This window comes from Sturnira hondurensis, unplaced genomic scaffold (genome assembly GCF_014824575.4).
Source record: "Sturnira hondurensis isolate 20B ecotype Veracruz unplaced genomic scaffold, ASM1482457v3 Scaffold0004136, whole genome shotgun sequence".
NCBI lineage: Eukaryota > Metazoa > Chordata > Mammalia > Chiroptera > Phyllostomidae > Sturnira > Sturnira hondurensis.
The window spans coordinates 43,679,553-43,823,731 of record NW_028076767.1 but is presented as its reverse complement, the minus strand read 5'-3'; the positions used below and the strand labels follow the sequence as shown (position 1 = coordinate 43,823,731).

General features: G+C 38.8%; 2 protein-coding genes across 10 annotated transcripts; one reads left to right on the top strand and one right to left on the bottom strand.

Moving 5' to 3' along the window:
• Positions 1–25,496: 25,496 nt before the first annotated feature.
• Positions 25,497–101,933, bottom strand: METTL8 (methyltransferase 8, tRNA N3-cytidine). 2 transcript variants are annotated; one of them, XM_037044477.1, is made up of 10 exons: positions 101,752–101,933; positions 66,750–66,904; positions 51,249–51,340; positions 41,564–41,931; positions 40,151–40,200; positions 36,477–36,540; positions 35,139–35,278; positions 30,280–30,386; positions 30,077–30,142; positions 25,497–29,302 (listed from the first exon to the last, which is right to left on the bottom strand). In XM_037044477.1, exons 2-10 carry the CDS (start codon positions 66,890–66,892, stop codon positions 29,031–29,033), a joined length of 1,302 nt encoding a protein of 433 aa, XP_036900372.1. In that variant the 5' UTR covers positions 66,893–66,904; positions 101,752–101,933; the 3' UTR covers positions 25,497–29,030. The 2 variants fall into 2 exon arrangements, with proteins under 2 accessions (XP_036900372.1, XP_036900373.1); XM_037044478.1 differs by lacking the exons at positions 66,750–66,904; positions 101,752–101,933 and adding an exon at positions 54,557–54,665.
• Positions 101,934–102,087: 154 nt separating this feature from the next.
• Positions 102,088–132,395, top strand: DCAF17 (DDB1 and CUL4 associated factor 17). Of its 8 annotated transcripts, none has more exons than XM_037044475.1 (16): positions 102,093–102,372; positions 103,023–103,111; positions 103,198–103,312; positions 106,669–106,759; positions 109,132–109,268; positions 109,997–110,057; positions 111,216–111,305; positions 113,729–113,833; positions 114,124–114,229; positions 119,148–119,290; positions 122,570–122,679; positions 125,526–125,613; positions 126,322–126,405; positions 127,909–128,064; positions 128,151–128,222; positions 128,852–132,395. In XM_037044475.1, the coding sequence occupies exons 4-16, from the start codon at positions 106,700–106,702 to the stop codon at positions 128,987–128,989; spliced, it is 1,350 nt and encodes a 449-aa protein (XP_036900370.1). In that variant the 5' UTR covers positions 102,093–102,372; positions 103,023–103,111; positions 103,198–103,312; positions 106,669–106,699; the 3' UTR covers positions 128,990–132,395. The 8 variants fall into 8 exon arrangements, with proteins under 8 accessions (XP_036900366.1, XP_036900364.1, XP_036900370.1 ...); XM_037044474.1 differs by having other exon boundaries at positions 103,023–103,126; XM_037044469.1 differs by lacking the exon at positions 103,198–103,312 and having other exon boundaries at positions 102,090–102,586; positions 103,023–103,126.
• The last annotated feature ends 11,784 nt before the right edge of the window (positions 132,396–144,179 follow it).

The following is a 144,179-nucleotide window of genomic DNA, read 5'->3' as shown; positions in this document are numbered from 1 at the left end:
AGCACTGACCTGTGAACCAAAGGGTCACCAGTTCAGTTCCCAGTTGGGGCACATGCCTGGGTTATGGGCCAAGTTCGCCGGTGTGGGGTGTGTGGTGTGCGAGAGTCAAACAAACACTGATGTGTATCTCCCTCTCTTTCTGCCTCCCTTCCCTCCTGTCTAAAAATAAATAAATAAAAATATAAATTAGTAGCTATGGCATCTTCTATATCTGGTTAAGTACCCAACTGGGTATGTCCCTATGCTAGGTATAAAATGAGTAAGTAAATACATACCTAAATAAATGAGTAAAAGTTCACATATTCTGTACAGCATTAAAGAGCATGTAGAGTAGAGAAACATATACCAAACCCACAGACAATCAAATAAACCCATTGTCTGATGTAATGGTTTATGCAGTATTTATAACTATGTAAGCCAAGGGACTAGCTCATTTCAGTATCATTTCTTCCTTGCGTTCAGGCTCTCTATTCTTTCACTTTTTTCTTTCTTTCTTTCCTTCCTTCCTCTCCTCCTCCTTCTCCCCTCTCTCCTCCTTCTTCCTTTCCTTTTCTTCTTTAAAAAATCCTGGAGTATTTCCCCTGTCAGTCTTTTCAAAGCATCAATATGTGAGTAGAGACAAACCAAAGCCTATTCTGGTTACATCCATCTCAGGAATCCCCACATATAAGTTTCTGGCAACAGCTTGCAGAAAAGCCATACAACCCACGTCTGGTGGGGAAAGAAGTCGTCAACCTCGGCAGCAGCTCATGTGCTGACAGAGCCCCAACAAAGGAGATTATATGTGGTCACAATAGCCAGTCAGATATGTCTGCCTTTTGCAGCTGACACACTGGTTCCTGAAGTCTCACATCATGTCTGGCGTGTGCCCTGACAAAATTCACTCTAAGAACGCCATGGAGTACTGGAGCTACTTCTTCCCTGGCAATTGTTTCTCTCCTCACCCCCACACTTAATGACTCCATGGTGCACAGAGGAATACTTGGCAAGGTAAGAAAGAAATCGAGTCTAGATGCCAGGGGTGGCTCCTGTGGAGGGGCAGGGTCTGGGATTGTCTCTTACCCTTCTCTCTTCTCCTCAGTGCACTTTTGCTCTTCACTAATTTTTCTGTCTTATACATCTTTTATTGTTTTCTAAATATAGACATGCTACAACCTCAGTGGAAAGACCATCTATTGAAACAAGACTGATAGCAAGAGTAATGTGCTCAGTAGGCAAATTGTAAAACAAACAGAGGGTGCACTCAGCATTTTTGCTTTTGCTGCACAAAAGAACCCAAATAAGGCTCCTGGAAACATGGGTTGAGTAATCAAGTCCTTTTCCTGGATGTACAACAGCACAGCTTTGGGAGATAACAAATTCAGCTCGTGTAATTGTACACCCGTCTGGGAGAGCAAAAAGAAGCACAAAAAGGGAGAAAAAGAGAGTGGGCCAAACTTTTAACTGCTTGCCCTCCTTCTGCACCTGCCATGACTTGCAAGCATAATATTGTGTCCCAGCTGGCCACTTGTCCTGAATTCTGAGACCCCAAGACACCCATTGTCCTTGGAATTAAAGAATTACAAATGGAATTTTTGCACCTGCAAAATAAAAAAAAAATAGTGAGAGGACTTAGAAAAGACCCTTTGAAACATTTCCATCACTCTTGTCAGGCTGTGTTTCCTGCCCCCAGTGAACGCTAACCAGACATATGAGTAAGGACTCTTGAGGACCATTTGGCCATTTCACTGAAATTAATTTTGGTTCTTACAGATTAACCATAAGAATATGTACTGGCTGCAGGTGTGCCAAACCCAGTATTAGGAGCAAAACCAGCAAATTTTGTGGAGACGGTTAATGACTCCTGCGAAATTAATTTAAATTGAAATAGGATAAGAACATATGTAAAGAATCAATCATTCCCTATTTTGAGTTCATATTATTTCAGCATGCATAGATTTCTGATAGAATTTTCTTCATTTCCCTTAAGGGGGATGTATTCACACATTAAGTTGTTTTGCAAAATGGTAGATTCCCTCCCACCCCCAGGAAAGAGGAGATAGGTGTTTCATAAATCTGTCTCCTTGTCTACCGCTAACACGTGCACTCAGGCCTCCAGAGACAATGGTGAAAGCCCTTCCCGAAAGCACGCCTCTGCTCTGGGGGTATTCACGCTTTCCCAGTGTCTGGCCACTGGCTCTGGCTTCCATTTAGAACATGATCTGGGCCCACTTGTTATTCATGTCTGCATGAGCTGGACGGCTTATAGAATTTAAATGTGAAATGAGAAGAAAGCACAGAGGCAATCACACTAGAATGGAAAATATAAGAGAAAAATATTTTTCCAGTATTTGGGAGGAAATGACTACATTAACAAAAATCCCACAGCCACATGTTCACACTCTTGCACTCCCATCGCATGTGCAAAGCCATCTCCAAAGTGCAGCTCAAGTTTGTGTTGAGGGGAGGAAAGCAGAGGTAGGCACACCCATTCCAAAAGAAAGGTTCCCAGGGCAGGACTTCCACCAATATGGTCTCTTCTTCTCTGTAGACATTCTTCAAATACCATTTATAGTTTACTTACCTAAATTACTCATACCACAGATACTTACTGATATTTATTTAATTATATTTGTTCATTCTTTATTTAATAAATTTGGATTAAGATCTTGCTCTGTAACAGGTACTATGTTAGGCACAGGGTAGAGGAAGGTAAGAAGAAGAAAGACTAGTGCCTATTCTGGAGCACCGCATACATGGGGGTGAGACTGGCACAGGACCCCTGAATTTAAATATAGCAATATTGTTCATGCAAAAGTGATCTACTGTTATTTTTTCTTCTTCTACTTTGGATTTATTTTCACATATCTTTATTGGACATCTTTTATGTGCCAGACAGGATGCTAGAAATTGGGGATATAAATTTGGATATAAAAAAACCCAAAGAAGAATTTCAAAACAACATTCCAGAATTCTAAGGACAGCAGGAAAGAAGTCAGAAGACATCTATTTGTAGTATCTGTGCCAATGGAGGTGGAGCGGAGAATTCAGAAAATACGGGGAAAAAATCGTTCCTATGCGGCTTTGGAAGAGATCCTAAATGCTGTGGAAAGCAGGGAATAGGGAGTAGTGAGGAACTAATGACTATCTAATTCAACTTTCCTTAGGCTAATGTTACAGCTAATCCCTGTTCCCTAAGCATTCATCAGCTGGAGGTGGGGGCCTGATGGAGAAGATTAAATATACAGATTTCAGTAGCCAGAACTCAAACATTAATTGTATAAAGTCTACAAAAGAGATCATCTGGAATTGGCTGTATAAATAGTAAAAAGTAGTAAAAGAAAGGGGACAGGAGATAGACAAAAAAGAAGTCCTCAAGAGAAAAAGAAAGCCGAACAAGAGTAAAATAAAAGACAAAGATCAGACAGTAACAGACCAAAACAGTAACATTCTTCTTCCAACCTCGCCAACCAGAACCCTGGTGTTTGAGCACATAGCCAATTGGTGTAGCCCGTGTAAGTGTTCCCTTCCCTGCTAATCCCTCGGGGCTATGATTGTATTCTGGTTCCCTAAGTCTCCAAATCTCAGCACAGGGCCAGGCCCAGAGGTAGCCTTCATTCAACAAGCATTGGCTAAAGAGCTAAAAAAAAGTGAATCAAGTGAAGGAGAGGATAGAAATAAACACACACATAGGAGTCACATAGGAGTCATCTGCTGCATCCCATAAGTTTTAGGATGTTCTGTCTTCATTTTCAACCAGCACAAAGTAGTTTCTGGTTTCTTCTTTGACCCATTGGTTATCTCAGCTGTGTGGTGTTTAATATCCACATATGTGGGAGTTTTCCATAGAGAAATAATAATTTTGAAGGGCCTCAGCTTGGGGGGGCCCAACGAGAACAGCATTTAGAGAGGGTACAGGTTAAAATGAGCACAAGGTTTCCTGGTAACCTCTGGTCGGGATGAACTCATCTATACAAGCCTGCCCTCCAGTTCTCTACCTAGAGAACACAGATGTGCTCAGCAAAGTATGTGTTCTTCCACATTATAGGGGAGAAACATATGCTCAATCCACACATGGAAAGGTGCGGCCCGGAGCAGAATCGTGGTTCTGGGCATACCGTAGAGCATCAAGGTTAGGAGCTTAGGTTCAAATTCCTATTCTGCCTATTTTCTTTTCCCTTCCTTCCTTCCTTCCTTCCTTCCTTCCTTCCTTCCTTCCTTCCCTCCCTCCCTCCCTCCTTCCTTCCTTCCTTCCTTCCTTCCCTCCTTTCCTTTCCTTTCCTTTCCTTTCTTTTTCTTTCTCTTTCTTTTTGGCTGTATGATCATCTTGGAAAGGTACTTAATTTCTCTAGGTTTAAATTTCATCATTTGTAAAATGGGGATATACCTAGTACATCCCCCCAAAGGTTATTATAATAATAATAAGCACAGAACCATAGAAAGTTTTAAATAAATGTTAGCTAGTATTATTGTTAGCATTCTGGGGCCTGGAGTCTGAAGCCTTTAATAGCAACTATGCCGCTGAATTCCTGGGCCCCCTCTGAGTCCAAGATCTGGAGCCAGACCTCCTGGATCTGAGTCCTGGCTTCCCCACATAATAGCAATGTGACCTGTACCAGATTACCTAGCTCCTCTGTGTCTCAGTGTCCTCATCCCTGAAAGGGGTTTAGAAAGTTATTGTGAGTAGATAAATGAATACAGGTACAGCTCTGACAACAGTGCCCTCTGTACCCATGCTGAGTAAGGACTCAGTCCCTGCAATGATATCAATGATTTAAATTTTTGTCAAGGAAACAGACAAAAACCAATAAAGAGGCAATTTAACACAACAGTCACAAATTATGGTGAGTGATGTGAAGGCAATAAAATAAAGGGATGGGAAGGGAAACTAATTAAGATATTAGGTGGTCCAGGAAGCCTTTCCTAGGGAGTCAACGTCTGAACTGAGAACAAAAGAGAAAGGATGGAAGGGACAGTCACCGTTGCCAGGAACCAAAGAGGAAACTTCCAGGCACAGGGAACAGAAGATGCAATGGACAGAAATGCATTTCCAAGCGAACTCCTAATGACATCTGCAATGGTCACATTTCCTGAATGTGCATACGGAAACAGGGGTTCAAATGACCTAACATCATGAGATATGGGAACAGGTGCTACATATACACACCTGAACCTTGCCTGGCATATCATTGGGCTATGCACATGTGCTATTGTGGTATACAACCATGTATAATCTTATATAAGGGGATATATGTTGACCTCAATCTTTATCAAAGACTAATGCAGACCTGAAGCTTCCTAATCGATGATACATTTAAGACGTTCAAATAAAAGTGCAGAAGAGGCAGAAGGACTCCTATTTTTAGGCTTGACCCAAACCAAATTTACCTGGCAGCACAGGGTATTTCCAGTGTGTTCAGAATTTTGATATGTAACACATCTGGTGTGCCTGTTGTTTTAACGGAGTACTTTAAGTGGTTGGACATATAAAACACATTAAGAAGTGCCTGTGGAACCCCTAAAGTCACTGCACTAAACCCCTAGTGAGGCAGAGCAGTGTGAAAAGCACTGCTGCAAAAAGACCCCAGGTGGGGAAATTAATTTATCACTGTCCTCCATCCTCTCCTCATTGGCTAGTTTTCATTCATTCATTCAACACAAATACTAGGCCCTGTGCTGATTATCCTTCATCCTCTGCTCCCTTCCTGCTCTGATCTATTCCCCACTCTGCACTGCTTAGTGCCATGGAGACTGGGAGGCGACTCCTAAGGCCTGCATCATTCAGCGTCCCTTGCTCGAAGGTTTTTCTTTCCCTGCAGCCAGTGGAAGCACAGCAGATCAAAGATAGGTTCTGCTTGGTTCTGAAGTTCTGGCAGTGGCTGGGCTCTTTTATAACTAAAAGTCCTGCTACGTGATCCTCTGAATGCACAGCCACGCTCATCAGCTCTAGTAAGAGCATTTCTTCCACTTCTTTTTTAGCTTGAGTGTTAACTGCTTGCCTCTGTTGCTAGTCACTTGGTGCTTCACCCTCTTTGTGATTTCTTAACCTGCTCATACTTTGGTAAATTGTCCCTTTGTTAACGTCTCTTCAAACCGAGTGTTATCATTTTTTTCCTACAAAGACCCTGACTTGAACAAACCTCTTCTATGTTCTAGACCAATTCTGTCTAGAAAATATAGTGGGAGGCACATATGTAATTTTATTTTTAAAAGATTTTATTAATTTATTTTTAGGTAGAAGGGAAGGGAGGGAGAGAAACATCCATGTGAGAGAGAAACATTGACTAGTTTCCTCTTGTATACAGCCTGACCAGGGACTGAACTCACAACCCGGGCATGTGCCCTGACCAGGAATCAAACCAGTGACATTTCGCTTTGCAGTATGTTGCCCAACCAACTAAGCCACACAAGTCAGGACCACATATATAATTTTAAACTTTCTAATAGTAAAAAGAAACATAATGTTAACTTTAATACTCTATTTTAACTCATCTAAAATATTATCACTTAAATATATAATTAATTCTTTTATTCATACATCAAAACATCATATGTATTTTATACTTGCAGCATGTCTCAGTTTGAGCTGGTTACGTTGCAAGTGTCTAATGTAGTTGGTGGCTACTGTGCTGGACAAGGCAGCTCTGGATGCTGTGTTAGGCTGGAGAGACAGAGAAGAATGCTGTTCCTACCATCATGGAGTCAATGGTCCAGTCATGAAGCTGGACAAACAAACCATTACAAAACAATGTGCGTACCAAATGCATAGTCAGTGCTATGCCCCAGATGCTATGGAAGTAGAGCTCTTTCCACCAGTGAGATTTACAGAGAGGAGGCAATAGGTAACATCTGAGTGGACCCTGAATGTTCATTAGGATTCTGCCAAGAAAACACAAGTGGAGAGGACAATGCAGGCACATAGAGAATCCACACCTTTCCATCTGTCCTGGTTACGCCAGCTTTTCTCCGACTCCACACCCAAGGGGCACATCTTGACCACTCGGGTGGACTTGGATCTCCCTGGTTATTCTGGTCCAAATTTGGGTAGATCTCTGCAGTCTTAGCACAGACTCTGGGATGAGAAGTTTTCAAAGGAAACTCAACTTGGGAATAAAGAGTGGGTGCTGGTGAGATATGTATATGAGGAGAATGCCTATAATCAGACACATTGAGAGAACCCGGATTCGTCTCCCCAAGTTAACGTAAATCTGGTCACTGATTGGCTTAGTTGGCACAGGCTCCAATTGGGCATGAAGCCCAGTTTTACTTTCCTCATCTCATCTATTTCTTTTGCTATTCAGTAAGTGTTGTCACTGGACAGATATTAAAACTCATTGTTCCTACATTTTGGAGATGCTTCTTTTGTTGTTATTTTTCATCGCTTGTCTTGATAAGCCTCATTTCTCTAGTGGTTCTGAGGACTTAAGACCCAGCATCAACATCCCTAAGTCTGTGTCTCACATGTAAATCCCACTGCCTTTAGCCAAGTATGTCTGTCTTTTCCCACTTGAAAATGCACACTCTCTATATAAAACAGCTCCAGTTCTTGCTTCCTGTTTGAGAGGCACTGCTGGTGCTTTGCCCTGTGAAGGGAAGAGATGACTTAAATGACACTCAGGAGTGGTCTCATCTGTCCTACCTCGACCTACCTTCTCAGCATACTTCACTAGGTATTTTTGGAAGACTCGCTGGACTCTCCTGAATCCCCCAACTTCTGTGTCTAGAATAAAAGTACTCGACACATAACAACAGTAACAAAATAGAGATGTCACCTTACAAGCTGAGGGCCACATGCGAGGTTCCTCTGATCCTCCTTGGGAAGTGATCAAGTGCCCTACAGATCTCTTCTGGTGACTGCATGTTGCTCTCTAGCTCGCAGGAATTTTTAAGGATACCCAAACAGTAATAGGGAAGGAAAGGAGAATGACTATTCTTAGATTCTAAAAAAGAAGTGTGCACTTAACTCAGGCAAACATTCTGGCGCCCTTCTGGGTGAGCAGAGCTCCGATTTCCAGGAGGTTGGAGAGCGATGGCTGTTTACATCCTTGTCTACAGCAGTCAGATGGTACGCGCTGTAGCCTTATTCTCCTTGTCTCCTTCTTAAAGCAACCATAAATCATTTTCAATGCCGAGCTTTCCACAAAAATTCCCTGTGGTTTCCTTCAGTCTCTCACTCCAACTATCACATTGTGATTCCCATTGGCAATTATGTCAGCATCTGTTCTCCATACCAGCACTATTTGCAAATACTTTGAAACCAAGTCCTTGATTACTACTCAAAAGTTCAACTTCTGTTTTCTCAGAACCAAAACACATACTGTGTTACCCAGTTTAAATAGCTTCCAGTCCTCATCGGGGCAGTGGGCTTCTTCAGTCCCTCCCATTACTCATAATATTTAATTTGTTGCTCTTAAACCTTTCAATCTACTCACTGTATGATGATTAACACCAGTTTTTTAAAAAAAATGTATTTTATTGATTATGCTATTACAGTTGTCCCAAATTTTGCCCCCTCCCTCTGGTAACCCCCATTCCCTTCAGCATTCTCCCCCTTAGTTCGCGTCCATGGGTCGTGCATATAAGTCCATGGCTTCTCCATTTCCTATACTGTTCTTAACATACCCCCTTCTATTCTGTACCTAATAATTTGTACTTTTTAATCCCTTCACCTTTCCCCCCACTTCCTCTTTCCTCCCTCCCAACTGATAACCCTCCAAATGATCTCCATATCTATGATTCTGTTTCTGTTCTGCTTTTGTGCTTAGTTTGTTTTTAGATTCAATTGTTAAAAGTTGTGAATTTATTGGTGTTTTAATGTTCATAGTTTTTTTTTTAAGATTTTATTTATTCATTTATCTTTAGAGGGGAAAGAGAGAGGTAGAGAAACATCAATGTATGGTTGCCTTTTGTGCGTCCCCTGCTGGTAGTTAGCCTGCAAGGAACCAGCCTGCAACCCAGGCATGTGCCCTGACTGGGAATCGAACCGCGATCGTCTGGTTCGCAGGCCCGCAATGTTCATAGTTTTGATTGTCTTCTTTTCCTTAAATAAGTCCCTTTAACATTTCATATAATAATTAAATTTTGGCAGCCTCCCTGTGTTTGTTTCTATGTATTAGGTACAGCTGCTTTGACTCCCTGTCTCAGTAGCATGGCCTATTTTAGAAAACAGCACCTGTAAGTTGGATGGGGCAGAGTACTAGGTAACTGCCATGGTAGGGCAGCCTGTGTGAACCAGGTTGCGAGGGTCTCCATAGGGTGTGATTGCTCTGTGGCTCTGTGTGAGGGAAAGCTCAGAAAGAGAACAATGTGGCTGCCTGGTCTCTGGACTTTTGTCCAGGAGGAAACTGTTCACCAGCCCTTGCTGTGAGGCCATACACTTAATTTTTTCCTTGTATGCCACTGGTACCCTTCCAGCTGCCGCCCAGGCACTGGAGCCCAGAAGGAGTGAGTCTTTGTAAGTCCTAAGTCCGTTGTGAGACTTTTAAGAGGAGACACCTGAAAATTCCAGTTTCTTCTGCCATTCCTGTCCCAACCTCCACTGATTTTTACAGCCAAAAGTCATGGAGACTTATTTTCTTGGCACTGGCACCCTGGGCTGGGTGGCCTGGTGTGGGGCTGGGATCCCTCACTCTGGAGGTACACCTCCTGATTTTTATCTGCCACATGTGGGTGTAGGACCACCCATTCCACACCTCCACGTCTGTGTGTCTCCGTGTATCCTACTCGTCTGGATGGACGTGACTTCTTTAATTCTGTGGCTGTCAGACTTCAATACAGCTCAATTTTCTGACAATTCTGGGTGATACTTGTTTTGTAATCTAGTTGCAATTGTTGCTGTGGTTGTGAGAGGAGACAAACCGTGTTTGCCTACACCTCCATCTTGACGGGAAGTCCCTCTCACCTTACTTCAGTCTTGAGCACTGCTGACTCGACCCTTGTGAGCTGTGCATGATGTTGTGAACTCTGGGAGTTCTTTTACTCTCAAAGGCAACTGGTTGATGCCACCTTTTGTTTTCCTACTGAGTAGTCAGAGTTAGACTTCTCTGTGCCAGGAATCAGGCAATGATTTTGCACAAAGAATCAGCTACTCTTAAAGAAAAATTTCCATGGTGTGCATCCAACTTACTTTCATCTCTCTGGCTTAAAACATCTGTAGTTTCATTTACTTGTAATTGATGTGTGTGTACATACATGGTCTGTTTTTGGTTTTGGCTTTGTGAGTGTATGCATGTAGTTTGACTTTGGTTTTGTTTAATTGTTGTTTTTCTAAATGACTTGGTTGAACAGTTTTTCAACAGAGCTGGGTGTGTTGTTCCGAGCACTGCCTGACATCAACATTTTTATGAGCTTCCCCTTTCACATAGACTCTGTGTTTCTGGACTTGTGAGAAAGTATGTAGTCACACGCTTAGGTGTACATGGGTATCCTCATACATGTGCAAAGCTAATACCAAAATTTAAAGAACAATCTGGAGAAAACGTTATACCAAACCAGTGACCAAAGAAGTCACATCTATAGCATATGAAGAGCTTTCTTAGAAGTTAATCAAATAAATGTATGCATTTGTATAAGGACTAAAAGAAATCATATAAATTATGAAGAGCCCTGGCCGGTGTGCCTCAGTGGATTGAGTGCCGGCCTGTGAACTGAAAGGTTGCCGGTTCGATTCCCAGTCAGGACACATGCCTGGGGTTCGGGCCAGGTCCCCAGTGACGGGTATGCAAGAGGCAGCTGATCAGTGTTTCTCTCACACATTGATGTTTTACCCTCTCTTTCTCTCTCCCCTCCTCTCTTTCTAAAAATAATAAGTGAAATCTTTTTTTAAAAAGAGAAATTACTAATATCCTATTAGATAACTAATAGTAGTGCTACTATTAACTTTAACATTTGGGGGGGCAGGTTTTCCATGTGTCAGGTACTCTTATATATGCTTTATATTTAGAAATCCATTCAATTCTTACAACAACTCTATCAATAGTTTTGTACCCTGATTACAGACGAGCAAACGGAGCCACAGAGAGGTTAAATGACTTATCAGTGGTTGCATAGCCAGGTATGTGGGAAAGGGCACAATGAGATAATTCACGGAAGACAACATGAAGTCCCAAATGGAGAAATACTCAGGATTGCCAGTAATCAAAGAAATACTTTAAGACATTAAGTGTCACTTCATGCCATACCATTGGTGAGGCTACAGTTAAACCGTCACTCTCAGATATTGTTGAAACAAGGTAAATCAATGTAAACTTTTAGGAGAGCTGTCTGCCAATACTTAAAAACAGTCATCAAGAGGCGCCCTTGAACTCAGTAGTCACTGAGTTCAGTAGTCACTGAACTCAGAACTCACTCCCCTAGAATTTATTCTTAGAAAGTTATTCAAAAGGAGAGTCATATGAATTAAAAGTTTGCTGCTGCATTTTTTATGTTATCAAATACTGAAAGCAATATAAATTTCCAAATATAGGAGATACTTAAGTAAATTATAGTATCTCAGTGAAATGTGTAATATTATAGTGGCCATCTGAACTATAATTATGAGTGATAACAGTTATATGTTATATAATGTCTATTTCAACTGTAATTATGAGTAATAACAGTAATATAAAAATGTTATATAATATCGGCCCTGGCTGGCGTAGCTCAGTGGATTGAGCACAGGCCTTCAAACCAGAGGATCGAGGTTCAATTCCCAGTCAGGGTACATGCCTGGGTTGCAGGCCAGTTCCCTGCAGGCCAACTCCCAGCAGGGGATGTGCGAAAGGCAACCATACATTGATGTCTCTCTCCCTCTCTCCTTCCCCTCTAAAGATAAATAAATAGATTAATTTTTTAAAAATAAAAATGTTATATAATATCAAGTGAGCCAAATATAAAATTTTACCTATCTTACATTTGCTTATGTATATATATGTTCATGGACCAGAATGGCACATAAAATGAAAACACGTGAGATGTTAGGATGGCATAATTTTAAGTCCATTTTTCCTATTTTTAATTGTCTTTATTTCTGTTGTTTTCCCTATGATGGCAAAACCATGATTTGGGAAAAATAGGTGATGCTGTCTTTGCCTTTTGATAATACATAATTTATCTGAGGAGTCATACAATCACTGACTTTCAGAGATGGAATAGAACTTGTTTGACTATTGGTACAACTTCCTAATTTTACAAATACATCCTCTGAGGCACAAAAAGACTGACTTGCTCAATGACACATTTAATTAAGAGCCAGAAATTTAACTGCAAAATGACTCTCAATCATTTAGGGTGTATTTGTTGTAGAGCAGTTTTGTTAGGAGCCTATCTTGAAATATGGCACGTCACTAAAAATGACTATTTTAGCCCAATTGTACTTTCTTATTTGCACTACCAACTGCCTCTTTTCACCACCTCATATAAGCTTTATGCCAAAGCAAGAGCCCTAATTCTTTACTGTATCATATATTGTATGCATACCCTTGGCATTTCAAAAAATGTCAAAATATTTATATAGAGAAGATATATATTTCAATAACAATGGGAAAGCTTCTAGTTACTTTCCTGTGATGGTAACAGCAGGAACTCAATTAAGATTTGATAAATCCATTAAGTTAAATTTCACTTTGAAGTATTTTAAAATATGTTTTCTAACACTGTTGGACTAAAAAATATTTAACCCTCAAAAAAGCTAGTTTCTGTGACAGAAATAAAGAATACGAGAGAGTCTATAAACGTTCACATAAGCCTTGCAGAGAGGCCCTCATCTACCCACTTGTGGCCGCAAGAGAAAAGCACATCTTCAGGAAAAGAGAGACCCACCTGGCAGGTGAAGTTCTGTCCTCTTCAGCCCATTTAGATCATGATAGATTCTGGCTGGGCCCTCCGAAAGGACAGATGAAAAACAAAAACACGTGAGAAGAGGCTAAAGAAAATTTGGAATTTGCAAATTGGTATGGGGATACGAAAATTGTCCCACTTTTTACTTTTTTCCCTTTTGGGGTGGGGGCAGCATTATGTCAAGCCCACAAGGCCGACTTGGTGTGTGTTAAAAGGACATCTCGAGGCCACTACTGGGCTCACTACTGGGCTCAAACACGCCTGGGCAGAGCAGCTTTGGCCTACTGAGTGGCCAGGGGCATCCACCTGCGGGGCCGTAGTTTGCTTTGCCCTGAAGCTGCCTTTTGGTATATTGATTTTAGGCTGGTTATTATTAAGAACCAGAAAGAACCCTTGGCCTTCTTCAGGAAGGAAATCTTAGGATGTCTGTGGTAGCCTAATTTGAATCGAGTATGGTGGGTGGGAGGGCTCCAGGCAGGGGCCTGGGCGTTAGAACACCCTGTGTTCCACTGAAGCAAGACTCTGCTCCACAGACTCTATGCTCCGCTTTTCCTCAACTACCTATAAATTGCCTGCTTCCTTTGCAATCCTGTCACTGCCCACCGGCTTCTCTCCTTTATCCAAAGTGACGTATATACCCAATTTTACCACCGTCTTGGGAATGTTCATGCTTATGTGGATTCCCTTTGTGCACATATTAAAATTTGATTTCCTCCTGTTAATCTGTCTCTGCTGTTTTGATTATTATCCCAGCTACAACTTAGAAGGTGGGGGGAAAGCATTATAGTTTTTAGCCCCCACAAACCAAACAGTACCAGCAGCCAAAGTGAGAGTGACAGCTCTTCAGCAGCAGCAGGAAGCAGCAGCAGCTCTGGGCACCAGACGGGAGCACAGCTCTCCCACTGGGCTGAGAGGGCAGCCCCGGATGCGCCCGACACCACTTAATAGAAGACAGCTGTGCAGACGCTCTAAGAATTGGGGATGTAGGGAAGAGAAAATGAAGGCTTAAAATAAGAGAAGGAGATGTTTAAGGAGAAATAGCTTATTACATACCATCTGTAGTTTCAAGTTGACATATATATATATTTCGGTTAAGAAACCTATTCAAATGTAACATTCTGACTCTGCTTTTTGCAACTCTAAACCAGTTCAAAATTCATGGAATTCTCTGTGGCATTTTCCTGGAAGTCACACTCTACCCCAGTGCTTCTCAGCCTTGGCTAAATAACAAAACCTCAAGAGAATATAAAACAAACACACACCAATGCCCAGGCCCCCATAGAGGGTGAACTCAGACTCTGGTGGTAGGAACAGGCACCATATGTCTAAGAGCTTCCCAGGTACTTCTCGTGAACAACCCTGGTAGAGGTCCTTTTCACCAACAGGAGCAATCAGAAACTTTCTAGAACAGTGCTGGTTCGGGTATGTATACAAATTATCAGGGGTCTTGTTAAAATGCAGGTGCTGATTTGGTAGATTTGGTAGAATCTCTGGGCTGGGGCCCGAGATTCTGAAATCGAACAACCTGCTAACAACCTGCTAACAACCTCCCCTGTGATGTTGATGCTGCATCACCTTTGAGAAAGGAAGAGATCCACCGACGTGAAGATAGGTGGTTCATTCCAGAACAGAGTGGGCAGCTAACGAAATAAGGAACTTTCTTCTGAAAAATAGGGCAAAACAAAGTATATATAACCTCTTTTTATCTTACCCAAACTTTTAACTTGGTCCCTTCACCTAAATATTCTATAAAGCCCAGAAAATATTGATATTGGCAGCAGAAGCCCTACCTCACAGGTTTATCATATGTGACCTGTAGTCATGTCATATTCGTTCAGAAGGGCCTGCTGGGAGTGACAACCCTTAGTACCAAGCTTCAGGCAGCACAGTTGGAGGGGACATTTGGATTGAAATAGCAGGGAAGCTGAGTTCATAGGTGAGAAGATTAATATGAGCTCTGAAGGGAGATGCAAGATCAGAAAAAAAGAAATGAATACTTTGGTTGGAAGGCTGAAGACTAGAGAGCTGAAAAAATATATATAGTGCTTAAAATTTGAAACTAAGGCTCTCAACAAATGCTGGGTTTCTTCTTTTGTGTCCTGCCAGTGCACTTTGTGGGGACAGTCAAACAGCACCCCCAACCATGAGTGTTGGCAGAAGGGCTGAAAGTTTTCCAGGTTTGCTTGCTAAAAGATTTTGATCATCCATACTTAGGGGTGAGGAGTTACGAGAAGCTACTGTGGCGATGGCAGCCCAGGAATTCTTGTATTTAAATTAAGCCCGCCCTCCTGGGACTGGGTGACGAGAGTGTGTGCAAAGTGCCAGGACGAATCCGAGTGGATTGGGCGGAGAGAGACGTGGTGGGTGACAGGGTGATGTGTATGGAAAATAGGTAGAAAGGGCAGAGAGCTGGAGAGAGAAGACGGCAAGTTCATGATTTTGGAAGGTCAGGTTGAACACAGGGCTAGGTGGTTAGTTTTTTAATTGTGGTAAAATACACCTAAGATAAACTTTTACCATCCTAACCGTTTTTAGTGTGCAGCACTCATTAACATTGTGTGCCACCAGCACGACTGTCCGCCCACAGAATTCTTTCTCATCTTGCAAAATTAAAACGCTATACCCATTTAACAATAATAACTCCTCATTCCTCCTGTCTTCCAGGCTCTGGCAACTGCCATCCTACTTGCTGTCCTATGACTCTATTCTAGATACCTCAAATAAGAGGAATCCTATCCCATTCCACTTTTTTGGTGATTGGCTTAGTTTATTCAGCATAATGTCCTTAAGGTTCATCTATATTGCAGCGTGTGTCAGAATTTCCTTTCTTGTTAAGGTTGAATCCTGTTCCTTTGCATGTCCATACCATGTTGTGTTTACCCACACCTCTCTCTGTTGATGGACACCTGGGTTGTTTCCACCTTTTGATTCTCACACATAATGCTGCTATGAACATGGGTGGCACAAGTATCTTTGGTTTCTGCTTTCCATTCTTTTGGATACATATCCAGAAGTGGGATTTCTGGGTCATATGATAACTCTGTTTTTAATCTTGAGAAACCACTGTGGGGAAGGGAAAAAATTCCCTGTCCCTTCTCTGGTTCTTTTTGGCTGGCCAAATAATCAAATCGAAACAGGCAGACTGACGAGAGAAAGTAAAATTTAATCTTGTGCATGCAGGCACCCCATGTGCATGACAGAGTTAGTGGTAAAAGGGGGGATTGGGGTATATAAGACACCTTGAGCTGGGGAGGAAGTAAGGTGCTTTAGGGGTTTCAGAAAGTCATTGCAGGGTAAGAAGGGTGGGTGTTCAGTAATTGGCAGTTTGCCCTGCCCTAGAGACAGATCTAAAGAAGTTACCTCTGATCATCTCTTCTGGGTAAGTCCTTCAGTTCAAATTCTTCTGGGTAAAGCAGCAGGGGTAGGGGGGTTTCTTCTGGAGCTTAAATCTAAAATTGCCTTTAGTTCAAAGTAATCTGCATACCACTGAGTCATATCGTGGGGTGGCTTTTTCTGGACCCCCACACCACCCTACTGTTTTCCATAGGTATTGCCCCATTTTACATTCCCACCAACAGCGTGCAGTGGTTCCAATTTCTCCACATCCTTGCCAACACTTGTTGTTTTCTTTTTTCTTTCTGATAGTAGCCATACTTATGGGTGTGAAGTGTTATCCTATTGTGGTTTTGATTAGTGATATTGAACATCTTTCCATATGTTTACTGGATATTTGTATATGAAGAAATGTCCATTGAACCCTTTGTTAATTTTAAAATGGGTTTTTGTTATTGAGTTGTAGGAGCTCTTTACATATTCTGGATACTAACCCCTTATCAAACAATTTGCAAATATTTTCTCCCAGATTGTCAATCCTACATTTAGATTTTTCATTCATTTCAAAGGGCTAGTTTTTGAGTTTATGTGAGAACCAGGTGAGACGGTGGCAAGAGGTGAGCCAGACCAGGTTTGTTCCTTGGATTACTAGCTCAGATGAATGGTGCATGGTGAATGGGGTGGGGCTTTGTAGCACTATGAGGGGGAGTTTGCAGATCCCTTGAAGACAGCCCGGGTCCCATTTCAACTACAACCAGTTGGATGGATTAAGGTGATGCTGAATGTTGCTGAAAGGTATTGTGAGTGGAAACCCTAGATGCTAAGACAGGAGGTGGTCTGTGTAGAGGCATGAGCAGCATAGTTAGATGCAATCTTGAACACCAGAGGGTATGTGGCACAGGGGCCACACCCTGAGGACTGCTTCACATGCTTTCTTTGGCTTTTGCTGGGTAGCACATGAGTAGATTTACTGATGGAGGACTTTGAAAAGGGTCTGTCAATGAGGATGCCAATTGATATGATGGGATTGGGTAGACTATGGTAGTCAAATGATGGTGGTTGCTGGAGCCAACAGATTTAGGCAGGAGAGACCACATCTCAGAGAAATGGGTACCCACTCTAAGTTGTAGGCATCTAAAGAGCAAGAGCCAGTCTTACTCATTCCAATATTCTGTGGCCAGCACTGTTTCTGGTACATAATAGATGCTTAAAAATATTTGAACTAAATTGAACATAAGCCAAGGACATAGCAATGACTTTCTAAAATAAGAAAACTGAACTCTTCATAATTAGTGTGAACCCTGAGGACTGAGAAGTGCTCCTGGTGGCTAACTGGGTTCAAGTGAAACACACACGCGCGCGCGCACACACACACATACACACAACACACATACACACACACAATCCCAATAACGCCTAGTAGCCATTTCTGCACAAGCGCCTCTCACACAAACTGTACTTCCCAGGGAAGCCTCTGTGCTAAACTGCCTGCCTGCAGGCAGGCGTGCACTGTGTTCCTGACATCTAAGCCAGCCCTTATGTTTCCTGGAATCCTACTTCAACCAATAGGATTGAAGCTTTCCCCATCCAATCACAGCTCTGTTCTAATCAATCAGGGAAGCACTTTCTGGACCAATCAAAATGAGAGGACTCGGCACCCTCTTTTGCATGAAAATGGACCAATCAGGAGCCAGGGGTGAGGACATCTGTCCACATAAGCCAATTCCCCTCTGGCTCCGAAAGTGCAATTTCCACAGAAGACTGCATGTTCTGGCTGGAGCTAAAACACTGAATGTGTCTCCACATATGGTAGCACTTCCACAGCAATGTTTTTTTTTTCCTTTTTAAGAATTTTATTTATTTATTACTTAGAGAGGGGAAGGAAGAAAGGAGAGAAACATCATAAGTGGTGCCTCTCACACTCCCCCTACTGGGGACCTGGCCCACAACCCAGGCTCCTACCCTAGACCGGGAATCAAACCAGCGACCCTTTGATTTGCAGGCCGGCGCTCAACCACTGAGCCACACCAGGCAGGGCCTACAGCAGTGTTTTCACAGGCATGCTGTATCACTGTTTGCACTGAAGAACGTTTCCTTCTTCACTGAACCCCAAGTTGGGGATTCCTGTTGGCACTGAATTGGCACCAACGACCATCAGTGGATATTAGCAATGGTTACTTACAGCTAATTTAAATTATTTATACTGTAGGAAGAGTCCATTTCTCCTTTCTTCAAAAGAGATGAAGACTTAATCAATCCTTTCTTTAAAAAATCCTGTTAATAATTACATTAACACTTATTAAGCACCAATCATATCCAAGCATTATGCCTTGCACTAGAGGTGCATTATATTCAGTCCTTGCAACAATTCTCAGGTGAGCAATATCTCCAATTTATAGTTGAGGATGGGAAGGCTCAAGGGTATTAAGTGTCTTGCTTAAGGTTATACAATCAGCAGTAGCAAAGCTAGGGTTTACATCCAAATGGGTCCCACGCTTCTCTGAGAACCTTTGTACCCCTTTCTACATGGGAGCTGTCATTTTCATGTACTAGTGTGCTCTTCTTCTGGGTGAATAAACACACTTCCTTCCGCCTCTCTTCATGACCCTTATAAACAAACTATTAATAATCTTTTATCTGTCTCTGGCCTTTCCCTAAGTTCTCCATGTTCTTTAAGTTTGGATCGACCTAGCCTTTAAAATACTCTTTAGTGGGAGAAAAAAAAATAGTAAGTTTTGACTTTAACAACATAATAAAATCATCTCTGTTTCCATTTTAAGTCAGCACAGAAACTATTTTGCACCTATTTACACATTCACAAAAAGTCAAAATTTTGAAAGTGAACGAATAATAAGAACAATAACCACCGGGAGCCCTGGTGACAGCCAGGTGGCCAGGTGTTTCCTACGCTTAACACAGTCAATTGCATGAAAAAGATACCAGGGACAGTACAGCACAGAGCACCTGGGATAGATATTTTCTAGGAGCAAGACAGCCCAGGTCCTGGTACTGCACACATCCAGGTGAAGAGACACAACAGGGTTCAGGAAGCAAAGCAGGACCAGTACTATGATGTGGACATTTAGTGCCGCTGTGGTCCAGAGAGCAGCGCAGCGGCTCAAGGTGGGGGCTGTGGGCAGGCGCTGGTCTGCAAACTGTTTCACTCCTCATCTGTGACAAGGTAAGTATAGAAACCAAGTAAGTTTACATTTGTTGAATCTAATAAAAATCTTGGGCTTACATATTATCTATCTTTATTTCTTCCTGTCCATCCCTTCATTCCCAAAACCAAAGTGCCTGGAATGCACTGACTGGAGGTAATAAAGAGAGACTCTGGGGAGAGGGCGGAGACCAGGAAACAAAATGCCAGGAACTGGAGTTCATCATTCTCTTTTTCCCTCTAGTAATTCATCTTCATTGTGTTTTACAAGAGTATTGGTCTGCGACAGGCTAGAAACCAGCAAAACAAAACAAAAAGCAACAACTCTCCCTTCGCCTCAGGTATTGGAGAGCTGGTCTGAGCCTGGGCCATTTGTTTTGCGAGTCTGCGCAGGAGTGGTGCTCAGCAGAGTTGCTAGACTTCCTGACCACTTATTTATCAGTCCAGTCAAGATTTCAGAGTAATGGCATTTCCAGAATTAGCCACTCATAACTTTGGAAACTCATTTTGTTTGCCATGTCCAGGTGTCAGCACATACCCAGCAGGTTCCATCCCCCCTAAGGCAGATAGATGCTGACAGGTCAGGTGAGCTGCTGTGTGCTTACAAGTAATGCTGAAGAACCACTGACTATCCCCCTGTGCAGACAGCTCAGCAAGTGACAAAGAGACAAAGTAGTTTGCCCCTTTCCCCATTATTCGAGCTTGGTCAATGTCCCCTTCCACCTGTACCTCTCTGGTTGTTTCTCCTACAGCTGTACCCCATCATTTCAGGTTCTTAAAGATCAATCAAATCGTACTTTCTGACATGTCATGGTAAAAAACAAACACAAGGGCTCTGGAATCAAAAGGAAGTGTCAGATAAAGGCAAGTCTGGTCTTCTACAAAGTGTCAACGACAAAATGTCTTACTAGTGGCTTCTGTGGTATAACTCAGGCAAGCAGGAAAAGCTCGCGGCCTCTGTAGGCTTCCCATTCCGCAGGCTCAGTTAGGGCTCCTTGATTCTGCTGAGCTAGGCCAGGGGGCATTTCAGCTGACGGTCCAGTTCTCCGAGATCCAGTTACAAGTCACTCTTGCCACAATCTTCTCTGATGTTGTATTTTTCCTCGGGTCACTGGAGCAGTGTTTGGCTCATCTGCCTGCGAACACTATTTTCTCTAAGCCAGAATGTGGCTTGCTCCTGCTGGTAGGCTTTCGCAGTGGTGCCTGCCTGTGCCTGTCTGAACTTCAGAGGAATGGCTGACCCCACATTCCTTGTCACCATATGGACATGGTACATGTCCCCAGCTGGACCTTGCCTATGCTGATGGCTTTGTCTTTGTACTGCCACTACCCCAAATATGGTATTTTATTTGCCATACTACCCTATATTACAGATTAAGGCCTTAAAGAAAGACAATACCTACTTTAGATCTTTTACAGTCCATGTTTCTTATTTTTATCATTCAACTTTTCTAGTCCAAGGATCTTTTAATGTAAAAGTGCATTAATATATAAAATTATAGGCTCTAGGTTTAGAAAGCCTGTCTCTTTGGAAAGTTAGTGACCTCATAACAAACTATGCATAAATTCCCCAAGGTAGGATGAACCAAGAGTAGCTTATATTCATATATAAACATAATTATAGTATGGATAGAATTGCATACCTACAATAAAATTTAATGTAAATGTGCCGGAGAGAAAAAAACACTAAAGATTTACAAAACTTACGTGAAATAAGACAACGCTCAACTGAATATTAACCAAAATTTCATTAACTCAGCAATCTCGGGGACCCAGAAAGTGAGGTGGCCCAAGTCGAATTCCTCTGTGTTCCAGCTCCTCCTGTGCCGGGCCAGACAACTGGCAACGGAACCGGAGTAGGAGTAAGTCCTGCGTGTGTTGTGCAGCACGCTGTGGTGTGGGTGAAGAACAGCAAACAGGGAATTCATGATTCTTCAGCATTTCTCTGTGCACATGATCAGATTCTGCATTCACTCGGAGGAGAAACAACCCTATTAAAACATCTTTTTAAAAAGTCAAAGCTAAATAACTAAACATGACAACTTTGAGAAATGGGGAAAATCTAGGAGGGAAACATCAGCTCGTTTATCCAGGGAATGAGCAGAACTTCCTTCTCATTCTAGCATGAGGCTGCTGGGCACCCAGCTCCTCTCACTCCCGGTAGGAAACAAATCCCCAAGTTGCTACTGAGCCAAACTCTAAAGGCCAGTCAGGAAAAGAGCAGCACTCCTAAATGGGAAAGCCTGGGTCAGTGTTTTTTTTTTCTTTCTCTAAAGTAAACAAAAGATCTGCAAAAGTATTTCCTTCCACTCTTTGGCAAGGGAAAGAAGCACCTGGAGAGTGAGTCAGGAAGAGAAAGCATAAGAGATGTGAGTCAAACAAGGATGGTGTGGTTGAAAACAGGGCCGCATACTAAACCTGGCAAGCTCAGGGGAGGCCTTACAAACTCAGAGACCTAAAGTAACCCCGTAAGATGGTCTGGAATGAAAACTTCCTGATAAAAGGCAGTTCATGGCAGGTAGTCAGGTCCTAGACCTGCGTCTTCCCTGACAAAGGTCAGCTTTTACCTTAACTGAGCCTGTCTGTTGCCTTTTTGTATCTACAATAACATATATTTGGAATGTCAGGGTAATTTCCTTTCCCAAACCCCTCAGGGCACAATCTCCTACTGGAGCATCAAACCACAGAACCCCTCACTGTTACTTTGTACCGTGTATACCATCTGTCTCTATGTGAGGTAAATGTTAATTGTTAACTACCCTTTGCCCACCAATATAAAAGACATGTGTCTATCCATTTTACTCTTTATACAATCTCAGAGATTCCCCCACTGTGCTTTCTCTTGCCTCCCTAATCTCTCACCTGTGGATCTCACGGAGCCCCCTTACACCTTCTTCTTTGATTATGATGTATAAAATGAAGTGAAAAGCTGCCATTCTCTGTAGCCTTTCCTCAATCCATTGAGATTTTGCTTCCTGGCAATTGTCGTCAGTTTGGCTCAAATGAACTCATAAAAATTTTCTACAGGTTTGGACGTTTCTTACTTCGACAATGGTTATAATGAAGCTTTGTTTCACTAATCTCTAGAGCCCAGGCATTCTATTAGGAAACAAGGCTGCAAATGAAGAGACCTTGGAAAGGCTGGTTGATTAAGAACACATACGTTCATGGAAAGGATACACTCATAGAATAAATACTTTTCTGGATCCTAAATCTCATCTTTCACTTGGATTTTAAAGAACACCTTAAAAATATCTTCTAGAGGGTCAAAATGGAATATATACATGAAAAGAAATGAGGGCTCTGGAGGAAGAAGTGTGAGCAATGAGAAAAGCAATTATCCTTGGAGACAGAAATTTCCTTGCCTCAATGCAGCACGTGATGCTGGCAATTTCAGCCATTCTCTTTCAGGTGATTTTCGGTGCTAGTTCCAAATGCTGCTTGAGGGGACGCTGTCTCAGCTCGCCTGAGGGAGTGGGGCATAACTGAGGGTGTATGAAGAGCTATCACATTCTTTACACCAAACATTCTGTGCAGCAGGACAGCCTCGGGAGAAAGACAAGTCACTCTTGGGAAGCAAGAGATGAGAAAATGAGAGAAAAGAGGCAGCAAGTGCAGAGTGTTGGTTATGTTAAGTACATAACATTAAAAAAAAAACTAATGCAATTGACACAACAGTATCTCATCATTAATTTTAGGAAGTCACTTGGCTTTAGCACTTTTCCCCTATGAAAAAGGCTTAAGATACATGGTGTGATGGCTGTTCCAATATATTTTTGAAACAGCCAATAATCAGTATAAAGATTAACTGAGGAATGGGTTGAAAACTGCCAACAAACCTGTAAAAGGGAAACAAAACTCAGGTTTTCTGGGACCAAACCCCATGCGCCCAAGCAGAAGAGATGACGGCAGGGGCTTTTTAGGAGGCAGCCAATGGCTTAGCTAGTTTGGCCCGGAACAGTTGCTAGAAACGCATATGTTTTCAGGCGCCCAGGCTCCAGAGGAGCCTGTCTGCTGGAGAAAATCGAAGATAAAGATGCAAATCCCTGGGATGCCAAGGACACAGCTAACTGGACACTGTTTGTAACTGTATGGAGTCCATGTGCTCTTCAAGTATTGATCTTTTTTCTCTCTATGCAGAGGGGAGCAGAATTTGTCAGCCCAAAATACACCTCTTTGGCATACCAATTATTTTAGGCTGATTATTCTGAAGAAAATAGCAGACACAGAAAAAGCTCTGATAACTCAGTAAAAGTTACTCTTATTTTTTTTAAGATTTTATTTATTTATTTTTAGAGAGAGGGGGACGGAGGGAGAGAAACACCAATGTATGAGAGAGACATCGATCGGTTGCCTCTGGCATGCCCCCACTGGGCACCAGTGGCAACCCAGGCACTGCTCTAACTGGCAATTGAACCTTCTGGTTTGCAGAGCAGCGCTCAATCCACTGGGCCACGCCAACCAGGGGGAAGTTACTTTTAAGACATTTACACAGGGCGAATGCCCATGTGTAAGAAGAGTGTCTCCCTCTCAGTATCAGAGAGGATGACTCTAAATCTCTAGAAACCCTATCAATGGAGAAGGCAGGGACTCTGCCTGACAACCTTGCCCTTGTTTACTGTGCTTTTCCTGGTTACCCCCCTGCACTGGCTCCCCGACCCAGACATCTTTTGTCCTCCGCTGAAGGTGGCATTTAAGGTGATGGCTTGGCCATTTGCGGGAATTACCCAGTTTACCTGGGGTCTCTCCCATATACAGAGGAGGTATATATGGTATTAAACTTTTGTTTTTCTCCTGTTCATTTATCTTTTAATACAAAGATGTCTTAGCCAAGGACTTAGAAGGGTAGAAGAAAATAGTATTTTCCCTCCCCCTCCAGTGTTAACGTGTATTTACTCATTCAGCCGCCTCTAGCTGCTCCTTGCTAAAGGTTAAGTGGTCGTGAAACTGCATGTGCTGTAGAATCCAAGCAGCTGCTCACACTCTTGGATGAGTGGTGGTACCTTGTAGCTGTATCTGCAGAGGCAGCAGAGGGTGGGCTGTCTTCCACCATCTGGAGGTTTTAATAGGCTCCGTCAATCTCACGCCAACCCGGCTTGCCAGAGCCCGGGTCGCCGTGCGCTGAGACATTTCTGGACAGTGCTCCAGGGAGCGGTGCCCGGGCCACCTGGGCCCCTCCTGAAGGCGCACTTGCCTTTTCAGTTCGGTGCTGTTTTTCTTACCCTCTGTGGGCTCTCACAGCAGAGCTATTATTACTTGCTTGTTACTGCATGTTGCTGATTCATACTCAGAGGAAAAAGAAATTTTGTCTCCAAGACTCTTTCCTGTCACTTAAGACATGACAGATTTTGGCATCCATTCTTCTCTGTAGCTTTGAGGCCACAATATCGATTCATTATAAATGAAGATGCAACTGTTATTTTATTTCTATTCATATTTATAACTACACCAAAGCTATGCTGCTAGTACCTTTGTGTCTCTCAAATCCCAAACCATATTCTAAGAAATGCTCAATATTTCATGCTCGAATTGGCACTAAAGTACATACAATGTTTTAAATAAAGATGTTTTTGCTTGTATTTTATTATTGACACTCTCTGAATTCATCTATATTAGATTAGGCTAGAGCTGAGTCTCTTTGAAGGCCTTTCCCCCCTTGCTGTACAGACTAATTTTTCCTTTAAGTGAGGAGTATGCAAGTATTGGGTGCTTTGCTTACTCAGAAGGAAGCCAAGTGCAAGGCTGAAGGCTGAAGTGGATGGGGTGAGAGCAGAATTAGAATGCTGAAAAGAACGGATAGAAAGCATTCGCTTCATCATTCCTCCCAGTTCCTTTTCTTCTCTTCCTTCCCAGTTGTTACTGAGGACAGGTGCAGCCTACTTGTTTCATAGATCACTGGATCTAGAATGAGCCACAGCAACCTCGAAGGCTGTCTGATCCAAATTCCCATTCATCGTTACGATTCCCCATCTTACCCAGGAACCCTCTCTCTTCTCCAGCAGCTTTCTGAGCAGCTCGCTGGAGCCTCTCAATTGAAAGTGCACTGATGACAGGGGTGGGGGGAGGGGGATGACGTACAAGGGACACACCGTAATGGAAAAATACAATAAAGTACATTTAAAAATAAATAAAATGTAATGTAAGAAAATAAAAAATATATCCAAAAAATAAAATAAAATAAAATAAAATAAAATAAAAGTGCACTGATGAGAGCAGAGGTTTTGAAATCAGGTCTGGGAACAAAGTGTAGCTGTCCCCAGAATCTAGCCAGCATCTCAGTGTCCTCGTCTCATATGTTAGTCATAATAAAAACTAATTCACAGGACTTTGAGGATTACATGAAGTAAATAAAACTGTAGCATATGAAAAACTTAGCGGGCAGAGCTAAACTAAGGGTAGCTAAGTCTTTCAATAGGACCAGGACCCATGCTTTCTGTCTGTCGCCAGGCCATACTTTTCCGCAGCACCTTACTGACTTTCTCACAGGGTCTCATAAAACCATTGAAAAAGATTTTATTGCTGGAGTCCTCGGCATGCTGCCTTGTAGACTGTAAATGTTTTTATTAATAACAACACCTCACATATAGTCAGTCCTTTAGAATTTACAACACACTTTCACAAGTACGGAAAAATACCTGAGCCAACACTGTACTGACGACTAATCAAGGCAGGAAGCAAAGGGGCAGGGGTTCTGCAAGGTCTATTAGGGATGCAAATGGAAGTAATTTGCACCGGTGAGTAGCATAATAAACATTAAAACCAACTAGAAGTAGCAATGCAAGATACGTTCCAGCTTGGGAACTTAGTTTTGGCGAATCAGAAGACCATAGAAATATAGCATAAGAATTTTGAGGCCAAGAATTGAAAATACCTTAAGTTTAACCATCCAAATGGTTCAGATGTCCAGGGGGGCAACTCTGCATATGGGTGAATTTTCACTTATAAACTAGAGCATAGCAACAATTTAGATTGCATAATGGTAGAAGCTTCAGTGTGTTCATAATTTAGAGATCAAAGCAAATGGAACTGAAACAAACAGCAAATAAGTTCTCGGAAGTCCACATTAACTGGGTGTTTCAATACGACAAATGTGTCATGCCGCATGCAAAACTTTTATAAATAGAAACTGTTACCTTGGCTTTTCTCACAACCTTCTCAAACAGTTCTTCCTGTGTGTGAGGATTTTTACACTTGGAAAATGCTCAAAAGTGCGTTCTTAGAAATGGAAAAAAATTGAAGGTGCATTTTTTTAATATAGCGTATTTCATTCTTTCTGTATTCTAAGAAGATGAAAGAACATATATTTTTCTGTTAGAAAGAAAATGGTCTGTTTAACATCTAGCTCCCTCAGAAGATGAATTTTAAAATATCAAACACTGATTAGCTCACTGGTCCTAGCTTTACGGACACAAGGGGGAATTAGAATTACGTGCAATTGTCAAATATTTTAAATTAATACTCAAGCATATATATTTGCAATACTTCATGCTATCTTAATACCTATAGACAATATTGCAAACCAGGTTTCTCCCTTTTTTCCCCCTCTGCCAAAAATCTACATTTTGTCTAGCAGCAAACTCGAAGTCGGCGGGGGTGGGGGAGGTGGGGTTTGATTCAGGTCGGCTAATGTAGAGAAAGGCTGACCATCAAGCTTCAGACGCTGGTAGAAATGGCCCTACCAAGCAGCTGTGGGGAATAGGTCTTTACTAGACAGAGCCCAAAAGAGGACAGTTTATGTCTCACAGTCCAAATTTGGTGGATGTATTTTTGAAATTTCTAAAGGTTAACTACATGCTGTAATACACTACAGAAAGAGGCGAAGATGAATTTTACTGTGCCAGTCAAGAGGCTGGCTTGAATCTGCTATTTAGGACTAAGAGAGACAGTACAATTTACATGTGTGAGAATGTGAGAATAATTTTACCTTCTGTTGTTTTTAAAACCACCTTGGGCCATGATTTTTAAATTGAGACACAAGAAGATCTCCTGAGGTTCCCATAGCAACATTAACTTGTCTAACTGCCCTTGTGGTATGTAATACTTTCATCACTAGTTTGGCTTTTAAATGTACTTTTTAGTTATGAAGTACAACTGAATTAAGAGTCTCAGGCAAATTTTAAGTTTTATGTTTACTGACCGATGCATGTTTAAACAAACCTTGATATTGTACTTGTGAAGACCTGCTACCAAGCAACTGGGTACAAAAACCTTTATCCGGTCTTCCTTGCTCCTGCCTCAGTGCTTTCCATTCCACAGATGACCCCTCACTTGATCGCTCTAAATACACCGACGACATGTTATGACTCAGGTAACAGAGAAACCAACAAATCTGAGATGGCTCAGTCGAGATTAGAACCCAGCGTGTCCTGTATTCCCGTCTTTCTCTAGTGGGCTGAGCCCCTTCCTATCTTTTCCCCACCGTTCTTCATCATGAGTGTCCCACACCAGACACAAGTGTTTTCTCACCGTCTGAGAGAGTACTTCGGGGACTAGCCGGGGGCCTGCCCCTCCCAGAGTCCCAGTTCTTCCCCCTTCCTTCCCACAGATCTTTCTCTTCTCAGAACCACTGTTACTACTGGGGCCACCACCATGCGATGTGTTGTTTGTAGTTGGGCAGCAGGCCTCCCTTTTTAAAATAACAGTGTCTTACTTTTCCTTTGAGGAACTTTCCTCCATTCTATACATTGTGGTGGTACCATCAATTAAGCTGCTCTGCCCCAGCCTATTAAGAGATAATCTATGACCTAAGTTGGACCAATCACATTCTTCCAGGAAGTCATTTAAGTAAATTAAAAAAAGGAACAAGAGTGGGAACTGAATTATCTGAGTGCCCATTTCTTCCAGATTTCTGTCACTCATAATCAATGGCCACTAGTTGTTAAGCTCCGCATTTGAGCACTTGTTCATATATCATCTTAAATCTTGATTTAGAGGCTTGGGATGTGCACATTCTGTTTTGCCAGCTAGATACTATTTATATTGTGATCTCTGAAGACAGGGCTGGGTCTGTCTGTGTTCACTGTATTATTCCACAAGACTCAGCACAATGTAAGTACTTAGCAACAAATGGAAAACCAATTTTAGAAACTCCACTCTAATAATGTACAACATGTAAGCCAATTTATATCCTTTCTGAGGCAGGGTGGTAAATAAATTTTTAATTGCTACAATTGAAAAATTTTCATGGGTATAACAGTTGCCTTATGTGGAATTTACAACGACCTGTACACCTAAAAATTTGAAAATAATGTTAGCATGGGTCATACTTCCCCAATATTAGTAAAGGAAAGAGAAACTAAAATTCTATTTCAGACATTAGTCTCTGAATTAAAAAAAGTTTTGGGGAAAACAGACAACCAAACAAAAAACACCACCTTTTGGCCTTGGGTTTGTGATTTTCCCTGGAAACAGGTGAGCTGCCTCTCGGCTACCAGATAACACTAGAGGGGAGTGAAATTTTGTTGTTTGACTAATATATAGAGTAGGCAATTTTTTCCACTTCTAAAAAAATAAAAGGTTATAGTTTCTCTGAATCATCTTACTTATAACAGTAATTTAATTGAATGCTTATAAAATTCAGACAAACAAAATGGTTAGACATCATAAACCCACACAAGCTTGATCATATTAAGCTTTGAAAACATAGAATATGGTGTACTCTTCCAAATCACTTACATGTGCTTAGAATACACAAGAGTTTGCCCACAATAAACAGCAGAGTATATACCTTTTCTCCTTCTGATTATCTTTTCAAGAATGAAAAATTTATGCAAGTCTTTGAATCATGTAGTCCTCTGGTTTGTACCTTAACATGGTATATAGCTAAGCTATGATAATGGTGTGAAAATACCAATTTGGAGCTTTTTTGAGTCAAGTGTAATGGTTTCTGGAATTTGCCTTGAACCCACACTCGGTGCATTTTCACTTGTTTTTTCCTATTAACTTGCAAGCGATGATCAACCAGATTTTGCTTCTCATCTAACCCAGCCTTGCAGAACATATTGTGGACTTCCCCTGTGGGACAAAAAGAGCAATCAAATGTATGACGTGTGACTGGGGTGGGGGGAGCAGTCAGGAACATGGAACAGTAAATGGAATGACTGACCATCTCACTTTCATTCACACTAACAAACACTTCAGTAAAAACTGGTGAAGGAAGAAACATGTGAAACCAAGTGGGTTTCTTCTACTCCACACAAATACACCAAATGTACACAGGTGACCACACCAGGCACAGACATACACCACAGACATACACCACTATTGGTTACAACTTCCAATGTTTTGAAGGTTATCCTCTGTTTGAGTTTTTGCTGGTTTGCAGAGACTCCAAATGACACACTGGAATAGTTTTCACAAAACCCTGGGGAAAGTCTTTGAATGCAAGATTCATTTTAAGTACTTTTTTTAAAATGAGAAATTAAAAAGAGCTAAGTAATTTTCTAAGGGCTCTTAAGATCATATTCCTTCCTTTGGCTGTGGCATATCACCAACTTTTTTCATATCTGGACTAACACTACCTCCAAAATGGAACAGACTATCTCTTCATTTGGGTATAAGGATGGAACAAATGATTATTTAAAGCAGTTTCAACTGGAAAAAGATTAGAAGGCAAAAAGGCCATTTTCAAGCTTTTATGTAGAGCAGTGTAGCCACCAAAGTGTGAAGACATCTAATGTTTAATCAACCACTGAAGCCTCATTTTCAGAGCTTTTAAATTTTTTCTCTGCAAACAATAACCAAAAAGATTTTTTATAGCTAATTATTTCCTCTTATAGATAAGCAAACCTTTTGTAAAGAAATAGGCTCTGGTACCATCTCCTCGAACATAAAAATTTTCAGATAGACAATGCCCTGGGGGGGAAAAAACAACTGTAAGAAGAGAAAGTGGTCCTTAAACAACAGAAACAAAAACAAAACCTTGGCATGAAATATAAATAAGGCATTCTTTAAAATGCATGAAAATGATTTGGAGCAGAATATACTGTTACCCCTTTTGAAACGCAGCTGAGTCTTATCATATCTCCCATAGTCCCGAAATAGCAGCATCCCACCAGGTTTCAGCAACTTGGACAATTGGTTTACAACACCTTGCATCCTTTGAAAACAAAACAAGTTACCATTTGCAGAAATCTTGTTTTATATGCCATGCTTAACTTTCTTAAAGATAAAATAAGAAAAGCTCGCTCAACAAGGCCAAAGAAGTTTAAACCACAAATATAAGGTTAACAAAAACAAAAAATATTTTGTATAGAAAGAAAAAACAGCACCAATTTGCTGAATTACCATATTCAAAAGGCAGAGCATTTCTTGATCCCAGATGACAAGAGTGGTACCTTTATAGAGCTTGATGTATGAGGCCAAATCTCAACTACAAAACCACCTGGACATTGGCCCAGCCTGGGTAGTTCAGTTGTTTAGAGCATCATCCTGAAATGCCAAATTGTGGGTTCGATCCTCAGTCAGGGCACATACAAGAACCGACCAATGAGTGAATAAATAAGTGAAATAACAAACCTCTCTGTCTTCCCCTTCCTCTCTTGAAAAATCAATTAAAAAAAAAGCCTATATAGACATTTTCTGATATTTATAGCAAATTAAGGTAGTTCCAAGTCAGACAAAAATGGGCGTTGCTCCATTTTCCTTGCAAGATGAACACATACGCCAGAGCCATTCCAAGTTGCACATATCCAAACAGGGCTCACTTTTCTTCCACAGCTAGCTCCTTTTATTCTGACTCTTTGGTTCCAAGGTACCATCATTCACCAAAGTGTGTATCCTCAGTCATATCCTTAACCCCTTTTATTTTCATAGTCTTCCAATAGCCTCTCCAAAACCATTGGGTTATCAAATTCTGTTTTTTAAATGACACCTTTGATACTTTTTTTCTATCTTGTTTCCCATTGGTACTCCCATAGGCCTGCTACCTTCTCAGGCCTGAAAACAGAAAAGCTTCCTCTAGTACTTTACTGTTCTCCCTGTCAATTCTTTCTGCATACTACTGATGAACTGTTCTGTTTAAAATGATGGTTTTGTCAAATCATCACTTTGCTCAATTAATTTTTACAACATCTTTCCCACCACTTCCTAACCTGAAGCATCAACTCTAACCCAACTATTACATGCTTGGCTCCTAGCAGTCCCCTCCTTTGTTTTTGTGGTTTCCCCTAAAAGAACTCTCTTCTCACTCTCTATTTAAATTCTATTCACATTGCAAGCCCCAGCTCAATAGTGGGAAGCCTTTACTTTCTTTTATTATTCATTCTATTCATCTGGCTCCCCATCTAATACGACCCCTTGTCACTGCTCTTGACATAATGTTTTTGGTTAAGTGTTCATGGACTTATGTGTGGTTATGGGTGAGAGATGGCAAAGAATTCAGATCTTATATCAATGCCCAGTGTTTGACACTGGCTGCCGACAGAGCTGTACTGAGAAGAACAGCTGGGGCTCGTTGGGAATGGAGATCAGAACAAACCAGTTATCGAGGTCTGCCCTGGGCAGAGTGGTCAGTGGGAGCTGGCTCGCTAAGTCCCTGCCATCTTTGCTGTATCCACACTACTTAGAGCTTCGGAGACTTTTTATTTTAAAAATGAGGGTTTGGGATCAGATAATCTGTACATCCCCTCCAATTCAAATGCTGTTCAGTGGAACGATGGGGTGAAGAGCTGCCACAGACTCTGGCAGGCTGTAAAAGAAATGGACAGTAAGAAAATGAAAACAACTGTGTAAACAAGAGAGAGGCATAGCAGAAAGAAGTGGCATGATCAGATGAAAAGCTCTTTAAAAAAACTGGAGCAGAAGGACATGAATGGGGAAAAAAATACTTTTCCTTGTTTATTTTCTCATAGTTTTTTTTTCACTGTGCTTATATCTTTAGGCTTTGGCAATTAAGTAAAGCTACACCTAAACCTTAAAATAACTCACTTTCAGGGTGTTTTATTTATAGGGAAAAGTCTCTTTCTGCAATTATTACTAAAATGAGCATGAAGTAAAAATACAAAAACATAAACAGTCAAATACAGTTGATCCTTGAACAACATGGGTTTGAGCAGCCAGTCCACTCATACATGGACTTTTCCCATAAATATATTGGAAGCTTTTTTGGAGATTTCCTTACCACCAGGAAGCAACAGTATTGATCACACTAGGTTACCATACAGCAATCATATTGCTGATGAAATGTTATACCTCTAAATAAGTATGGACTTCTCTTTCACAGTATCTTTTCACTTTTGATGTCTAGTGTTAGTAGTATTTATAACATCGACAGAGTTTCATATCATGTGAGGTAACACTGATGCAGGTGCTGATGATCCAGCTTGGAAGCAGATGACATAAACTTACAGTGGTAGCACATACAACACAGTGCTGTAAATGCATCTCCTCTCCCTTCTGGTTTTCTTAACAATAGTTTCTTTTCACTAACTTTATTGCAAGAGTATAATAACATCCAAAATATATGTTAAGGTTTGACTGTTTATGGTAAGGTTTCTAGTCACCAGTAGGCTAAATAATGACTGAATTTTGGGGGAGTTAAAAGTTATATGCAGACTTTCAACTGCATGGGGGCCAGCACTGCTAACCCGGCTTTGTTCAAGGGTCATCTGCTGTTTAGAATGTAGCTGCCTCCTTCTGTAAATTCTTCCTTCCCAACTCTCCTTTACTGTCTGGTGTTGTGGCTAAAAGGCAAGGGGTGGGAGATGCTTTCCTTGACCTTCCCATGGTGGCTCATGATGCAGTTCCAGGGCCAGCTCCTAGGAGCTGTGGGTGGAAGCAGGCTGGCAGTGAGATGGGCCAGAAAAGAATGGGAGAAAGCCCTTTTCTTTCTTTACCCGACTTGGGCCAATTCTGCTATCCTCACCCATTTCTGGATGAAGGAAAAGAAGATATTTTTAAAAATGTATATTGACTGCCCAGTCTATACTTGGGTCTTGGTAAACATATTATACTTTTAAAAATTTTAGTGACAAGAAGGACAGTAAGCTCTTCTTTTTTAGCTTCCTATGGTTTATTACCACTAAAGCAGGGATGCCAGCCCTGGCAGGTGTGGCTCAGTGGGTTGAGCACCGGCCTGGGAACAGAAGGATCACTGGTTCAATTCCCAGTCAGGGCACATGCCTAGATTGAAGGCCAGGTTCCCAGGTTCCCAGGGTGTGCGAGAGGCAACCAGTCTATGCACATCTCCATGTCGATGTTTCTCTCCCTCTCTTTTTCTTTCCCTTCCCTTCTCTCTAAATTTTTTTTTTTTAAAGCTGGGACTTGCAGACTCAAGGTCTAGCTGAACTTTTTGCTGTTCATTTGTGCATGGATTTTACTAGCTGGCAAGAAGCTACTTTTCTAGAAATTTCCTGGGGCTGAATCTACTACCATAGTCCCAAATTACCCTAAAGATACTGCCCTGCCTTTTTATTTACTACTGCCCTCTTTCTACTCATTCACCTTATTCTTAGATCATTTCCACATAGGTAAGAAAGTGACATGATACATCTGAGTTTACCCTACAATAAATAAATAGAATGAGCGTACTGTACTATATAAGCAATCTAAGACACCTGTTTTCCTTTCTCTTTAATATTCAATTAAAATAATGCAAAAATATTATCTAAACTAATTTCAAATAGTCTTTTTGTGGTCTTACTGGAAATTTAAACATTTCATGTTATGAGTGTCAAATAGAAAATCTTGTTCTCTATCCACCTACTCCATCCTTTTAACTATGAAAGGAAACAAATCGATGTCACCTTTCTACTAGTATCTGAATAATGCCAACAGTCTGAACTGATTAGCTGAAAATACAGGTTATAGAGACTGGGAGAAGAAGTAGCTTCATGAATCTGATACAGTCACTAAGTACAAATAATATCTTTCATTCAGATTTATTTAGAAATCTCATTTGTTTTCCCACAAGTAATCAAAGTGCTCACCTCTGAATGAGAAGTAAAAGGACTGTAAAGAGTCCTAGTGACCTTGTAATTGCAAAGAAAGAAGCACACGGTAACTCAGCATCTCTGGGAAAGGACCACACTTATCAGAAAGAGGTCAAGGTCAAGTCTGTATCTACTACCAGAGGCTCCTTCCTGGAGCTGAATTTATTCCCACAGTAGAAAACCCAATTTTAAGAAAACTTACGAAAGTACAACATCCCCTGACACCACACATGGGCCTTAATACATGTGAGATGGCAGAATTTTAAGAAAAGTGATCATTTTAATTGCTGGTAATAGCTCTTTATGCTTCCTCTAAGGAGAAAAGCTATGTTTACTGTTTCAGAACATTATGTGTGAACCAAAAATTTAAGTCATAAATATTTAAATAATGCCACTAGGTCAATGTTAGATTATAAAGGTCCAAGGTTAATCTGGCAAATCTTGATAATCCATAATTCCCTAGTGCGCTTCTTTAAAACAACTTTTGTAAAGCCCCTTGACAGACCTGTGTGAAGCCGCATAGATTCCCAGCCCACCTCTTCATGAACGTTCAGAAAGACACTAAATCAAAGATGTTTGTTTCTGATCACCAAGTGCAGTTTCCCTCCTGGGAGTCTATTAGGCTGCGGGAATTGGTAATTAATTCCCTTGGAGCACTGTCACTTTCAATAGGTATGTGTCTTGTTGGAATGTGCTCACTTCATTCTGACAGTGACAGAAAGCTCACTAATGAAGTCGTTTGACCAGTTTCTTTCTCAAAGTCGGAAGAAAGAAAAAACTATATTTAAAAGGCTGCATATTATGCATAATGTAGTTCACTAAATAATAAATTCAAGAATTGTCACTTTTGCCTTGATAGTTCTAAAAACCACCGACAGAGGGGCTTCACACATTGCTTTGCCCTTTTCCCCGTCACCCACCTGTCGGGGTGAATAGAAGAGAGCACAAAGACAAGGAGGATGACGTCCAGGGTCCCCTCCGGGAAAGGGTAGGGTGCGCTGTCATCACAGACGTCGTGAACAAAGGCCCAGCACTGGGCTGCTCTGTAGGACGGGTGCGACTGGTTGTGATAAAGGGACACAAAGAAGAAAAAAGACTAGTTAGACTTATAGTATGTTTCTTAAAATAAAAAGGTCAAATTTTTACTTCTCCTAAAGAAGTAAAAAGTACGCTCCCAAGTGCCTTTCCTCTAAATGTGAATGCACTTTATTCCTGATTCAGTATTGCGGGCTTATTTAGAAGCTGCCATCAAAAATTATGTCTAACACTTGGACTTGATTGCAATTCCTCTTTTATTTTCACAGCGGAGTGGGGCAGTTTCCTGACCCGGTGGGAGCGCTGTTGGGACACAGCCCCGTGTTACATCACAGGCTCCTCAGCACTCTCCCTCACCGCTTGTTCCACGCCTCGTCTGGCTTTCAATGTCTGACACGATGAAGATCAGATAGTGGTGATGGTCGCACAACTTGTAAATACACTAAGAACCACTGAATTATATACTTAAAATGGTGAACTGCAGGGTATGCAAACCATATTTTAAAAGATTGCATTAGAGTCTACGCACACACACAATTCACCTACAAAAACAACAACAAGGATATATACCCAAATATTGACCTTGACTCACTCTCGGACTCTAGGAAGTGTAATTGTAAATAAATTCGATCTTCCCCTTTAGGCTTTTCAGTATTTTAGAAAAAGTCTAAAGATGAATAACTGTTACTTTTATTATCAGAAATTATGTCCCATATGTTCACTATGCATTTTTGTTTGCGGGATTTCCCTTCCTTTTCCATTTCCTAATATTAGCAGTACCTCTCCTTGCCAAGGTTATGGTCACTAACATTTGAGGACTAGTCAAATAAATCCAGGCTCCCCACTGTTTTCCCTACCTTCTAGGACATTTCAGTTGTTTTTTTGGTCAAAATTTTAAATTTAATGGGTGCCTACTCTGTGCCAGACTGTGTGTAAGACTTTAGGGATGTAAATGTGAAGAAGGTCACCTTGCCAGAGCTGTTGGCCTTTCTAGCTGTACTAGTCCCTTCAACTCTGTTAAATTCAAAACAACTTTCATTGTTTTAGGGTTATATCTTAGGCATCAGTTGATCACATGGTTCCCAGAAATAGTAAAAGTTCAGTTAAAAATGGTCACAGATAACATCTGAGGTGGAAACATCCTCCCCACCCCAGCCAATCACTTCAACAGCACATAAATCAGATTCTTATGTGGCTCTCTCTAAAGAAAATGCAAGGCATACCTTTACCAGCTCCACAGCTCCAGAAGCAAAATCACAACAGTAAAGAAAAGACGCTGGAGCATTCCTATAAACACAAAGGGAAACACTGAAATCCAGAACCCAGATATGCTCAGATGGCAAAAGAACAAAAACTAGGTTTGAGCTAGTTAGTAAGTATGTCCTTAATAGACTTCTGGATGACACTTGGCTTGTCATTTCTTTTTTGTAAATATTGTTCTCTATCTAGTGGTTTATGGGCAGCCTTCATGTTGCTTCTGGTGGTAGTGGATTTTATAGCCTACTCAGGGACATAATTGATTTTAATGCAACTACTATAGGGGTGCGGATAGAACTGGCTCCTAGAGGTAGAAGTCTTAAGAATTATGAAGGAGAAGGATGGCATTACTAAGTGGGGAGAAGGGGAAGGGAATAGGGTTTAGAGGTGGGAGTCACACTCCAGGGATGAGAAGCAGAGCTGATCCCAAGACCCCAGACTGGTATGAGGCAAGAAATGCAGGAGGGTTTGAGGCACACAAGTAGAACTTCTGATTTGATTCAGGAAGCACCTCAAGCAAGGAGGACTTTTAAGTAAATATGAAATAAAAGCACAAATATGCATTTAGCAAAATCCCCCCAGGCTCAGATTACACTCTTAAATGCTGTGAATTGATGACTACTATGTTCATGTATAATTCACTTGTTCTGTGGCACTAGAGATTGACATTTGATTTAAGATCTGTCCAAATAAATTTAAGTATGAGGAATAGAGTTTGGTCACAAAAAGTTAACCAGCACAGAATTGAAGTTCAAATTTGTACTGGACTGGCTGTTTTTTCCCATCTGCCCCACATGAGCACAGTGACCGACTGTAGCCATACTCCTCTCGTTTCCTATGAAATCCATGTATGTGTGACTGGTAATTGCTGGCGGTCACAAGTGTCTGAAATGTTCTCAATAAACACTCAGATGCACACGGCACTATGCGGTACGACGGCTAAGGGTGAGGGCCCTGGAACCAGACTGCCTGAAGCTGGAGACCTGGCTTTACTACTTAGTTGTGTGACCTTGGAAGAGTTCATCTCTCTGAAACTCTTGTTTCCTCATCTTTTAAACAGAGATAAACATGGCACCTGAGGTGGTTATGAGGATTGATGAGTTCATATCAGTTTCTAGAAAGCTGCCTAATTTAGAGCAAACACCTAATAACAGTCATTCTTACATTTTTACTGTTGCTGTTATTATTATCACTATCATAATATTAAAGGAAGATCTCCCTCTGCCTTCCAGGAACTTAGAAACGTAAGAATTTACAGGGTTCTGTAAAAACTTCTGCTTAGCTCAAAATGCTGCTCTGGACACTGCCACGTGTAGTTCATTATGAAAGCTATGCAGCCTACCTTTGGGCAGTGGTCACTAAAGGCCTACACTGCACAGCAGTCTAGTTGCTAAAGGAAAGAATGGGCCATTTGCCCTGTGTCCTACCGGGGCAGCAGCATGACCTCTGAGACTGAATTTCCACTGCATCGGCAGCCCAAGTTGAAGTCTTGTGACCACTCAGTGACATTTCAGAGCTTTTCTGTAAAGTCAGCTGTCCGCCTTGGCCCTTCTCCCAGCAAGCAGGTGTAAATATCACTACCACCACCACACCACCACGCACTATCCTGGAAGAGGGTTTAAGCATCAAATGATCCTTGGAGAATGATATGACTTCTCAATTCTGAAGGTGTAATTATGGTAAAATATTCTGAAAATGTAAAACACTAACTCCATACTCTCCAAGAGTATAGTAAAACATAATTTCTTAGATGGGGGAAAAAGTCTGATCTTCCTCTGGGAAGGTTAATCACTGGTTGCCTTTTTAAAAAATATCTTAAAATATGTATATTGATTTGAGAGAGAGAAAAAAAGAGAAAAACATTGACTGGCTGCCTCCGATAGGTGCCCTGACCGGGGATCTAAACCCTTAACCCAGGCATGTGCCTCGACTGGGAATTGAACCTGCAATTTCTTGGTGCGTGGGATGATGCTCCAACCAACTGAGTCACACTGGCCAGGGCATTGGTTGCCTTTTAAAGGATGAATTAATGAGGTCAGATTATTGAGGTACAGTGATGTCTAAAATTGGAATATGAGGCAAAATAAAGATACAGACAAGAAAAGTCAGGGAGTGGAGGAGGCCAGAGCTTGCAATTATTAGTTAAAGGAAAGTAGAGAGGTAAAAATACAACTAACAAGTGGGGAATCAGAGATATTAATGAGTCAATGTGTACTGAGCTCAAACCATCTATATTGTTCTGATAGGCTACCTAGAAAAACAGATTAGGGTAAAATATGCTCTCTCCCAAAAGGAATATAAACAGTGGTTGGAGAGATAAGATATAAAGAAACGACATGCTAAATAAAACCTTGAGATGAGTCATAAAGCAACACATAATTGACTGGCAATGTAATAGATTTCTCTGTATTACAAGCTTGGAGATCACTGGCTATGCACTAAAAGAACAGGAAATTTCAGCCCAGAAATTGGAAAAGAGATAACAGAGGAAATAAGTACAGAAAGAGAAAGGCCATTCAGAACTGACAATTTGCCAGCATCACTTCTGCCTGCCTACCTTAACCAGTTAAATTTGATGCTATTAGGGAATACTTACTCTTCATTATGTTAGGTTTATAATACTATTGGAGAATGTCCTGATCTTTTGGGGATACATCCTAAGACCCATCATAGTTAAAAATAAAGTGTCATGATGTTGGCTTTATATTAATAATTGTTGAATTAAGGTGGTGGGTACATGGAGATTCATTGTGTAACTCTTTACTTTTCTGAAAGCATTTCCATTTCCATAATCAAAGTTAAAATAGCATCTTTAAATGAAGGAATGCGCATTGAGAAAAGACTGAAAAGAATGACAACAAAAATTCTGTCAGCAGCTGTGTTAGGATCATGGGTAATTCCCCCACCTCCTCCACACCCCTCCCATTTCCTCTAATGGAAATGTCCTGGAATGTGCTTATGTTGATTGATAAGGAAAAAATAATATAAAAGCTATTGTGTAAACTTCCCACTGAGGTGAAAGGTGTTAGAAAAGTTTTGTAAGGTGTGTTCTGTCGTGGAGATACTAAAACATACAGGTGAGGTGTGGAAGAGGAAGGGCAGGGCAGGCAAACATCTCCATCCCCATCCTGGACTTTTTTGAGTATTAGGGTTGGTTGCTGTTAGCCCCAAACAATTTCAAGTCTAGAGACACTCATTTGACATCAAAAGGCTTTATCCTGGCTGTGGCTCCAGAAGTAATAACACAATAAAATGAGGATTAAAATATAAGCTTTAAACGCAATTCTTTAAATGTAAAACGACACCTATGTGTCCAGGAGGAAGAGATCTGTGAAGTTTAGCAATTCACAGCTTAGTGGAAGGATTAAATCTCTTGGCCTTTTCTTGCTCTTTTCTTATTTACTCTTCTACACAAACACAAGCTTAAGAAAATACTTCACTCTGAGGTGGACAATCCATGGCTGTGAGACACTATTTTCACAGTAGTTCCCAGTTCACTTGAAATTAAGCTCTAAGACTAAGACACTGCTTTTGAAGCTTGCCTTAGTCTTTATTTATACGCAAACAAGAACTCTACCAGTATATACATGACAACATTCTCCCAGAATTTCTCAACATCCCGTACATATATAAAACTCACTGCAGAGTGTTCAGAATTGGAAAAACGCTATTTCCAGCACCACAGCCAACCTAAAATCAAAGAACAAATATATATCATGAAACCAGGTTAAATGTTCCTAACGTCAGATTTTTAATTAAAAAAAAAAACTACAAGAAATTCACTGGACCTCCGGATACAGGAGATTTTTCTAAACTGAGAAGCAATGGAATTAATCACAAGAAAAATACTGAGACATTTAACTATGGAAACATTTAAAAGGTTTACATACCAAAACTAAAATAAACTGAATTAAAAGATGACCAATACAGTGTGGGGAAAAAAACCCCATTTGCAATGAATATGATAAAGGGTAGAGAGCTCATTAAAAAAAAACTATGGGTAAATAAGCAAAGAAAGAGAACACAGAAGAAGTATGAATGGCTTCTAAACATTTGAAGAACTATCTGACCTGCTTAATAATCAAAGAAGTGCAAATTAAAATGTGTAATGTTTTGTCTTAGAAAGTGGAAAGTAATAAAAGAAGAGTATTCCAATCAATGCGGATGTGAAGAAAAATACACAGGTTGCCATGAACTGTGTGTGAACTGTTAGTACAGCTTCTTACACAGCAATCTGGCGGTATACCTTAAGAGTATTAATTAATTTATATAAGTTATGAACCAGTGGATCTACCCAAGATAACAAAAGAAAACGTGAGAAAGTCTATACCCAAAGATGTTTGCTGTAGAAATCTCAAAACAACTTAAATGCCCAGTAGTGTAAAAAAAAGTAAGTAGAATTATAGTACTCCACATAGTATTTTGCTGCCATGAAAATATTTATAGAAAAATTTTATAGATAGGGAAAACAACTTATGAAATAATGTTAAATAGACACAAAACAAGACCCCAACTATAGCTCATTATATAAAACAGTATAAATAAAAAGAGAAAATGTCAGTAAAACGTTAATAGTGCGATTACAGATAATTTTATTTCTCTTCTCTACTCCTTAGCAAATTCTCTGTAATTAATATGTTCTACCTTTATAGTCAGAAAGAAGTGTATTTTTAAAAATAGAAAATCAAAGCCCACACCAAATTATAGCAAATTATACATCTCACATTTCTATTTCATCTAAAAAGGGGTAATAACAGAAAGAGATGATGGAAGTTAAGGCCAAAACTTTATTAGTATTTAAAACTGCCTTCAAGTTAGATATTAAAACTGAAAAAGTAAAAAAAATTAATATTACACACTTAATACCTGACTAATTAACGATAAAAGTTCCTTAATTTTTTTTATGTACAAAAGTATCCTGAAAATTTATTTAGTTAGATTGGATCACTCTCCCCTGAGAAAAACCTGGATCACTAATAAAGTAATATGGAATGTGCACCTTAAGACTGTTCACCACCTCCCATCTCTGCCCTGCAGCACAGCACATACATACCTCTAGGACCCTGAACGTGGCTTTGCTACCAGGAAACAGCTCAGTCTCCAGGGGTCCTTTTCTGTGTGCTTCAGGGTCAAGTTTGGAAAAATCAGATTCCGCCTCGCTTTGACCATCTGACAAGCTGGAACTTTCCTTACAATTTTTTTCTTCGGGCACAGTAGGACAGTGCTTTCTTGAGAAACCATTTGCAGCATTAGTTTTTACATGGTCCCATGATAATTCTTTTGTCTTCTCTTCAGTTTTTTGATCAACTGGAAGAATTTCAGGAAATTCCCTCAAGAGCCAATTTCGATCCTTGAAAAACTTATTCTTATGAATCTTGTAAAATGTGTCCCAATATTTATTAGCTTCACTCTCATACTTAACTAAAATAAAGAGAAAAAAATTTCATTTTACCATGAATGATACTATTATTTTAATAGCAAGATATATTTAATAGTTAAATCTGTTAAGTATATTATTATATCCATTATTTATCATGTATTACAAGCATGTTTACTATGAATAAGTTTAATATTTTAATTATCTGATTTTTTTTACACTTAAAGGTTAAAACTACAGAGTATTAATTCTCTCAAAGTGTGTCAATGTGTGGGGTATTTAGTCCATTTATTTCTGTCTCAATAGTTTAGCCAGCAGGTTTTTGTGAGGAATATAATTATTGTAAACAACTTTCAACAGTCTAATCTTGGAATCTTCATAATCACATTTTTACCAATAACCTACAAGGTTCTTTATTATCTTAGAGAAAGGAGACCTAATTTTTATCTGTGTAAATGCAGTTTCAACACAATGTCTGTGCAAGTTGGTAATCAGACAGGAAATTGTGGTATTATAAATTACATAATCTTAGAGCTAGAATGTCCCACTGAAATACTCTACTCTGATACCCTTGTTTTGCATTGGAAGAAAAGCAGCACAGAACAGATGAACCCAGCCCCAGGGCCTGGAGTCCTATCATAGCAGAACCAGGACCCTGGATAATATGTACCCTGGCTCCTGGAATCTAGGGGCCATCCCATACCTCCATTCCTCCCCCACTTTCAGAGGCATCTCTTCCTATTGACATCTCCCAACATGAAGCCTTAAAGAGAATTTTTATGGCTTTTAAAAAGAGATATGCCTTTTGTGATGTTATCCCTTAGATTTCACTGGATCCCAGGGTCAGGGTTAGGTCAAGAGTCTCAAAACTTGAGAAAATTTTTAGCTTTCTGCCTCTGTTCTATTTGTACCTTAAACTAATAAAATAATTCACTCACTTCCTCACTCACTCATTCAACAAACACTTCTTGGATACCATTATATACCAGGCCTACTCCCTAGGCCTAATCCATGGCTTAAGAATCACTTTCACCAATGTAGGCACATGATATTTTTAAAGTGCTTCAAAAGAATAAAAAGCCTACTGATACAGAATTTCCACGATTCAATGTTAGGTGAAAAAGCAAAGTGTAGGACAGTATGTTATGATGCACCATTGGTTACAGGAAAAAAAAAGAAAACGTGTGTGTGCATACACAGAAACACACATGCATGTACATATACACATTTACTTGTGTCTGTCTGTACAGAATAGTTCGGTAAGGATAATTACCTAATTAGTAATACTGGCTGCCTCCAAATAGGGGAACTTAGTGGTTTCTTAATTTTCATTTGAATTTTGATCTGTGTGCAATTACTGTAAACCAAAAATAAATTAAACGAAACTAAAATTAAAAATAACAAACTCATTTCTTTCACAACTTTAGAGAGGTCCCTCAGAACAAGCAATGCCGATAATCGGGCTTATCGTTGTTACAGAGCTGCGTCCTCATGCCCTTGTTTTTTCTTTTCTTTCCATTTTTATCTTTATGACCTTGTACCATGGATCTCCACCCATTTGGCCACAAGACTTCCTTCCCATCAAGACTGAACCCTATCTGGCAGCAGGACTGCTATAAAGGCAGAGACTCCCATCTGCATTTAAGGTCTGAAAAATGAAAGTAGATCTCTGTAACAAAAGAATTACGTGATGTTGAAGTCCAAGACACACTCACATCCACACCAGTGGAAGGAAGCCTATTTATGACTAATCTAAAACTGCTACATATTTATCTTCACAACAGTCCTCTCTACTTTTGAAACTTGGAGTGTACCTGGTATACAAAGAAAACAAAACACCATTCTGAAAATCAGACTCAGGGGGAATTAGGAACTGCCTAATTTCCCCAGGGTCCTCTTGTACCTTATATTTTTCCTTTCACCTTAAAAACTCTCTTTGTAACTTACTCTATGCTGGTAAAAGATTTTCCTGCTTCTAAAAAGCAACCAGCTAACAAGACCTACATTTAGTCAAATCTATAGTACATGCATTTCCGATAGCAAGCTACTTGTGAAGTGAGTTTGAACCTAACTACCAGTAAATAGAATGTAAAACACACCTTGATCAATGTGCCGAATATTCCCCTGGGAATTAATTGGGGGTAGGGAGGTAGACAGCAGGGGAGTAACTTGAAAGAAAAGATATTCGTAGCAGTACTATTTATAAGAGGAAGAAGTGGGAATTATCTCAAATATCCAACAAACCATGACCAAGGAAACTAGGCAGGTCAAAACTGAGTAACCTTATATAGAAATTAAAATTTAAAGAATAATAATGAGACAACATTCACACAGAATGGTCTCTACACTAACTGCAACTCGAAAATCTATTTTACATTCATATATTACAATCAGATGAAAATTTGGAGTCATAACAACAATTTAATAATTATTATGTAGTTCTTCCTTTTGCAAAGTTTTATCTACATCTTACACAAAGGGAAAGAAACTTAGTTGATTCTTCATTCAACTTGCCTACACGGTTTCCTCCTTTGATGAGGAGTTGAATGTACCTCTATATTGAAGCTCTAAAAAATCTGTGTACTTTCCTATTAAACCCCATGAACTTACAGAGAACATTAAACATTATCAGTTCTACAAATTACAAAATCTTGGATAACACTGCTGTTACAAATATAAGCCTATATTACTGTTTTGATTTCTACAGTTTAAAGAGAAAATGAATCTGTATCAAGTGACTGGAATCTGGTTCAGGTACCAAATACATCAAGTGTGTAAATTCAGGTCTGGCCCAGGAAATCTTTAAACAGGATCTGATGTCCACTAGAAGATGATGGTCAATGTCTGTGAATGTAGACACTCTGAAGCCTTTTTCAAGTATTTCCTACTCATGCATTAGGAGAAAAAAACCCAAACATTTACATAAATCATTACACCAATAACATCATTGAAAATAACAGTTACATGAACACATATGAAGTGTAGTTTATGTGCCAAGCTTTGTCTAATGCCTTCCTTGAATTTTTCTTCTCATTTAACCCTAATGATACCTCTCAAGTGGACATACTATTATTCCAATTTACAAACAAATTCAAGGTCAAAGGGGTTAAACAAATTTTCCCAAGGGCCAGCAGAGCCAGGACCCAGTTCAAGTCTATTAAACTGTAAAACTCATGCTCTTAACACAATTACAGTGCATTGCCTTCCTAACCCAAAACAGTAACTCCCTCCAAAATACCTCTGAAAATATCTGTTTTTATTTTTGTTTTCAGGTTTCTGCTGATACTTTATTTTTATTTTGTATTCAAACTATTTTGTATTAGTTTCAGGTGTACAGACAGTGGACAGACATTCATACTGGTTACAAAGTGTTGCCTCTGATAGTTCAAGTGCCAACCCGGCACCACAGACAGTTACTACAATACTGCTAACCAAATTCCCTGTGCTGTACCTTACATCCCCAGGACTGCTCTGTAACTTGCTGCCAATCTGTGTTTTTTAATCTCACCACTTTATTTCACCTCACCCCACAACACCTCTCCTCCATCAGTTTGTCTTTGGCATCTCTCTGTTTCAATTTTGTATGTTCGTTTACTTTGTTCTTCAGATTCCACATACTTATAAGTGATATTAAATTGTATTTGTCTTTCTCTGACTTCTTTCATTTAGCATAATACCCTCTAGATCCACCCATGCTGTTAAAAATTAACCTCTGCTTTTCTGATTTTGTACTTTCCTCTCATTATGAAACATCAAGTTAAGATTAAAACTTTGTCGACTGGAGTGAATTTTCATAAAAATAGGTCAGAAATACAGAATTAATTAAACCTCACTTGAATTATATAAAATATAAATTATGCAAGGCTATATGATGAGACCAAGGTGAGCAATGACAAGATATAATGCTCTATGAGAATAGATAGATTTGTGGGACAAAAATCAAAACAGAAACAGCACCCAGGGTAGGCTGGGGCAAGGTTAACACAGTTTGGACATTATTTTTTCTTTTTAAAGTTGCGTTTTCAGCAATACCTCCAGTCAATTCTGGAAACGCCATACTTCCCAGCAATGTGTGACAACTTCTGAGACCCCACAGTTCAATCAAACTTGTAATTATGTTTATGAGACAATGTAAACACCTTCAGTGTATGATTTAATTTCCTGAACTGAAAGAGTGTCTGTGATAACAGGGGATTTTGAAGAGTTACTTTCTTGACCATGAGTGAAACATTTAGTTTCAACCTACTGTTAACTTATCTCAAGTTCATGTCAATAATTAAAATACAATATAGTGTGAAGATATCTGCCCTATCTTCATCTTGTCCAACTGGCCTTCTAAACTGGCCTCTTAATGATCAATTTTTCTTGGACAACCATTTTTTCCCTTCACATTCCTAGGCTGCCATATCAGGATTCATTGCTCTAAGCCAGTGGCAATAAAAGGGATGTAGTGATCTGTTTAATCACAGCCAGATGAAGCAACTTCTCAATTATTCACTTATTAATACAGAACTGCTGAGGGGAAGAAGGAATATGACACAGTAACCATACTTAAATATTCAGAATTCATTCTGAATCACACTGAATATCACAACTTAGAAAAAGATTTAAACCATTTATGTATCTGACATATATGATATGATTAATATGAATTATGAAAATTTATTCTCAGTTACAGTGAAACAAAAAGCAAATTAAAGTTATTTTTGCACATCAATTACGCAAATACCTGAGCTCTCAATGTTGGAAATTTCCACATGTCACTGATAACGTTCACTGTCTAATAAAGAAAAACTTTTAAAGTTATGAAATAAAAAGTATGTTTCTAAGATCACTGCATGAAATTTTAAACAACCAAAGCTGACTCATAAACAATACCTTAAACTTATCAGCACATGAAACTTTTAGCTACTTTTTTTTTCCCACATAGGATATCTCCTCAAGTGGTAAGGTATTCACAAGAAAGGTACAGTGGGATTCTTTTACTATTTTGCTTGACATGGATAACTCATCCTAGCTAGGTAGTTATTTACCAAGATATTTTAAAGTAAAAATCACAGCTGCAATTGTTATTAAGTTTTAAAAACCCATTACATTTGCTAAATAACCAACTGAGATATAACACACTAGGGATGTTTTTAGAAAATTATAAAATATAATCATATTAACTCAAAAACTGCCAAATGAATCTTGCCCATTTCTCAAATTAACCTGCTTTTAAAAGAAACATGAGCCATAATGAAATATAAAAGAAATTACCAAAGGATATGTGGAATTAAAAATCATTAATCTGGGAATGTAATTGAAAGAAATATTGCTAATGAAAACCCTGGATGCTATATATTTTAATCACAAAAAATGAAATGTCAACCATCTTATAGCAAAAAAGACTATTAGTTGTGATGGATAAGTTCTTATTTTCAGAGTTGTGAGGGTGTTTTCCTGACTTCGATTCTCACCAACAACTGAAACAATGGACGAGAAATGGAATATAGGAATGACAGGACAGACTGACTGACACACCCAAAGACCGAAAGAAATGTGCTAGGGAGTTGGCCAGCATGGGAGAACAGCCAGCATTTCCTCTGAGTGGCATTAAAGCCAGGGAGATAAAATCAATAAACAGTGCTCATGGTGTACGATAACCTGCTAATGGGATACTCTGTGATGGGAGAAAACTGGCCCCTTAATGACTTCGGTCTGTCTTAGGTAGGAAGAGACAGTGGTTAAATGAGGTGCTGGGAAAACTGGGTCAGAGCTTCCTCTGGGTTTTCACAAAGGTTGGGAGTAGAGCTCTTAAACGGATCTATTCCCCTTGACCCATATTCATCAGAGACTAAATATCAAGTCAGAAGCCTCACCTAGGGCTTCTGCAGACCAGCAGCTCTATGATCCCTGGCTGAGCCTGGACTGGGTGGCTGGGTAGGCATTTACTCTCACTGTAATGTCCTGTCACTGAAGTTTCTCAAAACAGAAGTGTTCTTTCTGTGCCATCCTCACAGCAGCCCCAGCTGCTACTCTGTGCAACCCTGCTTAAGTGTGATGAACCAGTCACCCTTCCTGTGTGTCCCTCTCCTTGTTCCCTGACAGGCAGGAAGTCCACTGCACTGAGTAGTGTTACAGGGGGGATGCAGACGGGACCCAGCAGAAACCCCAATCACTTTGAGTCGTTTTAAAATGGAATCTTTTGTTCTGTGTCTCCACAGCAGCCAGAAAACTTGCTCAAAAAGAGACTGGACATGCTAATAAGCAAAGCAAATGCTTCAAAGCAGCAGCATCAGTCCGCTCCAGCCTGCTTTTCCTGCTTCTTCAGAGAGAGCCCAGTCACCACCTTTCTATTTCAGTCACACTATGGTTCTGTGGGAACTGTCATTTTCCTTTACTGCGGTTTCCAAGGCCCTAAAATAACCTTCTCATTAGCTTCACTCAAGTTCATTGTTAACATAAATAGGCCAAAATAAGCAGCTGCATGCAGAGCACTGTAAGGGAACATTATCAGCACTGCTCATGTATTTATGTTCTAAACAGAAATATTCAAAGGAGCATGAAAAAAATCCTCGGTTTTTCAAATTATCAGGAAATATACTGTGTATAATTTTCAACTTCCTGGAAATGAATTAAGATGACTGATAACTTTTAATTCAGTTTGGGCTTGACTCTTTCTGTCATATCCAGGTGACCCCTAGCAGAAGCTTGAGTAATGTGGAAAATATGTCTGTGCAGCTGCTGGCAAAGAAGCAAAATTATACTTCCTCAGAAACAGTGTGACAGAGTTCCTGCAAAGGAATGCAATGCTGGCTGATCTGTAAGCAGAACTGCCACTGGTATGCACCCTCAAATCCAACCCCAGCACTCCCCGGCCACATCCCACTCTGGGCTGCAGGGCCAGGGCTCAGAAACACAGAACGGTTCCTCCGTGGATCAGGTACTCTTCTTTCTTGGCCGCCTCCCAGGACACACTCAAACTTAGAATAAGAAAAGAGAACAAGCTCTAAGGAATAGCAAATGATGCCAGAGGGTAAGAGGGCAGCACTGTCCCCTTCATTGGTCACAGCCAGCCAAAGAGGGCTGTCTCATTAGCTCAGTTTCCTCAATTATAGACTAAAGTCACTAGAACAATAGTTAACTACCGATGGGATTAGTGATTTTCACAATGCGTGGCTTGTACAGAGGAATGTAAACATCTTTCCCTAGGGAATCTCAGGGCAGCTGATCAATCTATCCTGAAAATTGTGTCTCAGGGGTTGGCAAACTTTTTCTGTAAAGGGCCAGATAGTAAACAGTCATTGTGGGCTATATATGGTCTTTGTTGCCATTATTTAGCTCTGTAGACAGAGCCCAAAAGCAGCCACAGAAAACATGCAAAGAAATGAGTGTGTCTGTGTTCCAATAAAACTTTATAAGAATGGGCAGTGGGCTGGTTTTGGCCCATGACCGGTTTGCCCACACGTGCTCCATCTAATGGGGTCACTGTTGCTACAAGAGTGACTAAGAAATGGTCATGACCAGAACCAAACTGTTCTGGCAAAACTAACCTGTGGTGTTGGAAGCCAGAATAGCAGCTGCTTGTTTTGAGGTCTGAGGGGCTAGGGGAGGTGTGGTAATTGGAATGGAACATGAGGAAGTTTCTGGGTTACTAGTAATATTTTATTTCTAAATGTAGGTGTTTGGAAAATTCATTGAGTTTTGTGAGAATTAATGTATAAGTTGTGTAAATTTCTGTATTTGGCATTTCAATAAACTATTTTTTTAAAGAATAAAGAACCAAGATGTTTTAAAGAAAAAGTGATTTTCAGGAAGATAAGGGTAAAAATCCTATCTAGAGAGTGTAGGTGTTTGGCAAAGTTTTCCAGCAATGTAGTGAGGACAGAGGCCATTTTGGAGGGTGCTTTTTAAAAAATTGTGGTTAAAACAACACCTAATGTAAAACTTATCATCTCAATCATTTGTAAGTGTACAGTCCCATAGTGTTAAGTATATTCACACTGTTGTAAAACAGATGTGTTGAACTTTTCCACCTTGCAATTCTGGAACTTTATACCCATGAAACAATGATTCTGTGTTTCCCCTTCCCTCAGGCCTTCATAACCACCATTCCACTTTCTGTTTCTGTGTATCTGGCTACATGTGATAGCGCATATAAGTGGAATCAATACAATATTTGCCCTTCTGTGACTGGTTTATAGGGTTTTCTTCCTTTTTAAGGCTGAATGATAATAATCCACTGTATGTATATACCACATTTTGCTTATTCAGTTTATCTGTTGATGGACATTTGGGATGCTTCCACCTTTTTCCCAGTGTGAATAGTGTTGCTATGAACATGGATGAGCAAATAATCTCTAAAGACCCTGCTTTCAAGTTTTTCTTTCTTTCTTTTTCTTTTTAAGCCCAGAGGTGAGGTTGCTAGTTCATATGTGGTAGCTTCATTTTTAATTTTTTAAGGAGCTTCTATACTGCTTTCCATAGAAGTTGTACCATTTTACCATTCCACTAACAATACACAAAGGTTCCCATTTCTCTACATCCTCACCAAGACATTTTCTGTTTTTCTGATAGTAGCATAGATCAATTTTTTTAAAAAGATTTTATTTATTTATTTTTAGAGAAAATGGAATGGGGAAGAAAAAGAGGGGGAGAAACATTGATGTGTGAGAGATACATCAACCGGGTGCTTCTTGCATGCCCACAACTGGGGACCTGACCTGCAACCCAGGCATGTGCCCTGACTGGGAATCGAACCAGCGACCTTCTGGTTGGTTCACAGGCTGGTACTCAATCCACTGAGCCACTCTAGCCAAAGCCACAGATCAATTTTTTAGAAGCCATTTTTGAAGGTTGGCAAGGCCTTATCTAAATTAAACTTTAAATGCCAATGGCTTTCAAGAAAACTACTTTTAATCCTTATTGGAACTTTACGTTTATCCTAAAAGACCAGCAACATTTTGATATGACTTTACCTTCTTTGCTCAAAGTTTTTTAATTTGTTGAACTTTCCTAATAAATGAAATGCATAAAAAAGATGTACAGCAAGAGGAAAATTTTAAAGTTATATTTTCATATCTTGTTTGAAATGCCACCCATGTGTGTATTTCTTCCAGAAGAAGCAGCTATGTAACAAAAAAAAAAAAAGAGCAAGAATAAGGTCAATACATAATTTATTTCATTAACTTTGGTACTGCCATACTGGAAAAATTGGGAATTCTCCCAAATGAAACATGTAGATTGGCATAGGGAAAAGAAAAGAACTGTCCAAAGTAATGACCCACTAAGGAGGAAAAGACACCTAGGTGTGAAATGAATAAGTAGAAGGTCAAACAGGAAAGCCAGGCCCCAGGCACCAAAACAGTGAGTTGCCTACCTTGCTCTTCCGGAAGGACTCGCACAGCCGAGTTTTCCTCTACTTTTTTTCTGGCTGCTGCTGCTTCTTCTTTTGACCACTGCATATGATCCCTATCAAAAAATATGACAATTGTAAAACATGCTTTATAATTGAAAAAGCCAGAAAAGGGCGGCAGGGGATACATCTGTCACTCCACATTACTCAAAGACGAATAATACAAATTAATTCCATAATGACTGAATATATTTTGTATCAGATGTTTCTCCTGATAAGTGCTGGTGCAACCCTGAACTCTTAAGGTTTCTTTGTCTAAATCTGGTTGTGTTACAAGCCCCAAGTCACCTTTTGGACATAATTGCTGAATGTCCTGGAAGTACTATTATGGTGCATGATTATTTGGATGCTGGCATGGTTTATTGTATTTTACTCTACAGCTAAATCCATTTGCTTTTTTGTTAATTTATGAACAGGGCATTCTTTATAGTTTTTGAATGCTCTTTTTCCAATAGTTGTAAAATATTTTGCACTTACCCTCAGTTTCTATGGTAACTTAAGACTTTTCTTATTGGCTGCCTTAATTCTATAATTGGTCTCATTTATATTTAAAGTACAGACTATTTGATATAGCATATAAAAGGGTCACCTTCCTAAGATCTGGCATTTTCCTCAGATTTTACTTTCGCTTTATGAGAAGATAATTTATTTTCTGCCACACATACACACACACACACACAATGTCTTTCTTGGAATAAAAACAACACCTTTTTACAAAGAGGTGACTTTTTGGTTCTGTTTTTACAAAGTTTTTATTTCCTTTTTGCAAGTGGTAAAACTATAATGAGTGATGTGATTTCCTGGAATAAACCATTTTTTCTAAGCAATAATGAAATCACATACTCAAAAATTCAAATTCTATATAGCTGATTGATAATTGTAAAAAAAATCACTAACATTAATATCATATGATACCTGTGGCTATCTCATTGAGGAGAAAGGGGTAAATTATCAAATTCCTGATATGCATCATTATGATGACTGATAAAAATTGATATGTGTATGGTATGAAGCCAAGGGTATAGACAGTTTATACAGGAAACAATTTTAAAAAACTCATTTTGATTGTTTCCTTTGGGTATAATTGCAGATGAAGTTAGGAGCTAGGTGTGGCAAGAATCAGAGGACCTCAAGTGTGAACAGCTTAGTAGTGTGCAAGAACAATTTACCGAAGAGGGACTGGAGGGAGGCCAGTTAGAAGGCTGCTGCAGGGATCTGGGAGTGGGCAGTCCCAGGACTAAGGCGGCGACAATGGAAAACAGAAAGGAAGAGTGGAGGGAGAGTCACCGTGAAAAACAAAAACCTGTTATGTCCTGGAGATTATATAGATGTTCCAGGAGTAGAATAAGAAGAGTCAGAAATGAATTAAAAGTCTCAAAACTGAGTACCAGGAAAACTAGGACCCTGGCCAGGTAGCTCAGTTGGTTGAAACATGGTCCTGTGCACCACAATGTTGCGGGTTTGATCCCTGGTCAGGGCATATACCTAGAATTGATGTTTCTCACATCAATGCCTGTCTGTCTGTCTGTCTAAAAAAAATCTACAAATATATCCTTGGATGGGGATTTAAAAAAAAAGAAACTAGGTGTAACAATGACAGAATATGGAGTTGGTTTGGGTAGAACAATGATAAACTTGGTACTATTTTAAGTAATGTGTGTGCAATCAGATATGAGAGGGTGTATTCCAGTGAACCACCTATAAATACACCCATGAAAAAGTAAGAAACTGCTTTCTTTACAAAGAATTAAAACTGGTATACTGAAGTCCCCTGGAAAAGCAAATGATATAATGTAAAACTCAGTTTCACAGATGAAACTTTAACCAACATTATTTTAAATAAAACCAAATAATCATTAAGCAGCTTTGTCGCTTGCTTTAGTAAGATTAGAATAGATTTTATTTTGACTTACTTTAATACATATGAACAATCACATAAATAACTCTGAGCTGGTAACTATATATTAGGATTGTGTACATATAAATATACAGGGTGGGGCAAAAGTAGGTTTACAGTTGTTTATATAAAAAATACTACAGTTATTAATAAATAATAATAAGAGCAAACTCTGTTTTGTGTACTCACAATTGTAAACTTATTTCTCCCCTTCTGAATATAGAATATTATTAAAAAGAACAAATCATTTATTTAAAAGGTATTATTATTAAGGCTGGGGATAAGTCTCTTGTCTGTAACTTTCTACAATGTATAGAAAAGAAAACAATTTCCCTGTAAAGAATCAAGCTCTGAGACAATGAGAGCATATGTGCTCTTTAGCTTTAAGCATGTTTTAAACTGTTAGTTTAACTTGCTTCTTCCTGAGTATTTAGTAGATTTAGTTATTTCTTAAATTGCTCTAACTAACTCCCTTACACTCTTCTTTATGTTGCTTCATTTTCTTAACTGCTAAGTGCAGGTAATATTACACCCGAAGCCACTGCAGAACAGATTTTCCACTGTACAGTTGCGGAAGCCCCACTGACACCATAAAACGTTCCTACTGTATTTATGGGACTTCCTGCAGACCCGCAGCTTTATGGCAGTTTTTATATCCGAGAAGTCTAATTCATGTACACCAACCCCCCAACAGATAGCAATAAGAATTACTCAAGTTTATAAGTAATAAATACAAGTGCAATAGAATTTAAGCACAGAAACAAATAACTAACAAATGAGGTGAATATAATCAGGCATTTAACAACAGCCACCACTACCACTACCCAAGGGAAAAGAACGGTTTACACTGTTTGACCTACGAATTGCCCCTCCGGGAATTTATTGTCACAAAGTAACTCCAAAGAACAGAGAAGTTCCACACAGAGAAGTATCTGAACCATGATATTCACTGGGATACCAAAAATAACAGCAAAAAACTGAAAACAACCTTAGTGATAGGGTAATGAAAAAATTGTGATGACTCAAAGGAATGATACACAGACATTTACAGTGATAAATATGAAGGTTATGTAACAATGTGGAAAAATGTTTATGAAATAACATGAGGTTAAAACAGCAGATTCCAAAACTATGTATGTATTACAATCACAGCTATATAAAGTTATATACATATTGGGTGAAATGAGTTATGTTAGAATAGTGGAATTAAGAGATAACTGTCTTAAAATTTCCTTACTATTATAAAGCTGCTTTAACTAGAGAGAATTTTTTAAAACTACTTTTACAAGCCTAGCTGGCATGGCTCAGTTGGTTGGAGCGTCGTCCTGTCCCGTAACTAAAAGGTTAGGATTTGACTCCCAGCCAGGGCACATACCTAGACTGCAGGTGTGATTCCAGGTCTGGGGTGCATACAGTCCCCAGTCTGAGCACGCATGACCCCAGTCCAGGCTCATACAGGAGGCAAGCAATGGATGCTTCTCTCTCAAACTGGTATTTCTCTCCCTTTCTCTCTCTCTTCCTGTCTCTCTAACAAGCAATGAAAAAATATACCCGTGGGTGAGGATTAAAAAAAGCTACATTTACATGAAAACAATACTGTATGTTTAAGGCATATGACAACAGTCATTAAAACTTCACATCACTGTCCTTGGGGGAAAGGAAACCCAGCAATCTTTACATTAAATAGAATGTGCTTTCTTAAGAAAATATTAAAAAGTAAAAAAAGAATTGAGCAGAGAATATTATTAAATATACTGAATTTTTTTCAAAACTTGAACTTGAGAAAGGGATATCAAAAATAAAAGATAGGATTTTTGAGTAAGGAATTTTCATAAAATGATTGGTAGAATTAGTCTTGTAATTTTGTGGTTGTCATAAGTCCTATTGTAATGGAGCAGACAGGGGGCTGTCTGCATTGTGCCTTGGCCCATGACCCAATAATCAGCATTGGAAGGAACAGGTCTTTATATACAATATTCCAACACTGCGGGCACTCAGAGCACTTCTGCTCAGAGCCCTGTTTTCCCACAAGACCCAGCACTTCTCTTGTTCTCTTATGAGCTAAAAGCAAACCCAGTAGTTCCCCATATTCTTATCGTCAGCCAGCTGCACAAAGAGTTTTGGTGAGCCCAGATGGGACTATAGGAACCTGTACTCAAGTTCCAGCCACATGCCATGCCCACAATCCCTTTAGCATGGCTGTGGGGACTTCCCAGGCTCAGGGAACTGCCGTGCATCCCAGCTCAAGGCGCTGGTCTCCAGGAACGCCAGAATGGTATAAAGGAGCAGGTTTGGGGAAGAAGGGAACCCCCAGGCTTTGTGAGCCGAGCCTGCATGCATGCTGGGGTTTGGACAGTAAGAAGCATGGGTGCATCGCCACTTTGGGTAAGTCACCTGAATGCTCCACCATGGAGGCTGAGTCTTGGGGGCACTCCACTATCTTTAGTGTGGCTGGTGACCGCTCCACCACATAGGAAGTAGACAAGGTGGTGGTTGGGTGTGCTCTCCACGTTATGTGCTTCTGCCACGTGGGAACTGCATCAGACGGGTTCTCTGTGCAACTGTGTTCTGATAGGGATGGCTCTGGTCCTGAGGGCCATGAATTGGCATCTAAAAGTGACAGTGTTTCTTGTACTTATAAATGTGATGGTAAAGCTAGAGACTTTCAACTGCCAGATACTGAGTTTGAGCATAGTTCTTCCCAGTGTGGAAAAGAACAAGGATTAAAAGCATATTATGGCTAAATCTGAATGGGTAAAGATAAATGGAAAGGTTGTGGAAGTTTTACACCTGAAGGAAAGGAAACTTCAGCTCTTAGGTGTGGTTATCCTTTATTTGCTTGTGGGTTTCTGATCTTGTGGGCCTCTGGTTTGAACCTTGCTGTTTTGGGTACACCAGGAATCCTGTCTCTGCTTTTTGGCCAGTGAGACCTAGGAGAGGTTGTCTGTAACCAGCTGGGGAGAATGCCTTTGCTAAGCAGCTCCAGGAAGGGTCATTTGGGATGCTGATGAATATGCCAGCCGGGGGCAAAGTGAGTGTGTCTTGCCAAGAGAGGCTGAGCCCGAGAGGGCCTGCCTCTGCAGGAGGGCGTCTCTGCCACTGGAGGTGCCGTGGAACGCCAGTGAGTGCACCAGCTGACTGGTAAGGACAGAGACAAGGTTCTAAAGCTACTCTAGTCCTCCCCCTTCTTTTGGGACTCTATTTTTGTTTTGAATGTTGCTGTTTGTTCTGGAAGGAAACTGAGGTTTTCCAGGAGGAGTTAAAACTTCACACTATGTGAGAATGTGAACAAGGGAAAGCATAAGGGATGAAAATGAAATTTTAGTGAATCTGAATGGGTAAGAAGGTTTGTAAAAGGTATATAGAAGGCTGTAGAAGTTTGTGAAAGTTTTGGAAAGAAATTGTATGGTTTTAGTAATGGTGGAAGTGCAATTTTGAAGGACAAGGACTTTCCTTCACACTTTACATTTTTCTCTGTACCTGATCCAGAATTTGGCATTCTGAAGGAATAAGTGATGATATAAGGTTTCTTTGCATAAAACCAAAGAGACCAGTTGCCAATGGCGATTTTGTCATCCAAGACTTTGACTGGAATGTCATGCCTGAAGGAGGTGTGCCTGGGCTCTGGGTGCCACCAAAAAACCCCGAGGAACTAGGATTGACTTTTGAAGCTAGTGAAAACCCACAAGAGAAAGCCTGGTCCCTTGATTGGTTATCAAGGGACAGTCTTCCAGGGAAGGAGTGAAGGTTGTTTTCCTAAAAGATGGCTGGGAAGAATCTTAAAGCACAATGGAAACCTCAAGAACTTCTCAAGAGAAGCGGTACAAGCAAAGCCAGATGGCAGATGGGTGTGGCTCAGCTTCTGTGTCCCGAAGGGTGGACTGAAGAGTCAATCTAAATATTCCCTGTATAAAGTCCAGCAAAGCAGACTTAAACATCACATGTGATCAATTACTGCTCGGGTTGTGTTTATGCAAACAAACAGGCAAAATTAAAACTGGACTTAATGCAGTCCCTTTAATGAAAACGTGGGTGATCTTGGAGAAAAGTCATGATTCAAAGAAAACCACAATGCTCAGTGGTGGATATTGGACTAGCGCAGCTAGTCTTCAAAGTTTGTTTGCATTTGGAAGTTGAAACTGGGTTTGTGACATCACCAGAGATGCTCAATTTACAGGCAAGAAGGATCTGTCAAATTGTCACTGTTAAATGTCATGCCAGCTAAGTCCTTGCAACTGGATGCCTTCCCAAAAGACAGCCTTGCAAACTCAGAGACTGGTTTGTGGGTTGTTGTGTGAATTAACATGTGTGTTCTTCCTCCTCTTTTCATAGGGCATACGCCTATGATCTCATCACATGAGTGGTTGTTTATACAACGTAGGCCTCACTTAAGAAGCCCATCTGCAGCGCCACCTCCTGAGACTCAACGGTTTGACTGAACTAAGTGGTTGGGTTGGTGAAGTATGGGGCTTCCTGTGGGCTTCACTTTAAAATTGGTTCCCTTATCTGCCCTAATGGCTTGAATGGAAAGGGCCCAGAAGTCAAAAAGGGGGAATCCTAAAATCCCAAAAAGGGGGAATCCTAAAATAAAATATTTTTTAAAATCTAAAAATATTGCTCACTATACTCAGCCCAGCTAAGTATAGTAAGCAAAATGGCTTTGGACAGGTGTGACACTCTGTGCACACCTTCCTCCAGATGAGCCACTCTTACTAATGTGGGCCATTGTAGAATTGATCCCTGCCTTTGTCATTTAGTGGTTATGGGTTTACTTGTGCCTTCTAACCCTCTTGCCAAATCTCCTGCCTCCAGAATATGACAAGGATGTCAACATGTTGAGAAATGCCCGCCCGTGGATACCGAGCATGCCATCCTCTGAGGACAGCCAACTGACCTGCACGCTGCAGGGTCCTTCCCTACATGTGAAGGCCACTCCCTGCCCCACACACCCACTCTGCTAGGGATCCCTGGATCTGGAGTAGGTAGGATGGCAGCTATGGCCAGCAGGAAGTAACTCCCAAAGATTTTGAGACTTTCTCCCATTGTCCTTTATAAGATTAAAGAGGGTCCAATAACTGAAAGGGGAGAATTGTAAAGAGGTATAGGATATGGGTCAGAGAATAATCCCCCCACAAACCTTGGTTGGGGGATGGGGGAGAGTGGATGACAGGATTAAGATCCTTTGCATATCTACAGCAACTTGTTTACCAGCTGTGTTAATAGCTGTGCTGCCACTTTGGGACTAGGTGGATATGACTTTAAGGGTGTATCTTAACTCATGACATAGCCAGGGAGGCGGGTTCCCCTGGATCACTGAGTCACTCCTGCCCTGGCTGGGAATGGCAGCAGAATGAATGTAAACTACATGGGAAAACTGGCAAATGCCACTCATAGTGGGAGGAGTTGGAGATGAGGTCACGCAGGAGGCTCCAGATCAGGATTTGAAACGAAGGGTGGGGAGTGAGGCAGGAGCCATGTTGTTGGTAGTGAAGTAGCAGCTTTGCAGTTTGTAGGGATTCAGCCATGCGGCTTGGAAGTGGGTAGGAGAGCCACGAGGGAGGAGTGATGTAGTAGCCACATGAGAGGGAGAAGTAAGCAAGCAACTATGTAGTTTGTAGCCAGGATCTGCCACGCAGCCTGGTGCAGTAGGGAAGGAGACATGTTGCTACTCTGATCATGCCTGCTCTAGCTGACTCTGGAGCCACCAAGGACTTGGCCTTGTGAGATGCTGACCTGCTGCCATGCAAACCTGAGCTCCTTCTGGACTCTTGAGACTTGTGCCTTTCCTGGACCTTGCCATGATCCAGTGTAATATGACACATACTTTCCTGCACTATAACACAGAGACTGAGGACAACGTAGCCCAGATTCTGAAGAAGAGAACTGGTTTGTGAGGATGGCGACTTTGGTACCTTCCAGAGAAACTGGAGAATGTTTGCACAGGTGGCTTAAGATAAGAACAGGGGCCCTGGCTGGTGTGATTCAGTGTATTGAGTGCGGGCCTGTGAAGCAGGGGGTCGCTGGTTCGATTCCCAGTCGGGGCGCATGCCTGGGTTGCAGGCCAGGTCCCCAGTGGGGAATACATGAGAAGCAACCACACATTGATGTTTCTCTCCCTCTCTTTCTTGCTCCCTTCCCCTCTGTCTAAAAATAAATAAATAAAATCTCTGAAAAAAAGATAAGAACATGGGGGACTTTTGGTATTTCTGGCTTATAGCCTTTTGGGGAACAAGGGAAGTGCTGGGTCTCATGGGAAAGGTGGGCTCTGAGCTGAAGTGCTCCCAGAGCCCCCAGAGTTAGAATACTGTAAATAAAGACCTGTACCTTATGATACTGATTGTTGGGTCATGCACCGAGGTGCCATTGTGGACAGGCCCCTGTCTGCTTGGTTATACTATGACTTCAGCTTGCGTGTGTGTGTGTGTGTGTGTGTGTGTGTTTGTATTTCCTATTCCTTTATAAGAATGATGTACTTCAGTAATGATTCCTTACTTTAGCTTCAAGTTGATGGCTATAACAGCATAAATAATTGTGCATTTGTCTTGCTTTGGAAAAGTTAAAACACATATACATGCACATACCAATTGTTTACCTTGAGTGCTAATGTTATTGAGGATTCTACCTAAAGACAATTCTTCTGAATGTGATGTCACTTCCTCTATAATTTTAACAATCATATGTAATAATCACCCAGTGTAAGCTATGTAGATAAAATGTTTTTGTTTTTGTCATTTATTGTGTATGTAAAAATGTCATTATACAACAAAATTTAAAGACAACTTTAACAAATGTATTAGGTGACTAGTGCATTAAAAATAAAATATTATTAGGTAAAAGAAGAAATAGAGTTTATTAGTTTCCGCTTAAAACTATTTCAATAATCCTTAATTCTACAATAATTTATATTTATGACATAGTTATAATAACAAAAAATTTTAAAGATAAAAAGTCTTGCCTGTCATTTAGATATCCTAATAAACTAAGTTAGTTTTTCAAGTTCCCTTCCTGTGTCTGTGTATATACAAACACACATTTTTCTGCATAGCTAAAAATCTTCATAATTAGGATTTAAAACTTCTGCATAGGACTTGTGATTTTGGCCCTGACAGCATACCTGGTAATGAACTTACCTTCCTGCCACAAACAATGGTGAGACTGGATAAAGTATATAAAGCAACTGTTTTTAGGCATTGGACTACATTTCAGACAGTGAGGGCTGTGATACTTAAGAGAAGAGAAACACAAAAGGTCAGTCTCCACACTCGCCCTGCTGCCTTCCTGGGGATGAGTTCTTGACTGGAGTGCGGAGGTGGAGTCTGGGCAGAGAGTGGCTGTCTCAGGGAGTGGCAGTTTGTGCCTTGAGAAGGTGGTGAGCCTTTGTGCAGCAGAATGTTGAAGAAGAGGCAGCTGGACAGAGTAGAAGGCCCTTGAAGCCCGCAAGAGTTCTCCTAAGGTTTTTAGCTAGTGGTGACTGTTCACCCATAGGACAGCCTCCACTGGGCCTGTGAAGAGGATTCTGGGGTGATGGTGGAAAGAGAGAGCTGACTGGACACAGGTGGTGCTGTGCTTGGAGATATCCGAGTTCTGGCTATGGCAGAACAGAGAGATCTTTCTGAACACCTCAGGCATGCAGTTAAGAACCCAGGAATGACATGCCATGGAACAAGGGTCATACTACAGTCAGGACAATACCAAAATAGTCTCACTCTAACAACACTTCAAATAAAACGTGACCTGACCAAGATTTGGAAGCACTTTAACCACCTGCCAGAAAATACCCCAACCTTAAAGGAAGACAACATAATCTAGATTCATACAAGATATCATCTATAATGCCCACTCTACTATCAAAACTATAAGCATGTGAAGGACAGAAAAATGTGACCCGTCACCAGAAAAGGCCGTCAAACACAGATTCAGAGAAATGTAAATGCTGGAATTAGTATATTAGGACTTTAAAACGGCTTTTTAAAATATGTTCAAAGATTTAAAGGAAGTCATGAACAGAATGAATAAATAGATGTAGACACTTCAGCAAAGAAATAGAAGCAATTAGGAAAAAATTCCAGAATTAACCCATATCTAATTATGAAATTAAAAATTAATTGAGTTGGCTTAATAGCTAATAGATGTCACAGAAAGAAAGGGTCAGTAAACTTAAAAACCTGAGGTGTATAAATTGTTCAAACAGAAGAACAGAGAGAAGAAAAAAGTACGAATCTTTGTAACCTATGGGATAATTCAAATTGGTCTAAAAAACATGTAAATTAAAGAGCTATAAATTGAGGTGTGAATAAGGAAAAACAACTGAAGAAATGATGCCCAAAATTTATCCAAATTTGATCTTTTAAAAAAGGCAATCATTAATCCAGGAATCACAGCAAATGCTGGGCAAGAAAAATACACAGAAAATTATAAAACACCAAAGATAAAGAGAAATCTTAAAGACAGCTATTATATTCAGGGAAAAGCAATGTGAACCACGGCTGACTTCTCATGGGAGACACTAGTGGCCAGAACTCAAAGAAATGGCATCTTTAAAGTGCTGAAAGAAAAAAAATCTGTTAACCTGGAATTTAAATGCAGTGAAAATATCTTTCAAAAATTTAAAATAAAGATATTTTCAGATACACAAAATTTGAGAGATTTTTGTTACCAGCAGAATTCACACTACAAGAAATGTCAAAGAAAGACTTCAGGGTAAGGAAAATGATACCAAATAGAGACTCAGTTCGACAGGGTAGAATAAAGATACCAGAAGTGATATAAATATATGGGTAATTACAAAAGGCAATTGTTTTATTCTTTAATATCTTAAAAAATGATTAACTATAAATAGCAAGAATAATAATGATGAATCACCGAACTTAGAACATATAGAGAAGTCAATTATATGGCAACAATATAATTGAATGGATAAGCAGAATCATATTGTAAGGTTGTCACATTTTATATTATGTGGTACAATATTAATTCTAAGTAGACTCCTTAAATTGAGGAAGCATGACATTGAAATCTCAAGAACTGTGGTTCTCAAAATGTGGTCTTCCCTTTCAGGTGGTCCAATAAGTCAAAACCATTTTCATAATAATACTGTTACTTGCCTTTCTCATTGAGTTGACATTTGCACTGATGGTATAGAAACAAAGGTGAGTGAAACTGCACCCACCTTCACATGAGAAAAGGTGGAGGCCCCACTGGTCATTGTACTCCACACCCCCATCCAGCGGGTGGTAAAGAATATACTAATTTTTCTTGGGAAAATTCAATTTGTTGAAGAATGCACTTGATGAAGCAGTAAAAATTATTTTATAAAATGCTGACCCCTGGGCACACACATAACAGGCGTTGTGACAAACTGGAAGGCACACACAGAGCACTGCTGCGCACACTGAAGGACAACGACTGGCTTACAGAAGGTCACTCGCACAAATGTTTGCACTGTGAACTGAACTCTGCATTTTTTCCATGGAATTCTATTTTTACTTGGAAGATCAACTGTAGACAAATTATAGTTATTCAGATGTGGGTATCTGGCAATCTTAAAAGTAAGTAACATGAACCTATTACTTTAAGAAAAACATGTGACACGATTTGTTGTTAAAAATAAATTGTGTGCTTTCGAGCAAAAATTAGAATTTTGGAAAAATTATGTCTACAACCGTAAGTTTGAGAATTTCCCAATACTTAGGGACTTTTAATGATGAGAATAGTGATGATATTAACAAATGCAATTTTAAAATATTGTATAATGAAATTTTCAGCATTTGGAAGAGCTACATAAAACTTAGAACTAACCTTTTCCAAATTATCCATGCATGATGTTATAAAATGATGTGTAAGTAAAAAATCCTCTTAAAGTGCATGGTATGCCAGTGGATTATAAAATAGCAGAGTATCAACAGTTCATTAGTATGTGGGTTTTTTGGATATGGGTTTACATTAATATTACAACTACAAAACTACCATAACTGAGATTTAGTGGTAGTTTCTCAGTTACAATATAGAATATTGATAGTGTAATATCAAGAAAAATACCTACAAATATCTTAAAAGGCTTTTAAAAAACTCCCTTCCTTAATAAGTACATACCTGTGTGAGGCCAGATTTTCTTCACCTAATTCAACCTGAATAACATATCACAACAGATTGAATGAAGAGGCAGATATGAGAATCCAGATTTTCTAATAACCTAGATGTTAAAGAGACTTACAAACATTTAAATCAATGCCACTCTTTGTCGAATATTTTTGTGAATAGATACTTTCACTAAAATACATAATTTATGTTAACATGTAATGGGTTTATTGTTGTTTTAAAATGAATTAATAAATACTAAGGGGGAGAAGTAGGAAGAAAACACAAACAACTAATTGAACAACAATAAAATAATTAAGAAATAAATAAATTCACAATGAAAAAATGAATTAAAAATACTTTCAAAGTTTCAGTTTTAATTTGTAATATGAAATCTACACAAATAGATACAATCCACACAAATAAAAGGTCTTCAGGGTCCTCGGTGATTTAAGAGTGTAAAGGGGTCCTGAGACCAAAATGTTTTAAACTATTTTCTAGAATAACATCTAAAAATAAAGTAAAAATATATAGCTAAAAAGCCAGTAGAGAAAATAAAAGATGAGACCAAACGAACAAAAAAGATAACCGAACAGCCTGTATTAATTTACAATGCTACAAGGATTTAGTGTTATCTTAAATTTCTCTCTCTCTCAAAAGGTACTGTATTGTTTACTTTGTCTTTCCTTTGTTGCTGTATATTTTCCCATATGCTCAAATGTACTTCCTACCTGTTGCCCATTTATCCATATAACAAAAGGTCTTCATGCTTTTCTAGCAATAAAATTTGTTTGTGAGAAGTGGCAGAGGGGACCGAAATCCAAGAGAGAGAACAAGTGCCATTGCTTCCTCTCTGACCCCGCCCCCACATATACAACCCAGCAATTGGGTTGCCCCACTCCAATGAACACCTAAGGCTCCACCCCTCATACGTTCATACGTGACAGGTGTGACCTGACAAAAAAAATGGCTCAATAAGAAGGACAAATCAAAGCCCCAGAGCCAATACTTTTAAGTGACCAAGAGATGGCCAACCTATCAGATGCACAGTTCAAAACACTGCTGATCAGGATGCTCACAGAACTGGTTGATTTTGGTCACAAATTAGATGAAAAAATGAAGGCTACGCTAAGTGAAATGAAGCAAAATGCACAGGGAACCAATAGTGATGGGAAGAAAACTGGGACTCAAATTAATGGAGTGGACCAGAAGGAAGAAAGAAACAGCCAAACAGAAAAGAATGAAGAAACAAGAATTCAAAAAAAAAAAATGAGGAGAGACTTAGGAATCTCCAGGACATCTTCAAACGTTCCAACATCTGAATTATAGGAGTACCAGAAGGGGAAGAGGAACAGCAACAAGTGGAAAACTTACTTGAACAAAAAATAAAAAAGAACTTCCCCAATCTGGCAAAGGCAAGATAGACTTCCAGGAAATCCAGGAAGCTCTGAGAGTCCAAAGAAGGTGGACCCAAAGAGGAACACACCAAGGCACATCATAATTACGTTAGCCAAGATTAAAATGAAGGAGAGAATTCTAGAAGCAGCAAGAGATACGGGGACAGTCACCTATAAAGGAGTTCCAATCAGACTGTCAGCTGATTTCTCAAAAGAGACCTTACAGGCAAGAAGGGGCTGGAAAGAAGTATTCCAAGTCATGAAATGCAAATTCATCCAAGACTGCTCTGTCCAGCTAAGCTTTCATTTAGAATGGAAGGGCAGATAAAGTGCTTCTCAGATAAGGTCAAGTTCAAGGAGCTCATCATCACCAAGTCCTTATTATACGAAATGTTAAAGGGACTTCTCTAAGAAAAAGAAGATAAAAAATATGAACAGTGAAAGAACAGAAACTTGCAGTTATTAACAACCGCACCTAAAACAAAAGCAAACTAAGCAGACAGTTAGATCAGAAGTGGAGCCACAGAAATGGAAATCACATGGAGGGTTAGCAACAGGGGAGTGGGCAGAGGCGAGGGGGGAGAAGGTATAGAGAAGAAGTAGCATAGATGGTGGGGAGAAAATGGACAGGGGGAGGGCAAGAGTAGTGTGGGAAATATAGAAACTAAAGAACTTATGACACATGGATGTGAACTAAAGGGGGGGAATGTGGGGGAAGGGGGTATGCAGGGTGGAGGGGAATGAAGGGGAAGAAATGGGACAACTGTAATGGCATAATCAATAAGATACATTTTTAAAAATTATTTTATTTTATTTATTTATATTTAGAGAGAGAGGAAGGGAAGAAGAATGAAGAAGAAGTATGACATGTTCTTTCTTCTCTCTTTCTTTCTTTTCATTCTGTTTTTCTGCAGATTAGTTATCTTGATACTCAACCTTACCCAGAGACCTGTTTATCTTTCCCTATAAATTCCAGTTTGAAGCCTGGGTGTATTTTCTCCAGGTTTCTGTAACTTGAGAGTGTCAGAGGTGGCAGGGAAAGGGGAAAATTCTACTGAGTAGTGAGCAGTCTTTATGAGGGTCTGCTTCTTTTTCATTTTTTTGTGAGGTTCATTAAGTCCTATGCTAGGTTTCATTTACCTAGTTAGGATGTGTCCTTGGGAGTTGGATAGTTTCTTAAAAACAAAACAGAACATAATATTACTTATTTATTTTTAAATCCTTGTATCAAGGATATGAGTGAAGATTTAAAAATCAATATATCTTTATTGATTTGGCAGGGAGGTAGGGAGAGAGACATTGATCCATTGACTCCCACACACACCCTGACTGGGACCGAACCCACAACCTAGTATGTGTCCTGTCCGGGAATCGGACCCGCTACCTTTCGGTGTATGGGTTGACGCTCTAACCAACTGAGCCTCAGGGCAAGAGATCTTCCTTTATATGTCAATTATACTTCAACAGAGCTGAAATTAAAAAAGAAAGAAGAGATCTTCCTCACTATGCCAAAACAGAAGTGATTTTGCATTGCTGAATTGTTCTTACAAGGTGTGTATCTATATGTTTTATAAGAACAAGCTGAGCCCTTTCAGTTTACTGCCTTGCATAGCTAATTATCAAAATTTCCTATAAATCTCTATCTTCCCCAGGAGAAGGTGAATTTCCTGAAAGCATGGACTAGGGCCACACCAGTGGGTACTCTCTGCCGTTTATCAAGCAGCAAGTATCGAATACACATTTGCCGAGTGACAAGGACTTGCTGAGAAGAACGGCCTGTGGGGAGGAAGAGGATTCTACCTGGAAAAGAGGCCCAGAGTGATTTGCTAGCAAAGCAGGATCAGGGTGAGCAAGGGAGGGCCTCTAAGAACCCCAGAGCTGAGGAAAACACTCGAAAAGTTTCACTTTTCCAATTCTACTTGCATAGAATTGAATTTGAAATTAGAATTGGCAAGTCTTAGGTTAGGATCAGTTAGCCTCAACCCCGTAAGTTAAGTGATTGGCACTCAAAATCCCTTCTTGGCACTAAATAAAAAACACCACTAGGGATGTATAGTACACATACATAATATCAGACTTAAGAAGACAACTCACCACATGTTGTGCTCAAAAACTTTAGCTGGGTCAGTTAAAATCCTTGATCCCAGAGGGGCCGCTGGGTGACAACCACTTTGGTATCTGTGTGGCAGCTTTCTTATCCTTAGACAAGAAATAGAATTTCTCCAAATCCCATTCATCCTAATCTGTACCTAAAAAATTACAAACAATTAGTCGATATGCATTAAACAGTGTATTGTTTATCTAAAAGCCAAAAACTGGTCCAAAAGGTTTACAGCCTGAACAAAGGACATGAAAACTAAATGCTTTTAAATGAAAGGTGGGTGTGATAGCTTTTATCCTCAAGTATTTTCAGACTATGAGAAGGAAAAATAATATTTACAGTGTGTGACAATTTCTGGGGTTCTTTTAAAAAGTTTTTTATTTATTGATTTGAGAGAGAGACAAAGATTTGTTGTTCCACTTATTTATGCATTCACTGGTTGATTCTCGTCTGTGCCCTGATCAAGGATCAAACCTGCAACCTTGGAATGTTAGGATGACACCCTAACCAACTGAGCTACCCAGCCAGGGCCCTGGTTGTCATTCTTTAGAAGTCACAGCCTGACCAACTGTGCTTTGTTTGGTATTTGCTTATTTAAAATCAGTATATGGCCAGAGCATGTAAGCCCAGAACATGGATTTGTGTGATAAAAAGTTTTCTTAAGTGATTTTATTATTTTTGTTTCAGAATTCTAGAAAAACATGTTTCTAAGGGATATTTTGTGACCACGAGACCAAAACCCTAAGTCCAGTAGCAGAATAGGTAAATAAACCTATTGTCTCATTCCCTGGGCTGAACTAAATAATATGAAAAATAGTCAAATAAATGAATACTGTATTGAGATATGATCCCAGCAATTCTTAACTCTAACAACCCCGTATACATATACTTTTAAGAACAGTCAGTAATATATTTGCAAAACAGGTTTCCCTGTAGAAAAAACACGCTTTAATTGTAGCTCATTAGTTGACTAGCCAAATCCATCCCCATTTCTGGAAGAACAAACATTTAAATAGTATGTCATCATTATTATGTATTGTCAAATATATCAGTTTAAAATGTTTATGGAAAACTACCAGAAAGAAGCTCTGAAGAGCTTACTTTCCCCAGTGAGGACCCATTGCAACACGGCGGGGCACTGCACTAACGTTCCATTCGTCTCAACACTGCCAAATGCTGGAAGCTGTCAGATGCAAACAGCTGCTCTAAGGTGTGTGTACATAACACGCATTAGAGACTGCCCAAGGTGCTGTTAGGCATAAAAATGACAGGTATTGTACACCCTTTACCACCTTATTGAAAGTCAATGGGTTTTAAGACCATGAATTCCAAAATGAACTGTGGAATGACAAAAACATCTTGTGTTTTTGTATATAAAACTCAAGATACTCCTTTAAAAAAAAAAGCTTAGTTATACACACCAAAAAAGACTGTAATGGTTCTATTCAAATGTGACTAACAAAGATGAGAAATGAAACATTCAATAGCTAGTGCTGATCTCCTGTTTCTTGTTTATTTTTCCTTTGCCACTAAATACAAGCTTTTGGTGGAAGCAAATGAAGTTAAATGCTCCGCCCACCACTACCTTTCCTCTGATGTGCCTTTGTTCTTTTCCCCTGTCAGTGTGCCACATAAGACTCACAAACCCTATTTGCACAATTATTTTTAGAGCTCTCTTTCTGCACTGAACGCTACTCATAAAATCTTCTGTATGCTGAAAAGTAGAAACTGATTACAACTAGAAAGAGAGGCAATTCATGCTCAAAAGTGTAAAATGATGTAAACATATTCCACCCAGGAAATCTGAATCAAAATGAAATTTCAATTCTTCAAATAATCATAGGGTGCTTTTCTATATCTATATATAAAAGAGGAGGAAGAGAGAGAAAAATACATATGAGTTCCTCTCAGTATAAATGATCAAAGACCTCTATAGACGGAGACGAAAAGTCATAACCAGACTGGATATGAGGCAGGCAATTCAGGAAGATGTCAGAGACATGTGTGCCTTGCAGGCTGGCAGTCTGTAGAGAGAGTAGAGTGTAGCCAGGACCTCAACATGTGGCAATTTGTCCTGCTCAGGCAGCTGCTTCTCTAATTAACCACATAAGCATCTTCATCTATTTTATTACTTGTAAACATCACAGCCTTGCATTGCTCTTTATCTTTTTTATTATATAAATATACAAATTGATGTAATAAATATAATACAGATATATAATAAAATTATATAAGTGCCTTCTCAAGTAAATTGCAAGCTTTGAAGGGTGGCCCCAAACTGCTCATGAATTATTTGACTGATTACACACAAAAATGATACTTGTCTGATATAAATTTAACTGGAAGGAGGGAGATTACTTCATATATTCCAGGGTGGCTCCTAAGATTTTTACAGTGTGGAAAAAGGAAGGGACAGAAGAATGTGACAGTCCACACACAGCTATGCAGCTGTACTGACTACAGTGATTGAAAATTGTGTGCTTCATGTTAGGACTGTCACAGCAGCGTAATGTCTACTAGGCGATGGTTCCATTTGGTGATGGGAGAAGAAGAGCAGGATTAGCTACAATTCTGGCAGAGAAAGTTGGTTTCTGCTACCAGAGTGTCCCACTCACTTTATGTGCCCTCTCTTACCTCTCTTTTGGCATACTCTAATTTGAATACAGGTTTAACTAAGATACTATTTGCAAAATGAAGCTGTATGGGTAAGTAGTATTTTTATTTGAAATAATACAAAGAGGTACAGCTCAAATTATTCTATCCACCTGAAAGAAGGCAAGAAAGGAAGAACAGAAGAAAAACAGATGGGACAATTAGTAACTAAATACCAAGATGGCATATTTAAACCCAACCACATCAGTAATTACATTCAATGTAAATGGACTCCAGTTAAAAGACAGAGATTGTCAATATGCATAAACTATATGATGTCTATAAGAGAGGCACTTTGAATATAAAGGTACAAATAGATTAAAGTTTTAAAAAGAGGTATGCAAATAGTGCATGAAAATTACAGTGGAGCTGTATTAATAGACAAAGTAGACTTTTAAAAAAGACTGTTATAGAGCTAAAATGGAACATTTAATAGTGATGGGCCAATGCATCAAGACATACCAACCCTAAATGTGCATGTACTGTATTTTTAGGATGGTAAGACGCACTGGACCATAAGATGCACCTGGGTTTTAAAGGAGGAAAATAGGGAAAAAATTGGAAGCAAAAAATGTGGTAAAATATTTAATAACCTGTGACCCCACTCCATTGCCACTGTCCACAGTGAGCCAGGTAAGCTACATTTGGACTATAAGACACGCCCCCTTTCCTCCCAAATTTAGGGGAAAAGTGCATCTCATAGTCCAAAAAATACGGTACATAATAATAAAGCTTTAAAATACGTGAAGCAAAAATAGACAGAAATTTTTTAAAGAAAAATTAACAAATTCACAATATTACTTGAAGATTTTAACACTCCTCTCTCGGCATTCAGTTACTATCAAATATCAATAAGATATAAAAGATTTGAACATAAGCAACTTCAATGATACAGAAAGAACATTGTCTCTCTAATGACAACAGAATATACATTCTTCTCCAGTGAACGTGGAACATTAGCCAAGGTAAACCATATATCCTAGGCTACAAACAAGTCTCAATACATTTCAAAGTTTCTCATACAGAGTATGCTTTCTGACCATAATAGTATTAAAGGTTGGTTTTTTAATGAATTGACTTATAATAAATATCCTTTCTTATGTCCAGTAATAGTAATTTTCTTGAACTGTGCTTTGTCTAATATTAATATAACCCCATCAACTTTCTTATACAGTGGTGTGCATGGTATATCTTTTTAAAATGTATTTGTGTGTTTACATTTAAAGTACTTCTCTCACAGAAGCATATTGTTGATTTTTTGCTTTTTTATCCAAACTTAAAATAATAGTAAGATATCTAGAAAAATTCCTAAGTATTTAAAAATTAGGCAACATACTTTTAAATAAACTATGAGTGAAAGATTTACACAAGTTAGTAAATGGTAAGGTAAATTATAAAATATACTAACTGAATAATAATGAAATCTTAAAACATCAAAATTTAGAAATTCTGTACAAGGTCACTACCAAAAGTAAAAACAGAAATTTACTTGTGAGAATGAGTTTGCTGTTAAGTGCTACTGATCACACCTTTCAGCAATAGAATTGCCTAAGAGTTTGGATTAATTTTCTCACAGAATATTATTTACTTGTACAGTCACCTTCATTCTTTTACATACATATATATATATATATATATATATATATATATATATATATCTACCACAAGGTTAAAAAAATAAAAATTTATGGGATATAACCAAAGCCATATTTAGAGGAAAATTCATAGTTTTAAATGCTTCTATTAGAAAGAAAGATCTCAAATCAACGATCTCAGCTTAAATCTTAAGATAGAAAAAAATAGATACAAAGTAAGTAGAAAGAAGGAAACAGGAAAAAGCAGAAATCAATAAATAGAAAATGGATAAAGCAGGGAAAATCTAAGTCAAAAGTTGGTTCTTTGAAAAGATTTTAAAAACTAATAAACCCTTCGCAAGACTGATTTCAAACATCTTTGTTTCAGAAAATACAAATTTCTGCCCTGGCTGGTGTAGCCCAGTGGACTGAGTGCTGGTCTTCGAACCAAAGGGTTGCTGGTTCAATTCCCAGTCAGGGCACATGCTTGGGTTGTGGGCCAGGTCCCCATTTGGTGCTGTGCAGGGGGCAGCCACACATTAATGTTTCTCTCCCTTTTTCCTTCCCCTCCCCCTCTCTAAAAATAAATAAGTAAGTAGGTAAAGAAAGAAAGAAAGAAAGAAAAGATACAAATTTCTAATAATAGGAATGAAGGAAGATATCACCACAGACCTTATAAATGTTGAAAAGCTAGTAAGGAAATATTATAAACAATTTTATTCTATTTATTAGATGAGACAAATGTCTTGAAAACCACAACTTACCAATAATAATATCCCAGAACAGCACAAGAAAAAATTTAAATAGCCCTGAATCCATTAAATAAATTAATTTTGTAATTTAAAAAATAACAAGCATCATACCCATTAGGATGGCTATTATTTTAAAAAAAAACAGAAAATAAGTGTTGGCAAGTTTGTGGAGAAATTAGAACCTTTGTGTGTTGCTGGGGGAACATACAATGGTGCAGGTTCTATGGAAAACAGTACAACACCTTCTCAAAACATGAAGTATGGAATTACCACATGACCCAGTAATTCTACTTCTGGATATACGCCCAAAAGAAGTGAAAGCAGGGACTTGAGAAGGCATTTGCACACTGTGTCTGTAGAAGTATTATTTACAAAGACAAAAGGTAAAACAACCCAAGTATCCAATGGAAGATGAATGGACAAACATGATTTATACATAAAATGAGTATTATTCAGTCTTTTAAAAAGAAAATTTTGACATGGTACAACATGGATGAGTCTTGAAGATACTATGCTAAATTAAGTAAGTCTATCACAAAAGGACAAATGTATCATTCCTCTTACATGAAGTTCCTAGAGAAGTGAAAAAGGCAAGACAGAAGGTAGACGGTGGTTGCCAGGGCGGGCAGGGAGAAGAGAATGGGGAGCTAAGGGTTTCATGGGTGCAGAGCTTTAGTTGGGGAAGATGAAAAAGTTCTGGAGATGAATGATTGCAATGTTTGCACAACAATGTGAATGTCACTGAACTAGACACTTAAAAAAGATTAAAATGGTAAATTTTATGTATATTTTACTACAATAAAAAACCAGACAGCAACAATGAAACCTTCCTACGAATTTAACCACAAGCCTGATAGCTTCACTAGTGAACACTGAACATTTAAGAAAAAAAATAGCCCTGGCTGGTGTAGCTCAGTGGATTGAGCGTGAACCACACGATCGTGGTTCAATTCCCAGCAGGGGCACATGCCTGGGTTGCAGGCCAGTTCCCGGTTCCCGGTTCCCAGCAGTGGACGCATGAGAGGCAATCATACATTGATATTTCTCTCCCTCTCTCCTTCCCTTCCCCTCTAAAGATAAATAAAATCTTTTTAAAAATTACCTATAAAAAAAAAGGAAAAAAATAACACCAATCTTATACAGACACTTTTAGGAAATAGAGAACACTTCTCAATTTTGTTTTATGAAGCCGGTACAACCCAGGTAAGTAGTACATTTGCAGGAGGTAAACATTTGAATATTGGCCACATTGTTATAACGCAGGTTTACCTCACATTTAGTGTTTCTGTTTATAACATCAAGTGTTTGTCAGGAATAAACGAGGCTGTCTGAAAGGATAAAACCCAGGTGACAGTCTTCCAGGCATGTCTCGGTGTGCCTTCATTGCTGAGGCTGATACTTAAATTGAATTACTCCAGTTCAGGACAGAGTAATATGAAGACAAGAAGAATCTGCACAAATCCTTATTAGGTGTTTTTTATTTATTGTTTGTGGTCCTGATTATTCACTTAATTTAGCTCAAACTAATTCTGTGATATCAAATTCTAGTCCACGTAGTCAAGCGGCATTTGTTGTACTTACATTGCCTATAGGTTCCTGTTTTCTTCCTCTCAGTGACCTTAGGGCCCTGGCCCTCTGAGATCTCAAGGCTAAGCTCAGTCGTGAAGTCAACTGGCTAAAGCAATCACTGAGGAACAGATCCAGAAAGAACTGAAGCTCATATGAGTGCCGAAGTGACAGAATTTCATTATAAATAGCACTTATTATACTATCAAGTATACAGAGGTACGCCATGAGGAGCTGACAGACTTCCTGCCAGCTCTGGGCCTATTTTAGAATGCAAGGAAAAGAACACACATATAAAATGACTTGGGTTTTGCATACAGTATGATAAGCCAAAGAGAAGATGGCTTTAGTATTTAGCAGTTTTCTGGGCCCACCATTACTACCACATTGTGCTTGTAAGCAGAACAGTCCTTGGTATAGAAGAACGACTTGCGGGGAAGCAACCTTTGCCCTCTCTCCAAATTTGGGCTAGCTGCTTTGCTTTCCACTAAAATGGAGCCCTTTTCACAATGATTCACACATCTGCCTCACCATATCAACAAAATATAACATACTATAGCAGAATAGGTAAAATACATATGCAAGGATAGTTCACATTACAAGTGTGAAAGTATGTCTGGAAAAACTGCAATTTTTATTTTTGTAGAGTAATTGTTTTAAGTACTTTTTAAATAAAAAGGATGATTTTAGTTAAGGAAAATACTCCATATTAGACTTTGCAAATTGAAAAAAAAAAACTTTGAGGAAATAAGGCACCAATTCCAATTTATTTTTTATGTAAATCTGAATTTTTTTAAAAAAATTAAGTGTTTACTGTCCTGGCTGGTGTGGCTCAATAGGCTGGGTGTTGGCCTGTAAACCAAAGGGTTGCTGGTTTGATTCCCAGTCAGGGTACATCCCTGGGGTGTGGGCCAGGGGTAGGGGGTGTGAGAGGCAACCAGGTGATGTTTCTGTCACACATCAGTGTTTCTCTCCCTCTCTTTCTCTTTCCCTACCCCTCTCTCTAAAAAATAAATACATAAAATGTTTTAAAAAATTAAGTGTTTACCATGTGTAAGGCCTTGTGCAAAAGCACTTTACATGTGGTGTATTATCTTATTTAATACTTCCCACCCGTATTACAGAGGAAAACCCCATACAGGATGAAGTAACATAGTAAAGCTCCCATCCAGTGACTGACGGGGCTTCGAACCCAAGCAGTCTCACTGGAGAGACACACGATTTTTTCCTAAACATCTTTGCTATTCACATACATACAATCCACCCATTTGCATTCCATGTTTGTACACACACACATGCAAGAAGGATCACAGTACTGACTCTCCAGTCTGTCCTGGGGTTTCTAATATGTTGTAACTGATTTAAGGAAGCCAGAATTCCTTTTCTCCCTTCATCTCTCCCAATTCGGTTTCTTCTCTTGGGCCTTAATCAAGTAGCAAGTAATGCCACTGCAAGACACCAAGCCCCAGATTTAGGAGAGCAGTTATTCTTTCTAGTACTCAAATCTCAAGACACAAACAAGCACTCTTGCCTCACATAAATACTGTAACACTTTAACACCCAGCTCTTTTTAACTGGTCTGCTTTTACACAGCTGAGGAGAAGCAAAGAAGGGTTCATTTCCCTTGCTACTAAAGCTCAATCCTAAGATTGCATTCTCACATCTCAAAACTATTAGCAGAGAACCAAGGAACTAGAGCAAACAATACTGCTTGTGGTGTGAATCTATAACGATTATCCTTGGAGCACTTAGCCAGCTCTGAGGAAAAACTATTTGTAAGGCTCTCCAAGAAGGATTCCCAGTTGTCTCGCTCACTGAAATCTCAGGGGGAAAAACACTGCTGTTAATCATACACTAAATGTCTGCCCTCCATTTAAAAGTTAACCTCCCTTTGATATTTCCTGGTTTCTAAGCATCCTTTAACTAAATAAATTAGTGAGACATTCATGTTTTTACTTTTGTAACTGTTTAGCTTTCCTTCTCGGCTGGGAAGATGGTACAAAGTTTTCACTCAAAGGAACAAGCATCATCTCAACAAACATTACCTGAGAGGCTAGCATTAATGAGAGCAAATCGAAACGCTATTGTTGCACTCTGTTGGATAGTGAAAGCCAACAGGTAAGAAACACTTAAGTATCAAATGCACTGCTATGAAAACTGAAGCTTCAATTAACCCTGCAAATTTCAGTGAACTCCGAGGGTGACCATTTGTGAGGCAAACACTTCAGACAATTCATACATCTTGTTTTAATCTTTCTTTGGATGATTACAATTTGGGGGTATAAATAAGGTTATTAACAAGAACAGCAATTACAGTAAGTATTTACAAAGCACTTGGATCATGCTTTGACCTCAGTCCCTCTGCAGCTTGTAAGTGGGAATCTCAAGCTCAGAGTTTGCTCTCTGTGACCACCCTTAAAGGTGCCCATCCCAAATACTCACGCACAAAAAAGGCTTAGTTCTTTAAGGGATTCCATGTAAACTCATCTCAAATCTGGCTCAACTCAAAATATCTGAAGGGTACACTATTCCAATTACTCTGGACATTGTCTCCAAAAACATTATGCTGCACCAGAATGAAATCGGTTTTAACTCACCCACCTGGCATTTCACATTTGTGTGTGCTACAGAAACTTTGGGAAGTATTAATCAGGCTTAGTGGGCTTATAAAGGATAGTAAGTTACACTCACACTTAATGCATGATCAGTCCTTACAAATTCCGGTAACAATTCACAAAGGTGAGGTTAATGGACTTATCTACGTGAATTTTCTTCCCTTAATTGGACTTCTGCTTTCCTATTCATTGCAAAGGCCCCTCAGTGTACTAGTTGACAGGAGACGCTTTTACCTTCATGCAGGATTTACCCAATCGTGTTTGGACTAGAGTACCAATAAGGCAGCCCTGGCACAAAGCAGAATATTATTAACAATTCAAGTCATAGTGAACATCAGGTACAAAAATTTGAAATGTAACATTAGGAAATAAAAGTGTCCAAATTTCACTTCCAAATAAAAGTGAAATCTCCAAATAAAAGTGAATTTTCATAATTTCAAAAGAATGTGGAATTTAGGTAGGCAGATAGAGCATTTTGTAAATTCTATTTTAAAGAACCACAAATAGTTACAACTTGCAGGAAAAGCAAGGCCAACGGAGCCACAGGCTGGCTCCGCAACACCATAGGAGACACAGCATCCATCAGGAAAGGGACAAGAGAGTGGAAAGTAAAATTCGCAGGAATGGTACCCTTTCTACATGAGAACAGATAAGTTGAAAGTTTCCAGAGAGCACTCAGAATTCTGTATAATTATAGAGTGGGAGGCCAGAGTATGTTAGATTCCTCAGCTGCATCAGTGCTTTTTACCTGTAACAGTCAGATGCTGCTCCCACTGGGGATCACTCCTTTCCTCTTCTTATCTTTAAGAGGTACGTCTGTCCTCAGGCCTTTTACCCAATAGGAAACAATCTCTGATTTCCTTGTGGCCTTGTGATTACTTGGAGATTAACTCCAATATTTTGTTCTTATTCAAAAGATTAGTTTAACTGACAATGACCAGAAGGGAGTGGGGAGGGAAATAATGGGGTAGGGAGAGGGGAAGAAGGGGAAGGTCAAGCTGAGGAACTTGTATAAAGAACCCATGGACAAGGACAATGGGGAGCAAGGGGAAGATTGAAGGTGGAAGGTGGGGGGATGGGTAGGGCAGGGGAGAGTAATGGGGAAAATATGGGGACAAGTGTAATTGAATAACAACAACAAAACAAGAAGATTAATCGTTCTAAAAACTCACTTCTCCACTACTCTTGCAGCTGGAGCAGACATGTAACCATGTTCTGGCTAAAGCCTTTGCTTAAACGGAAAGGGGCTGGAAGACAGCTTGCTGGTACCAACACACCTGCCTCTTTCCTGAACTTAGATGTGATGCTGTCTGTGTACAGAGGAGGAAGAGGGCCTGGTTCTTGATGGCATCACTGAACAGGTAAACAAGCCACAGTTAGGTACCATCTTCCTCTGGACTTCTTGCTAGGTTTAGAAAAATAAACCCTTATATATTGTAGCCACTACTAGGTTTTCTGTTATTTTCATCCCAGAGGATTTTAACAAATAATTACCATTACCATTAAGCTATGGGAGTCCAGGGATAAATCCATTTGGTTCCTACTCTCAAGGTTCTTACCATCAAGTGAAGAAGAATGAGATACACACAAAGATACGTCTGCTACATGTAATGCAGACGTAGGTATAAGGTGATATCAGAGCACAGAGGAATGAATAGATGTATTGGTAGTGGCTAGGAAAAGTTTCCTAGTAGGGGCAACATTTGTGCTGGGTCTAGACAAATGAGTGGGGACATTCCAAGTAGGTAGGGGTGAAAGCCAGGGCATCTCAGGCAGAGAAATTAGCACAAATAAAGACAAAGAAATGTGAAAGTGCATGGTATTTTCAGAGAATAAAAAATAAATTGGAAAAATATGCTAAGAACTTTAGAAATGAGTCTAAGTCTAAAGGCAACAGGAACTATAATTAGCACTGTACTCCAGTTGATAAAAGGTCAACAATTCTGAGACAAGTATACACATACACTGGAACTGAACAATTCAGAAATAGATAGCAGATGGTGGGATCCAAGGTTCTCACCAGTGGAAATATGTATTCCTTACTCCGCCAGCTGAGAGTGCCTAGAAGCAACCATACCCCAACGCAAAAAAACATGCCAAGCACCCTGATTTTGTTTTCTGCCACGGATCTCTAATAAAAGGAACCAGGGCACTGTGGAGAAATGGCTGACTGTAGGACTGAGGTAGGGAATATAAACTAAGTCTGTAGCCTCTTACAGTGTCAGAAGATAGAAAAGTGCTTAAAACAACAAACAAGACAAAACAAAACAAAACAAAATCCCACCCAACTCCCCACAATGGCAGGGAAATGTCAAAGCCACACATGAGCCAAATGAAAGAAAGAGCTCCCACTGGCAAAAGCTGAAACACTTTGAAAAACAAAATAAAGCAGTTCTGGATCATAGTCCAAAGTATAAATAAATATCCATATGTTCATAGTAATGTAAATGATTACTTGAATAAGTAAATAAATAAAAAGGGAAGAAAAGATAAATCTCCCATGCAAAAACATTTCAAATATTTTATGGAGGCACTGCCCTCAAAGAGGTGTGGCATAACTCCTCATTCCTTCAATGTGGGCTGTGCTACGTGACTTCCTTCTTTTAAAAGTAGAGTATGGAAAGGGGGACCATAACCACAGTGGAGGAGCCTGACCAATGCTACCTCAGTCAGGTGATCAAGGTGAACAGCAACAATGATTAGTCACGCTGAGAGTGGGCACTCTTGGTGCACGGTGAGAACGGCACTTTACTTCCGTCCTCCTCCTCCCCACAGCCCCAAACTCCAGTCTAATCACAGGAAAACCATCACACAAACCATCTGAGGACCATAATCGGGGGAGGGGGACTCACAATTCAGGCTATAACCAAAGCTATTTTAGAGCCATCCATGAGTGGGCCTGCTTCAGGAGGGCATAGTACAACTTGAACATGAAACCATCTCTGAGGAAGGTGAATTGGGAAGATTAAAAGAAGTTAGTTGCCATTGTTTAGTGGTTGGATTAAGTTTCATTTCAAGCCAGTCCCACCTCTGACTTCTTCAGTTATTGAGCCAAAACATTCTCAGAGTTGTCTGAGTTTTCTGTTATCTGCAACCTAAAATAATCTAATAGAGAAATTATGTGATTTCTTCTACCACCTGGCAGTCTAGGGGGGAAACCTTTGGTTTTATCTGGATTAGGCCTGGCCAGGCTGGTAGTACAGAAGGCAGTGATTTAGGATGATGACATTGAGGGAAAATATGACTGAGGCAGTAAGCCCCAAGTGACCAGAAATAAAACACAAAAAGCAGAAGCAGGGATAAAGGGGTTTTGGGGTGGGACAGAGTGGTTGATGAACTTGATGTGGCTGAAGTCTGGATTTAACAGAAACAAGGAGAAGGGAATACCGAAGGTTCTGGTTAGTAATTAGGCCCTCTGAGTTTGTTAACCAGTGTTGCTGAGTAACAGGAACAGTAACACTAACAATGTGAAGGAAATCCTACTTTGAATAAGAGGCTTTTGCAGTGTGGTTAGAGAGAGCCACAAGGCCATAAACACCTATAAAAGAGAAACATTTTGGACCAAGGTGAAAACAAGGACTCTCCTCAATCACCTCATTTTAATTTGAAGGTCATTATAATAGATCGCCAACCCTTACTTTTCAGGAACAAGCTCCCACTGGCCACACCTATTAAGCCATAGTTTGTCAAACTAAGGTCCCACAACAAATTTTAAAACTGTTTTTATGATGATAATAATCTAAAAAAATCAATAGCAGCAAATTGAAACTGCTGGTTGATTTCAGTGCTTGTATTTGCATTTATGATCGTGCTGGCAACAAGCAGCACTGGGATAACATGGAAGTGGTGCGTCTGAGTACACGGCGTGCTGTAAAAGACTCTGCAATGCTCCAGATGGAGAAAATTGGTGAGCAAATTGAGAAGGCACGCAGCACACAACACAGTACGGATGGCTGAAATCAAAGGAACCTGAGAGGCGGTGGTCAGGACCCTGTGTATAATGAGCTCTGCAATTTAGTTTTGGTAAAATATCAGCAGTCATATTATAGTACTGTTAACTTGAATTTTATTGGCATTGTGGTTATAGCTCTCCACTTATTTTGATTTTGTAGTTGAATAAGAGCTCTGTGCACAAGAAGCTTATACCTGATGTATATAACAATATACTAAAAATATTTTAAGTCAACCTACAGATCTGAGATTTTTTTCCCTTTAAACAGATGTTTACACATGTTTCAAATTGAGAAATACAGTATTAGAAGATTCTGTTCCACAGCATTCTACTCTTAGTCTTCCTTATTAGCAGAAATAACCCAAGAAGAACATAACCACCTCAATTCTCCTTGGAAAGTAATTCTAGATGAAGAGGTAAAGGGTTTGGACTAAGTTGAATCCAGGCTTTGCCACTGGCTACCACATAACCTCTGATGTGATATTTACTTTTGTGAATCTCAATTTCCTCAATACGATGTGGCTAATTAGATTATCTCAAAATATAGGAAGGTTACAGGAGGTGGTCTCTGTAGCATATCCGTAGCACAGTGCTGGGTGCATGGCTCACTTGCTCGGTAAACTTCAGCTGGTATCACTGTTATCATTAGTGTGGCTCTTCTTACAATTCCCACGGGGCTTCACAAACACCACAGGACCAACCCTTTTATTATGTTCCTTAAACAGCCCTACGTAGTCCATACTTCCCAAGAAGGTGAAAGACTCATTTACCAATGAAGTAGGGGTAGTATAATATCAAATGTTGAATATAATAATATTCAGACTATAATAAACCTCAAGTCCAAATTCCGGCTCAGCTATCTTTACTAATCATAATTTTTGGGAAAGTCACTTATTTTGCCTCTAGGCTCATCTGTAAATTGGAGATAATGCCCAAGTTACAAAATTCTCACAAAGAACATTATAAGCTACCTAATGTTTTACAAATATAAAGTCAAATTATTAGTCAGTGAATTCCAGAAACATTCCTAAAGGGCACCCCTTAAAGCTTAAAAAAGGAAAAGCCACAAAAAGTTATTAAATTAGGAACAAACATTATTCCCATCTTTCACTGTTGAGCAATCAGGTGTTGAGATGGCCGATTAGGCCAAAAGTCAAACTGAAGTGACGACCAAGCTTTTTATTTACTGTAACAGTGTAAGCAAGAGACCAACGGAGGCACGAGCTCACCAGCGCTCCATTTTTCTGTGTGGAATGGCACCAGGTGAGAAGCAAGTAGATGCAGCACGGACGGGGGAAACTGTCCTGCTGCCCAGGAGCCCGGGGTGTGGGGAAAGCGAAAGGGCTAAAAGCGGAATGGTCCTGAGCCAAAGTGGAGAAGGTGTCTATGCAGAAGCCACCAATAAGGAGTCCTCTGAACGCAGTCCTTTGGGCTTGGAATTGTCAAATGACAAAACTAAAACAATTATGTAACAAGTTTGATGTCCTTTACTCAAAGGAAGCCAATCCATGGATTGGGGATGTCGACATATGAGATGTCCAACCTTATAGAGAATTTTTATGAGCCCAACTAATGACATAAACCAGGGGCAGGGGGGAGGAGGGAGGTAACTGGGCAGGGGTAGGTGGATGGGTGGTAACCAAGGCTGGGATTGGATTACAGGACAGTTAACAAGACTATGCACATTTTCTTGAGGGTTAATACCCTCCTGAAAGGGGTATTACTTCTGATATTTCAAAGTTGCATTAACCTAGCTGCACAAGAACGATGGGCAAGTTTGGCTTAAAACTTTTCACTAAAGAAGTTGCAGGCCTGGGGCATGACTAGACACATTGACCTGTCCGGTTAGGGATTTATGATCAGATCACCCTTGAGGTTATTTTCCATAGAACCTTCTTTTCATCCACAGGGGAACACAGTGCCTCACAAGCAGTGGAGCATTCTTCCCAAGGGGTTTGGGGCAAGAGCAAGAGTTTTATAGAAACTTAGAAGAGGCAATAAGAAAGCAGGGCATGGTTGGCTAGAAGGACAGGAATTTCCTTTTAAGACTAACAGGGCATATTTCCTAGGAGAAGGTAAACTAGCTAATGGTGGGCTGGAGGATCGCAATTGGTGTATGTTCCGTTTCCTCAACGGGTATTTCTTGAAAGTGAAGGCTGGCTAGGCCATGGCAGAAACCACTATTTGTGGGTCTTGATATAAAAATTAACTTTATCAGAATATAGATACACATGTGAACATGGCTGTCCAGGGGGCCTTAATGGAAACCCTTCCAGAAAACTGCATCGCACTGGCTGTGCACCAATTGTGTGGGGAGGCCAGCTTCTCCCAGCAGGCCTTCCAGGAAAAGTCTTGTAATTGCCTCTGGTCAGGCCTGAAAGATCAGGCACAGGAGTCTGAACTGCAGCCTGCTCCTCACCCAAAGAAAAAAATATATAAATATTCTTTACCCAACACATAATAAACGTTATTCCGAGAAATTATATAAACTAAAACCCAATAAATTTAATGTGGATGAAAAGGGGGTTCTATGGAAAATAACCTCACAGGGTGATCCGATCATAAATTCCTAACCGGGCAGGTCATGGAGGGCAGTCACCCTCCAGGCCTATAAATTCTTCACTGAAAAAAGTTTAAGCCACCCCTGTCCATTGTTCTCCTGAATCTAGGTTAAGACAACTCTGAAATGGTCTTAGCAAGCTGACAAATTCCCTTTTCCTAAAAAGCTGAAACACTGCCTGGGGAAACCTGAATCTTATTTAATATAAAAACAATCTGATTAAATGATCCTTTTAAAACAACAACAGCAACAACAACAAAAACTCATTATTACCTATCAGCCATCTCTTTGCCACCTGATCACATAAGGTGTGTCTATAAAGCAATGTTGTTTAACTAAAAACTAGATCTGTACATCAAAATAAGTATTTCCCCTTCAAATAAGTCACCTTAAGAGATTATTATTTACTCTAATAATAGTAAAACATCTTTGAAATTCCATTTTCAGATAATGTCCTCATTGCAAGCTTACTGATTCTTTTTCATATTCTCAGTGGTGGCAAACTGTTTGCTTTAAGATATATGCCTCTTGTTGTCTTTAGAGAAGGTTGCTGTTCTTGTTGCCATCAATGTATAGGTTCCCAACATAACCACCTTGGAAGAATCATATTCATTGAGAGAGAGCGCCTGGAATGTTCTGTTTCCTTAAACAGTCTTAAGCAGTCAAATCAAGTTCACACAGTACAAACTGTACTACCACAAATGATAGTATCCTTTTTGCTTATTCTTTTTTAAGAAGCCAAAACTATCTGGAAATATGAGCTAAATGTTTTTTTTATTTAAAGTTTTAAAAACATATATGGATAGCAAAGATAGGAAATTATGGGGGGAAAGTCCCTCTTATGATTGCAACAACAAACAATGTGAAATACCTAGGTACAAACTTAGCCAGAAATGTACGGGAATGACATAAAGAAAGGGGCGTGGTACATGATTTTAATGACTCATGTATAAAATCATCTATAAAACTAAACTAGTTCCAATCAAAATTCAAAAAGTGTGTTTGGAGAACTTGAACAAATAATTTCAAAGTTCATTTGGAAGATAAAATGCAGGGAACACCAGGAAAATCCTAGAGGGGAAGTAAGTGATGTTGGTTGTGGTAAGACAGGGTAAAGCAGGCCGAGGGTGGGGGAGGGGGGCGGGGCGCGGTATGTGCTTCCCTTCCAGACATGAAAATATACTATGAGGGATCCAAGATGGCAGCAGGGTAGGTGAAAGGTGCACTCACCTCCTCCCAGGACCAAACTGGAATTACAACTAAATTATAGAACAATTATCCTGTATAACCAACTGAAAACTAGCTAAGGAGAAGTCTTATAAACGAGGATTTATAGAAGAAGCAACATCAAGACTGATAGGAAAGGTGGAGACATGAAAAGGGCTGGCCCCTCTCCCATTGGCAACTGAGGTTCTAGAGGTATATCTCAGGGGGTTCCTCCTAAAAAGCTGGGGTCTCAAGCCCAAGCTGGGATCCCCAGCCCAAAGAACCAGAGCTGGGAAGAGATGCATATAAAACATGTGGCTGTGAAAATCCGCAGGAATTCTGTCCACCAGAGAGAAACAGGAGTCTGCTAGAGACACAGGTGCCCTCTTCAAGGACCAGCACAAAAAAGTCTCATTTGCAGCCACTTATCCTGAACAGACAGCCACCAGAATCCCTGTGCTGAGTCACAGCTCCGCAGTGCAGGGACCGTCTTTCTTGGGTAGAGCACTCCCCTCCATAAAGCCTCAGTCTGGGAAAGCAATAGCCCCACCCTCTGGGCACCCTCAGTCTGGGAAAGCAATAGCCCTACCCTGTGGAGCTTCTGCCCTGCTGAGGAGACAGCTGTCTGGGTTGGGCAGATTCAATAAGTGTCAGTGACTGAGTTGTGTGATGTTGGAGCAGCGAACATTTACCTCACTTTCCTGTGAACTTGACTGGCAACTCCCTCTCATGAGATATCCACTAGCCCCATTATCCCAACTCCCAGAAACCCTGACCTGTTGAGATTGGGCTCCTTGAAGAATCTGGGACAGACTAAGTTGTGTGGCTCTAGGACAGGGGACACTTTTCCTCCCACATGTCCAACTGGTGCAGAGCCCTCTCTTCACACAGCAAAATCTAAGTCTGTTTGGGCCTGATAAACTCTGTAGGCCTCACTCTGGTGACTCCCCGAGACCCCACACCACAACAAAGGCGTGCAGCCCAAGCGGGATGCAGCTAGACTTGGTATACCCTGGAACATTTGACCTCAGACCCAGCACTGGCACTGAGTTTGAACCCGTATCAATCTGGTCGCTAAACACCACTCACCCTTACCTGGTTTACTCACTGAGAATCTACTTCATGCAACTCAACTACTGCCAGAGGCTCTTTCAGTGACTGAGTCTAATAGTCAGAAAGCAGGTGGAGACAAGTGGAGGTGGATCTTGGGGTGCCTTGGGACTTTTGCAGACCTACATTGAGGCCCGATTCTGGTAGAAGCCAGCCCTCAGCTTAGTACACAGCTTGGTCCTTCCCATGCACTTCCAGGCCCAGAAGAAGTAGCTACAAGCTATGGATAGTGTTGTGGCCCCAAACAGGTTGCCCAGGGCCAGTTACATGCAGTGTCTCACACTTGTCTGCACCAGAATCCCTCCCAAAAGGCCCCAGAACCAACACACCCAGTGGAAATAGAGGGAACATAGCTCAATATAAGAAAAGCCACATATGGCAAACCCATAGGCAACATCATATTCAATGGGCAAAAACTAAAAGTGTTTCCCTTAAGATCAGGAACAAGACAGGGATGTCCAGTTTCACCACTCTTACTCAACATAGTACTGGAAGTCCTAGCCAGGACAAGAAGAAGAAAGAAAAGACATCCTAATTGGAAAAGAAGAAGTATTACTTGTAGATGGCATGATACTATATATAGAGAACCCTAAAGATTCTACCAAAAAACTACTAGAACTGATAAATGAATTCAGTAAAGTAGCAGGATACAAAATGAATTTCCAGAAATCAATTGCATTTCTATACACCAATAATGAACTATCAGAAAGAAAAACTAACGCCCTGGCTGGTGTAGCTTAGTAGATTAAGTGCTGACCTGCAAACTGAAGGGTCACTGGTTAGATTCCCATTCAGGGCACATGCCTGGGTTGCAGGCTGGGTTCCCCGTGGGCAGTATGTGAGAGGCAACCACACATTGATGGTTCTCTCCCTCTCTTTCTCCCTCCCATCCCCTCTCTCTAAAAATAAGTGAATAAAATCTTTAAAAAAATAAAAAGAGAAAGAAAAACTAAGAAAACAATCCCATTGACAATTGCTTAAAAAAGAATAAAACACCTAGGAATAAATTTAACCAAGGAGGTAAAAGACCTGTATTTGGAAAATTATAAGACACTGAAGAAAGAAACTGAAGAAGATACAAATAAGTGGAAGTTATACCATGTTCATAGATAGGAAGAATTAACATCATTAAAATCTTCATACTACCCAAAGCAATCTACAAATTCAATGCAATCCTTGTAAGTTTCCAATGGTGTATTTCACAGACTAGAACAAATATACCAAAAATTTATGTGGAACCATAAAAGACCCTGACTAGCAACAGCAATGTTGAGAAAAAAGAATACAGGTGGAGGAATCATGCTTCCTGATATCCAACTGTACCAAAAACACATAATAAAACAGCATGGTACTGGCATAAAGATAGGCATATAGATCAATGAAACACAATAGGGAACTCAGAAATAAACTTACATCTTTATGGTCAATTAATATTTGACAAAAGAGGCAATAACAAATGGGATAAAAATACCTATTCAATAAATGGCACTGGAAAACTGAACCAATACATGAAAAAAAGAAAACTAGACCACCTTCTTGCACCACACACAATAATAAACTCAAAATGGATTAAAAACTTAAGTTTGAAACCATAAAAATCCTAGAAGAAAATACAGATAGTAAAATCTCAGACATTGCTCATAGCAATATTTTTTTCTGATAGATTTCCTTGGGTAAAGGAAACAAAAGAAAAAATAAACAAATGGGACTACATTAAACTAAAAAGGTTTTGCACAGCAAAGGAAACTATCAATGAAGCAAAGAGACAATCCACTGAATGGGAGAACATATTCACCAATGATATACCTGATAAAAAGTTAATATTCAAAATTTATAAAGAACTTATAAAACTGAACATCAAACAAGCAAGCAAGCAAACAAACAAACAATTAAAAAATGGTCAAAGGTTCTGAATAGGCACTTTTACAAAGAGGACATACAGATGGCCAGTAGATATATGAAAAGATGCTCAATGTCACTAACCTTACAGAAATGCAAATAAAAACCACAATAAGATATCATCTCACATTTATCAGAATGGGTATCATCAATAAGTCAACAAACAACAAGTGCTGGTGAGGATGTGGAGAAAGGAAAACCCTTGTGCACTGTTGGTGGAAACACAGATTGGTGCAGCTACTGTGGAAAGCAGTATGGAATTAACTCAAAAAATAAAAAATGGAACTTCCTTATGATCCAATTTTGGAAGTAACCTGAAGAAACCTGAAACACTAACTTGAAAGAATATATGTACCCCTGTTTTCATTGCATTGTTATTTACAATAGCCAAGATTTGGAAGCAGCCCAAGTGTCTGCCAGTAGATACACGGATATATAAAGCTGTGGTACATTTGCACAATGGAATACTACCCAGCTGTCAAAAAAAAGGAAATCGGCCCTGGGCAGGTGGCTCACTTGGTTAGAGCATTATCCCAATATACCAAGGCTGCAGGTTCAATCTTCATTTAGGGCACACCCAAGAAGCAATCAATGGATGCATAACTAAGTGCAAAAACCAATCAGTGTTTCTCATGTGTCTCTCTCAAATCAACAACTAAAAATTAATAATAATAAATCAATAAAAAAAGAAAGAACTCTTACCCTTGGCAATAGCATGGATGGATCTGCAGAGTACTATGTTAACTGAAATGACCTAGTTAAAGAAAGACAAGTGCCATGTGATTTCACTCATATGTGCAACCTAATGAACAAACTGAACTAACCCAAACTAGAAACAGACTCATAGAGAATAAACTGACAGCTGTCAGAGGGGAGGTGGGAGATGCAGGGCTGGATAAATAAGGTAAAGGGATTAAACAAAAGGAAAAAAAGAAATTCATAGACACAGACCATAGCATGGTGATTACCAAAGGGGAAGGAATTGGGTGTAGGCAGAAGAGGGTATGGGGGTGTTAAATGGAAGGAGACTTGACTTCGGGGGGTGAACACATAATACAATATACAGATGATGGATTGTAGAATTGTACACCTGAAACCTATATAACTTTATTAACCAATATCAACCCAATAAATTCAATAAAAATAAAGTACAAGACATATCTACAAAGCAATGTCAAAACAATATACTACAAAAAAAGTATATATTGGCCATGTCCATAGAGCTAGGATATGCAATTTAAGCAATGAAATGGAAGAGAAAGTCCAGAAAGTAGTCAAAATGTACATAAGAATTCCATTTGTTACTTGATATCAAACTATATTACAAGGTCACTATAATCAAAAAAGTCTGGTATGGCATAAGAACACACATGTAGACCAATGGAACAGAATGGAGAGCCCAGAAATAAACCCATGTCAATACAGTCAGTTAATATTTGACAAAGGGGGCAGGAACATAAAATGGAGTAAAAATAGCCTCTTCAACAAATGGTGTTGGGAGATGGGAGATCTGGACAAGTACATGCAAAAAAAGAAAAGAAAAGAAAAAGAAAAAAAAAAAAAGAAACTAGACCACCAACTTACACCATGCACCAAAATAAGCTCAAGATGGATAAAAAACTTAAGTATAAGTGGTGACACCATAAAGGTCCTAGAGGAAAACATAGGCAGGAAAATTTCAGATATTTCATGCAGCAATATTTTTACCAACACATCCTCTAGGGCAAGGTAGATAAAGAAAAGAATAAACAAGTAGGACTACATTAAACTAAAAAGCTTCTGCATGGCTAAAGAAAACATCAATAAAATGGAAAAGGAACCAACCTTATGATAAGGAAAACATATTTTCCAATGATACCTTGGACAAGGGTTTGATCTCCGAAATATATAAAGAACTCATACGACTCCACTCCAAGAAGACAATCCAATTAAAAAATAGGCAAAGGACCTGAACAGACACTTCTCCAAGGAGGACATACAGAGTGTCTACAGACACCTGAAAAAATGGTCAACATCACTAGCCATCCAAATTAAAACCACAATGAGATAGCACTTCACACTGGTCAGAATGGCCATCATTAGTAAATCAACAAACAAGTGCTGCCAAGGTTGTGGAGAAAGGGGAACCCCAGTGCACTATTGGTGGGAATGCAGACTGGTGCAGCCACTGTGGAAAACAGTATGGAATTTCCTCAAAAAACTAAAAACAGAACTTCCTTTCAATCTAGCAATCCCATTGCTGGGACCATACTCTAAGAATCTTGAATTACCAATTCAAAAGAACCTATGTACTTCTGTGTTCATAGCAGCACAATTCACAATAGCCAAGTGCTCAAAACAGTTAAGTGTCCATCAGTAAATGAGTGGACAAAAAAAACTGTGGTACATTTACTACGTAGCAGAAAGAAGGAACTCCTACCCTTCATGACAGCATAGACGGAACTGGAGAGAATTATGCTAAGTGAAATAAGCCAGGTGGTGAAAGACAAATACCACATGATTTAACCTATAAGTGGAACTGAATCAACAAAACAAACAAATGAACAAAACAGAACCAGACACACTGAAATAAAGAAGAAACTGACAGTGACCAGAGGGGAGGGGGAAGAGGACAACGGGGAAAGAAAGGGAGGAGGCAAGCAAAGGAACAGGAATAGAGGACTCATGGTCACAGACAATGGAGGAGGATTGACTGTGGAAGTGAGGTGGGGACAGGGCAGGGGTGAGCAATGAGGAAAAAGATGAGATAACTATAATTGAACAACAATAAATTTAAAAAAGGAATTCCATTTACAATAAAGATAGTATTTCACTTTAGGGGGTTAAGGCTTGCCTATTTGAAGAACTGTATTAAGAAAATGGACTACTTATTTGGAAAAATAAAGTTATATACCTACCCTATATCTAACATGAAAATAAATTCTTGAATGTATTAAACTTTTTCATATAAAAATACTTCTTAATAGACCTAGAAAAAACAGAGGTGAATACTTACTAAAAAGTGGGGTAGAAAACCCTCTTTCAAACATGATAACAAAGCTATAAAGCATAAAAAGAAAAGAAAAAGCAAAAAGGTTGCTTATAAAATGTGTGGGAAGACGGTATAACCAAACACTGCGTTGTCATGGGCAGTAGGCAGGGATGAGCTCCCTCACACACTGTCAGGGTGATGCACTGAGGGAACTGTGGCAACACACGGAAAATTTTAAAGACAAAGTTTTATGAAAAATTCCATTTACAGAAATAGATCCTAAGAATACAAGCAGAAGGATTTTAAGGATTTATCACAGCATTGTTTACATTATACTGAAAATCTCCAAACAATCTAAATACTCATCTTTAGAGGGATGACTAAATTATTCTACATTCATATAAAGAAGATTATGTAGCCATTTAAAATGTTGCTAAAACATAAATTTGTTGACATGTAAAGAAGTCCATTATTTATTAGGTGGGGAGAAAAGGCAGGTACTTTTAGCATGATCTTATTTTTAAAAAGCAACATATATACCAACAAGTAGAGAAAAAGGTCTAGAAGAATTCACCGTAGTTATCTCTCATTGAAAGGCTCAGGAAATCCTAGCATTTCTTCTTAGTACATCTGGATATGTACTTTTCTCTTTCTTTTTAAATGAACTCAAATTACCTTTATAATCAGAAAACATAAAAATATTTAAAAAACACAAAGTATACAATTCTATATAATATTCATGGGTAGAAAATCCATGCTTGAGAAAAAAAAATCCAAGATAGCATAGGCACTAGGAACAGTAACACTAGAAAGGTTCCAAAAATTTCCTGGTAGACACCATGAAAATGTCGGGAAGAGAGCATGGAATTTATAAGAACTGGTTAATGGTGGTTAATGGGACCCAGAAAGGCTACTTTAAAACAGCTGGCTGTTTTGACTTGTGGGTGGGAAGAGGGGGGCCTGGTGACAGGAGGCGGAGCATCCATCGCTCTCTGACGGTTCAATAGACCCTGGACCGGTACAGGTCCGAGGTCTGCGGGGTTGTGGACCCCTGCGTTAAAGTACCCCAATTTGTCATACCGGGTAAGGAATGCAGATGCCGAGCAGGTAGGGCAAAGAACTCTGAAAGAAATTATCGAAAAAGGCAAAGAGTAGCAGAAGGAGATGAAAAAGAGATAAATAATCCGTACTAGAATATCAAATTCCAGTTACCCAGAAATTTCCTAGTCACCAAATATGGCAGGTATGTGCTACTTGCTGCACTGCTGTTTGACATTATGGCTGCTCTCTCTTTCCATTTGGTAACTGTTTCTGATGTGCCAGAACCTTTTCATTTATAGTACTTGTTAATCGTCATCAGGCAGCAAACACAGATGGCACCAGTCAGGTCTGCCCAGCCTAACTCCGGGGAGAGCTCGCGCGCCCTCTGCTGGTCAGCTGCACACCAGAACAAGAGGGTGTCTGGAGACAGCTTTCCCAAGCATAGGGATACACTTGTGTTCTCTACACAGCTAATTTCAGTGAAGAGTTTGGAAACCATTTCCTCCAACTGCAACCCCGCCCAAAGAGACAATTCCAGATTTAAATGACGCCTTCCTTTGTTACACCAGAGAAAAAACATAAAAACCAAAGTTCCATGAGAAAATACAGCATGAAAAGCATTTTAAATTCAAATAATTTCACCTTACTATATAATAAATAAAAAGGTATGCAGATGACTGCAACACAATATGACTATAGAGCCCATTAGAGTTTTATTCTGGTTGAAAGCCTGGAAATTACTGTAACTATAAGATTTGTATAGGTTTTACAACTTACAGAAAGCTCTCATTTTCACACCTAACCCTGATAACCATCCTATAATCCAGGGAGGAAAGCAAGACAAGCTTTTCAACTGTCACCATTTTACAGATGTGGCAGATGAGACTCAGAGAGATTCCCTGAGTCGCCTTGATCACACACATACAAGAGCCAGGGTCCAAGCAGGCCTCCTAAGCCCAAATTCTACGTTCTTACTCACTGCACTATTCCACCTGTGCTGCTGATCTCTAAAGAGTTTTCCAAAGAGTTGGCATGTATTTTAGGTAGAGAAGTAAAAGGCCTAAAATGCATGCTTCTATATAATACATTCCATTTTGTTTCAAATACTACCAAAATTTTAGGTGCTGAATCTGAGGGAGTTTTGCATTGGAGCACTGCTTTGCCCTAAAGGAACATCAGTTTAACAAGGGAAGTGGCCACTTTAGCAAGGAATCTCCTAAAAAACAAATAAAGTTACTAAAGCGTTTCTACATGCAGGCTTGTCTATGCCCATAAAAAGTAGATCCTGTCAAGCTTTTTGGTTTCTGCACTCACTTAGTCACGCAGCATGAAACTAGCATTGGCAGTCCTCAAGTTCTCCTTCTGCTTTCCCTTGAATTGTTATAATCCTAATGATTTCCCCCTCATGAACAAAGCACTATAGATACTGTTTTGTTGGAGTGCCAACAAATATCAGTATGCTGAAGAGAGATTCAGTGAAATTCAGCTATTATCACAGAGATCCCTCAAACTAAAGAACAAAGCAAAGTAGTAATGATAAATAAAATCAAAGAATTACTTAGTGCTGACTATATGCCAGGCATATCCCAGGTGTTTTACATACAATAACTCATTTAGTCTTGCCAAGAACCCATTTAACAGACAAATACATTGAGGCACAGAGAGGTAGTAATTCTAGTTACTTAGGATAACAGTATTTGCACAGCTAGTAAATAGTGAGACTGAGATGTGGACCCAAGCAGGATGGGAACTGAGTTCATTTCCTTAATCAATAAAGCTATGGTGCCTCTATACAGTGGTGTCTTCCATCTTGTTGTTGTGTTTTTAAGTACACTTTCAATTTTAGAATGGTTTTAGATTTACAGAAAAGCTGCAGATAGTACAGAGTTTCAATATATTTGACAGTTTCCCCTATTATTAAAATCTCGAAACAGTAAATTAAGCCAATATTAATACATTATTATAAACTTCCGTCTGTGCTTTACTCACATTCCCTTCATTTTTACCTGGTGTCCTTTTTCTCCTGTAAGATTCTATTTGAGACATCACATTACATTTAGTCATGAGGCCTCCTTAGGCTCCTTTGGCTCTAACAGGTTTTCAGATTTTCGTTGTTTTTGATGACCTTGGCAATTAGTTTTGAGGAGTACTGATCAGTTATCTGGTAGAATGATCCTCAGTAAGTATTCATCAATGTTTTCTCATGAGTAGACTAGAGGTATGGGTTTTAGGCAGGAAAACCACCATGGTAAACTACCATTCTTACCACATCATATCAAGAGCAAATGATATAAACATAACTTATTACTGTTGATGTTAATTAACCTTGATCACTTGGCTGATGTAGTGACTAAAAGATTTCTCCGCTGTAAAGTTGTCCCCTGCCCCCTTTCCACACTGTATTTTTTAGAGGGAAATGGCTATGCATGGTCCACACTTAAGGAGTGATGAATTGTGCTCTACCTCTTGAAGGTAAAAGTAACTACAAAAATTATTTGGAATTCTTTTGCATGAGAGATTTGACTCTTCTTCTACATTTATTTTTTTATTCAATCATTTGATTATATCAGTATGGACTCAGGTAATTATTTTAAACTGTGGATTATAGCCCAATACTACTTTATTTCGGTTGGCTCCTATATCCTTTGACACACTACCATCACTGTTTTTGTTTTTTAGCACTTCCTTACTTTCTGGCACTACGAGATGTTGCAGGCCCATGCTGTATGAGCCCTGACCCAGGCTTAGAGTCAGCCGTTTCTCCGAAGAGCATGTGTTCTTTTATTAAAGGATGGTCTGGGTTCCAGGTGTATATCCTCACTACAAGGTTGCTTCTACGTCCTCTCAGCTGACAAAGCAAGGAAATACATGTGTACACTAAATCAAGCATATACACACATCTTTACTGATGTTTCTCATGTATCTATCTATACCTATAGTAAGCTAAACTGGAGTTCATACTAATGTCTCCAACTCTAATTCATTACCATGGGGATGGATCATTCTAGCCTTTACCTCTCGTTTGTCTATAACCTCTCACTCCAACAGTAAGAAACCTAGTTCCCATCATCCACCAACCAGTTATAAATTATTCAATTCCAGTACACATGTCCTGTGGTTTCGGAATTAACCCATACCTCTACAGGAAACTATCAACTACAGTACAGTGCATGTGTACGGTTCCTATTGTCTTTAGTCTTCAGTTTCACTTTCGAAGTTACTTAGGTCAGCACCTTTCCCCTGACCCCTTTCAGTGTGGTTATTGCCTAGATTTGTAATGCAGTTAGAATCTTATGGTATAGCCTGCATTCCATCCTGGAGTCCCCACTTCCCCTTAATTATTTTTTTAAAGTTTGCATACATTAAGGTTTACTCCTTGTGCTGTGAAGCTCTATGGATTTTAACAAATGCATAGTGTCGTGTACCTGTCATTAGAGAATTGTACAAAACAGTTTTACTACCCCCCAAAATCCTCCATTCTACTAATCAACCCCCATCTCTCCCCAAACTCCCTGTTTCTGTTACATTTTCCTAACAGTCAATGCACTTGACATCATTGCTTCTCATCCTTTCCCCTTACAACGACGTGTTCACATTTATAAACTCATGTGATTCTCACTTCAATCCTGAGTGTTTCCACTCAGCAGATGATTGAATGGAAACTCATGAGAATAAGTGGCTTGGGCAAGATCTCACTAAGTGGTGGTGCTTGCTGGAACTCTAACCTGTGCCTTTTAACTCCTGGTGTGATGCTCTCTCTACTACGCAGCACTACTTGTTTTTGTTTTTGTTTTTTCAGCAGGGAGAGAAATGGCTGTGCATAGAGAAAAGAAGAAGAGAAGACAGAAGTGGTGAGTGGTAAGTGATCACATCCAACATTAATGGAAACGTTTAGACTAAAAATATAAGACAGGGGAATTCTAGTTCTGATGATTTGGTAAACTCACACTCCAAAAACCTTTCTGCTATAAAATACTCCCAAAAGACTGGTTAAACTCACTTAAAACTGTATCTTGTTAACTCTGTCATTGAGTTAGCAAGAAGGAATGAGAAATCTTCAAGAAGGAACAAAACCTGGCAAAGGTCCAGAAAGCTGAGTGACAACTGACGCCATCACCCGCCCCAACCCCACAAGGTATTAAAACACACACACACAACTTCCCTAAATAAACTCGTTTGGCTTAATATTAGAAAATATGGTTGTGCAATTCACTAAATTATCAGATTAAAGAAAAACAATTCTATGACCTCCTCAACAAATAGAGAAAGTAGCTGATGCAATTTTACACCCATTTGTGGCTAAAAATCAGATAAATAAAACTTAGCAAATATGGAATGGATGATAATTTCATTAACCTGATAAAGAGTGGCCACTGAAAGCCTACAATGTCATCTTCAATGATAAAATATTAGAAATATTAAACATGAATAAGACAAGGATGCCCACTATCACTGGTTCTATTCAACTGCACTACAGGTCCTGGCCAGCACTGGAGAAAAAAGGAGAAATCAAAGGTAAGAGTTGAGAAGGAGGTAACAAAACTATCAGGGTTTCCTGAGGTCATGATTGTCAACACAGAAAAATCTCCAAGCCCTACAAATGACAAGTATTACTTTTAAAAACAGCCCTGGCTGGCATAGCTCAGTGGATTGAGCGCGGGCCTGCAAACCACACGATCGCAGTTCGATTCTCAGTCAGGGCACATGCCTGGGTTGTGGGCCAGTTCCCGGCAAGGGACACACGAGAGGCAACCATACATTGATATTTCTCTCCCTCTCTCTTTCCCTTCCCCTCTAAAGATAAATAAAAATATTTTTTTAAAAAACAAAGTCTGGTAAGGCTGCTAAATCAATATACAAAACAACAATTACATTTTTATATAGGTAGAAAATCTAATTTTAAAATATACCATCTATGACAGTAGTCAAAATATAATAATGTTCTTAGAAAGTTGCAAAATATGAAATCCTTTTAAGAAAAATTATAAAACTTCATTGAAAGATACTAAAGATATAAATAAATGGAGAGACATTGTCTACATAGGTAGAATAATTTTATATGGTAAAGCTGTCAGTTCTCTTCAAACTGATATACAGATCTAATACTATACCAATCAAAATTCCAGTAAGGTTTTTTTGTGTGTGTGGCACTTAAGCTGGTTCAAAAAGATATATGAAAGTGCAAACTACAGAAAAAAAGGAATAGATACTCCTGAAGAAAGGGGATAAGCAGAGGACCTGCCCTACTAGCTCTCAATCCTTACTGCTAAATTGCTCAGGTATTAGGCTGGGCATAGAAAACAGGACAATGGAAGAGAAAACAGAGCCCAGAGACATACCTGGCTATAAATGCAAACTTGATACACAACAAGACTCAGCACTGCAGACCTGTGGGCAAATGAGAGACCCTCCAAAAATGGTTCTGGGACAAGTGGTTATTCACGTAGAAAAAACATAGGGATAATAAATGGCATTGGGTTAGGCTGCTACATTTTGGTAATTTATTACACAGCAATAGAAAACACACATCCTCTAACAAGTGTGCCAGGAGGCAGGTTTAAGAATGTCTATAGCAGCACTTTTCTAGGAATAAAAAACCTGAAAGAAACTAAAGCCCAGCCAGTAGGAAATGGGTAACTTGTGGTAAATTCATACAATGAAATATTATACAGCAGTAAAAATAAATGAAATGAGCTAAGGCACTTTGTCAAGTGTACTGTTAGAAAAAATAGGCAATTTGTAGGGGAGTATATATATACAGTATGATTCCATTTACATGGTGTCCAAAAACATTAAAAACTCACAATATTTTATTTATATAAAGAGGAAAGAGGGACTTGGGAACCAGGAGGGGCACACAGGGGTTGTCCAAGTTTTAGGTAATATTCCATTTTTTAAAGTTGGTGATAGATATATAGGTATTCATTTTATAATTATTATTTATATATTATGCTATGTTGTCTGTACATATTCTTTGAATAAATAAAATGCTTTATTTTTTTGGCTATGACTGCAATTTTATTCTTTCCAATGTAAATAAATTACTGTTTGATATTTAATGACACTCATCAATAGACAATATAAAATACTTTTTAAAATAAGAGGAATAGTTTGCAAACTTTACTATCAATCCTTTAAACCTAATTCTTTCTGAATTATGTATATGTATTATATGTTATACACACACACTCACACACACATACTACATATTCAGACAAATATAATTAAAATATATATAGGAAAAAACCACAAGAACCAAATTTGTGGTCAAAAGCCTCAATAATTTTGAAATAAATTTCCAAAAGTGACTCTCACCTGAACTACTACAATTACCTGCCAACTGGTCTCTTTATTTTGTTCTTGTACCTATTTCTTGTCTGTATTTCATGCTGTTCCCCACTATCTCTTAAGGGGTATATCACTGGTGATTTTTACATCACGTTATCATGATACCACATGATATGACCCCTCTCTACTTTTAAAAAAAATTAAAAAATTTTAATTTCTTTATCTTTAGAGGAGAAGGAAAGGAGAGAAGGAGAGAAATATCAATGTAGGGTTGCCTCTCATGTGTCCCCCGCTGGGAACTGGCCTGCAACCCAGGCTTGTGCCCTGACTGGGAATCAAACCTCGAGCCTTTGGTTCACAAGCCCATGCTCAATCCACTGAGCTACACCAGCCAGGGTGACCCCTCTCTACTTTTAGGCTCTTATTTTATTCCCCTCTTTCCACATGCCACTGCCACAGAACAGATCCTAATATACTTTAGCATTAATGTCTAAAATACTGATGTGTATGTTTAATAAAATATTGACATTGTATCATGAGTAGCTCCCTGTTTTTCATTTGTTCTGGGGGACTTGGGGTTGTCTGTTCACTTGTGGTTCTGTTTTGTGATGGTTTCACTAGAATCTTTTTTCTTCATCATTAATATCCACTACAGTAGAAATCCTGTCATCTCTACTTCTAAATATGTCCTGAATCTGTTCCCTTTTTTTCCATCTCTCCTGCTAGCACTCCAGTCCAAACACTATTGTCTTTTACCTGGACCAACAGAACAGCCACCTGTCTCCTTATTTCCATTTTTGCCCACTGCCCATTACATTCTGCACACCACAGCCACAGAGACCTTATTATAACACAGATTAGATCATGTCACTCTCTTCAAATGGCTCCGCATTATAACAGAATAAAATCTGAAATTCCTTACATCTGACATAATTCAATTCCAGCCTACTTTCTCTAAGTTCATCTCTCTCATGCACCATAACGAGCCACAGGAGCAGTTATGACGGTTTTAGAGTAAGCCGAAATCGTTATTGCCTTGGGGGCAACCTGCATTTAAGCCAGCATCTCTCTACCTGGACTATTCTAACCTTAGGTCTTTGCAAATTCTTCCCCACCATTCAGAGTTCAACTCAAAGTCCACTATTCAGAGAGGCCTTCCCTGACCACTCTGGCTAAAGCAGGGCTCCCTACCCCTGTCTATCAAGCCTATCACCCTGTTTTATCTTCTCCACAACATTTTCTATCTCCCCAACATGTAGGGACCTTGTCCATCCTGTTCACTGCTACACTCTATGCCAAAATATTTCCCAGAATGTTGTACATGAAAATAATTACATGTTGAATGAATGACCTCTCATGGCCTTGGTTCAAATTATTTGGTCTCTGAACAAATGTTCAGGTTTAATACCTGAGCGTTTATATATTGATTTGGTTATAACACGCTTCTTTAAACAAAACATATGAACAAAACCCATTTAACTTCTGATTTCATCATCTCCTCTTCTTTGTCTTTAAAATATGGAAAAATGTCTAAGTATTTTGTAAACACCACATAGATATAGACTTAAAAAAAGGAACTAAAGTTTGTTCTATGCCCAAAATTAAAATAAGTCATTTCCAAATCCTAAGCTACAGATATTTGTTCATGCCATTTGACTTTGAACAAATGGAAAATAACTACTTTATAGGTAGAATTGTTGGGATTCAAGTTTTAAAAAGTTATTTCTTCTTACTAACATTGTGGTTTCCTACTGATTTAAAGATTGAAGGGAGATTAAATCTGTATCTATGTTAAAAATACTTAGTTGCTGATAAAAGATTGCATACAAACATTGTCTTTTTTTTTCATCCTCACCCAAGGACATTTTTTCATTCCTAGAGAGGGAGGGAGGGAGGGAGGGAGGGAGGGAGGGAGGGAGGGAGGAAGAAAAACACTGATGAGAAAGAAGCATCGATTGGTTGTCTTTTTGGTAGCCACCATGACTGGGGATCAAACCTGCAATCTTGGTATGTGCCCCGACCAGCCATTCAACCCATGGCCTTTCAGTTACTGGGTGAGGCTCCAACCCGATGTGAGCCACGTCGGCCAGGGCCAAATATTACCTTTAGAGTAGTCCATTCATTCCATATACATATGCATCCTTAGTACACTGCCTGAGATAGTTAATGCACATGCACGTTGAGTAAATGAATGGACTACCTAAAAGCAATGGTGAAAAGTCAAACAATTCTAATATAGTGCCACAACCTCCATATGCAGAGTAACATGCTGGAAGAGGGCAAACCTACAACTACAGAGGAGGAGTCAGAAAAAGTGTCTGAGTGGAGCTGTCATACCTGGGATGAGTCTTGAGGTAAACAGATAAGAGACGGAAAGGAAGGGAGCTCCAAAGAAAATTTGATATGTAAAGGCCCACTGGCTTTGGCAAGTGAGCAACACATCAGAATCATGACTGCAAACATGAAGGGTGGAAAGAGATGAGGCCCAAAATGTGTGCAAGTTGCAGATAACAGAGTACTGTGTATACAATACTAAGGGATTCAGATTCTGTCCTACAAGGGACTTAATACAGATCCCCTACGGAATCATGTATGTAGCCTCCAGGATAAGAGATTTCTCTTAGAGAAACCTTTAATTTTCAGTTTGATAAAAACCTAACCAAAAAAAATCCTAACAAAAGGACACTCTGGATCACCTAGATGACCACCTTTTAATCAAGTAAAGATTAAGATTAATCTTGTGTCACAAGATTTCGGATCACATTTGTGTTTAGGAGTATACTGGTAGATAAGTGGTACCATTTGTCATGGGCACCGGTTAATGAGAAAACAACCAGGAGTACTTCATGTAAATGATGTTATTTGCCAAGTGAAGGTCAAATAAAATCTTGACACATCGAAGGACTGAAGATTTTACAGTGGTTTAAAGAAAGAAAAGAGATGAGGGCATTGAGCGATTGATCTCTCAACACAAAGACAAAATGGACGGGCCTTTCTATAATAAGGAAGTTATAACAGGGAGGACAGAGAACATTTGCTTTGAGAGTTTCTTAGGCCTGGCAAAACAGTCTCGTTGGTAACAATGAATAAGTATTCATTTGAATTTGTTTTTAGTTTTGCTACATTTAACTTATAACTATTTATAAGTTACAGTTGCATAAAAGATACAACATAAGGAATTTATATATAGTTTTATATTTGCATATATTTAACATACTGAAAATACTTTAACAATAGAGAATCCTGGGTATATACTTGGGTTTGACAAATTCTGCTCTGGGTGATTGGGAGCCATTCAAAGATTTTAATAGAACAATAGCAGATTTGTGCTTTAGAAAAATCACTGGCAGCACTGTAGAATTGCAGAATCAAAAGTATTTAAGGCAGAAAGGAGGTTGCTAATAAAATAATATCTTACCCAGAGAGTATGATAAGGATGGAGAAGAGCTGAGTCAAAAGGACTTGGTCATGTGCCCCACCAGGTGGCTCAGTGATTAGGGGACCATCAATTATACCCAAAAGGAGCCAAGGCGTGGTGGGATTGAGGGTGGCGGGTGGGCCCGGGTAGGGCCTGGGAAAGTGGTGGTGGGAAAATGGAGCCAAGTATATTCAAACATTAATTTAAAAAAGCAAAAAAAATGTATACCAAAAAGCTGCAGATTCCATCCCTAGTCAGGGGACATACCTAGCTTGGGGGTTCATTCCACCCAGGTCTGGGCGAGTGCCACAGGTAAACCTGTCTATGTCTCTCTGTCTGTTTCTCTCCTCTCCCACCCTTCTCTCTGCCTCCCAACCACCCTCTCTCCCTCCCTCCCTCTCTCCCTTCCCCAAATCAATAAATATATAATCGGGGGGCTTTTTTTAAGGACTTGGTTGTGGGTGAGGGGGTAAAAGGCATGTAGGATGACTGTCCCTTGGGGGATTTGGTGGTGAGGTAAACACCACAAGAAGGCAAACAAGTGACCACGAAGGGGAAGGAGAGAGAAAAGAGAAATGATGGATTCAATTTAGCAATGATTTGAATTTCATTTCAGCCAAAGAAAATCCAGTTATCTTTTCTGAGTCTCAGTTTTCTCAGTGACAGCTGCATTCATGAATTACCAAATTAACTATTTTAGCGCTGTCTAAAAATACACGAAGCCCTCCACGGTATGCTGTAAATAAGTTATGAAAAATCAGCAAAAGCCCAGCCCCTAAAGGAAATTCAGCAGGGTTAAAAAGGTATACGGCAAATTTTTGCTAAACTGTGTACTTCAACTACAACCCAAGGTACCCACTCAGTATGGTACTTTTTGCTGTCCGATGCCATCTCTCCCTCGCGTACGTATTGGGCAAGAGATAGCACGCCAAGCCTACAAGCGAGATGCAAAGACAGCACTCTCAAAGGACTTACAGAGCAATGGGACGCATCTGGTAGAAGATTACTGAATATGTAGTGTATTCGGAACTTTGACCCTACAGGCAGGGTTAGCTATTTTAATTTTATTTAGAGGAATCGACATGTAGTATTTTAGACAGTCCAATAAGAATGTAAACACTTCACATTTTGTTTCCATTAAGGAAGGGGAAAAAAGGACGCGAGTGGAAGGGAAAGGCTGCTGTTATCGCACAATCAGCCTGTATCCTGGCAAGCCGCAGAAGCGCGGGCCTCTGGGAAAGAGTAATTCAACTCTGGTTTGGTGGGCATGCCTAGCATCCGTCACTAACTCATAATACAAAAGCACAGGGTTTATAGACCCAAAATGTTTAACCGTTAACCTCATCCACGTCTTCCAACGTGTTACTGAGGGGGAAAGCCGCGGGGCGTACCTTTAGTACAGGACGCTGCTTTGGGGGGTTGCACTGGACACAGCGCCTCCCACAGCGAAAGTCAGGGGCTGCGAAGCGTGGGGGCAGGCGGGCCGCCTGCGACAGGTCCCTGCGTACGAGCACTGAGCTCGCAGGCTTCTCCCGCCGCCTAGCGCAGACCGGAAAGGCGCGCCAGTCTTACGGCGCAGTCTCCGCTGGGCCTGAGAGGACGGGGCGGAGCCAGAGGGTAGGGCGGGGCCAGGGGCCAGGGGCGGGGCCAGGGGCGGCACCTCGGAAGGCTGGTGCCGCAGCCCGAGCCGGTGCTCGGTCTCTGCCGCCTAACGGGAACTGTAGTTCTGGAAGCAAGTCCGGCTCCCTCAGAGGGCAGTGCGAACTACATTTCCCGAGTAGGGAACGGACCCGGCAGGCCATGCGTTCTGGGAGCGACGCAGCCGCAGCCGGGTCCCGAACCAGAGGGTGTTTGGGGACCAGGCCGTAAAGAGGGGTGGCATTTCCTACCCCTTTCTTGTTGCCCGGGCGGTGCCAGCTCTGTGTGACCTTGCCACAGTGTCGTGAGTCCCCTGCCCGGCTCCCTGTGTTTTTCCTAGTCCCCGCAGGGAGTTGGGGCCTCGAGGTTTCGAGGTAGGGGTCGCCGTCCTGCGCCGGGGTTGAGGGCGCGCCCCTCCTCCTTGGCCCGGTCAGCCTAGCAGCCCGGCCCGGCGGCGTCTCTATGGGCCCCACCCGGAAGCGTAACGTGTGTCCTCGGCTGAGTCGCCGGGCGCTGGGCTTCTTCTCGCGCGACGCAGGCGTGGTGCAGAGGACGAACCTAGGCATCCTGCGGGTGCTGGTGTGCCAGGTGACCGCCGGCCCCGGGGAGCAGGGCGAAGGTCTGCGGGGCACCCGGTGGTGACCGCCGCATAAAATAGGCACCGAGCCTTCCGGGGTGCCTATTTTATGCAGTCGAGCCTCCCCTTTTAAGAAGGTTATGTGTGATGGGCAGGAACATCATTCTCTGAACCTGGGGAGTTAGTCAGTAGGCATTAATAGGACCGCCAGATGCTTTTAGTTTTTTAAGCTGCTTATGTCTTTCTGCAAACAATCTTTTTAAAAGTCAACCCACTTAAACCAAAACGTCAGAGTGAGACAGAGTGAGAAAAGATTGAACATAATGTTTTTAAATAACATACGTGAAATTTCTTTGAAAACCCTAAATTTAACTATGCGTCATAAAATAGGTGCACAGTAGAGGGTTATGAGTTATTTTTTAAACTGAAACTCTTTGTGTCTTTCAGGAAAGTACTAAATTTAAGAATGTTTGGACTACTCATTCCAAGTCACCTATAGCCTATGAAAGAGGAAGAATATATTTTGATAATTATCGGTGCTGTGTCACCAGGTATCTTTTTGGGGGAATTTTTTTTGCTATGATCCACTTCATTGTTGATCTTAACTCTAATTTTTTTATAGAAACACATGCCTATATTAGAGCGTAATGATATCGGAGAATGCAAAATGTGTCCAAAATACGTGGTAAAATGCATGTAGTTTGAAAATTTTGTTTAAAGTTGCAGGTTTCATCTGTGTACGTACCATTTAAAGTGAAATTACTTTGTAGTGCAGGCAAAATGATAAATTGCTCCTTAAGTTTCTTTAAAATAACACTATCTCTCCATAGGTAGTGCTGCTAGTAGTGTTTCTAATTCCTCCCTACTGCTTTTTATAATATTGCTGTCATTCATTTTACATATATCCATAAGTTACAGTCACTGAATACCTTGTTGCTATTGTTATGGACAAGTCTTTATCTGTTATTAAAAATAAGAAGGGTAGCCATAACCAGGTGACTCATGGTTGGAGTGTTGCTCCATAGACCAAAAGGTTGCAGGTTCTGTCCCTGGTCAGGGCACATAGCTAGGTTGTGGGTTCCATTCGTGCTGGGGCATGTAGGGGAGGCGACCTACTGATGTTCCTCTCTCTCTCTCTCCCTGACCTGCACCCCTCACCCCCCTCCCTTCTTTCTCTAAAATCAATAAACATATCCTCCAGTGAGGACTTTTTTAAAAAGTAGAAGAAAGGATTTTGTCTTACCTTTATTTATTCTCTAACACTCTTTCTTTCTTTATGTAGATCTGAGTTTCTGACCCAGATCATTTTTTTCTTTCTGAAGAACTTCTCTGAAAATTTCTTCTAAGGCAGGTCTACTGGCAGCACTTTTTCTGAATTTTTGTTTGAAAAGGTTTGTTTTGTTTCATCTTTTGAAAGATAATTTCATGGGACACACAATTTTAGGTTGGTGGGTTTTTTTCTTTTATCACTTTTTTCCCATTTTCTCCATGGTTTCTAAAGACAAGTCCAATGTAATTCTTATCCTGTTCCACCACAGGTTAGGTCTTCCCCCCACCACCCCAGGTTTCTTTTTGAAAAAAAATTATTTATTTTTAAAGAGGGGAAAGGAGAGAAAAAGGGAGAGAAACATCAATATGTGGTTGCCTCTCATGCACCCCCTACTGGCCACCTGGACCACAGTCCAGATATGTGCCCTGACTGGGAATGGAACCAGCGATCTTTTGATTCACAGGCTGGCACTCTCAGCCTGTGAGTCCATTGAGCCATACCAGCCAGAGTATCCCTCTGGCTTCTTTTAAGATGTTCTCTTGTTTTTTATTTTCTACGGTTAGAAATGATATGCCCAGGTATAGATTTGTGGGGGGGGGGGGAGGTATTTAATTATTCTCGATGTTCTGTAAGCTTCTTAAATTTGTGCTTTGGTGTCTGACATTAATTTGGAAATATCTCAGCCATTATTCAAGTGTTTCTTCTGTTTGTTTTATCTTTCTTCTCCTTCTTTTATTCCTATTATGTGTATATTACATTTTTCTACTTATCCCATAGTTTTTGGATATTCTGTTCTGCTTCTTTTTAATTCTTTTTTTCCTAGTTGGGAAATTCTGTTTTTCTCATTCTTTTTACTTTCTAGTTTGGGAAGTTTCTGTTGACATACCTTCAAGCCCATCCAAGACATTCTTCATTTGTGTTAGGGTGTTTTTGATTTCTAGCATTTCCTTTTGATTTTTTTCTTTGACTTAAAAAAATGTCTGCTTAATTTTCCATCTGTTCTGGCATATTGTCCACTTTTTCCATTAGAGCTTTTAGCATATTAATCATAGTTATTTTAAGTTCCTGGTCTGATTACAAATTCTAAATTACCAATAAATTCCCAATCTAAATCCCAATATCTTATCTGAGTCTGGTTCTGATACTTATTTTATCTCTTCAAACTTTGTATTTTACATTTTAGTAGGCTGTATAATTTCTTTGTTGAAAGTTGTCTGTGATGTATTAGGTAAAAAAGAATTGTGGTAAACATGTCTTGAGAGTGAGGTTTTATGTTTCTCTGGCTAGGAGTTAGGTAGTGTTTGTTGTTGGCTGTTGCTGCAGGTGTCAGAGGCCCAATTTCCTCTAGTGTCCTTGTTTTTGTCACCCCAGTACTGACACTGGCAGCTTCCTTCTGGGTTTTGCTGCTGGTAAGGTGTGATTCTTGGTATCCACTTCTCTCTCCAGTGTTGGGAGCTGAAGTTCGCCCTGTAATCTCAGTTGTTTGATGGATATAGTAAGAGTTGTTGATTTTTAGTTTGTTCTTTTTTTTTCTTTTTCTTGTGTTGAAGACAGGCATGATGACTTCCAAGCTCTTTATATGTTGGACCAGAAACTAGAAGTTAGGATAGTTTTTTAGGTAGTGTTTTAAATTTGTTCTGACTCAGGATGGCTCCTTCCAGCAATCTTTTTCCAGTTCTTTCTGGGAAACTAGCCTGCTTACAGTTTAGCATGTATGGCCAATCACCACCAATCTCTTCACCTTTGTTCATCACAACCTGCAATGGTTCTGAGAGTACCCTTAGGCTAGAGCTTATCCACATTGTGTTGCAAAAGAAGTCAGTTCCTGTGAGCAGGGACAAGGGGCTGTCTGCTTTATGACCTGCCTCTCCACCTACGCAAAATCTTGGAATCAGGGCTCTGGAACTGGTGATGGTCGGAGTCAATGGCACACTTCTCTAAGTGACTTGTCTATTGTAAAAGCTGAGCATTTGGTGATGGGGCAGGCATTAGCCTCAGGTTTTCTTGCCTTTCTCAATGTGGAACCACTGCTTTACGAGATGGGATAAGACAAATCCAGGCTCTAATGTTCTTTTGCTTTCATTCCCGTGAAATTCTATTTGATTTACACCTTTGAATCAGTGAGAGAATATCAAAGGTGAATAAAGTTATTACCCTCAAAATTGTGTCTAATAGTAGTTTAATTTGAAAGTTCAGTTGAAAAATGAAAACACTTATGAGCACATTTCAGTAGTAACCAGAGAAGTATAAATTAAAGGTAAGAGGCTATTTTCACATGAAAAATGTAGTGTTCAATATTGGCAGAAGTATAAACTTGTTCAACCTTTCTGAAAGACATTTGGGGAGTGAAAATTCTTAAAGGATATTTCCTTTTTTATCTACTAATTTGCATCCGAAAATAATGGGGCTCTTTATATGATTAATTTTCATTTAAGAATATTAGAATAATAAATATGAATACCATGGATTTCAGCTGAGATATTCATAGTAAATGTTCATGGTTGTGTTTTGGAAAATAATCTGCAAGTAGATATATGTATATAAAGAAAAACTAGAGGGAAATGAACCAAAATATTAATAGTGGTTCGTTTTGGTATCTTACAGTATAAATCTACTTAGATTTTATTATATTTTAAAGAGTTTTTTCTGTTAATGTGCATTATAAATTTTATGATCAGAAAAAATGTTAACTAAGAAGACGAAAGCGAACAAGGTCAAGAAGTAGTATTTGGTAGTCTAAATCTCTAAAAATAATCACACAAACTTGAGCAAATATTGTCTCAGTTAACAAGATGAATAATCATTAATAATTTTTTTCCTCAGTGTTGCATCAGAACCCAGAAAACTTTATGAGATGCCAAAATGTTCCAAATCAGAAAAAATAGAGGATGCTCTATTATGGGAATGTCCAGTGGTAAGATTTGTTTTTAGGCCTTTGTTTCTAAAGCATTTGTAGCCTACAACTGATTATTGTTAATATATTATATAAGGGAATAAAATTTAAATGTTGTAGTGATTCTTGAATCTTGAAAGGAATCACAAGAGTTTATATTTTGATTATTATGTTTCCTCATGAAATAATATTATAAATAGATTTTAATGTGATACTATTTGTTAATCTTGAAAATTAGAAAGAGTATGAACTGATTAAAAGCTTCATAAGACATAAAAACTAGTTTATAGTTATTCTTCGTGCTTATGAAATGATTCTACTTATTATACTGGAACAAAGTGTTTTTGTTACATGTTATGCTACACGTTACGGGCAACAGCAATGTTACGTGACTATTTGAAAGGGGATACTTATGCGTTTTCTCTGGGAATCTTGTTGAGAAAATCATAAGATAAAGATAAAAGAAGAAAATAGGGTAGGCTCATTTTATTAGGCCCGCATTGCCCCACAGTGTATTTTTCAGGACACTGTTTTGTTTAGATGCTATTATCTTATAGTTGCTAAAGGAGTTTGGAGGAAGTGGGTTGTAAACAAATAATTCTGGGATGTCCTGAGTGTGAAAAGTTAAACAAATTTATAGAATTACTTCTTAGAGCCTTTAATAGTAATAATGCTTATAATAATACTAAACTACATGGTGATTATCAAACCATTTTTCCAAACTCTTGATTGTAGAACTTCCATTTTTGAGGTTTATTTCTAAATATTAGTCTTCCATGGGATCGGAGTATTAGAAAATGCCCTAGAAGATACAACAAATTAATCAGGTGTTTGAATCTGGTTGGTTCTTCTTTAGGGAAAAACAGAACTCACAATATGTAATCAAAAATAATGTTTAAATAATAAGAAGGTACATTTTAAATTTACTGTTAAAATTGTTTTTAAAAAAACACTGTTGTTTTTACATAAAATTGGTGTTCTCTTTAGCAACTGCTTTCTTTTTCCCTGGGCACTTATTCTCTGTTCATAGAAGGATCCATTTTAAAAATTAGAAGGCTTTAAATCTGTGTTTTCTTCCCTAACTTCTTATCGAAAACTAAAAATGCCTGTTGTGCCCCAATATCAAAAGCCTATACATTGATTTTCATTGGTGCCGGGAGGACAATGCTGAAATTGTTATTTGAAAAAGGTTTTTGAAGACACTAATACAAAGCACCAAAAATTTAAAGCAGTTCTGTAAAAACAGAGTTTCAGGTAACCTAATTTCCAGTCTCATTTCTCATTAAACATTTTGTTCTCATTTGAAGTAAAGCAAGATTTTCCATTAAGGAAAACTAAGAAGCATATTGCTTTGTTTTTAACATACTGATGTGAAACTATATTTAGCACCCTTCTTTTCTGAGACAGTGTGTGGAATATAACTTTTGGTTTAGGAAAATAGCTCAAACCTATATATATATTATATATATATATATATATATATATATATATATATATATATAATAGTCAAGGTATACACAGTACATTTTTAAAAGTTTAAAAATCTCCATGAGATGATACTTATATAACATACCATAGAATAAAAAACTGATTAAAAGAAAAACCTGTTTACTTACTGCCTAAGCAAACACTACATTAATTTTAACTTTCCTGTTTTTAACTTTTGTCTTAGAACTTCCTTTTTATTCCACAAATCAAAGTAGAACCCTTTGCTTTCTTTCTCTTCGTGCCTCAGACTTCTACCTTGTGGTGGCTCTTCTGTGGCAGACCCGCCCAAGTAGCCATCTTCCTTTGGGGGTATAATTCGTTGGTGACATAGGTTACCTTTCAAACCATGGCTATCTTCTGTTCTTTTCTGGCTCCCCTGATTCTGGGTTATAGTTTTTCATTTGGAGTTAGAGTAGAGCTAGTGAATAGTGGGATAATTTGCCCTTTTGCCATTTTGCCTTCTATCAAAAGGAAAGCAAGTCTTTGAATAAGGAGGTGTCTATTCTAGCGATGACTCTTAATTGCTGTGCTGTTCTGTATGGTTTTAAGAACTGGTTATTGCTGTTATCATCATCACAGCAGCATCATTAGTAATACTCCTGGTTTTATGATGATTGGTTAACATTTGTTGAATACTTAATGATCAATAGTAATTCATAAGTAATCATTTATTTCAGGTATTGTTTAAGTGCTTTATCTGAATAGATTCAGTAAATTGATGATGAAAATACTCATATGTTATCTTTCCTTGTCTTAATTCTTTCTTTGTGCATTTGAACATTTGCTATTTCTTTTTTGGTTTACTTATTTGAGTATTTCTTTAAGTGTTTAACTATTTTTTTGGACATTGAATATTGCATATTGTTCGTGGCCAAGAAGTTTCATTTTTACATCTTATTTTTTAGGGGGAAACGCTGCCCAATCCGTCGGATTACAAATCCGCACTCATAGCACTGACTGCTCATAACTGGTTACTTCGTATATCAGCAACTACGGGAAAAGTCCTTGAGAAAATATATCTTGCTTCGTATTGCAAATTCAGGTATTATTTGTGACTTTATTATTCAAGGTTTTATTATAAAAATTTGAGATTTGTGCGGGAAAAGCAAAGCTTTCAAAGCTGCTTTTTTAAAAAAGTTTTTTCCATTATATACCTGGGTCTCGATTTATAAACCTATTCTTTTTCTTTCTTCATGAGTACATCCGAAGATCTGAGGGTACAGACCTTTTATAATTTTCTTTTTATGTATCCTCATAAGTAATAAATCTATAGTAGCTGGCAGATAAACTTTAAAAAATTCTTGTGCTTTCCATCTATAAATAATATTTTATATGTAAGATGTACTTTACTGTATGTTTTCCTGAAGGCTAGTCTGTTTTAGTTAAATTACCTGCCTCGTGCAATCTAAGAATTGTTATTTTAATTACTAGTTTTATAAATCAGGTATGAATATTTTTGAGAAAGTATGTGCTTTCAGGGTGTGATGGTAACATTTTTTATGCTTTTTATAACTTCCATTTTAAAGCAGAAATAGTTATTTTATTTTCTAAGTTTTGAATACTGTTAGATCAAACTATTTTTACTCATGAAAACTCTGGAAGGAGGGAATTGTTTTAGCTATTTACTTGTTTTTAAAATAAATTTCTTTGCTTTTGTAATTTAAATAACTAAAAAACTTACAAAATATTTATTATATTCTGATTTTAAATATCAGGAAACCTCCCCTCCCCCTTTTCAAATGAACAAACTTTGCTTCATTCTTTTAAAAGATACTTGAGCTGGGACACGCCTCAAGAAGTCATTGCAGTCAAGTCAGCATTGGCCAGGCAGGTAGGCATCTTAAAAACCATTTTAAAAAAATGAAGACTTTTTTTTCCCATAGGAATTTGTCTGCAGATTGGTCATGAAAGAACTAATGATCTTTGTTTTCTGAAGTGTGCTATAAAAGTTTATCAGAAATTTAAGTAATTCCCATTAAGCCCCAACTGGTATGGCTCAGTTGGTTGGAGTATCATCCTGTAAACCTGAAGGTTGTGGGCTCGATTCCTGGTTAGGGCACAAGCCTAGGTTGGAGGTTCAATCCCCAGTCATGGAGCCTACGAGAGGCAACCAATTGATGTTTTTCTCTCTCTCCTTCTTTCTCTCTCTCTTTCCTTCTCCCACCCCTTCTTTTCTCTCTAAAAGAAATGAAAATGTCCCCAGGTGGAGAATGAAAAATTCCTGTTAAGCCACTCTGGGGAAGTACAGATTATTTTACATTTCGTAGTAGAAAGATTGACTGGATACTGTTCTTCAAAGTAAGGGAGTAATCCTCTTCAAGCAGAGAAATTGCTCAAGCTTTTATTGGCGGTGTTTTTTTTCTCATTTCATATAGGTACATCAGTGCAACACTGCTTTCAGATGATGGGATCATGATAACTGTGTGTGTATTTTGATTAGACTCTTTATAATTAGAATTCTGATTTACAATATAAATTATTAACATACTCTATTAAACTAGAATATTATTCTATAAGGTATATTAATTTATTATATTAAAATAGAATATATGATTTGTTATCACTACAAATATGCGTTAACTTGTATCATAATATAGTAATATACAGTATGTAATGTACAACATATATTTTGTCCTACAGTGTATAAAATGTTTTTGTTGTACAGTATATAAAGTATATTTTGTTGCTAAGAAATGTTTAATGTTATGTTTACTTTGGTAAGTTCTTGTATGTATGTGCATGTGTGTGACTGAAGGGCTAAAGGTGTAATGGAAGTATTTTGCACATGTATGCCTTCCTTCTTAAATAACTTTGCAGTGTAGATAGATGGCTGTTTTCAAATCGTGAAAAACATCTATAAACTGCATGCTGGGACAGGTGGATATTTTGAACAGGTGGATATTTTATAGATATATCTATAAACTCGTGAAAGCAGAGTGTTTCTGAAATACTTATGAGAACTGCTGGTAATTTTAGTTTTTTCTTTTAGACAGGCCTTCAACAGTCTGTTTTGCTATACCTTGCAGTGTTCCATGTTCTACCTTTTTCACTCATAGGGATTCTGGAGATCAGCAAAAATGTAAGAATTCATTTCTTTTTTTTTTCAAAAGGTTTTATTTATTTATTTTTAGAGAAAGGGGAAGGGAGGGAGACAGGGAGGGAGAGAAACATCAATGTGAGAGAGAATCAATGATCGGAGCCTCTCACACACCCCCAAAGAATTCATTTCTGAGTTAATTGCAACATTAATTTTTTGACAATAAGATGTAATGTAATCATTTAATTATTTATTAGGTGTTTTGATTAGAAATGTTCCCAAGTAGCCATTACAAGTGTGGCTGTTGGTTGGGCATCATCATGCAAACCTAAAGGTCACTGGTTCGATTCCTGGTCATGTCACGTGCCTAAGGTTGCAGGTTTAGTCTCTGGTTGTAGCACGTAGGAGAGGCAACCCATTGATGTTTCTCTCTCACATCAATGTTTCTCTCCCTGCCTTTCTCCCTCACTTACCCTCTCTCTCTTAAAAAAAATGTTCCTTACTGTAAAAAGCTTGCTAATCTAGTTTATTTTATTTAAGAATATATGAGAATATTTGACATGGGAAGAGAGCTTAATCATCTCTTCATCTTTCCGCATGTTTTTATACTTCTCATGTGGATAGTGTTAAATACCTGTGGTCATTAACAGACCACTATTTTATAAAATTGTGAAATGAGTAAGGTATTTTTCCAGAGGGCTCTTCCAAAGTTTGTTAAAATGATCATTAAATAAAGGCAAAAAGATGCAACAAAATGCCTCATTTTAATGACAAGATATAGATGTAAAACTTATGATATATAATAAGCAAGCCTTATAATTAAATATGTACATTTCTAACTCAGTTTTGGATTTTATTATTATTGTCATTCTTCTTGATTCGTGGAGTAGTTATATGGGAGGAAAGAAAAGACAAATTTCTTTTGAGTAAAAGAATTAATAGTCTCCTACTTTCTTTAAAAAAATGGTTACTTATTCTGGGTGAATAGTTATTTGTTGGTTTTTTCTACTAGTCTTTAATTAAGCATGTAAAGTATTATGAAGGACCAATCTTAGGGGTCCACTAAAATTAATATACTAAACTGAATAAAGACTAAAGAATAATATTAGTTCTTTATTAATTATTTGTTTTATACCAGGCAGTTTGAGCATTTTACAACATTATAACCTAATGTATTCAACTAGGAAGTTAAGCAGGTAGTAAATGGAGGAGCTGGAATTTTAATCTAGATTTGACTCCAAAGTACAAACCAAATTTTAAAATAGAATGGCTACTTTATTATAGCACTCATTATTTGAAACTATGTTTGTATTATACAAGTTCTTACTTCACAGTGGGGAAGGAGGATCAGTGAGCAAAAAGTTGTGAGCTAATCAAGATCAAAGCAATCTATAATTTACCTTCTGAGAGATGACTAAAACTCATGAATGTAATATTTCTCTTTGTGTTTGTGGATTAAGTAATTGTGTTTACTTATTACAGTGTACAACAGGAATGGACACTTAGCAGTCATATGTTTCTGTTTACTCTTACGTGTCCAAGATTAAATGGTTACTTGGATTACTTTAATTATAGTTACTTGGAATTGAAGTGTATCTTTCACTTACCATGTATAATAAGGCCAGGAGGTGCCCTCAGCTTAGAATGCACTTTAAATTATTTACCGGGGTAAATCTTTACTATGTAATTTGTCTTTAGTGGAAATAGACACAGATTGTCACATAATTTCTAGTTGTCCTTTCATTGCTGTGAGTATTTGTCTATGTTAGCTTTTGTTAAATATTAAAGTAGGCCTAGGATCAAGTTCATCAGAGCTCTGTGGAGAATCAAGGCAGGGTCCAGTGCATAGTGAGAGGACAATGAACCAAAGCCTTACTCAAGGTTAGCTAGGTTAATGGCTCAATAAGTGTTTGGTCTTTAATTTGTTTGATTTTTATATGACTAAAAATTAAATACTATTAAAGATTTAAAGAACAAGGTAATGATAAAAATCTGGAGCTGGCTGTTTCTTATTAGAATTACTTTCTTAGATCCAATCTCTCCCCCTCTAATTAGCTAAAAAAAAAGAAGTCTCTTTATAAATAATATTTTAACAGACGAATAGGTCCCTGACAGGATATGCATGGTAAATATTTGTTTAGAGTTACATGGACCCAGTGTCAACCTATATCCATGAGGAATACAATTTGTTATTAAAAGATATTGACAAAACTGTGAAGCAAATGGATGAAGCAAATGAATGCTGCTGCATCTCTAATTAGTGCTTTAGCCTGAGACTCCAGTGACTTACCACTCATTCCTAATAACACCTTAGTTTCAAGTTTCTAAATTATAATTACCATATGATCCTAGGCAGCAATGTTGTAGTGATAGTGTGAATATTAAGCAAATGTGCAAACCACTGTGAACACTCAGAGGATTGGCCTTCTGGTCTTTTCTCAGGTGATATCTACCTTTCCCCTCAGATTTTCGGGAACGTTACAGATGCTACCCTATCTCATGGAATACTGATTTTGATGTACAGCTCAGGACTGGTCAGACTCTATAGCTTCCAAGCCATCACTGAACAGGTAGAGAAAACTCAAGTTCGCCATATGATTAACTTGAGGTTTGGATTGAGGTATGGTGTTTTTACTGCAAAGCTTTCTGAGTAAGACAATTGTATAAGTTTCTACTCTACAAAACTATATGAATGCAGGAAGACAAAGTAACCTTTAATAGAGGGGTGGGAAGATAAACAGAAAAGCCCTTGAATAAATAAACATTTTCTGTTGTATACATGTGTATTTGATTTTTTCTCTCTCCAGACAACAAATAAGTAGGTGCTAAAGACACCATTTTTGTTTTGTTTTGTTTTTAGTTCATGCAACAGAAACTTGACTTAGGGTGTGCATGCAGATGGGGTGGGACTACTGGAACTGTGGGAGAGGCTCCTTTTGGCATTCCTTGTAATATTAAAATCACAGGTATGGCTACTATATAGTATTTTTTACCTTAAAAATAAGTGGTCATGTAAATTATTAACTGTAATGATCCAAATGTTTTCCTTATAATTTAATTACAGGCTCAATTTTATTTTTATACAGTATACTACTTGCTATTCAGGAGATGTCAACAAAAATCTATCATTCATTCACTGATGAATTGCAGCAAATGATACTATCTTTGGCCCCTTATCACTTAGTATTTTACAGTTCTATAAAATTAACACACTTCTAACAAAGGTATTTTCCAAGAAAAATATAATTACCATTTTATCTGAACATAGAGCTTAGACACAGAGAGAATTTTCTAGTATACTTAATAGTTGACAAAACAAAAAATAAAATTGTATTCAATTCTATGAATATAATGGAAATGTTCATGTTCTATATTTAACTAGCTTATTGAGTTCAGTTTAATCAAGAAGAAATTAAATATTACTTAAATTCAGCAATGTTTGTTAAAAGAAATAAACCATGACTGACCAGAATTCACCTTAAAAACCCAAGGATGGTTTACTGTTTGCAGAACGATATTAAAATCACATGAGTAGCCCGGGCTGGTATAGCTCAGTGGATTGAGTGCTGGCATGTAAACCAAAGTGTCACCAATTTGATTCCCTATCAGGGCACATGCCTGGGTTGCAGGCCAGGTCTCCAGTAGGGGGCACACAACAGGCAACCACACATTGAGGTTTCTCTCCCTCTCTTTCTCCTTCCCTTACCCTCTCTAAAAATAAATAAATAAAATCTTTTAAAAAGCCACATGAGTAAATTTAAAAATCAAATACATTTTATTATTCTGCTATCTGTTTATCGATATTCTTAGTTCATTAAGAGTCATTCCTTACTATATTGAGGATGTTTTATTTCCAACAAATAAACATCATATTTTTAGGTGAAACTCCAAAGGGTTTTCTAATATAGTCAGAATTTCTTAAGACAAGAATTTTTTGTGTCATTTAACATATTATCAACACATCAAGAAACAGAAATAGATTTATGTTTGAAAGATGTTCTTTTAAGTAATAAATGACAAACTATAAAATCCACTGGGCATTCAGTATAACCAATTAAGTTTCCAAGTTTTTAAACAAATTGGATCAGCGGAATTAGGCAATTTTGTGAAAACTCAGCCCAGTGATAGTTTCTATAGTCAGTACAAACACTCCAGCAGGAATCTATTAAGAATTTAAAACTACCATCTCTAATGGTAACTAAAATGTTATTTTGAAAAGAATTTGCCCAAATGGTAGAATTGTTGATGTTGAAATGCAGATAAGTTGGTAAAATAGAGAATAAATAGGGTGATAAAGCACATAGAGCCTGCAGGGTTGTGCTGTGTGTTGGGTAGGTCTGTATTTGTAGAAAGAGGGCCGCATTTGGAACCAGAATCTTAGTTTGCTACTCGTAACCGTGAAACCTGTCTGCTAACTCGGTGTGATAGTGGGCAAGGTACTGAATCTCTCTGGGCATCACTTTCCTCAACATGCTACTTCAAAATAGTAATGTTTGAAAACATGATATGTGAAATCAGTTGTTATTGTAAAATGTTACAAATTTGTACTTTTCTGACATTTGACTAAGAAAAATAGCATGTTTTATTGCAAAGTTTGAAGTTTTAAATAATCTGTAGAGACTCAAATCCTATTCATTTCTTCAAATTTTTTTTTAAGATCATAAAAGTCTGTACAACATAATGTTTATTTTAATTTTAAATAACATTTTTTTTAATGCCAAGCATTCATTTTTACTATAGAAAAATGGAAAATAAAACTGAATGAAATAGAGAAAATTTAAACACCCATTGTCCTCTTGTATGGTGTTAACTGTTATCACCTTTTAGAGTATTTAGTTTTTTACTAATCTTATATTGTGTGTATTTCTGTATGTCTAAAACTAAACATTTACTGTAAATACTCTTTCATAACTTGCTTTTTAAAAAGTCAACTTTGTTGTGGTATAATGTACAAGCACTTAAATGCACTCATTTTAACAATACGGTTCGAGTTCTGCCAACTGTATAGAATCATGAGACCACCACTACAATTAAGATTTAGAATATTTTTATATTCTAAATGTTCCAAAATGTTCCCCTGTGCCCTTTCCAGTCAGTTTCTTCCTCAACCCCAGCCTTAGGCAACTGCTTTCTTTCATTATCAACTAAATTTATATTTTCTAGAGTCTCATATAAATGGGACCATATGATGTTTTTTGTCTGGCTTCTTTCACTCAGCATATTATTTTCAAGATTTCATTTTATATTGTCACATATATCTGCAGACTCACATATTCTTAAATGTTAAAATAATGGGTTAGTAATTTGGTTACATGAAAATAAAGTTCTGTATAGCAAAACATAACACAATATAAACCAATTAAAAAATCAAACAGCAAACAGGACATATTTGCAAAATATACTATAAGGGCTAATTTTCTCAGTATGTAAAGAGTTCTACAGATCAGTAAGAAAAAGTGGTAACAACAAAAAAATGAGCAAAGGATATTTTTCAATAGGAAAGGAAGTGTGAATGGCTTTTCATTAGGGGAGGACGGAGCCCAATGTCACTGGTAAGAGACATGTAAGTTAAAATTATCATAAGATACATCATTTCAAATTCTGAAATATCAAAAGGTTAGATAACAGGGTTGGCAGAAGTATAAAAAGAGGCACTTTCATTTATTCCATATATTGCATGTTCTCCTTGCGCAATTTCATTTCTAAGAATTTATCCCAGACATATCCACATGTGCACAAAATGACAAATGTAACTATCCCCTATGTTATAAAATCACAGAAAAGTTATATCTTATTATAACCATTCTTTTTTATATAAACAATACAACAATCATTTGGAACACTTGATGTTAAAACCCCCCTTTGAAGTATCATTGTTTGGCCTTTCACAGACTCAAAGCCTTATTATTATTATTTTATTTTTAATTAGTCTCTTTTTATAGTCTAGCCAGAAGGACTCATTTTGCTGGCTCTTTTATTCTCTTAACTCCCCCCAGACAGTCTTATAAATACCCTTTATAGTGACAACTGGAAGGTTTGTGCCTATCCTAAAATTCCTCACCCCAAGACATGGAATCAACTCCTCTCTGAGAACTTCCAAAACATTTGTAAAAAAAATGGGAATAGCCTTAGAGGTTAAAATCTGGACTCTGGGGTTAGCAGGGACTATCCGACGGAGTTGTGGTGTGCAGTCTTGCTGCTGCTTTTGGGCCATTTTTAGCAACTGCTGGGGGAGATATGTCTTTTTAAATACATCTTTTTGCATTGATTTTTTTAAAAAAATTGAAACCTCTTTTATATTCTCCATATCTACTTAAAATTTTAATCCCAAATTCAAACTCTAATTATATTTTTTATAACTCCTGTTTTCCTCATCCACTGTCATTTTGTAGCCACCATATTACTGCATATGATGTTTGTATTTCTTCCATAATTTACATATGTCATTTGTCCATTTTTCTTTTGGGGTGCTCATATTTTTCTTATTGCTTAAAGGACCTCTTTATATATTAAGAATATTACCCTTTTCTTAGTTTTAAAAACCTTTAAATATATTTGAGATGTTTGCACCTATCTTTTTCTTCTCAAGATTGTCAGTTTGTGAACTCACTCTTCATTATTTGCCTTTTTCCCTATGTATAACACTAAGTAAATTGTGCTGATAAAGAAGCCTAATAAGGCACACATTTCTACGACTCGAGTAAATGGTCTCCCTAAGATAAGCCACATTACTGACAGTGATGGCCACCTAAACCAAAGATTAAACTCTCAAGTCAAGGAGTAAACAAAGGAATCATAGATCAGCCACTTGCACAAACAGACATGTGGTGCTTCAAAAGGCTGCCCAAAAGGAATTCTGATCTTCTAAAGCTGCTTTACCATCTGCTTATGTATTTTTGTAATAGTAAGTTTATTACACTCTACCTAATTTTAATTGTCGTCAAAGAAGACTAAGTAGCGCCAACAGATTATGGATATACTTTGGAGATATTGTGGATTCGGTTCTAGAACATCACAATAAAGCATACCTCAAAGATGCTGTGAGCTTGGTTGCACACCACCTCATCAAAACAAGCATTGCAATAAAGTGAGTCAGAATCTTTTTGCTGGTGGAGGGTCTTACTTCCAGTTCGTAAAAAATGCAACCCGTGTGAAGTGCAATAAAGCAACGCACAATAAAACAAAGTATGCCTGTATTTCTCATATGATGTCACTCTCCGAAAGACAGTGACTGACTGGATGTATCTAAACTACCTTAAAGTTAACTTGGCTAATGATGCTATTGTAGCACTGGCTATCCTTTAATAAAGCTTCCATTGTGACAGGACCTATCCTAACTGGTTACATTTATGGTGACTAATATTGCTTCTACACTGGAAATCCGAAGCAAGACTGCTCTTGCAAAGTTTGATAACCATAACCTGTTAGTGTAGATTGTGGAAGATACCTTCTTCATGTTTGAAGGAATTAGTACACCTAATTACCTTACAGGATTATTATGAGAGTTGGAAATAGTATCCAACCCAATCTTGTACGTACACAGCAGATGCATAGTAAATGGCAGCTGCTTTTATTGGATGTACTTTGTCATTTTTGCCACCATAAGCACCTTCAGTCTGCTGTATCTCCACTCAGCTCCACACATATCTGAAAAGAGGTGTCTAGAAATTTGACTCATAGCCTAACATTTGATTCCTATCAGCTTTCTCTTTTCTTAGCAATAATCATCTTTCCTGATTGTATTTTATTTTCTTAAATGCAGTAATTTTTCGTTAATGGAAACTCATAGATGATGTATGCAAAGAAAGGTTGAACTCAGTTAATCAATGTTCCAGGGCTACCAGAGCAGAGAAGGCTAATAAATTCCTTTCCCCATCTCTGCAGACACGCCGCCGCTGCTCTTCGAGGTCTCCTCCCTGGAGAATGCCTTTCAGATTGGAGGCCATCCTTGGCACTACATCATCACACCTAATAAGAAGAAACAGAAAGGAGTTTTCCATATTTGTGCCCTTAAAGACAATTCCTTGGTAAATCATAAGTGATCAGACCTTTTAGTAGCAAATAAGTATCAAATTCTTTCTTTGCTACCTCTCTAATAGGTTCATGTCCCTAAGAGTTACTTTTTTGCTTGGACTGATTTGTGATTAATGTATACTAGAAAAGAGTACAAAGAATGTAGCAAAGGCTTGTGTTACCTAGAATTTAAACATTAACATTTGAACATTTTTAGGGCACCAGAGATTACTTAGGGGTTTTTTTTCTTACCAACCTCCCAGCAAGCAGTTCCCTACGAAACATCTCTGAGGCTTCCATGGTGGGAATCGTTGATGAAATATGTTCAGGCTGCCTCTGAAATTGCTGGTGGAATGTGTTGTTGGTTCTGCTTTTTCATGGTTTGTTGCTATTTGCTTTCCAGAACAGAACCAAAGAGAACTCTGATGTTCAGAACGTAAGCCATGAAACACTTTGAACTTTCAAGGCTATTCTTAAATTATTTATGGCAAAATAGAAATACATGGTACATGGTAAGACTAGAAATTTCTACCCATTAAATAAATTTTTCTTCATTTAAAAAGTTATTTAGGCATTGATTTATCATTTAATAAACATTATTTAGGATCCACTGTGTGCCAGACATGACTGGGATACATTTCCTTCCCTCAGGCTGCTTACACTTGAAAGAAAGCAAATATGTAGATAAATTATGAATAGCTGCTGTCTGTTAAGTACAGTGATTCAGGTCAGTGCAAAAGAGTAAGTGCACAGAGGAGGGGGTTCCATCTCATTTTGTATTGCTGATTTAGTTTCATTTATTTCTGGAACCTCTTGATGTATCAAATGAACTTACTTTTCTGAGGCAGACTCAGCTTATTCCACACCTGTCTCCTCCAGGATTTTCCCCAGTCCCTGTTGGACCCAACAGGTTTTAAAGTCACGAGTCACCTTTTACCATGCTGAAGATCAGCCCAGTCTTAGGTTCATTTCTCTATTTCCCTTGATGTCATGGCCACCAGGGGGCACTCTGTATAGTGTCTTCTAGTTTTCTTTTTGTAAGAGCATTGTTCCCTTCTGATTTTTCATTTACATCTCACATATGGCAGCTCCTGGTTGGCTGGTTAGTCCATTGTTCTACAATGGACTCTCGAAGGGCACTTTCCTGCCATGACGAGCCTGGTTTGATTGCTCACCTCCCAGCCAGAGGACAGAGGGCCCCCTTCAGCCAGCAGGACCTTGATCTAATTTTTTACTTAACTCTTCCTTCCAGTAGAACCTTACACAGTTCACACAATTCACATTCTGGATATTTAGTACATATTCTTATATAAGAACTGATAATACATATTGTTTCGTGTGTGTGTGTGTGTGTGTGTGTGTATAAAATAGCCTTCAAGGTTCATATCAAGCATGCCTATCAAGTGCTCCTTCTGAAATAACTGATTATGATCATAACATTTAGTCAAATCTGTATTTCAGCATATTCATAAAAAATGCCAAATCCAGGGGAGTTAAAATCCTTGTGCCAGACAGCTTTGTTGCAGTACCATAATGATGTATAAGCCCATTACCTCTCCACCTGTCGGTGGAGAGAATAGATAACCACAAAACACATGCATCCAAATTGAAGAATCCAGAAAATCTACCATTCAAATAAATAATAAAAACTACAGTAAGTTGGTAATAATGCTGCTCAATGTTTAACACAGAGGGGCGATGTTTCTTTTGTATTACAGAAGACACTGTGATAAACAGAATGGTCTCCTAAAGAAAGACAGGTGTGCCAGGTACATGTTCTACAGTAGAGGAGCGTCTGAAGCAAGTGCCATCATGGGCACATTCATTTCAGTGGTGGCAACCGAGATGTTTAATTGTGTTGGTTTTCTTGTAAAATGTAATGATACCATTATTCCTATTAGGATATTTATTAAATCCTGGAAAATTAAAACTCATTCTCTAATTTGGTACATAAGTGCGTTAAATTCAATTTTTAAAAAAGCATGGCATAGGAAGTGCCTGTGCTGGCCCCCCAGCCTGCTTCTGCAGTCTTGTAGCTGCACGCTGTACGCTTCCGTTGATTCTGGCTGCTGCTTGTGTTTCTGTACACACATGCTCTGGGGAGTTACACTCATGTGCTTTCGATTTTGCTGACTCTTCTTTCTAGCCATTTTCTGCTAATCATTTAAGGCTCTATTTAAGCCTTCTTCCTTCCTGAGATTCTGCTTGTCTGGATGGAGGCTTGACAGTGTCCTGTGTGTGGCTCAGTCACTTTGTTTCCCACACTGCCTCATTACTGTCAGTTCATTTTCTGCCTCCCCTCTCGATTATGAGCTTCTTGATGGCAAGGATTATGTTATAGCCATGTCAAGTACAAATGCCTAGTATAATACCTAAAACATAATGTGCTTTTAGTATATGCCAATGGAGTGAGTACATTCATATTTCAAAACTTGTTGTGAGTATCAAATAGAAAAGATTTCATTTTAAATTGGAGGATTAAATACTTTGGAGGACTTGGATAAAGCAGTGAAGTTTATGTATTCCCAGTGCTCCGGTATATGAAGTAAAACATTCATGTACATGTGATTGCATATCATGCAGTTGTCTGTACCTTTATTTCAATGTCTAAATATAATACTGTGAAATAAATCTCTGTACTTGTCTTAAAGGCTAAGCAATATTGGACCATTTCCTCAGCATTAGAGTTTAATATCTGACTTATCCAAGGAGATCATATGACCTGTGTCTGAGATTTTGGGTTTATTTTCACATTACCCACTCCTCTGAGTGACAGTTTGCTTGGGATGGGGTAGTGAGGAAGGTGTAGGGGTTGCATGAGCGTAGTAATCATGGCAGAGTTCTACAATGGGATGTCCATGGACTTTGGAGTCATATCTGCTGTGTAGTAGGTACAAAGCATTGGACAAATGATTCATACTCTGTGTTTTCTCATCCATAAAATGTAGATAACAATATATACTTTGAGTGTTGTTACGACCAAATGATATAATGACTGTAAAGCATCTAAGGCAGGGCCTGATAAAAGTTAGGTGTGTTTGAGATGTGGTGACTAACTAGGTTATCATTTGTGAGGTGTAATGTATGGTATAGGGTGAGTCTTTGAAATTTCTGAATTTAAATGTTCTAGATTTCTCAAGTTTGAGCATCCTAATTCAGCCCTCATACACACCCCACTTCAACTGGTTAATATTTTCCCTTCCCTGTCCCTGACTGATCTGTCACTGTTGACAGAATTGAAAAATAATTATTTTCTTTTAATCTTTGTTTTCAATATTTTCCCCCAACTTCAGGCAAAAAATGGGATCCAAGAAATGAATTGTTGTTCCCTAGAATCTGACTGGATCTATTTTCATCCCGATGCTTCTGGTAGAATTATACATGTTGGCCCAAATCAGGTCAAGTGAGTATTTTCATTAGTTATTTTAAAATTAACAGCAGCTTTTGGTAGCATTTATTGGCATCTTAATTATTTTCCAGCTAACTTTTGAACCAAGGATGGAAGTAATTAGCTGCTTGTAGGGTGCTTTCTCAGAGACTAACATCTAGAAAACTTAACTTTATTTATTTTAGCTTCATCATTACTGCTTGTAAATATTACATTTGAATAAGTTCTTTGATGGATGATATATAAGTGAAAGAAGATGACAGATTGGTTCATCCTTATCGGGTTTTAGTTCTCCAGGATTAATAAGAACAAAAATGATTTGTCCTTGTTCTTTTTTAAAAAAATTTTAAATTTATTTTTAGAGAGGGGAAAGGAGAAAGAAAGACAGGGAGAGAAACATCAATGTGTGGTTGCCTCTCACGTGCCCCCTAATGGGGACCTGGCCTGCAATCCAGGCATGTGCCCTGACTGGGAATCAAACTGGAAACACTTTGGTTTGCAGGCCAGCACTCAATCCACTAAGCCACACCAGCCAGGGCGTAATTTGTCTTTGTTCTAAATGACAGCCTTACCACAGAAGTAGCAGATTGTTTGTTGTAAACCTTGTTTTGCTTTGTTTACCCCCATCTTCCAAGAGTTAGCCTCTCCTCCTCACTTGACTTCTCTGACACCACAGTTTTCCTCTCTCTGTGATCTTTCTTCATGTGCTTCCATGTTCTCCTACTCAGACTTTAATGTCAGGTGTCCTCAGGACTTGGACCCTCTCCCCTTGTCACTTTTTTTCCTCCAGGATTCTATATTCTCCTGGCTTCCAAGATCAGAAAATTTCAAATTTTTTATCCCAGCCCAAACCTTTCCCCTAAGATAATGTTAGAAATTTGGAATCATTCTTGGCTGTTTCTTGCCTTCTTGTCTTTCATCAATGTTCATATACTTAAACAGTCACGTGCATATTTTCTCTCTCTGTCACAAACACACACACACCATATATATCCTGTCGATGCCATTTATTTTGTTATTAAGTATTTCTTAAATCTGCCCCTTTCTGCCCTTGGCCACTCTCCCATCTCATTCAGATTATTGTCATAACTAGCCTGAACTGTAGTAATTTAATAGTGTACTCCAAAAATCCACTTTTGCATCCTCTAAGTCTATTTTTTTTCTCAGCAGCTAAGAGTGATTTTTACAAATGTTGACAAACACAAAAAACTAACCACATGAATTCTGCTTTAACCTTTTCATGACTTCTTACTGCTCTTGGCATGGTCTGAAAGACCCTCCCTCCAATGTAGTCTACTTCAGTCATGCTCTCTGTTCAGAAAGCTGAGGACCTGTTCCCTCTGTTAGGAGTATTTTTCCCTTAGCTACTTTCCTACCTAATTTCTATTCACATTTAATGCCCCAGCTTAAATGTCCCTTTTTCAGAGTCCTTTCCCGATACCCTTGTTAGATGAGCTCCCCCATCATATTTTCATTGCACCCACTATGTAGTCTTCCTCTGGAGCACTTACAGCAATTTCAGTTAATTATTTGTGTGAATATCTGTTTAAATATCTAGCTTTGGAATAATGAGCTCCATAAGGGAAAGAGTCTGATTTTCTGATGCCTATAATCCCAGCACTGAGCACAGTGCTTAGCAAGACTAGGTGCTCAGTAAATGTCTGTTGAATGAGAAGGGCAGTGTTTGCCTTCTTTATTCCTTCTGCTTTCTGTTAACTAGTCTATTCTGGATTGAGTATGAGGAGGATGACTAGACTTAATGAAATAAGATTATGAACTTTTATTAAAAGTCTTAAAAACTGTGGTTCAGCTTTGCAGTCCCCAAAGAGTGTGTGCCCTTTTGCCAGGTTTTAAAAGGTAGGCATTTAAAAATATTGTTACTGAGAATTGAGTAATTTAAAATTAATCTGATTTCTTTGTTTTTGTCAAACTCTAAGGCCTCTGGCTCTTCCTGGCCACAGTAGCTGCTACTCCCTGCTGTTCTCTTTGCCGGCGTTTGAGACTTTAAACTTTGAGAACATTGTGCTTTTGAAACTTGTTAGTGCTGTGAACAGATTTGTGTGGGTGGTGAACAAATTACTTTTTCTTGATCCAGGATGACAATTTGCACTCAGAAAACCCAAATCTGTAAATACAACCCTAAGAAAAAAGAAAAGTATTAAGTCAGTTGCAGTTTTTAAACATTACTCTATTCATGAAAACTGTTAGGTTAGGCTTAGTTGCTAATCCAGTCTGTTTTATAGTTAACTCCAAGCATTCTTCATTGATATCTCATTCTGTCTTCAGAAATAAGAATGCAAATATTTATAGGCATACCTCAAAGATACTGTGTGTTTGGTTCCAGACCACAGCAATAACACAAGTATTGCAATAAAGTCAACCTTAATGTTTTTGCTGGTCTTGCCTTCCGTTTGTAAGAAGTGCAACATCTGTGAAGTACAAGAAAATGAAGAGCAGTAAAACGAGATATGCCTGTACTGTAATACCACTATAAAAGCTGAAACAGTAAAGACATGTTGCAGGATGGCAGAGATGAGGTTATTTAAAAGTTACTTTCATTAAGTTGGCTTGGAAGGTCTCTTAAGCCTGAGTACACTACTTCATTACCTACCTCAGTAGCACTTGTGGTCACAGATTCTACATTTTCCTGTTTAACAAAATCTCTGAATTTGAAAGAGTTTATAGACATCCAAGCAATTAGACATTAATATTTCAGACCAATGAAAAGGAGAAGAGAACTGACTTAATGTTGTTACTATAATTTTCATTTGTTAAATTTCATTTCAGTAGTTCAACTTTGGCATTTTGATGGTTCATTGAAATCTTAGGTTCTTAGAATCCTTTTTTTTTTCTCTTTTCAGAGTTTTAAAGCTAAAAGAAGTAGAAAACAGTAGTGCCCAGCATCAGATCTCTGAAGATTTTGTCATTTTGGCCAACAGAGAGGACAAAGTAAGGAGTACTATAAAATCCTTTGTATATCACTGTCTTTTTATATAAGAATATGATAGTGCAAATGTGTTTGCCTTGTAGTGTGGTTGAACAGAACAGCATAATCCTATAAAAGTCTGTTCATTTTGTCTACGTAGGTAGCTGGTCTTAACTCCATGTACATAGATTTGAAGAAGAGTTGAGTATATTGAGTTTATGTTTTGCTTATTTCTATATCCTTTCTGCTTTTCTCTTTAAATTTTTATTGGTGAATTATCAACTGTTGGGTTTAATTGCACAAACTTAGAATAACTGGGGGAAGATACAAATTTTTAAAAATCACATACTATGCTTCAACTCCAGATAATTTTTTCCTGTAGCACATAAATTAAGAATATGAAGAAAATCATGCAAAAGGAAATTACCGAAGCATATCCATTCTACTTCCAGTACTATACTAACACAGAATCAGAAGGGCAAATAAAGTAGCAAATCTGTAAACTTCGTATTTATTTTTTGCCTATCTTAGTATTTTATTCATTAAAAACTTTACTCTGTTTTTACTAATTGGAAGATCAGAAATCTGACTCAGAATTTTATCAGTTGAGAAAAGAATTGTGGATGTTGGAGAAGGGTTGGTTAATTTCACCAGAATTTGTTAATATAGTTTTGCAATTGACTGCATATTATAGGACTTGTCACATCTTTTTATTTCTTTGCATATGATAGAATGAAAACTTACCCACTGTTACTGCTTCTGGCCGGGTGGTAAAAAAGAAATTTGACCTTCTGGATGACGACCCAGAACAAGAGGTATTACTTTAGCCAGAGATAACAAATCAAACCAGTGTGCACTTGCCCCATGGTGTTTAAATTGTGCTTCCCAGACTCTAAGGTAGAGATTGGCAGTGAGCTCCGCACAGGCTTGCTTGGCAGGATTGTGCATACTATTTCAACCAGTGCGTCCCCAGTATCTTCTCTTTTCAGATTGAAATTATTCATAAGATTTTATTTGCAGAAAGGTTCATAGGACTGAAATAATTTGAAAATACCATTAAATTATTGATTTGTTAATGTGCACACTTTCTAGGGATATCTCTTAAAAGAAAATTCTTGGGTTATATCCTGATGACTTTATAGCTTCTGCCTTATTTTTTTACCTACTAGACACGGATATGTTTGTAATGTTCCGGGGGCCAGGGAAGGAGGGTATTAAGTATAGTAAAGCGGTCCAGCCTCTGGCGGCACTCAGCGCTACTGGTCACTGAGCTAATTCATTTTATACGTTTCTTTTAAAAAGGCATTGGAAGGGCTTTTGAAATCAGCTCACGGTTATGCTTCAGATATATAACCATTACATACATACTAAATCCATTTAGACCATAAAACTATATTGTTTGTGTGATTCTTTCCAGGTAGAAGTATTAGAATAGTCTTCTAAGGATAGTTAAAAAAATTTTAAGTATATTTTATTGATTACATTGTTACAGTTGTCCCATTTCCTTTCTCTCCTTTCTCCCTCTCTGCCTGGCACCCTGCTCCTTCCAGCATTACCCCTGCCCTTAGTTCATGTCCATGGGTCATACATATAAATTCTTTGGCTTCTCCACTTCCCATACTATTCTTAGCCTTCCCCTGTCTATTTTGTACCTACCAGTTACGCTTCTTATTCCCTGTACCCTTCCCCCTATCCTCTCTGCTTCCCCTCCCTGCTGATAAGCTTCCACATGATTTCCATCTCTGTGATTCTGTTCCTATTCTAGTTGTTTGCTTAGTGTTTTTTCTTTTTAGGTTCAGTTGTTGATAGTTATGAGTATGTTGTCATTTTACTGTTCATATTTTTTATCTTCTTTTTCTTAGATAAGTCCCTTTAACATTTTATATAATAAGGGCTTGGTGATGATGAACTCCTTGCACTTGACCTTATCTGAGAAGCACTTTATCTGTCCTTCCATTCTAAATGATAGCTTTGCTGGACAGAGTAATCTTGGATATAGGTCTTTGCCTTTCTTGACTTGGAATACTTCTTCCCAGCCCCTTCTTGCCTGTAAGGTCTCTTTTGAGAAAACAGCTAACAGTCTTATGGGAACTCCTTTGTAGGTAATCTTTCCTTTTAAGGAAAGTCTTGAAAATCCTGAGACTGGTGTTTTAGGCACAAAAGTAGAGACACATTTCTCCTTATGTTCTAACCCATTCATTCTTTTTCTACATATTTTCATAAGTAACAGTGTAGTTAGACGACAAATGCAGAGATAATCTAACTGAATAACTGGATTTGTCCCTCTTTTCCTCTGTCTTACCATCTATTCCCCCAAGACTTTCAAAATTGTGGACTATGAAGATGAATTGGATTTGCTTTCTGTGGTAGCTGTTACCCAAATAGATGCCGAAGGAAAAGCTCACCTAGATTTCCATTGTAATGAATATGGAACTTTACTGAAAAGTATTCCACTAGTGGAGTCTTGGGATGTGGTGAGTAGAGTTCATGGAATACAAAGTGGTAAGAGTTCTCTTTATAGGTGGCGTTTATTGAAATAGATGTACTGTGTTTGTGTCAGTCCAAGCTCACCTGGAACAATGGCCACCTGGAAGAGGTTATTGGACTACACTCAGGACAAAACGAGTACTTCGTAAGACTTCCTCCTCTTGAGACTAGAGGGTGTTGGCTTACCAGTGGTCTTAAAGATAAAGCCTTATGGGTTTTTTTCCTGAGCCATGCCGTTTATTTCCTTACCATTGTCTTTGGTTTTCTCTCATTTTAAAAGTTTGGTAACATTTTAAAAAAAGGTTTGCTTCTGTGTTGCATCCCCACAGTTATTTAATAGAGGTCATATCTCAGTATGTAGGGTTTCCGGGCAGTCTTGGAAGCCTTTGTCTACTCTTCTGAGTATTATAGAATATAAGAGTTGTTAGGAATAGTAGATATTATTTTATCCAATTCTTGTTTTATTAATGGAAAACCTGAGAAGTTTAGCAGTGTGCCCACAGTCACACAGTAAAACAGTTGCAGGGTTGGCAATAAAATCTAGGTGTTCAGAATCCTAAGTCTGGGGCTCTTTTCGTTCTCAGCATTTGGTGTCATGCTTTTCTCATAAGTGACCTGCATATCCACAAGTAATGAAAAATAAACCATTTCTGGCAACTATTTTGCCCCCAGGTGTATATTTGAAGATCCCTAGCATGGGTGCTGTGATGTTTTAGTGACATGGGAGTGAATATGGTTATATGAAGAGCTTCCATTTGACTGTTTTCATTGCAGACGTACAGCCACGAAGTTTATTTCGACAGAGACTTGGTGCTGCACATAGAGCAGAAACCCAGCAGGGTCTTCAGCTGCTATGTTTACCAGATGGTCTGTGACCCTGGGGAAGAAGAAGAAACCACAAACAGAAGTTGAAAAAAAGAGTGAGATCATTTTAAATTTTGAGATGTAACAGATGAGACTTCTAGCCATGCACTCCAGCAACTGTGTCCAGTCCCCCTTTTTATTACCCACGTATCAAGTTCTCCGGTATTTTCCAGAAAAGATCTTATAATTACTTTAGATGGCTGTGACTTCTTTTGTAAACTCTTGCCATACAAGAGTGGTGAGAACTTCATCTTATGTAAAGGATTTTTAGAGTGCTCTCTCAAGAAACCTAGCGTTTTAGAGCTTTTAGGTAGGTGGTGATGTAAATGTAAAATGGATTTCAATCAGGTGTTTAATGTGGCTCTTAAAGGGTAGTATGAAATTGTGGTTGCTAAGACTAAGAAGGAAAGACAAAAAGAAAGATAAAAAGTTAAAGAAAGAAACCCCGTGTCCTCTATACCAAACTTTGCTTAAGGATGAGAAATGAGATCTGGAATGTGAAAGCATACTTTTGAACCAAAAATGCGTCATTACAGTTTTTTAAAAATCTTATATATGTGTCTGTGTTTTATATTTGTACAGATTATTTTTCCTTCCATGGTTTTATTCTCTTGGCCTGATTTTCCTTAGATTGTGTTTCCATCATAGACTAATGTAAAAGGTTCCAAGCAAACTTTAAGTGAATTTTTTCCACTATGTAGCTTTGTTTAGCTGTTGATTATTAAAACTATTATACTTATTTCACCATTTTGTTTATTTAGTGTATCTCCCGACTGTACTTAGGCAATCTTATTGTACACCTGTATAATAAGATAAAGGTACTCCGGGTTGCACCAGTTCTGCTCCTGTAGAAGAGCAGGTAGTTCAGGAGTAGTTTGGGAGCTGACTAGTTAGCTAGAAAAAACTGTTGGCTTTATCGTATTTGTGAAATGAGTATTTTTTCTTCTTTGTTAGAATTAGTCCAAATATGATCCTTGAACTCAGATAATCCTTCTTCAGAATGTTAAATAAAAGCAAACTAAGTCAAAGGAGAAAATATTTCTTGATGCTTTCTCCTTGAGAAATCCTATTGCTCACAACACACATGTTCAGTACATTCCACTGAGTCAGCCTTACACAAATAACTAGTGAAAACACAAGAGGAGAAAACAGCAGTGAAAATCATTGCTCATTTGAATTTAAAGGTAAAAGGGCTTTTAGCTTTGATGATTTGCATTAAAATCCTTCCATTTTTCCTTCAGTTTTGGCTTGATATCAAGTTAAGAATCATGTAAATTCTGCCCTGTTCTGCCCCTGAAGTTTGCAGGTAAATTTCAAGCTTGTTATAACCAACAGGGCTGAGGAGAGAACAGGTATTAGCTATTCTAAAAGTTAAGAAATTAGTAGCAGACTCCATAAATTTAAAAGAAATAAAAGGAACAAGCCTAAAGCCATCTTTTGTGCAACAAAAAAGGAGATTGGTAACATTTTAGAATAAGAGAAAACATTTCTATGTGGGCTAAAAATTTAATCGGTGTATTATAACCAGTGATTACTTCATGTGTAAGATGATAAAACTATCTTCATTTATTAAATTTGAATACTTTTATAGCCACTAATTGAAAATTTCATTTTAGTTTTATGCATATTTAATAATACTATTCAATATTTGAAGCTTCCAGAGCATTTTAGAGATATGATGTGATTACAGAGCAGTTGAATAGTTTCAATGTGCTAGATATAACCCTAAACTTCCAATTAGACACTAAGTAAATGGTCCTGCCCAATTAATTTAAATCCTGAAAAAGAGGGAATAGATTAAAAATAGCAGAGAAAAGAAAGAAAGCAGTGTTGTGTGGATTTCAAAGCAGATGTATAAAGCCTACTCTTTGTTTCCAAGAATGTTTCAGGAAAGGATGTCCTAAGATTGGAATCCAGTAAAATTTTTTCAAAAAGAGGTTTATTGAGTTTCTCCTTGTCCTTTAAGTTATTTCCTTCTTTTGATGAAATGCTAGAAAGGAAGTCATCTACTCAGAAAGGCATCTGAGAACCAAGATTCCAGTCTACTTTGTTCATGAGGGGTATGTGGATGTTGCTTCTAGACTATTCTAGTCTGACCACTTCGAAACTCCTCATGTCTCACCACTGCCAAAATCAAAGCAGACTAGGATCTAAATGCCATATGGGCCAGGCAGGAAAAGTGCATAGTGTGAAAACAGTAGGGAATTGTGGACCATGTAACAAACGGGAGGACTGTGCCCCTGTTGAAAGGACAAGGACAACTGCTACTACTTAGTTTCAGGTGATTACAATGTTACATGGGAATGTGGGCTGCATCAGGGTTAACAGGATGGTTGATGAAAAGATGGCAAAAGATACAGAAGATAGCAAAGAATATGGGAGATTTACAGATAACACACATACCAGGAGATAGTATAGTGCTTCCCAGAAAAGCTCCTTGTCTTCCCCCAGTGGCAGACAACTGCTCATTCTGTCACCTGCCAGGCCTGAGACTGTCCTTGTGGGGACGGAGGGCAGTTGTTTAGAGCCTCCCGCCCCACTTTAACCCTCCTCTCTACCTGACTGAGTTAGAGGCCTTCCCCGTGTGCCACCTACTTATCAGGTGCTAGTGCCAGGCATACAACATTGTGGGGTAACGTTTCTGAGTGTTGAATGCAAGACTAGGTGGAGCAGAGTCGCTTCCTTCAGCAGGTCTCAATGGTAAGCTGTAAGAGGTATATTTCTGCATTTCGCTTCTTAATCTAAGATTCTGTATTCTCACCATATCAATGCAGCACGATTATGCTTTGATTTTCTAAGGCATTTCTCGCAACACTGGGAGAAAACAAAAATCTTATCACAGTTACTATTTGAACTACCTAGTGAGGTGATGTTGTTCTACTTAACAAATTAAGGTGCTCCACATTCTTCCACCAATTGAATGTTTTGTGTCTTGTACACACTATTTTTAAAATGGTAGCTTATATTTATTGAGTGCTTTCTACCTACCAGTCATTGTGATACAGTGAAATGAATTGTTTCAACATTCAACATGACAGTATGAGGTGTGAGGTACGTTATACAGATGAGGAAAGTGAGGATCACACAAGTTAATTCACCCAGGTCCCACAACCAGTAAGTGCAGAGACGGGAAACATCCAGATTTGTATGACAGAAATTCATGCCAAATTTCCTCCGAAACTCTCAAAAGGCAAAGGATGTTATTTTACCCCATATATAGCATACTGACAATTACAATGTTGTATACATGGGAAAATGTTTAATAAGTGGTTTTTAAATGATGATTGAATGGGACAAATGATGATAGCCAAATTTGGGACAAAGTTTGGCTGAATACAGTTGGCTGGTCTGTATGTCACACGTGGTGACATAGGAGATGATTCTTCATTCAATGATGAGAAGAAATTTTTTATTTTTTATTTATTTATTTTTAGAGAGAGGGGAAGGGAAGAAAGAGAGAAAGAAACATCAGTGTGTGGTTGCCTCTGGCATGCTCCCCATTGGGGACCTGGCCCACAACCCAGGCATGTGCCCTGACTGGGAATCAAACCGGCAAGCGACCCTTTGGTTCACAGCCCACACTCAATCCGCTGAGCTACACCAGCCAGGGCAGAATTATTTTTTTTAAAGTGTACAAAAAGTGTACTCTCATCCTGTTTATGGTGTTAATAAACACAGTATAGGTAATTACTTTTAATATAAGTTAGCTTCCTTTTCAGTAATATTTATTTTAACTTTTCCTACCATATTTACATATATCCTCTATATTTTAGAATTTCAGGAAAATTTCAGGAGCTGGTTTTTGGTTCCTTTGTAGCTGTAGAATCTTTATCTTATAGAAAAAATAATTTACTTGGGGCAAAGGACATATTATAGAAAGAGAAGACCAACTAAGGTTTCCCCATCATTTCATTATCAAACTTTTCAAAGATATTGTTATAAGTTGACAGAATTTTATGATAACTACCCAAATACCAACCACATGGATTCTACATTTCATTCTACATTGTTTTTTAATTTATCTATTCATGTTACTTTTATAATTCATTTCAAAATAAATTGCAGGCATTGGTATTCTCCTTAATACTTCAACATGCATATCATTACATAGTTTAATACTATTCAGTTTTTAAACTTTTTTTTTTAGATTTTATTTATTTATCTTTAGAGAAGATGGGAAAGAGAGAAGGAGAAAAGTATCAATGTATGGTTGCCTTTCATGAGTCCCCTGCTGGGAACTGGCCTGCAACCCAGGCATGTGCCCTGACTGGGAATCGAACCACAATCGTGTGGTTCACAGGCCTGCGCTCAATCCACTGAGCTACATCAGCCAGGGCGAAAACTTTTTTTAATTTTTTAAATTTAATTCTTGTTCAAGTACAGTTTTCAGCCCTACCCACCCCCCCCACCCGCCCAGCAGTTTTTAAACTTTTTGATGTCCACTTACATGCAATGAAGGGCACAAATGTTAATAATAAATTTGCTGAGTTGTTGCGAGTGCATCCACCTGTGTAGCCCAAACCCTTTACAAAACTCAGAGCATTAGCGTCACCCCAGGAAGTCCCCTCCTGTCCCTTTGCAGTCAGGCCCCCTCTGCCTGTCAAGTGGAACTACTGTTCTGACTCTGTTACCTCACAGATGAAGTGTGCTTATTCTCAAACTTTATATAAATGATACCATACAAAGCATGATGCTTCTTTCAGTCGGGATGTTTTTGAGATTACTTCATGTTGTATTCTTCCATGGTTCATTCCTTTGTATTGCTGAGTATTCTTTGTATGAATGTGTCACAGTTTTGTGGGTTTTTTTCCCCATTTTCCTGTTAATGGACACCTGGGCTGTTTCTACTTTAAAAAAACCTATTATGAATAAAGCTGCTGTGAATATTATATGGCTTTATTCCTCATAGGTAAACATCTAAGGATGAAGTTGTTGGGTCCTAAAGTAGGAATATGTTGAGTTTCATAAACTGCCAGACCTTTTTTCCAACAGTCTTCCAGTGCTCCAAATTTTCTCCAGCCTTTATGGTTTTTTATCTTTTTTATCTTAGTGTTTATGGTGGGTGTGCAATGTTTTAGTTGATGTTTGGGTGGTTTCTACTTGTGCCTAGCAGCCCTGCCCTTGGCTTTACCACTGCACCTCTCTAAGACCGGCCCCCATCAGGGACTAAAGAAAATGTTTCTGTGTGTGTGATAATAAAGATAACTCAAAACTCCACTTGAGTTGTTATTTTTCAAACATGGAGTACACTGCTCAGCAAGGAATGCTGTTTCCTTTCATGGAGACCAACACTGGAGAACAAACCTGGGTTCCTACAGGCGCAGGTTAGACTGTGGCGCGTGGCTCATGGGGCGGGATGGATCGGCACCAGAGAAGAGGCTCCATGAGACATTGTAATAAAAGAATATGACCATGTTCTTTAAAGGCTGTAATTTCCTGTTATTTCTAAATCAGTGAAATTTCTGCTCTAAAATGGAAGCATGTTAAACACGCTTTATCCTCTCCCCAATGACTTTATTGGAGCCCAATGTGGTTTTAATTTCTATATCTTTATTAACTAATGATGAAAAGCACATTCTCATGTTTTTATCTTCCATGTGTAAATTTTACACTTTATTTACAAACTCATTGAGGTATAATGGACATACAATAAAATATATGTATTTAAACTGTACATTTTGGTGTTTGATATGTATATATACATGAAGCCATCACCACAATGAAGGTAATTAATCTCCATCACCCCAAAGTTTTCTCTTACTCCTTCATAATCTCTCCCTCCCGCCTCTTCTCACTTTCTAAGAAAACTGCTAATCTGTTTCTGTCACTTTTGGTTAATTTGGGTTTTCTAGAATATTATATAAATAGAATCACACAACAAGTCTTTTTGGCTTCTTTCACTAAATATGGTTATTTTGAGATCCATCTGTATTGAACAATCAATAGTTCACTTCTATTCCTGAGTAATACTACATTGTTCGTGGATAATCACAATTTAATACATTTACCTGTTAATGTCCACTTGGGTTGTTTCCATTTTTTTGGCTACTACAAACAAAGCTCCTGTGCATATATGCAGACAGATTTGTATGGACGTATGCTTTAGTTCTGCTTGGTAAAAACCAGGGAAAATGGCTAGGTCATATATTAGCTCTATGCTTAACTTTTTTAAGTTTCCAAATTGTTTTTCCAAAATAGCTGTACCATTCTGTCTTCCTATCGTCAGTATATGAGAGTTCCAGGTGCCCCCAAATCCTTGCCAACACTTGCTCTGGTCAGTCTTTTTAATTTTAGAAATTTAGGTTTCACATTTGATTTGTAATCGGTGTTTGTTAATTTGTGTGGTGCACAGCATGGATCAAAGGGATTTTGTTTTCTTTTTTTGTTGTTATTTTTTGCATATGGCTATCCAGTGCATAAAGACAGCATTCAGTCTCACCCTTAGGTATGATATTAGCTGTAGGTTGTTCATAGAAGCCCTTTATCAATTTGAGGAAGTTCCCTCCTAGTCCCAGTCTCCTGAGTTTCTATTGAATACAGATGTTGGAGTCTGTCATATTCTTTTTCTGCACCTATTGAGATGATCATATGGTTTTTATAGTTCAGACTGTTAATATGGTTAGTTACATTGATGGGTTTTTTAATGTTATACCAACCTTGAATTCTTGAGATAAACCCATAGGAGACCTTCAAATTTCCAACTATATTTCAACTCAGATAATTTCTGCAGTTCTACTTATTCACAGTATGAAAAATAATTCATAAAATTTACCATCACATCTGTACTGTGGTACACATTAATAGATTCAAGTTCATTACATTTAGATGACGTTCTGCCTTTACAAATAATTTCCAGACATTTAGTGGCCCTCTGCCAGAGGTTTCATCTTCATATAAAAAGAAGTTAGCAAGTTAGGATTTATGACCTTGAAGGAACTCTGGGCATGTTGCCAGCCTCTTCCTCTCCTATCTCAGTCCACAGGGTTCAGATGCTAAATTGTACCTGAAGTAGAAAAGTCCGTTCGTATCTTCATGACCCTGGTTACTTCTTTGAACCCATTTTAGTTTAATATACTCTAAAACCTTGAACCAACTTCCGGCCAAGATGGAGGCATAGGCAGATACACTGTGCCTCCTCAAACAACCAAAATAAGGACAACAACGATTCAGAAACAAAGTAACAACCAAAACTGAAAGAAAATCAAACTGTATGGAAGTCTGACAACAAGGAGTTAAAATAGACACATTCATTCAGACTGGTAGGCAGGGCACAGTCGGGTGGCCACGTGGAGAGGGTCGCTGGCACAGGAAGCGGTGACACCGGGAGTGCAAGGCACCCTGGGTGTGCAAGGTGGCACTGGGCAGACCCTGGGCACCCAGGCAGCGGCTAGCAGACCCCATGTGTGGGGTGGCAACAGGCAGAGCCAGAGAGGCGGTGATTGAGAAACAGGGCGCCGGGCGCAAGGCAACTGGCTGACCAGGCAGCAGCCCCACATTTGTGGGCAGATAACTGCAGAGCGAGACAGATTGCACAACCCAGGGTCTTATTGCCAGGAAATAAAGCCTCAAAACACTTGAGCTTGAAAACACTTGTGGGGGTTGAGGCACAGGGAGAGACTTCCACCCTCACAGGAAAGTTTGTTGGAGAAACCCATGGGGTCCTAGAATGCACACAAGCCTACCCACCTGGGAATCAGCACCACAAAGGCCCAGTTTGTTTGGGGGAAGTGGCAGAAGGGACTGAGGTGCAACAGAGAGCAGAGCAAAGTGCCACTTTTTTCCCTCTCAGACCCCGCCCCCACATATAGCATCACAACCCAGCGACTTGCGTTGCCCCGCCCTGGTGAACACCTAAGGCTCCACCCCTCATACGTAACAGGTGTGAAAAGACCAAAACATTATGGCTCAAGCAGAAAAACAGCTCAAAGCTTCAGAGCCAATACTTCTAAGTGACCAAGAGATAGCCAACCTATCTGATGCACAGTTCAAAACACAGGTGATCAGGATGCTCACAGAACTGGTTGACTCTGGTAATAAATTAGATGAAAAAATGAAGGCTACATTAAGTGAAATGAAGGGAAATGCACAGGGAACCAATAGTGATGGGAAGGAAACTGGGACTAAATCAATGGAGTGGACCAGAAGGAAGAAAGAAACATTCAACCAGAACAGAGTGAAGAAACAAGAATTCAAAAAAATGAGGAGAAGCTTAGGAACCTCCAGGACATCTTTAAATGTTCCAACATCCGAATTATAGGGGGTGCCAGAAGGGGAAGAGGAACAGCAACAAGTGGAAAACTTATTTGAACAAATAATAAAGGAGAACTTCCCCAATCTGGCAAAGGAAATACACTTCCAGGAAGTCTAGGAAGCTCAGAGAGTCCCAAAGAAGTTGGACCCAAGGAGGAACACACCAAGGCACATCATAATTACATTAGCCAAGATTAAAATGAAGGAGAGAATCCTAGAAGCAGAAAGGGATAAGGGGACAGTCACCTACAAAGGAGTTCCCATCAGACTGTCAGCAGATTTCTCAAAAGAGACCTTCCAGGAAAGAAGGGGCTGGAAAGAAGTATTCCAAGTCATGAAATGGAAGGACCTATATCTAAGATTGCTCTATCCAGCAAAGTTTTCATTTAGAATGGAAGGGCAGATAAAGTGCTTCTCAGATAAGGTCAAGTTCAAGTTCATCATCACCAAGCCCTTGTTTTATGAAATGTTAAAGGGATTTATCTAAGAAAAAGAGGATAAAAAACATGTACAGAAAATGATAGCAAACTCACAATTACTAACAACCACACCTAAAATAAAAACAAACTAAGGAAACAACTAGAACAGGAACAGAATCACAGAAATGGAGATCACATGAAGGGTTAGCAACAGGGAGTGGGAGGGGGAGAAGGGGAGAAGGTACAGAGAATAAGTAGCATAGATGGCAGGCAGAAAATAGACAGGGGGAGGGCAAGAATAGTATGGAAAATGTAAAAGCTAAAAAACTTAAAACACATGCATATGAACTAAAGTGGGGGGAATGTGGGAGGGAGAGGGTGTGCAGGGAGGAGGGGAATGAAGGGGGAAAATGGGACAACTGTAATAACATAATCAATAAAATATATTTAAAAAATAAAAATAAAACCTTGAACCACCATGGAAGTGGTGACAGAGTTAACTAAATTCATAAAGATACAATGAGTGAAGGAATTCATATTGAGGCCACTTTATCTGCTTGAATAATAAGCATTTTTAAATTGATCTCTCAAATGAAATTTTAAAAAGTAATTTACTGATAGTTCTTTACCAATTCTTTTTACCAATAAAAGTTTAATAGCTCAACTAAGTATGTCTGATTTTCTCTTAGAAGGGCATTTGCTCAAGCAGACAATTGTTTCTGAATCCTATTTTCTTTATTGTATAGTTAGTCCTTTTCTTGTATTTATTTTTTCTTTTCTTCTCTTTTTTTATTGTAGTTTAAGTATAGTTGTCTCCACTTCTCTCCCACTTCTTAAACTCCATTTTTTTCTTTGAAATCACAAGCTTCAAGGGCACAGCTTTTCAGTCTGTAAGAGCAGCACGACTGTCTAAAGCAAGGTTAAAGAATTACAGTTTAAAAGCCATTCTAACACTTAGTTTTCCTGTCTAACTGTCCTCCTCTCTTCGGAGAGCAAAACCAGTGAGACATAAAGCACTTCCGAGCTCCAACCTTTCCTACTTCTGAAACCTAAATTATTACACGATGTCTGCTTAAAGATACACTGACTGACAGTCTTGTGTGAACTTCAAGAGGTCCTTGGGCCCACTGCCTTCTCTGATATAGCATCATGAACATTCCACTCCCGAGTTCGTCTTTGTCTCTCCTATCAGCTGGACTCCTGACCCAGTGGTTTCCACTTGAATTTCTGCTGGAAAGTCTCGGGTGCCTTTGCCACTTTAGCTAGAGTTGGAGTGATCATACAATGTATTGTCCAAACAGACTCTTGTGATAGTGAAAAACACTACTAATCGTGCCTGGGCAATAGGCATCAACCAAGCCTCTTCTAAGCATGGTTACCTTACCTAGAGCTGACAGAAGTAACCAGGAAATTAGAAATCTTCCCATCTACATACTGTAATTTCTTTTTGATTAGTATGCCAATTTCTCATAATCAAGGAGGCAATGGACACAATCCATTGAAATAATTTCTTTTTTTAAGGTAGTATCACATTTCTTTTTTTAAAAAAGATTTTATTTATTTATCTTTAGAGTGGAAGGGAAAGAGAGAGGGAGAGAAATATCAATGTATGGTTGCCTCTCGTGCGTCCCCTGCTGGGAACTGGCCTGCAACCCAGGCATGTGCCCTGACTGGGAATCGAACCATGATAGTCTGGTTCGCAGGCCCACGCTCAATCCACTGAGCTACACCAGCCAGGGCTGAAATAATTTCTTATTTTCACTCACAAACCATTTATCCCCTCGACAAGGGTGATCCTACTGCTATCTTGGTGCTCCAGGGCATTTCTCCTGCCATTTACCTATGTCTCACTCTAAATAACCTAGCCATTTTAAGGTCTGGAGGTTTTTGTGTCAGGTCCACTTCCGACATCATTCTGTACTATCAAACAAAAATGTTATGAATGGTGGGAAGATGGCAACAGACAGAGTTAGGATAGGAAAGCTTCTGTAACAGAAAAACACGAAAGTTGACAGAGATGATCCCCAAATTGCAGGGACCACAAAGCATGCCAGAGGACAGGCTTTACAAAATTCACAGGGCTGTACAGCTGGTGCTGATACCATTTGTGCGGGGCGAGGGTCCTCTTGCTGTGAGCTGCTCACTTTCACCTTGTCACGGGGGCTCTATACTTTCCTGATGCCACAGACTCCGACTCTGTGCTTCTTGTTAATGGGCACGACTAGTACAAAGCAATCCCAGTACATTCTTCAAATTTTACTGTGAGACAAGGTAAAGGTCAGCGTTCCAGGTTTCACTTCCCTCCACAGGCCAAGATTTCATACCTGTCTGGGGTCCATTTCTACACGACGTCAATGTTGCCAGGTCTTGTGACTTTTTTTTAATGGTAGAAATCTTAGTGTTAATATTACAATTTTTATTTTTATTTTTTAAAAAAGACTCAACATTTTAAATGATGGTCCTCAATTCTGATTCGAAAACACTGTACAAGCCAAGTGAAATTAATCTTCAGGTCAGGACTGTTCTCGCGCACACTCGTGGGCACAATCTCTGCGGAAGCCAACAGTGTTTGCCTCAAAACCTCGTTTTGCCAGTTGCGTGTGTTACTGTCATCATTTGTTTATTACATTAATCCATGAAATGTGAGCATTTTTGAAAAGAAAAGTTTGATTTTTTTTTCTGTTGAAAAGATTCAGTGCTTTGGGAAGACTTGCTACAGGTTAGGTCTCTAAAAATTGCTGTCAGATAAGGAGTGGACAAAATAGCTGTGAAAAGACTGAGGTGTCTTAGCCTTGGATTCCCTGCAAACAGCCTGAAGCAAAGGCTTATGGGCTACTTCTTTGATGAGTAGTGAAATCTCAGCAGGAATGAGGGACAGGAGGAATGTTGCAGATCTGGAAGGAAACTCAACGTGAGGATGTGGCAGCAAGCTGGCCACACTAGGCAAAATGAAAATGCTTAATCTCATAGACCATCCTCTGAGAAGCCACACACACTGTACCTCTGGCAGTATGTGAGGGACAGGTTGGGAGAAAGCAAGAAGAATGTGTCTCTCAGCTCTTATCTACCACTCTTCAAAGGCTCACCCCCAGAATATAGAGTCCCTAAATCTCCAGATTGCACAAGGCAAAATTCACCTTGACATCAGTGGTCAGGAAGCAGGGGAAACTCAGAGCAACATGACATGAATGAGGTCTGAATTTTTGCAAGTGCCTGGTAAAAGGGGAGATTGAAAAAAATTGGAAGGATTCTGAACTCAGATTTCTTTATATATATCTTTGGAAATGATATCCAGTGAACATGATTAATGCCAGGAAGATGGCAGAGAACATCAATCGGTAAACTCAAACCCGAAGTAAAGGTCTTGGCCTTATAACAAAGATAGTTAAATAACTGAACTCTCTTGTGTTTTAAGTGTATATACATCTGAATACAATGATTTCCTTTTTAATTAGCTTTATTCATTTAAGAGATAGGAAGGGAGGGGGACAGAGAGGGAAACATTGATGCCTTTTATACTGCCCTGACCATGTGACCAAACCAGCAGCTCAGGCATGGGTCCTGACCAAGAAGGGAACCAGTGACCTAGCAATTTGTGGGATGACACCCAACCAACTGAGTCACACCCATCAGAACTCCTTTTCAATTAACTTTTAAAATTAACTGACCAATCTCAATAATGTCTGATAACAGAGCTTGTTTAATCTTTCTACATATGTAAACCTTATTGATTTTTAATAGTTCTTTGATTTTAATAATGAGGTGATCTATTGATCTTTTCATAATAATTTTATGGGCCCTGGCTCATGTGGTTCAGTAGACTGAGTATCAGCCTGGGAACCAAAGGGTCGCTGGTTCAGTTCCCAGTCAGGGCACATGCCTGGGTTGCAGGCCACGTCCCAAGTAAGGGGTCCGCAATAGGGGACCATACATTGACATTCCTCTCTCTCCCTCCCTCCCGTCCCTTCTGTCTAAAAATAAATAAAATCTTAAAAAACATAATAATAATAACTGTTTTGGGCTATAACATAACACAAAATTCACCTATTTAAAGTGTACAGTTTGGTATTTTTACTATATCCACAGATTGTGCAACCACCACTAATTCTAGAACATGTTCATCACCCCAAAGAGAAAGCCTGTATGCATTTGTAATCAGTCTTATTCGCCCTTCCCCCCAATCCCTGGCCACCATGAATCTACTTTTTATCTCTACAAATTTGCCTGTTCTGGATATTTTGTATAAATGGAATCATGCAGAATATGGACTCCTGTGTCTTGCTTCTTTCACTCAGCATGTTTACAAATATCACCCATGCTGAAGCGTGTATACATACTTCATTCCCTTGTGTGGCCAAATAATATTTCATTGTTTAAATGTAACACATTTTGTTTATCCTTTCATCTTTTGATATCAGGTTGATTCTAGTTTTTAGCTATAATCAATAATGGTGCTGTGTTTGTGTACATGTTTTTGTATAGATATATATGTTTACATTTCTCCTGATAAGTCCCCAAAAGTATAATTACTGGGTCATATGGTAGCTCTATGTTTAACTTTTTGAGGAACTGCCAAATTTTTCCACAGCAGCTGCACCATCTTACCTTCCCAACAGCAGTGTACAGAAAAGTTCCAATTCCTGTACATCCTCACCAACACTTTTTATTTTCCATTTTTTTGTTATAGCAATCCTAGCAGGTGTGAAGTGGTATTGCATTACTATTTTGATTTTTATTTCCCTAATGACTAATGATGAGCATCTTTTTGTGTGCCTATTGGCCATTTGTTTACCTTCTTTGGATTGTATGTCTTCTTTGGAGAGATAGCTCTCTAATTTTTTACCTATTTTTAATGGGACTGTCTTTTTAGAAAAGAGTTCTTTATATATTTTGGATACAAATCCATTATCAGGTATATAATTTGCTAATATTTTCTCTCATTCTGTAGGTTATCTTTCCTTTTTACTGATGGTGTCCTTTGAAGCACAAAGTTTTTAATTCTGATGAAGTCCAATTTTTCTACTTTTCTTTTGTTGCTTATGTTCTTGTTATATCTACTAAACCATTGCCTAATCTAAGGTCATAAAGATTTCCTCCTATGTTTTCTTCTAAGCGTCTTTGGTGAACTTCCATTTATGTTGTTTATTTTAATCTGTAATATTGGAATGGATGAAATTTGATGTTAATACTACTTACTTTCTTGCTCCTTATTCCTCCTAATATAAATGAAAACAAGCGGCAGTTTGATAAGTTTATTCACAAGTGTGGGCCTGGGAACTGCGCTGGTAGGGGTGAGCAATGAGAGCTGTGGGGGGTGTTGTGGGGACCCCATTCCCAGTAGGAACTGATGAAAAACACAGGACCCCATCCCTGGCCTCAATTGGAGCTGCCAATAACCCTCTATGTGATCTCTATTTCTGTGATTCTCTTTCCGTTCTAGTTGTCTGCTTGGTTCGTTTTGTTTTTGCTTTTGCTTTTAGGTTCAGTTTTTGATAGTTGTGAGTTTGTTGTCATTTTACCGTTCATAGTTTTGATCTTCTTTTTCTTAGATAAGTCCCTTTAACATTTCATAAAATAAGGGCTTGGTGATGACAAACTCCTTAACTTGACCTTGTCTGGGAAGCACTTTATCTGCCCTTCCATTATAAATGAAAGCTTTGCTGAATAGAGCAGCCTTGGATGCAGGTTCTTGCCTTTCATGACTTGGAATGCTTCTTTCCAGTCCCTTCTTGCCTGCAAGGTCTCTTTTGAGAAATCAGCTGGCAGTCTGATGGGCACTCCTTTGTAGGTAACTTTCTCCTTTTCTCTTGCTGCTTTTAATATTCTCTCCTTATCTTGAATCTTGGGTAATGTAATTATGATGTGCCTTGGTGTGTTCCTCCTTGGGTCCAACTTCTTTGGTACTCTCTGAGCTTCCTAGACTTCCTGGAAGTCTATTTCCTTTGCCAGATTGGGGAAGTTTTCCTTCATTATTTGTTCAAATAAGTTTTCCACTTGTTGCTCTTCCTCTTCTCCTTTGGTACCCCTATGATTCAGATGTTGGAACATTTAAAGGTGTCCTAGAGGTTCTTAAGCCTCTCTTCTTTTTTTTTTTTTTTGAATTCTTGTTTCTTCATTCTTTTCCAGTTGAATGTTTATTTCTTCCTTCTGGTCCACACCATTGTTTTGAGCCCCAGTTTCCTTCTCATCACTGTTGGTTCCCTGTACATTTTCCCTTACTTCACTTAGCATAGCCTCCATTTTTTCATCTAATTTGTGACCAGAGTCAACCAGTTCTGTGAGCATCCTGATTACCAGTGTTTTGAACTGTGCATCTGATAGGTTGGCTATCTCTTCTTTGCTTACTTGTATTTTTTCTGGAGGTTTGATCTGTTCTTTCATTTGGGCCTTTTTTTTTTTGTCTGGGCACACCTGTTATGTAGTAAGGGGCAGAAACTTAGGTGTTTGCCAGGATGGGGCAACCCAGCTCACTGAGTTGTGATGCTGTATGTGGGGGATGGGTCTGAGAGGGAACAGTGCTGGTTGCTCCACTCTCTGAAGTTTTCAGTCACTTGTCCCACTACCCACAG

Excerpts from the sequence above, each read along its gene's own strand:
- METTL8 (XM_037044477.1), bottom strand. The coding sequence starts at position 66,892 with ATGAATGGGATTTGGAGAAATTCTATTTCTTGTCTAAGGATAAGAAAG. Across the intron at positions 51,341-66,749 it reads GTTTTTGAGCACAACATGTG|GGATCATATGCAGTGGTCAA; the intron begins GTGAGTTGTCTT and ends ATTTTTTGATAG. Across the intron at positions 30,143-30,279 it reads TCAGCTGCGTTTCAAAAGGG|GGCATTGTCTATCTGAAAAT; the intron begins GTAACAGTATAT and ends TTTCCCCCCCAG.
- DCAF17 (XM_037044469.1), top strand. The coding sequence starts at position 102,461 with ATGGGCCCCACCCGGAAGCGTAACGTGTGTCCTCGGCTGAGTCGCCGG. Across the intron at positions 109,269-109,996 it reads GCTTCGTATTGCAAATTCAG|ATACTTGAGCTGGGACACGC; the intron begins GTATTATTTGTG and ends TTCTTTTAAAAG. Across the intron at positions 126,406-127,908 it reads ATGACGACCCAGAACAAGAG|ACTTTCAAAATTGTGGACTA; the intron begins GTATTACTTTAG and ends TATTCCCCCAAG.